At 43.0% G+C, this 144,179-nt stretch overlaps 3 protein-coding genes across 4 annotated transcripts; all 3 read right to left on the reverse strand.

Moving 5' to 3' along the window:
- Window positions 1–39,429: 39,429 nt before the first annotated feature.
- On the reverse strand, window positions 39,430–60,594 carry LOC135519857 (lactase/phlorizin hydrolase-like). 2 transcript variants are annotated; one of them, XM_064945064.1, is made up of 17 exons: window positions 59,991–60,594; window positions 56,805–56,875; window positions 56,574–56,657; window positions 56,105–56,198; window positions 55,259–55,343; window positions 52,630–53,299; window positions 51,870–52,521; window positions 50,187–51,740; window positions 49,126–49,394; window positions 48,744–49,034; window positions 48,382–48,580; window positions 47,914–48,116; window positions 47,525–47,631; window positions 47,216–47,347; window positions 46,750–46,973; window positions 46,349–46,585; window positions 39,430–39,862 (listed from the first exon to the last, which is right to left on the reverse strand). In XM_064945064.1, the coding sequence occupies exons 1-17, from the start codon at window positions 60,592–60,594 to the stop codon at window positions 39,651–39,653; spliced, it is 5,688 nt and encodes a 1,895-aa protein (XP_064801136.1). In that variant the 3' UTR covers window positions 39,430–39,650. The 2 variants fall into 2 exon arrangements, with proteins under 2 accessions (XP_064801136.1, XP_064801137.1); XM_064945065.1 differs by having other exon boundaries at window positions 56,105–56,195; window positions 59,991–60,588.
- Window positions 60,595–61,071: 477 nt separating this feature from the next.
- Window positions 61,072–77,736, reverse strand: LOC135519859 (gap junction gamma-1 protein-like). Its single transcript, XM_064945066.1, has 3 exons — window positions 77,560–77,736; window positions 62,872–64,039; window positions 61,072–62,708 (listed from the first exon to the last, which is right to left on the reverse strand). Exons 2-3 carry the CDS (start codon window positions 64,001–64,003, stop codon window positions 62,695–62,697), a joined length of 1,146 nt encoding a protein of 381 aa, XP_064801138.1. The 5' UTR covers window positions 64,004–64,039; window positions 77,560–77,736; the 3' UTR covers window positions 61,072–62,694.
- Window positions 77,737–93,792: 16,056 nt separating this feature from the next.
- LOC135519863 (ATP-dependent RNA helicase DDX18-like) lies at window positions 93,793–106,790 on the reverse strand. Its single transcript, XM_064945070.1, has 14 exons — window positions 106,627–106,790; window positions 103,041–103,226; window positions 102,587–102,877; window positions 99,683–99,818; window positions 97,739–97,839; window positions 97,422–97,621; window positions 97,116–97,230; window positions 96,848–96,987; window positions 96,333–96,494; window positions 95,587–95,739; window positions 95,327–95,440; window positions 95,118–95,174; window positions 94,716–94,893; window positions 93,793–94,499 (listed from the first exon to the last, which is right to left on the reverse strand). Exons 1-14 carry the CDS (start codon window positions 106,730–106,732, stop codon window positions 94,354–94,356), a joined length of 2,085 nt encoding a protein of 694 aa, XP_064801142.1. The 5' UTR covers window positions 106,733–106,790; the 3' UTR covers window positions 93,793–94,353.
- Between the last annotated feature and the right edge of the window lie 37,389 nt (window positions 106,791–144,179).

Here is a 144,179-nt window from a genome sequence, read left to right on the forward strand (position 1 = left end):
CTTGTAGCCTGAATTAACCTATGTATTTTGCTAACAAAAGTATATATTTTTTTGGGAGACAGAAAAGTTGGGACACCTGAAGAGAGGCTGAGATACGGGACTGTCCTGGGATGACAAGAGCAGCCACATGGGGAGTAAATTGTTTAAACCATGACACAGATGTGGGAGTGTTCATTTACTTGACACCCAGCATCATGACACATCATAACACAGTCATAGCCATGTCATAATATGTCGTAACAACTGACATAACTTGTCATAATCTGTTATAATATGGTCATAACTCTATCATAACACATATTTAGACCTGTTGTGACATATATTGCGTTATTACTCCTAAATAATATGTTGATGTTATATAACAGGAAATTGGCCATATTATTGCCATTGTAATTGCTCACACATTGATGTCAGACATGTATCTACTCCAATCTTCTGTTGCTGATGACATTGGATGAATGCAGGAGCAGATTTCAGGAGCAGGACAAGACACCATCTTTTTGACTGATGACTGACAAAAGGGCATTTACGTGACAGGCCTGTCTGATTTATAGGATTATTATTATGGTCAGAATGTTTCGTGACAGTGTCATAAAGTGTATTTTCTTAGTCCAAGTAAAGTGACACAGGGTGTCACAGGGCGTAATCGGCGGCAGAGAAGTCAGGCCCAGGAGAGCAGAACTGGGTGATAACCGGAGATTTATTATGCAAAACCAATGGCATCCAGAACAACAAGATAAATAGGCACAACAATAACCCGTCGTGCGCTCACGGGGAACGTGCACTACAATAAAAATCCCACACTAAGACATGGGGGAACAGAGGGTTAAATATATAACAAGTAATTGAGGGAATTGAAACCAGGTGTGAGGAAAAACAAGACAAAACACATGGAAAATGAAAAGTGTATCGATGATGGCTAGAAGACCGGCGGCGCCGACCGCCGAGCAACGCCCGGACAAGGAGAGGACCAGACTTCAGCGGAAGTCATGACATAAACTCGATGGAGCAGCCCAAAAAATTATTCCAGCCAATGGGAAAACCAACACAAACGCATTGTCTTTTCCTCTTCAATCTGAACCAGGTTGACAGTGCTCTGATCCATTGAGAATGGGAGTGCAAAACAACTAACTTCTTGCATTTCAACACATTTTGACACAGGGCAGAGGGAAGATTTTGTAGTTTTGAAATTCATTTCCTGCAATTCTGAACATTTTGCCATGGGGCAGTGAGAGAAACAAGCTGTTTTATAGCTCATCTCATGCTATTCTTCACATTTTGCCATGATGATGAGAGGAAATTCTGCAATTTAAAAGCTCATTGCCGTCAACTCTACACATTTTGCCATTGCTTATGACGTGTTCTATCTGGGGGGGGGGGCAATTTATTGATTTGAAATAAATTATTGTAGGGGGCGAATCAACCTGTTTTGAATAACACGCCTATGGCATGCATCCAATGGCAATGTTCGCTTTAGGTGTAATGCGAAGAGCCACTTGTGGATTTGACAGCTCTAATGGAGTTCCACCTAAGCTCCGACGCCACCAGAACAACCGCTATGCAAATATTGGCTAAAGCTGATCTGATTTATTATAGCCCTTAGTCTTTTTTTCAGCAAAACCAGACTAGATTTACACATTCCCCAGCATATCCCTTTGATCTGCATCCTGTATCAAAAGGTTGGCTGGACTTCGCTAATGACCTTTTGGTTTACCAGGCCCTACTTCATAAACTTACGTCTTATATACATTTGCTATTGAAGTATAGACATTTGAGTTGCCTTATCCATTTACAGGATTGGTTAACTCTTGACTTTTCTAGGGTCTCCGCCGAGCTAGGTAAATATGCTTGTATATAATCTGCCTGTATATAAAACATTAATGAACACATTTTACCCAATATAGAGTACCAGTGAAAAGTTTAGACACACCGACCAGGGTTTTTCTTTATTTTTACTATTTTATACATTGTAGAATAATAGTGAAGACATCACAACTATAAAATAACACATATGGAATCATGTAGTAATCAAAAAACTGTCAAACAAATTCAAATATATTGAATATTTTAGATTATTTAAAGTAGCCACCCTTTGCTTTGATGACAGCTTTGCACAGCTTTGCATTCTTTCAACCAGCTTCATGAGGTAGTCACCTGGAATGCTTTTCCAACAGTCTTGAAGGAGTTCCCACATATGCTGAGCACTTGTTGGCTACTTTTCCTTCACTCTGAGGTCCAACTCATCCCAACAAGCAGATCCTTCACTCTGTGGTCCAACAAGCAGATGTACCTAGCTCACCAGCAAAGCACCCCCACACCATCACACCTCCTACTCCATGATTAACGGTGGGAACCACACATGCGGAGATCATCTGTTAATCTAGTCTGTGTCTCACAAAGACACAGCAGGTAGAACCAAAAATCTCTAATTTGGACAGATTTACACAGGTCTAATGTCTATTCTTGTTATTGGTGTCTTTTAGTAGTGGTTTCTTTGTAGCAATTTGACCATGAAAGACTGATTCACACAGTCTCCTCTGAACAGTTGATGTTGAGATGTGTTTGTTACTTGAACTCTGTGAAGCATTTTAACGCTAATGAACTTATCCTCTCCAGCAGAGTTAACTCTGGGTCTTGCTTTCCAGTGGCGGTCCTCATGAGAATCAGATTCATCAAAGTGCTTGATGTTGTTTTTGCCTGCACTTGAACAAACTTTAAAAGTTCTTGAAATTTTCCACAATGACTGAACTTCATGTTCTAAAGTAATGATGGACTCATTTCTCTTTGCTTATTTGAGTTGTTCTTGCCATAATATGGACTTGGTCTTTTACCAAATAAGGCTATATTCTGTCTAACAACCCTTCCTTGTCACAACACATTGTCAAGATGGCACTGACAGAGAGGGCTGCCTCACTTCTAGTTCTTAGGAAACTATTTATTTTTTTATGTATTATTTCTTAAAAATTATTAGCCCAGAAAATTGTATGGTGTTATTACATACAGCCGGTAAGAACTATTGAATATCAGAGCGGAGGTAACTCACCAGCACTACCAGCATTACAAAAAAGCAGATCCTTTGTTCGCACCACCCAGCGCTATTGAACTGATTCCAGAGCCCGACCCAAAACAACACCAGCAAAAAATGAGCACTCGGAGCGGTCTTCTAGTCCGACTTAGGACAAGAAGACCGATTTAGGACTAGCACACCACCTACTGCTTCCGAGTATAGTACTTGCTAATAACAAAGTTGATGAGATCAGGGTAAGGGTTTCTTTCCAGAGAGACATCAGGAATTGTAACATACACTTTCGCGGAAACATAGCTCTCTCGGGATATACTGTCGGAGTCGGTCCAGCCATCTGAATTCTCAGTTCATTGCGCCGACAGGAAGAAGAAGGTCTGGGGTGTATGTTTCACGATTAACAACTCATGGTGTAATTGTGATAACATACAGGAACTCAAGTCCTTTTGTTCACCCGACCTAGAATACCTTACATTCAAATGCTGACCATATTATTTCCCAAGAGATTATAGTCACAGGTGTGCATATCCCCCCTCAAGCCGATACCGCGATTGCCCACAAGGAACTTCACTGGACTTTATGCGAACTGGAAGCCATATATCCTGAGGCTGCATTTATTGCAGCTGGGGATTTTAACAAAGCAAATTTGAAGAAAAGGCCGTCTAAATTCTATCAATATGTCGAGTGTAGTACTCACACTGCTAAAACTCTAGACCACTGTTACTCCAACTTCCGGGTTGTTTACAAGGCCCTCCCCCGTCCTACTTTCGACAAGTCTGACCATAACTCCATTTTGCTCCTCCCTTCCTAAAGGCAGAAAATCAAAATACCCGTGCTAAGGCTATTCAACACTGGTCTGATCAATTGGAATCCACGCTTCAAGATTGTTTTGATCACGCATATGATCCGCATATGATCCGGATAGCTTCCGAGAATAATATTGATGAATATACCGAAACAGTAACTGATTTTATCAGGAAGTGTATAGGAGATGTTGTGTGTGACTATGTGACTATTGTGGATACATGGCAGCATTCGGGCAAAACTGAAAGCGCGAACCACCGCATTTAACCAGGGCAAGGTGACTGGGAATATAGCAGAATACAAATAGGGCGGCAGGGTAGCCTAGAGCATTGGGCTAGTAACCGGAAGGTTGCAAGTTCAAATCCCTGAGCAGACAAGGTACAAATCTGTCGTTCTGCCTCTGAGCAGGCAGTTAACCCACTGTTCCTAGGCCGTCATTGAAAATAAGAATTTGTTCTTAACTGACTTGCCTAGTTAAATAAAGGTAAAAAACTAAATTCCATCTGCATTCCAAACAGACAAAATATCAGTATAGAGGTGGAGTATATATACAGTATATGTTGGATACACACCTCCATCTCAATCAAAAATAAAAGTTAAAGAATAGTATTAAGCCAAAAATCTATGGAACTATCCAAACATTAGATATCTTCGTTAAGTGTTGATATTTGGTTGCGTTGTCAAACAAAATTCATTTAATAATACAGTAAATATCCTAATGTTATCTTACAAATTAATGTAACACTATTTATTCAACCTTAAAATTTGTAACTCATCCATGGACACACAAACTGAGGAAGAAAACATGTGAGAGGAGATGTCTGTTCACTAGTCTAGCAAGCAAGTCATGAGAAAGCTAACAGGGCTGCAGTTATCAGAACAAATTAAATGACTCACTGTCACGATTGTCGTATGGAGTAGACCAAAGCATGGTTAGAATAAATTCTTTTTTTAATGAAGAACACAAACAAAAAACAACAAAAATGAACGTGACGCAAATGATAACGAGTGCTGACACAGGCAACATATAGACAATAACCGACGAAATACCCAAAGAATATGGCTGCCTAAATATGGTTCCCAATCAGAGACAACGATAAACACCTGCCTCTAATTGAGAACCAATCTAGGCAACCATAGACCTACATAAACACCTAGATGGAAAAACCCCATAAACCTACAAAAAACCCTAGATAGTACAAACACCCTAGATGAGACAAAACCACACATATCACCCATGTCACACCCTGACCTAACCAAAATAAAAAATAAAACAAAGAATACTAAGGTCAAGGCGTGACAATACGCCCCACAAAGGTGCGGACTCCGGCCGCAAAACCTAATCTAAAGGGGAGGGTCCGGGTGGGCCTCTTTCCCGGCAGCAGCTAGGGTGCTGGACGTGGACCCCACTCCACCATAGTCTTAGTCCGCTTTTGTGGCCTCCTAGGAACGGCGACCCTCGTCGCCAACCTAGGACTGGCAACCCTACTAAAGGGCCCCACTGGACTGAGGGGCAGCTCCAGACTGAGGGGTAGCTCCTGGCTGGCTGACGGCTCTGGCAGCTCCTGGCTGGCTCAGGACAGACTGGCGACTCTGAAGGCTCAGGACAGACGGGAGACTCTGGCGGCTCAGGACAGACGGGAGACTCTGGCGGCTCAGGACAGACGGGAGACTCTGGCGGCTCAGGACAGACGGGAGACTCTGGCGGCTCAGGACAGACGGGAGACTCTGGCGGCTCAGGACAGACGGGAGACTCTGGCGGCTCAGGACAGACGGGAGACTCTGGCGGCTCAGGACAGACGGGAGACTCTGGCGGCTCAGGACAGACGGGAGACCCTGGCGGCTCAGGACAGACGGGAGGGCTCAGGACAGACGGGAGACTCTGGCGGCTCAGGACAGACGGGAGACCCTCAGGACAGCGGGAGCTCAGGACAGACGGGAGACCCTGGCGGCTCAGGACAGACGGGAGACCCTGGCGGCTCAGGACAGACGGGAGACCCTGGCGGCTCAGGACAGACTGGGAGACCCTGGCGGCTCAGGACAGACGGGAGACTGGCGGCTCAGGACAGACGGGAGACCCTGGCGGCTCAGGACAGACGGGAGACCCTGGCGGCTCAGGACAGACGGGAGACTCTGGCGGCTCAGGACAGACGGGAGACTCTGGCGGCTCAGGACAGACGGGAGACTCTGGCGGCTCAGGACAGACGAGCCGCACTGGTGGTACTGGACCAAGGACACGCACCTCAGGGCGAGTGCGGGGAGGAGGAACAGGTAGAACTGGGCTCTGGCGATGCACAGGAAGCCCGGTGCGGGGGGCTGCAACCAGAGGGCTGGTGCGTGGAGATGGCACTGGATAGACCGGACCGAGAAGGCGCACTGGAGATCTGGAGCACTGAGCCTCCCCAACCTTACCTAGTTGAATGCTCCCCGTAGCCAGGCCAGTACGGCGAAGTGGAATAGCCCGCAATGGGCTGTGCAGGCGAACCAGGGTCACCATGCGTAAGGCTGGTGCCATGTATGCTGGCCTGAGGAGACACACTGGAGACCAGATGCGTAGAACCGGCTTCATGGCACCTGGCTTGATGCCCACTCTAGCCCGGCAGATACAAGGAGCTGGAATGTACCGCACCGGGCTATGCACACCCTCTCTCTCCACGGTAAGCACGGGGAGCTGGCGCAGGTCTCCTACCTGACTTCGCCACACTCCCCATGTGCCCTCCCCAAGACATTTTTGGGAATGCCACTCGGACTTCCAGCCGCGCCGCCGTCGCTGTGCTGCCTCCTCATACCGGCGCCTCTCTGCTTTCGCTGCCTCCAGCTCTGAGTTGGGAAGGCGATATTCCCCTGGCTGTGCCCAGGGTCCTTTGCCGTGCAGAATCTCCTCCAAGTCCAGAAGTCCTTTGTTTGCTGCTGTTGTCCGTTACCACGCTGCATGGTCCATTGTTGGTGGGTTATTCTGTAACGATCGTCGTATGGTGTAGACCAAAGCGCAGCATGGTTAGAATACATTCTTCTTTATTAATGAAGAACACGAAAAAAAGCACTTAAACAGAAACAACAAAACGAATGTGCCGCTAAGATAACGAGTGCTGACACAGGCAACTACACATAGACAATAACCCACCAAATACCCAAAGAATATGGCTGCCTAAATATGGTTCTAAATCAGAGACAACGATAAACACCTGCCTCTAATTGAGAAACAATCTAGGCAACCATAGACCTGCATAAACACCTAGATGGAAACAACCCCATAAATCTACAAAAAACCCTAGATAGTACAAACACCCTCGATGAGACAAAAACACACATATCACCCATGTCACACCCTGACCTAACCAAAATAAAAAATAAAACAAAGAATACTAAGGTCAGGGCGTGACACTCACATCTTTCTGAAAATACTGTAGCTCTCTGCTGAAAGTGAAATTGAATTCAGCTGAGGGTAACGGAGCCTGTGTATAGATGAAGGATTTACAAGTTGTGCTTTGAACAGTGGTAGAGTTTTGAGAAATTGTGTTCGAAATGTAAGGCAAGATCTGATTACACATGATATCACAATTCATATTTTGTTTGCCTACACTTCTCAAGTCAAGTCCAGTTTTGTGTAATGTGGCTAATGGCCACAAACTGCACAGGTGGCACTTACATATTAGGTATAAACAGGGTCTTAGATAAAGCATCAGCTTTATACAACACCTCAGCTCACTGTTCCCTTTACGCTCCCCAATCAGTGCCTCTACTGAGTCTTGCAAAAATGTGCACACAGCATCAAGCTGCCCAACCTGGATTCCCACATCAAATGTTGCTATGGATACCAGACACAACAATGCTACAACTAACATTTACAAGCTGAATTCGTTCGAGATGCTTAGAAGAAAACATTTAATCTTACTATTCATGCTACATTTGTTTAAAACTTTTCAGTGGCGATTTTAGCGAGGCAAACCAAGTTTTTTTTTTTAACATGCCAGAAAAGCAACTACACAACACAACACTAAACAATACATCAACTGTACTTTAACGGTGACAAACTGTTCCAACAAACTGTTAGGGCTTACAAAAAGCTCTCCCAAGAGCAGAGCTTCATTTTCAGTACCATGGAGTGAATCCTTACCACTGCTACACCTGGCTATCAGCGGAGCCTTGTCTGGCAACGAAATAGTTTACTCAGCCTTTTGAAAAACATTGCTGATATGGCTGACTAGTTTAAACAAATGTGGTTTCTACTGACAATTGAGATGTACAAACTATGGCATAAGGGGACGATGAGTGGAAAAGAGGCAATCTGTAATTTGGATTAAGACATTCATGAGCAAGCGAGGACAGACGTAGTCAATATTACTATTTGTTCAGCATTTTTTAAATATACAGTGACAGAATTCAGACATGGTCCGTTCTTACAGTATTCTCCCTGTACACCAAGTCAGAACCGTAGGATAAATAAAGGGGGCTGTCACAACTTCCGCCAAAGTCTCTCCTTGTTCGGGCGGTGTTCGGCGGTCGGCATCACCGACCTTCTAGACATTTTTTATTTTCCATTGGTTTTGTCTTGTTTTCCTTCACACCTGGTTCCAATCCCATCAATTACATGTTATGTATTTATGTTATGTAGTTCCCTCTGTTTCCCCTCATGTCCTTGTTGGTGATTGTTTGATTGTATGTTATGTGCAGGTTATGTTCTGGTGTGCGACTGGTTTTGTACCCACTTTTATTATTTTGTATATTTTGGTTTTCTGAGTTTTGTGAGCACTTATTAAATGACTCCGTTTATACCAAGTTTGTTCTCCTACGCCTGACTTCCATGCCACCAGCACGCACCCATTACAGGGGCATATAAGCAGATAATGAAACCTCCTACAATATTTGATGATTACATTTCTCTGAAACAGGCTATAGGCTACATGTGCACCACCAAGTCAGAACAGTAGTTATGATTATTGGGGTGAGGCACATGGGCTACTAACAGCTTACTACACAACATACACTTAGTATTACTTTCTTAGCTACAGTATACATATCTCCCTGCCATATTACATAATTTATGCAGCAGCATACAATACATTTTTTGAATCACCTTGTTGTGCTGTGCTCACTTGAACAGGAATGTGGCATGGCGGTTCTTCTTGTGGGCAAATGTTGTTGTCAAACTTTGTCATCAAAATCTGTCATTCTCTGGATTTATGGTGCTTTCAAGACAACTGGTAACTCTAAGAAAAAAACTAGGTTGAGTCATGACGTCAGTGATCTTCAGGTCGGAGCTCTAGAAAGAGCCCAGAGTTCCTGACTTGGAGTTAGATAACTGTTCAAAATGTATTTTCCCAGTCGGAGCTCACTGAAGTTTGAATTTCCTAGTTTCAAGTTGTTTCGAACACGGCAGAAGTCATGCTGGATTGGGAGCATGGCCAATGTATTCACACTTTTCTGGCCCATGGTGTTGAATGTTTATCATTTTAAGCTTGGAAAAGAGTCCCCTAAACCCAGACTTGGACCACACACCCACTCCACTGAATAGCAGGCTAGTGATAGCTTTGCAACGCTTGCAGTTAGTCACTGATTCCTTCCAAACCACTCATTGTTGAATTTGCGATTTCCAACATGTTGTGTAATGTTCATGTCCAACGGACAATTAGCACCAATATGTGTTATCTATAAATTCTCTTCATATGACAAAGATTGAAAAAAATGTCCATTAATTATAATCCACATAATAATTCACATTTCCTATTGCTGCAGGATTATTTTCCTGCTGTAGCAAACTGGCTCAAATTAAGATCCCACATCTGTAGCCTAAAGGCTCTGTGTTTTGATCGCCCTGCCCCAGCTGGAAACATTCTTCCAGTATCATGTTGCCATTAATGAAGTGAAAATATTCCTGAGGCTCTCATTCCATGTCCCACCCCACACCATTCCTTTGCAATAATGTTTTCCTGCTCTAGCATTTCAAGTGGGAAGACATCGGCCTCTTTCCTGGAAAGGGTGTGTGTGAGACATTCAACTCGGTACAGGGAGCAAAAATGATCTGCGCTGCACACTTGTCTTAGAGCGATTGTATAAAATATCTAGCACAACTATACAACTTTTTTTTCCTTACAGGCTACAATGCAATAAGAAAAACAGTGTGCTTTGTGTACTTGTGAAGCAGCTTCAAAGAGAAGTGCCAACTAGGGAGTGATGCTGGCATGTGGCATTTTGCAATCACCATCACTCTATCTCTGTGGCAGAGAGGGGCCACTTACACCCATTGAGTATTTGATTAAAACCACAAACAAGCTATTGTTATCTTCCTAGTTGATGCAGGTGTCACCCTTGGGGTAGAAGAATGGTGGCAGGATTTTTGTGTACAATTGCCCTACTGATTTTACATTGTGTTATTGAAGAGCATGTATGTACTCAGCAAAATATACTGACCAATCGAAATGCAAAAAAAATGTCAGTGGCATGAATCTATTATATGAGCAACAGGGATATCTAGATTTCCCGAGACATATCAAAAAAATTAGGTAAATGTTTAATGTGACTTTACAGGAAGAAATGCACCTGCAGTTCTCCCCTATACACACCATTTCCTTACCATGGACTTCCATGTCACATCAAGTAAGAGTACACCCAATGTTTTCCAAAGGCAACCTGATGAAGAGGTGAATTGCATCTCCCTTGAGCTATGGTGTGTGCAGTATCTTTGCAGCCTTTCCAATCCACAGCACAGAATAACTGATGTAGCACTGCCACTTACTGGATGACTTATGACATTGACCATAGAAGTGAAAAATGCAACAAAGCTTAGCCTTTACATCTCATGATACAAACCCACTAGGCACAGACGTCAGTTCAATGTCTAGTTTTGATTTACATTTGTTGAAATTAGACAAAAAATCACCATGTCATTGGATTAGGTTTAAAAGTTTGGTGAAAAAAAGCCCGGAATTCCCTTACGTTATGATTTTTTTCTAATCCAATAATATTTCTACTTTGATTCAACATCATCGCATCAACGTTTTGTTGAAATTATGTGGAAATAATGTTGATTCAAGCAGTTTTTACTCAGTGGGCAGTGACAGTGCTGCACTACAGATATCTGGAATTCTTAGCCACCATGCCAATTATTTTTCTATTTAAAAAAAAAGTTGTAAGTTTTCAAAATTGAGAACATGGAGCCATTGATATCAATACAACATCCCCAGTCCTTTATCCCCCCACCCATCCCTCATAACCACCCACTCCACTAAGACATCATAAAAAAAGAAAATTAAACAGCACCAGAACAAACAACAAATAAATAATAATAATAATAATATAGCCACCATGTCAATTCTTAATCAAACGTATTATTAAAGGGATATTCTTCTCAAAATTCAATCTAACATGATTTTATTTTGGTTTAATCACCCAACCAACTTTTTGGTACATATTTCCTTAACTTAGATATTTAGTAGCCTTATTTTTTGTTGATTTGTTCTAAAAAAACATGTATAAAACCCAATTCATCATGACAGCATCCTCTTCTGAAGAGAATGGTAGGGTTGCATTATATTTCTAACAAAGTACATTTCCTATACTATATCACTTATGCATTTAGTTGTTTTTGTGTATCACAACAACACCATACAAAACAACTTTTCTGACTCAAAGTTTAACTCCACTAGAGATTTTATTGAATTAAAAACAACAAAAAATGTTTTAAGTGAGAAATAGTCATTGGTCTGAAGCCGTAAAAGAAGCCTACGATGCCTACTCCACCCATGCGCTACCAAGGTTTTCCAGCACAAAGCTTTGACCTACTACAGTAGCTAAGTTGGTCTATTGTACTTCAAACAATGTGTATGAAGATCGCTTAGGATTCAAACCTTCTCAAATAGCCTAATTCATACTCTTAGCGGAGGTGCTCCCACAATAATGTGATTTTTAGTATTGGATTCTTCACACACCTCACTAATACCATTCCCATACCTTTCAAGCTTTTTTATTATATGAAAGCAAGGTTTTTTTGTATACTTACAAGACCATCATGCTTGATTGCCAGAACTCAAATTCCTTGGTCATGTGGTTAATGCTGAAGGTATCCATGATGATCCTGCCAAAGTTGCAGCAGTGCAGGAATTCCCAAATCTCTCAAGGCTGTTCAGTGCTTCCTGGGCATGTCTGGATGGTACCACATGTTTGTGCCTGACTTTTCAAAGATCACCGAAGCACTCAACCACCTTAAGATGAAGTGGGTGAAATTCCAATGGACCACTGCATGCATAAGTGCATTTGAAGCACTTAAAAACAGTCTCATCACTCCTCCAGTGCTTAGACATCCTAACTTGAATGCTTTGACTTGCATTTGTGTACACCAGGCCTGGGCAACTCCAGTGTTCGGGGCCTGATTTGGTGTCACACCTTTGCCGTAGTTACCACACCCGACTCCAATAATCCACTAATCATGATCTCAGTTAAAAAGGCAATACGTTTAAATCAGGTGTGTTTGCTAGGGATGGGGACTGGAGACTGGAATTGCCCAGGGCCGGTGTACACGAATGCAAGTCAAACAGGACTTGGAGCTGTCTTGGCTCAACAAACAGGACCTGGAACAGAAGAAGTTCTTGCCTATGCAAGTCGTACCCTTAATTCAGCCGAGATGAATTATTTAACGACTGAAAGGGAGTGCCTCGCGGTGGTCTGGGCTTTGGAAAAATGAAGCGACTCCTTGGAGGCGAAGGTGGGTTCTGGCACCAGGCAAGACCAACAGCCGTCTTATTCGCTGGTCTAACAGACTGCAGAGGTTTTACTTCACCATTGAGTATCGCAAGGAAAACTGAATGTTGTAACAGATGCCCTTTCTCGGATTACAGAGACTGACATTGTTTGTCCTACATTGTGCAGCATTTACACTACCACTAAGAATCTGGATGATTCCTTCCCTCTGGATGATGAGTGTGTGGAGAGCACAGCAGAAGGATGCCACCATCATGGTGATCCACAAGAGTCTGTCTGAAGAAGACTCGAAGTCGCTTCAATGAGAAGTTCAGCATAATTCAGGAAAAAGTGTATTGAAAAACTCCAAGAGGATGTGGAACAAACAGCACCCATTACCGCGTCTTCATCCCCTCTACCTTGAGTGACCAGATGATCCAACTTAACATACCAACCCCATGAGTGGCCATCTTGGAGTTTTTAAAACTTACCGAAGATTACAAAAGGTGGCTTACTGGCCAGGCATGTGGGTCAATACCAAAACGTTAGTACAGCAGTGTGAAGTCTGCCAGAAATACAAACCAGACATTGGCAGACCTGCCAGGAAACTGCAGCAGACCGTAGTGAACCATCCCAATTAAATGCTGGGAATTTTCCTCCCAGCCGGGGGACCCGGAATTCATTTTTATTGGTGGTAGTCGAGTTGTTTCAACTGCAAAGCCACTGTATCTGCCATTGCTCTAGTTATGGGAAGGGAGGTCTTTACCAGATTCAGGATTCCAGATCAAATTCTCTCTGACCGAGGTCTTCAGTTCATATCAGGAATCTACAAAGAGCCCTGTACCTACTGGGGTGTAGTTGCCACGCTGACCATGGCCTACCATCCTCAGACCAACCAGACCGAGAGGGTAAACCGAGCTCTGAAGGGAATTATTGATTCATTCGTGGAGGATCAGCACACAAGGTGTGATCCACAGCTTCCTGAGATTTGCTTGGCGCTGAACTCTGCGTTCCAGTAGACTTCTGGTGTCACTCCTGCCGAACTCCATCTGGGAAGACCACTAAAAGGTCAGATGAACAGAGTCTTGCAAAGTTCCAATGTTTCACCTAACTGCCCAGCGCTTGATGCAGTCCAACACCACCACACCTTGCTAGCCAGAGTGGAGGCCAGCAGAATCAAAGCCAAACAACGGCTGCTCAAACTATGACAAACATAGACGAGACGTGTGTTTCCCATCCAAGTCTTGTGTCTGGGTCCGTTCTCATCATCTATCAAAGGCATCCAAACAGTTCACTACCAAGCTAGCTTTGAGATGTAAATGTCCATATCATGTGGTGCAGCAATTGGGGCCGGTGAACTACTTGGCCTGTTTGGAGGACACAGGGGAAGATGTCAGGACAGTCCATGCTGTTGACCTAAAGCCCTGCAACCCTACAGCAGAAGAGCTGGATCACAGACAAAAGAAACACCTGCAGGAACTCTTCTTTGAGGACTCTGATGATGAGGACTTCACTGGTTTTGTGTAGTAGAAACATTAAATTGCCAAAGCCTGCAACCTCTGTTTCTTCAGGCTTAACTTGTTCATGGGGCGAGGAGTGTGGCAAAATGCTGCACGGAGCCTCACCGTGCGCTGCCACTTTAAGAGCGCATCAGCAGTAAGAAAGGAGGAAATAAAGATAGCTCTTCCGGCTCTCGGGAATGAACTCTTGGGAGGCGCGGCAGTTTGATAGTATGTGCAACGCTGCAGAAGTCTTGTTTATTTACAGAGTGCTTAGTTTGTAAAGTCTTTATAACTCGATCACCGGTGTTACCGCTCTAGGTCGTAGTTATCTTTTGGGACCGCACCCGGTTATTGATTGCATGGATTAGTAACATTGTTGCGAAGCTTTGACATACAAACCATCAGACGGACAGACTGTGCAACTGCAAGCCTGAAGTCAAAAGCTAAGACCATCTCTCTCTCTATCGCTCCAGTGCTTTTCACTGCAGCAGAATTTATTTTATTTCAATGCGCTTCCCTTTGATGATCAGTGTCACTGGCCTATTATTGCCCTGCCAGACGTATTTGGGTTGACATTTTATTTAAAGGGAGGTTGCTTGCGAGTTTGTGTATTGTTATTTGAACTGTATTGATGTGGTGTGGTACTATCGACATGTGGTCGAGAAGATTGGACATTTTAAAGCCTTTGTTTTGTCTATGAACACTATCAAAGCATCTTTCCATCTCTCTCTACTGTAATTTCAATTCTAGTGCTTGTAAGGAAGTTGCACCAATCTAAACCGGTTACAGCCAGTTGGCTCTGTACTTGCCAGGGAGATTTGTAGCCAAGTTTGAGCTTGGCCTGGCCATTGACAAACGTAAAGTGCTTCAATTCAGGTGCACTCAACATCAGGGCACTTTCTCAGCTAGCCCAAAGGGTTGTGCTGCAGAAGGGTCATAAACTTTCCCATCAGGGCATTCCCCAAGATGGGGTGAATCTGGGCACACAAAGAAACCACAAGTTTTGATCAAGACATTAAATAATTCAGAGTAGTTCTGTAGAACCTCTGGCTCAAACTGAAGACTCTTCTCATAGCTTCAGTTTTTGGTCACCTTTAAACAGTCTCATGGATAAGGCCTAGCTAGATGACTTCCCACATGTGGCATGCATCCCTAAACCGGCTAGCAGTCACACGTGGTTTCCTCATTTCCGTCCATAGTGGACAGGCAGACTGCTCGACCGTGTCGTTCTCTATAGCAGATGGCAATGCTGGTGACACCTTTATGCTCTCCAAGTGGCAAAACTGAGTGCAAGTAAGGACAAATTTAAAATGACTGTGCAATTGAGTTTCTTTTACTGGGGTTTGAGGGAATGCATGCATATCTGGATGATGTAGAATCTCTCTGGTGACAGTTGGGGGAGACTGATATGACAGCACTGACCCGCAGGGCACTGGACCAAAATCTAGAATCAGAATAATTTCTTCCAGTCCATGCAGCACATTGGCAATGGCAGGCTGTGGTCTCATGCTCCATAAACTTGGTCCAGCAGATGGCACCATCATGTCAGGAAGGGGCCTTGAAGCACAAAGCAGAATAGACGAGGAATAAATGTCAGCCAAGATTGCAAAACTTTAGTCCAATAAATGTCAACACACGAGTGAAGGCAACGTGTGAGTATAATTGGGACAGCCTAGGGATGCCAACTTGTTTAAAGAGAATTGCACCTCACCAGAGAATGCTTGGTAAATAGTGGATTTTATGCAACTCCTGCTTTATGTCCTTGGCTTCGTCTCAACCATTTCATCATTGAGCTCTGATCGAATTCCCTGGTTAAAAAAAAATCATACAAAAGATTCAGGATGAATGTAAAACAGTGTGCAGCAATATGAGTTCACAAAAATGCAAAATGTGTGTTCTCTATGATTTTAATATGAAAAATGTTCCATTTCAAAACTCACCTGTCCTTGGCCTGTGCCATGACGACAGTACCCCTGTGCAAGGCAATGGCGGTGGCACAGTCTTCAACCCCATTGTGGTGTAATGTGCTGTCTGGAAGAGTAGAGTCACCAGACGATTGCACAAAGCTCTCCCAGCTGCACATGAACAGAAGAAGCGGTTTATAATGATGGGTTCCTTGGCCTCGGGTGCTCGCAATTTGATCTAAATTATGTAATGGGGGGGGGGGTCATCACATAATTGTCATGACTGTCCTGTTCAGGTCAGGTTAACATAGACCACAATCCTACAGAGACATCTTTCACACCCACCAGAGAGGAAGAGATCGAGAGGTATGGAGGTGGGAGAGGGGGGTTTATAACACCTCACGCTCATTGTAAATCACAAGGCAACAGACAAAATCCCTTTGTCCTCTCACTATGGAGGAATGGGATGCATGATGGGCCTATGAATAACCTGCCTCAGAACATTAACATGCAATAAATGGACTTTGGGACAATATGTTTCGTCAGCCAAAATGGTAACAGTGACGAGAGATGGAATATGAAAATGAATGTTGTTTTTGTTATGTTATTAAAAGTTAATAACATACATTGTAACTTGGAGAGTTTTCACACTATGTACTTGAGGTTTGCATACTGTACATTGTGTGGAAAATGTCCCAATCAAAGATAACGTTTTTGTAAAGTTGAAGTTAGTTGTCTAAATTGGATCTGAGTAAAATCCAGACCTTGCCTCGTAACTAGGTATGCCAAGAGAATTGCCCATTTCTGATCCGAGGGTATAAAACATGTGAGTTAAGAATTAATATATCAGACTAAGTGACCCTGAGCTGCAGCCAAGGTCTGAGTGGTCAGCAAACCCAAAACGTAACACGAGGTTGAAGAAGACAAAGGAACCTTTTTACAACCTATGCTAGAGGTGAGTAGCTGTTTCTAAGGGGGTGAATTCAAGCATGACCATCCGGTCACCACTCCAAGGAATCGTGTGTCTACACTGTTTTCATTCCCACGCTGGAACCATCCACACGGCTGATTAGCCCACCTCCAAAGACCCCTTTTCAAAGCAAGGGCGAGGAAACAGACCACTCAGAGAAAAGACACTGACATTGTGAGGATAAACAGAGTTACACCCGGTAACTGAAGACGAACCATCATCAGAGAAGTCCGAGTCACACAGAGACACCCCATCGGAGACCTTCAACACGTAATTACATCATTATATTCTGACCCATAAGAGCGGCAGTTCGGGGCAAGGTTAGGGTTAAAATAAGCATAGATGACAAATGCACCCAAGTGTGTTTTTCTCTCGTGCACTCTCTCTTTTGAAATCCCCATTTGTTGGAAAATCAATATTCTGATATTCTTTGAGTTAATTTGGGAAATAATAACTTTACCATGGCGCCCCAGGTTAATGAGTTAATAATTACCTGATTCATTTAGTCACGTAATTATAAACCGTTAATCATTCGATGAGCAGCAGTCGTCACATTAACCTGTTGCATCGCGCAATCCCGGATCCGGGATTCTATTTATAGCCTCAAGCTCATTAGCATAACGCAACGTTAACTATTCATGAAAATCGCAAATGAAATGAAATAAATATATTTGCTCTCAAGCTTAGACTTTTGTTAACAACACTGTCATCTCAGATTTTCAAAATATGCTTTTCAACCATAGCTAAACAAGCATTTGTGTAAGAGTATTGATTGCTAACATAGCTATAAGCCTAGAATTCAGCCAGCAACATTTTCACAAAAACAAGAAAATAATTCAAATAAAATCATTTACCTTTGAAGAACTTCAGATGTTTTCAATGAGGAGACTCTCAGTTAGATAGCAAATGTTCAGTTTTTCAAAAAAATATTATTTGTGTAGGACAAATCTCTCCGTTTTGTTCACGTTTGGCTATGAAAAAAACCTGTATACAGTTATAGCCTCAAGCTCATTAGCATAATGTAACGTTAACGATTTCTGAAAATCACAAATAAAATGAAAATAATGCGCCTGCTCTAAAGCTTAGCCTTTTCTTAACAACACTGTCATCTCAGATTTTCAAAATATGCTTTTGAACCATCGCTATTCACTAATTTGAGTAAGAGTATGCTAAGCTAGCTTAGCATTTTGAGTAGCATTTAGCACGCAACATTTTCACAAAAACCAGATAACCAAATAAATAAAATCATTTACCTTTGAAAAGCTTCGGATGTTTTCAATGAGGAGACTCTCAGTTACATAGCAAATGTTCAGTTTTTCCTGAAAGCATCTTTGTGTAGGAGAAATCGCTCCGTTTTGTACATCACATTTGGCTACCGATACGAACCGAAAATTCAGTCACCAACAACGTCGAAGTTTTTCCGAATTAACTCCATAATATCGACCGAAACATGGCAAACGTTGTTTGGAATCAATCCTCAAGGTGTTTTTTCACATATCTCTTCATTGATATATCGTTCGTGGAAGCCTGCTTTCTTCTCTGAATTCCATGGAAAAATACTTGCAGCTGAGGTTTGCGCACCAATTTCGGCGCAGGACACCGGGCGGACACCTGGTAAATGTGGTCTCTTATGGTCAATCTTCCAATGATATGCCTACAAATACGTCACAATGCTGCAGACACCTTGGGGAAACGACAGAAAGGGCAGACTCATTCCTCTCGCATTCACAGCCATATAAGGAGACAATGGAAAACGGAGCCTCAAAAATCCTGCTCATTTCCTGGATGCCGTTTCATCTTGGTTTTGCCTGTAGCTCACGTTCTAGGGCACGCACAGAAAATATCTTTGCAGTTCTGGAAACGTCAGAGTGTTTTCTTTCCAAAGCTACCAATTATATGCATAGTCGAGCATCTTTTTGTGACAAAATATTGCGCTTAAAACGGGCACGTCTTTTTATCCAAAAATGATATAGCGCCCCTAGAGTTTCAAGAGGTTAATCAATACAATGTCAAGACATAGTCGTCATACTGTCCTTGATTATCTGTGGCATGAAAGTCATGATTCTGCTACAATTCTCACATTAAAACATAACAAATTAGCTGTAAAAGGTTACTACACTACATTTTAATGTGATCCTGCTTTAGATTTACAGTAATTACAAAGGAACTAGGCCTACTGCATGTCCAGAGACATGAGAACAGATACAACCAAGTTTTTGATTATTTTGAACATATGAACAAAACACAGGTAAACTGCAACCGCAGCAACACTAAGAACTAAACTACCTTTCATTTCTCGTAACCTGCAGTGAATGGGGCTCCTCATTCTTCCTCATTGACCTGTGGTACCTTGCCCTTACTACCACTGCCTCCTCCTGGTCTACTATGGTTTTTCAATGCACATTCACAACAGAGAAAGAAAGAAGAATATTTGATGACAACATTAAATTGATGTATGCTAGGAAGTTACCATTGCTACGCTTAACGTTACTGAGAGTGGCTGGACAAATAATTAATGTTAATTAGTTAGCTAGCTAAGTCTGACAAATATTAAGTAACATTATCTGGCTAACTCATGTGAGCACTAACAAATTTGGTAACGTCTTAGCTACCGTTAGGTAGCTAGCTAAGTTGGCTAGTTAGCTAGCTATTTCAACTGGTTTCTTCAAGTACTAACTTACCTTGATAGTGTTCGTGGAAGAACTATATTGTTCACTCATGCCGAACTTTGGCAAATTGAGCAGTGACTGGGTAAACTCCATGTTCGAATTTTGGGGAAGACTACAGACGACAACCGGATATCGTCATACACCACTTGGCGTGGGAGGAGGTTTAAAAAAACTGCTAAAGTTTGTAATTTCCACTTTTTAGAGACTTGATTTGACCTAACAAAACATTTATTAACCCCTGCAAAAATGTCCATTAAAGTGGAAGTTGACCATTTTTACATTTGACGTTTTTCAACTTTCTGTGCGTGTAGTAATACTATATTGTTTCGTTAGAGAAAATTGGTAGACATATTTTTGCTGATTCATCACTTCCCATTATCTACAATGCATGATGAAAGCGTGTCTAAAGAATGCTAGAAAATGCTACAACACTCCAAACCAACTCTGTGTCTTATTACATCAGAATCCCATTCTGAATGATGTCTCTGCACTTATTATTTTAATGTTCCACTGTCCCATAAATACATATTTGCATATTTTGCTGTTGTAAACAGCTTCATTCAAACATGGATTTATGGCACAGTGGAATTGTTGATAAGAAAAATGTGTACAGGGACATTCAGATTTGGAATAGAATGTAATGAAAAACTATATATATAAAAAAATGGGAAGAAACACAGGAAGATTGAAAATAAGCCCACATGTGGAAAAAAACTCCCCTTCAGTTATCCACATAATAATTCACATTTCTTGTTGCAGTTGGATTATTTTCCTGTGAGAAACTGGTGAAATTAAGGTAGGTAGGTAGAACTATTCATACTTGGATAGCCTTCACCTTCTAGCCACCCTAGTGGTTTCCACAGTGCCTCCATTTGACTATTTTCTTTCTCCTGAGGAAGCCCCAGGTCATACCAATGGCTCTAACTGTGGCCATAATGGTGAGATAGAAAATGATAGAGAGCCACCTCAGGTTTGCCAGGTGAGATCTCCCGGGATGCTCACACTCTGGACTGGCATGGGAGGAGGAGAAAGTGTGGTAGGTGTCATTCTGTTTCTTCAGGAATAAATCCAAGACACAGAGTTTGGAATTCAATCATTGTACAAAATAGGCATCTATTACATTTTTGCATTGTTTACTAATTAAATCTGCATCAAGAACAGATGCCTTCTCATTTTAAAATCCCATTTATTGGGGCTTTTCGTGCATACTGTTTAGAGGGCAGAAAAATATAACAAAGTAAAGAGTAAGGTTCACTCTACCATCGGCGTCAGGATTCAAACACTTTTGAGGCCCCAGTGCAGGGTCAGGGAAGCCATTACACTTTTTGATGGTGGTGTAGCGCGCTGCAGAGCTCTTGGGTATACGTGGAAGGTTGGGGTCAGAGCGGTTCACATAGACCATGCCAAAACTTTCAGAATAGTCCACAGCCCACTCAAAATGGTCCCTTAGAGACCACGCTGTGTAGCTTTGAAGATCCAGCAAAAGTGCTGAAAAGGGAGGAGAAACCATACTTACTAAGGGCTCTATTGTGACTGGGAAAACAAACTGGAATAAAGATCGACAGTTACACATAAAATACAAATTACATATTGGACATAACATTTAAATATTAAAATGTACTAAAATTATATTTATTATGAACTTATTAACAACTCAAGAATATTGGCAATAAATTAAAAATTATGTTTAAATTTGAAAAATAATCTGTGTATTAGCAAAATTATCATTCATAGGACATTTCAGTTCTATAACTGATTAGATGAATGTGTTATTGTGCTGTACCTTTAAGGGCCTGGTTAAAAGGGAAGTTTACCCCTTTTGTTTGTCAGCACCCCAGAAAGTTTTTAGGGCCTGAGAATTTAGATGCAGGTTATAAACTGATTCTATCCCCGCTTTCCCAATAGAAACCCCATGCAACATCAAAGTACATCATAAATCCCTCCCAAACACACCGCTCTGGCCTCCCATGACTGCAGTAATCCTCGTAATGACTTTCCCTGCACAATTTTTCAGATAACTTATTTCATTTGGCAGAGTTTTACCAATATATATATTTTTTTTCTCGTATTGAAATCCAGGAAGTAGATTCATGTGTGCCGCTGGTTGGGACTTCGAGGTTGGCGTGGTTGAAGGACGTAATCAATTTTATGTTCTCACACCCTCACAGTATTTGTCAGATGGAGAACGAAAAGGAAATTGGAGACATGCCTAATTTTCAGAATGGTACAGTTGTGCCATATCTGGGCCGAGTTGTTCCATTTCGGGATTGACCGAGAGAAAAAGAGCTCGAGAGAGACAGGGCCGAGCAGATGAGGAGGAAACTCAGGCTCTTCCCAGAATGCACGGTGAGTGGTGGTGCTGTTGTGGGATGCCTACCTCTACCAACAGACAGTGAGCGTCTTGGTTGTTAAGAATGGGACCAGCTTATTCCGATAATGGAGAAGGTAGGACATCAGACCGAAGATGGCGTGTGTGTAACTAAACACTCAGATTTCTTGTCGCTCATCAATCCTGGTGTGTTGTAGACTTTCTTCAGAATGCCCAGGATCAACTGGAGACAACGTGCCACACCTGACGGTCCAAATGGGAAGCTCTCTGAAGCGTGTGTTTTGGCTAATATTAAATCAAATAAAATGTTATTTGTCACGTGCTGAATACAACAAATGTAGACCTTACAGTGAAATGCTTACTTATAAGCCATTAACCAACAATAGAGTTAAGAAAAAGAAGTGTTAACAGGTTAAGTAAAAAAAAGTAAAAGTTAAAAAAAAACATTACAAACATTTAAAGAGCAGCTGTAAAATAACAGTAGTGAGGCTATATACAGGGGGTACCAGTACAGAGTCAGTGTGCGGGGGCACAGGTTAGTCAATGAAATTGAGGTAATATCTACATGTAGGTAGGGGTAAACAGAGAGGAGCAACAGCGTAAAAAAAGGGTGGGGGCAATGCAAATAGTCTGAGTAGCCATTTGATGAGCTGTTCAGGAGTCTTATCACTTGGGGGTAGATGCTGTTAAGAAGCCTCTTGAACCTACCTAGACTTGACGCTCTGGTACTGCTTGCCGTGTTGTAGCAGAGATAACAGTCTATGACTAGGGTGGATGGAGTCTGACAATTTTTAGCGCCTTCTTCTGGTATAGAGGTCCTGGATGGCAGGAAGCTTGGTCCCAGTGATGTACTGGGCCGTACGCACTACCCTCTGTCGTGCCTTGCGGTCGGAGGCCGAGAAGTTGCCATACCAGGCAGTGATGCAATCAGTCAGTATGTTCTCAATGGTGCAGCTGTAGAACCTTTTGACGATCTGAGGACCCAGGCCAAATCTTTTCCTTCTCCTTAATGGGAAAGGGCTTTGTCGTTCCATCTTCACAACTGTCTTGGTGTGTTTGGACCATGATCATTTGTTGGTGATGTGGACACCAAGGAACTTGAAGCTCTACTTGCCCACCTACAGCCCCGTCGATGAGAATGAGGGCGTGCTTGGTCCTCCTTTTCCTGTTGTCCTTTGTCTTGATCACGTTAAGGGAAAGGTTGTTATCCTGGCACCACACGGCCAGGTCTTTGACCTCTTCCCTATAGGCTGTCTCATTGTTGTCTGTGACCACTGATGTGTTGTCGGCAAATTTGATGGTGTTGGAGTTGTTCCTGGCCACGCAGTCAAGATTGAACAGGGAATACAGGAGGGGAATGAGCACACACCCCTGAGGGGCCCCAGTGTTGAGGATCAGCGTGGCAAATGTGTTGTTACCTACCCTTTCCACCTGGGGGCGGCCCTTCAGGAAGTCCAGGATCCAGTTGCAGAGGGAGGTGTTTAGTCCCAGGGACCTTAGCGTAGTGATGAGCTTTGAGGGCACTATGGTGTTGAACTCTGAGCTGTAGTCAATGAATACCATTCTCACATAGGTGTTCCTTTTGTCCAGGTGGGAAAGGGAAATTGCATCATCTGTGGATCTGTTGAGGTGGTATGCAAATTGGAGTGGGTCAAGGGTTTCTGGGATAATGGTGTTGATGTGAGCCATGACCAGCCTTTCAAAGCACTTCATGGCTGCAGATGTGAGTGCTATGGGTTGGTAGTCATTTAGGCAGGTTACCTTAGTGCTCTTGGGCACAGGGACTATGCTGGTCTGCTTGAAACATGTTGGTATTGCAGACTAGGTCAGGGACAGGTTGAAAATGTCAGTGAAGACACTTGCCAGTGGGTCAGTGCATGCTCGGAGTGCATATCCTGGGAATCCGTCTGGTCCCATGGCCTTGTGAATGTTGACCTGTTTAACTGTTAGAGATCGGGCTACTTTTTTCAACATTCTGTTAAAAATCGCGCAACATTTCAACGTCTTGCTACTCATGCCAGGAATATAGTATATGCATATGATTAGTATGTATGCATAGAAAACACTCTGAAGTTTCTAAAACTAGTTCAATGATGTCTGTGACTATAACAGAACGTGTTCCGTGGTCAAAATCGCAAGGAAACCTGATCACAAAATCGACGAAGAAAAAATCAATCCGCCAGTCTCTGTATTGTCTATTGCAAGGCATAATAGTTAAGGATGGGATTACAGTTCCTACAGCTTCCACACGATGTCTGTCGCCAGTGTTGTGATTTCGATGCAACTAAATCCTTGGTCAGATGAGTAATAGGCACATCCTGTCTTCGGGCACACAGCTGGAAAAAAATGGAAGGGGAAACTTGTTGCTATTGAATACAGATCGCTCCGTGATCAATTTGATCGTTTATTAACATTTACTAATACCTAAAGTTGGATTACAGAAGTAGTTTGAAGTGTTTTGTCAAAGATTATAGGCAACGTTTTTAATTTAAAAAAATAATGTTGCGTTTAAAAACGGTGTTTTTCCTGGATCTGACGGTCTTCATAAATGGACATTTTGGGTATACAAGGACCGATTTAATCAAAAAAAGACCCAATTGTGATGTTTATGGGACACATAGGAGTGCCAACAAAGAATCTCGTCAAAGGTAATGAATGTTTTATATTTTATTTCTGCGTTTTGTGTAGCGCCGGCTACGCTAATTCTTTTGTTTACGTCCCCTTCTGGTATTTCGGGGTGTTGCATGCTATCTGATAATAGCTTCTCATGCTTTCGCCGAAAAGCATTTTAAAAATCTGACTTGTTGGCTAGATTCACTACGAGTGTAGCTTCAATTGAGTACCCTGCATGTGAGTTTTAATGAACGTTTGAGTTTTAACGAGTGCTATTAGCATGTGGCGTAGCGCATTTGCATTTATTGTTGGCAAGGTGGGACGCTTGCGTGTCGGGTTGCCCAGAGAGGTTAACCTCTTACATCTATGGGGGCGCTATTTCATTTTTGGATGAAAAACGTTCCCGTTTTAAACAAGATATTTTGTCACAAAAAGATGCTCGACTATGCATATAATTGATAGCATTCGAAAGAAAACACTCTGACGTGTCCAGAAATACCAAGATATTCTCTGTGCGTGCCCTAGAACGTGAGCTTCAGGCAAAACCAAGATGAGATGGCATCCAGGAAATGACAAGGATTTTTGAGGCTCTGTTTTCCATTGTCTCCTTATATGGCTGTGAATGCGAGAGGAATGAACCTGCCCTTTCTGTCGTTTCCCCAAGGTGTCTGCAGCATTGTGACGTATTTGTAGGCAGATCATTGGAAGATTGACCATAAGAGACCACATTTACCAGGTGTCCGCCCGGTGTCCTGCGCCGAAATTGGTGCGCAAAAGTCACCTGCCAGTATTTTTCCATGCGATACAGAGAGGAAAGCAAGCTTCCACGAACTGTATATCAATGAAGAGATATGTGAAAAAACACCTTGAGGATTGATTCCAAACAACGTTTGCCATGTTTCGGTCGATATTATGTAGTTAATCCGGAAAAAGTTTTACGTTGTAGGCGACTGAATTTTCGGTTCGTTTCGGTAGCCAGACGCAATGTAGAAAACGGAACGATTTCTCCTACACACAGACGCTTTCAGGAAAAACTGCGCATTTGGTATGTAACTGAGAGTCTCCTCATTGAAAACATCAGAAGCTCTTCAAAGGTAAATTATTTTATTTATTTGGTTATCTGGTTTTTGTGAAAATGTTGCGTGCTAAATGCTACTCAAAATGCTATGCTAGCTTTGCATACTCTTACACAAATTAGTCAATTTCTATGGTTCAAAAGCATATTTTGAAAATCTGAGATGACAGTGTTGTTAAGAAAAGGCTAAGCTTGAGAGCAGACGCATTATTTTCATTTTATTTGCGATTTTCAGAAATCGTTAACGTTGCGTTATGCTAATGAGCCTGAGGCTTTAGTCACAAACCCGGATCCGGGATGGGGAGTTTCAAGAAGTTAAAGGACTTGCTCACATCGGCTACGGAGACCGTGATCACAGTCGTCTGGAACAGCTGGTGCTTTCATGCACGCTCCTGTGTTTATTGCCTCAAAGCGAGCAAAAAAGGCATTTAGCTCGTCTGGTAGGCTTGTGTCACTGAGCAGCTCGCAGCTGTGTTTCCCCATTGTAGTCTGTAATAGTTTAAGCCCTGCCACATCCAACGAGTGTCACAGCCGGTGTAGTAGGATTCATTCTTAGTCCTACACTGATTGCTTTGCCTGTTTGATGGTTCGTCTGAATGCATAGCGGGATTTCTTATAACCTTCCAGATTAGTGTCCCGATCTTTGAAACAGAAGCTCTAGCCTTTAGCTCGGTGCGGATGTTGCCTGTAATCCATGGCCTCTGGTTGGGAAATGCACGTATGTTCACCGTGTGGACGACATCGTCGATGCACTTATTGATGAAGCCGGTGACTGAGGTGGTATACTCCTCAATGCCATTGGATGAATCCCAGAGCATATTCCAGTCTGTGCTAGCAAAACAGTGCTGTAGCATAGCATCCGCATCATCTGACAACTTCTATATTGAGCAAGTCATTGGTACTTCCTGCTTTAGTGTTTACTTGTAAGCAAGGAATCAGGAGGATAGAATTATGGTCAGATTTTCAAAATGGAATGGCGAGGGAGAGCTTTGTATGCCTTTCTGTGTGTGGAGTAAAGGCTGTCTAGAGTTTGTTTTTTCTCTGGTTGCACATGTGACATGCTGGTTGAAATGAGGTAAAAAGGATTTAAGTTTGTCTGCATTAAAGTCCCCGGCCACTACGAGTGTCGTTTCTGGGTGAGCATTTTTCTTGTTTGCTTATGGCCTTATACAGCTGGTTGATTGAGGTCTTTGTGCCAGCATCGGTTTGTGGTGGTAAATAGACAGCTACAACTAACATGTGAATTCTTTTGGTAGATAGTGTGGTCTACAGCTTATAAGGAGGTATTCTACCTCAGGCGGGCAATACCTCGAGGCTTCATTAATAATAGATATCACGCAGCAGCAGTTATTGACAAATAGACACACACCCCGCCCCTCATCTTACCAGATGTAGCTGCTTTGTCCTGCCGAAAAACGGAGAAGCCAGCCAGCTCTTGATAATCTGTGTCGTTGTTCAGCCAAGTCTCAGTGAAACATAAGATATTACAGTTTTTAATGTCCCGTTGGTAGGATATTCTTATTCGTAGATCGTCCAGTTTGTTTTCCAATGATTGCACCTTGGCCAATAATACAGAGGGTTGTGGTGGTTTACTCACTTGCCGACGAATTCTCACAAGCACCCAGACCTCCTTCCCTTGTATTTCTGTATGTTCTTCACGCGAATGATGGGGAGGAGGGCCTGTTTTCTGGGAAGCAGTATATCATTTGCGTCAGACTATTTAAAGAAAACATCTTCGTCCAGTTTGAGGTGAGTAATCGTTGTTCTGGTGTCCAGAAGCTCCTTTTGGTCATAAGAGACGGTAGCAGCAACATTATGTACAAAATAAGTTAAACGACACAACAACAAAAAAACTAAATAGCGAAGTTGGTCAGTAGCCAGTAAAACGGCAGCCATCCCCTCTGGCACCATTGCATACCATGAAGCAACAGAGCCAGCAGATGATGCCCGGGAGTACCGGCAAGCTGCCTACACACAGTTTGATGTGGCAGCATGGTGTCCTTGGTTGTCATCCCCAGTTACTGTGTTTGGAGAATCAGGGACACTTTCCCTTATCCCCATTCACAGTGCAATGGGTTCCACCCTGGGTGCTAGGATTTTATATGCGTGTGGCAGGATGACATGCTAGTGTTATACCCAAAGAGTGTCCTTTGGCAGACACTTATTGACATTAGAATGGCATCATGTCACTTGCTGTGAAAAGAACACAACCTCTCCCTCATTTTGCATTCTCCACACACAAACACCAGCAAGGTGCATCTTCAGGACATCAAAAACCTTACTGGGCACACCATGTCATATCAAAGATTCTAAAAGGTTGCTCGTTTACTTCTCACACAAAAGTGTCATCACTGCACTTTCTCCCAGCACAACAAAGTTAAAATGGGAAAACGTCAGATTTTATTGTGTGCTTGAATAAATCATATTTTCACATTTGTTTATTTTTCTGGATATAAAGTTTCAAAGGTAAAAAAAAAATTCATTTTAGACATTTGTCTATATTGAAAATTGGTTACCATTGATAATAATCATACGGTTCAAATGTCACCCTTAAAACAACAATTAACGCCAATTACTTGTGCCAGGTCTATGCAGGTAAATGATCACTTACTCCAAGCCTTGATATTCAATGAGACATAGAATGCCCAGTGAAATAAGACAGAGGCATGCAATTATTAGGTTTACAATACTGATATTCCAGAGGAGTTTTCAATTGGGATATAAAAACACAACTACCCCCTGCATGAACATCCGTGAGAGAGTTAGAATGTAAACAGCTGCTAGATAGTCATAGATAAACAGTTGTGATTGCAGGGAGAACATTGTTTGGTTTTTTCATGTTCTACTGAACAAGCATCATCATTAGTATTGGATCTATATCAACTCGACCCAAAAAGAGAGGTGAGAAAGAGGTAAGTGTTGGGTTTCATTCAAAATGAAATAACAAAAGAAGAGGTGCGACCTGGGGATCGCAGACGACTTGCTGATTCCAGCTTTAAGGACTTAAGTTACAATGTGAACATGATCAAGCGCAAGATAACGCTTAGCTACTGAGAAAAATGGTCAACTGATAAAAGGCTAAAACAGAAACCTGAATATAACCAGATTAAAAACACAGAAGATCCAGAACCTTGTGTCAATTGTCACCTAACGAGAAATAAAAGATTTGTGTTCGAGCCCAGACATAATATACATCCCGAGAGGCAGGTAGGGCCCCAAGAACACAGGGATGGGAGGATTAGAGGGTATAGAGGCCAACAATATCTGTTAATAGATCTATGGCTGACAGGTGGTCCGGGTAAGACGTAGAAGCATAGGTGGATCAATGGATTTAGCTGTTTAAAGACATCTATAGACTTAGAGTTCTTTCCAATTGCTAACACACTAAAATGACATGCAATTCAAAATGGCACTTTTTAAATGCACTGCACACGGTTCTCTGCACAAGACACAACAATCTGACATAAAGTGACATGCTTGCCATTTCAAAACACTGCCATTCAAAATGACACTACATGAGCTAATTGGCCAATACATGTGCCACCTGGCCAAACACCACAATGGTTAAATGTTACCACTTCAATCAGGAAGTAAGCACTTTGAAAAGACCACAGGTGAGCACCTACAACAACAATGGAAGCAGTTGCAGAGAGAGGAAGAGGAAGGGTGAGAATGAGAGGGGGAGGAAGAGTGAGAGGTAGGGGTAGAGCTGGTAGAGGAGTTCATGGCCAAAGACGACAACAACTTTCAAAGGAAATCAGAGCAACCTTAGTTGATCATGTCATCAACCATGGGCTGACAATGGGAGAGGCTGGACAGAGAGTGCAGCCCAACTTGAGCCATTTTACTGTCGCCTGTGTCATCTGGACATTTAGACTGGAGTACAGGTATGTAACCAACATTTCTTTCACACTATGTAGTACACCCCATGTCATAGTGTATCAGTTGGGTGACACCTGTTTACTTCATGAATGGCTGATGTCATACACTAAATGCACAAATTGCCCGTAGAATTTACTCTACTGTGAGGGAAATATCTTTAGGCTGCATTCTCCAAGCCCTATATTTTAGTTTTTTTGTTTTTCTAAAGGAAATGTTCACCGGGGTACAGGAAGCTGCCATTGTAAACTTGGTTTTGGAAAATAATTAAATCAGATTCCGAGAAATTCAAAGCCACGTCATCCAAGACAACACCATATTCAACAACATTCAACGAGTCAGTCTTTCCACATTGGCTCGCATTCTCAAGCAAAACCAAATCAGAATGAAACAACTTTATAAGGTGCCGCTTGAGAGAAAAGAAACAAAGAGGTCAGACGAGCATATGTGGATGTAAGTACAATATTGACTGCAGTACACTACACGCAATATTGTTTCCCAGTGTACTGGATAACACCATATTGACTGCTTTTGTTCTTTGTTTTTAGGGAATACTGGAAATGGATGCTCATGCAATCCTGCATGAATTCATCTTTATAGATGAGGCTGGGTTCAACCTAGCAAAGACCAGAAGGGGGAGAAACGTCATTGGCTACAGAGCCATTATAGATGTTCCTGGCCAACGTGGTGGGAACATCACAATGTGTGCTTGTAACGGATGTGAAACGGCTAGCTTAGTTAGCGGTGCGCGCTAAATAGCGTTTCAATCAGTGATGTCACTTGCTCTGAGACCTTGAAGTAGTAGTTCCCCTTGCTCTGCAAGGGCCGCGGCTTTTGTGGAGTGATGGGTAACAATGCTTCGTGGGTGACTTGTTGATGTGTGCAGAGGGTCCCTGGTTCGCGCGAGGGGACGGTCTAAAGTTATACTGTTACACGCTGCCATCTCCAATACGCATGGTGTCCTCCACCGTCATGCCAACCTTGGACATACAACACAGCCCATATTCTCACATTTCTGGACAGACTCCACAACATTCTCATACCACCAGAACGTATGAATGATGCAGACCATCAAAGAACCCGGTACGTTGTAGTATGGGACAGCCCCAGTCCAAAACTGGTTTGCTGACCACCCACCATTTCTCGTGCAATATCTCCCACCATACTCACCATTTTTGAACCCCATAGAAGTGATATTTTCGGCATGGCGGTGGAAGGTGTACGACTGGCAGCCCTTTGTGCGCATGCCTCTTGTGCAGGCTATGGAAGAGGCATGTGATGAGATTGATGTGGGTGCGATTCAGGGATGGATAAGGCACTCAAGGCGCTTCTTCCCTCGATGTCTGGCAAGGGAGGATATTGCCTGTGGACGAGGCGTTGTGGCCAGACCCAGCTGTGCGGCAAGATGCTGCCTAATTATTTTCCTTGCCTTTTTTCAATATATTTTTTTAGCTATTTTCTTTTTCAGTTTACTGTTTTTTTGTGAGCATATTTTTGTTCAGTCCAATGTAAATATATCTGATGTGCATATGTTGCACTGACTTGTTTGATGAAAAATAAAAAATAAAATGTTTCAACAGCATGTGTGTGTATCTGCAAATATTTCTGTTTATCTGAAGAATTTTCTACAATTTGAACTATTTTAGTATTATGGCAAAGCATACTAAAGATGAGTGCTTTCATTATGCCCAACAGTGTGTAGTTGGTTAGACAAAAATCTGGTAATATGAATGAAGTGTGTGCCATTTCGTGCAAACGTTTGATTTTGATAATGCTATATGTAGTTTTGGTTGCAGTGCTTCATTTTGCAGGATATATGAGTTATTTTGAAGTTTGGGTGTGTGGTTTGTGAATTATGTTAAGTATTTTGATAAAACCAGCCGAGTTTGCAAAATTGTGTATTAGCAATTGGGAAAAATTGTAATCTGAACTAAAGGCCCACATGATCACCCCATTCAAATGACCTCACGTGTACCCCACCGATCACAATCTAAATCAAAATAGAGTGCAGCAAGGGGTTTCAAAAGGCTAGAATCACGTTGTCACTCTTATTTTGTCTTCTAAACCAATGATTCTTTTGCAAGTTGGGATTTTTCAAAGAGCCTTTTAGGAGGAGCTGCTTGGCAAATTGAATGGGTGATCATGTGACAACTGTGGCCCTTTTTTAATGAAGTAAAGTACTCTCAAAAGTAAGGCCATGTTTAACAGAACAAAGTAAACCTAAGAAAATGGTCTGGCACTGTAGGCCCTCTGCACAGCCTAAGGATATCAATATCAATCCTAATTTCATCCCATTCCTTCACTATGCCAGTCAGCCATAGAGTTTAAGCTGTCCATGTGTGTGTGTTCCTGTCATCAGTCTCTGTGTGTGGCCTGGTACATGGAAAAAGTGCTGCATCAGTTTTGGGGTCGGGACTGGGAGGAAGGCAGGGAGGTCTCCTGTTAGTTGCTTGATAGTGGAGGCTTCACAGGGGTCTTGGTCCATCAGGTCCTTCACTGTCAATCTTGATGTATTCCAACAGAAGTCAGAAAACATTGAATTGTTACTATGTTTGGCAAAGAATTCTGTAGGGCAAAAACTAAATGAAACCGCTTCTTTCAAATTCGGTTATTGTAATGTACTTGGTGTAAAACAGTTTGTATGTACCGTATGTGGGTTACTACCTGGGTTTCTCACAGGGTTGGAGGAGGAGGTTTCTGGTACCCCTGCATGGTCTCGAGGTTCACCCAACCCTAGGGGGGAGGGAAAGAATGAGGAATGTGGAGGTTAAGTGTACCGATAATGTGAACTTATAAAAATACAACTATTCATTGATTTCATAGGTATCATCTACAAGCTTTGTTATAACTCACTCTGAGGTCTGATGCAATTCAATCTAATATTCCTGCCTTAAGTTTTTTTTACCTACCTAGGTCTCTTCTCACTTGTGATTGCACAAGTTCCTCAGTTGTTGGGTGGGTGAATATGGGGTAGGCTTCTTTTCCTTGCATCTCGCCACCAAATTCCAATCGCTTCCTCAAAATCTTGCATTGAAGGTCCGGAATGTACCTTTAATCTGTGCTGTCTAGGTATGATAACATTTCCAACACTGGAGCAACATCTTCACATCATAAAACTAAAAAATATATACTGTAATATCTATCATTACATACTCACTGCATGGATTTTCTTGGCCAGGTTCTTGGCTCCATGCCACATAAGGAGATACTGCTGTCTTTATATTTTCGTTTCACTGAGTCTGAAAAAAACATGATATATATTTCTAAAGCGATTCAATCTTGCAAAATAAACATTTGATGGGCATGTTCATAACCAAACGTACTCAATAGAGCAGAAATCTGTACATGTGCGTCTGTGCATATTTATTTTGGCGGAATCTCCGTAATCAGCTGATCCATGGTCCTAATGAATGCCTCTCTCCATGATGACAGAGTTTCTCTGGGTCTCCCTCTTGTCAATGTTCACTATGGAGATGTCTATGGAGTCATTCGCCAATGTAGTAGAGGTGCAATACTGTGCACAGTAGCCTGGCCAGTCCACGTGGCCATCAGCTGAAATCGAAAGAGACATGAAGTAATAAATAAAAAAGCAGGACCTCCATGTTAAATACTTGTGGTGTACTGTAAGCACGGAAACAATTCAGTTTTACCTAGAGCTACCACAATGTCTTTAATTCACAGACGGTCAATGATCACAGCCCTTCCAGAACAAATGTATTAAGCCCACACAGTACCCGTCTTGAATATTGAAAAAGGTGCCACTGGAAACCATCCCCATGTAATTATTCCCAGGCAGGAAAATGTTTGTGGCCAATAAAAAGTCACCTGTCAGCATCCCATGTTTCACTGTAGGCTGAGACTTCCGGAATATGACTGGGAATAGTTAATGTCTCCCAGTATTCAAAATGTTTCACAGTAATGAATATCCTATATGCTTGGAGTATAACCTACTGTCTTTTTCTAAAGGAGGGATGAGTTTCTGAAATAGCCTGGAGAGGTTGAGCTAGGTGGGAGCACCATGGAGGCAACAAGGCGCAAAAAAAAGTTAGTGCAGCCTGTTTTCGTCCTTCTGTTGCCTCCATGGTGCTTCCATGGTGCTCCATGGCAAACATTTTGAATACTGGAGAGAGAGAGACATGACAGTACCAGAGATACGCCCCCACATAGCCTGCTCAAAGAAGGCCGGCACAAACAGAGGGACACAAAAACGTGTCTCACACAAGAAAGATCTCACTACTCAATAGCCATCATTGAATGGAATAGGAAAAAGGTATTTATCTATTCTCCTAATGAAATTAAGCATGTGTTCTCACCTATCTGACAGTGTGGTGCTCCAATGCTTGATAAAGCAGGCAGAGGTAACACTTTCCTTGGAGTGGATTGTGGTGGGGCCTTTTCCTAACTCGAAGTTGATTAATTACATTTTGAGCATGTCCCATTATTATATCTAGCTAGCTTGCTAATGTGTGTCACAAAACCTAACAAGTGAGCTTGCTCGTCAACTCTCTACCAAGCTGCATAATGTTAGCTAGCTAACATTGTTTCAGTAATGTTCTGTAAGAATGTAAGTCACTTGGAAGCCTCAAAAAGGTGAGGCAACTATACTGCCAAGCACCATTGCAGCTGCTAAGGTTACAGCTGAGCACCATTACAGTTCGATCACTCTCAAACAGAGAAATGCACATGAAACGTTAGCTCGCCGCCAATGCAAAATGTACGTAGGTTCTAAATGATCATTATGCTCAAAAACACATGCTTATGTCAATATCCTCACTGGTTTTACATTCCATTCACAAATATCACAGATAACATTAGCTCGCTACTGTAGCTGGCACAACGTCTTGGTAATGTTACCTGTCAAGCAGAAAACAGGCCATCTCTGCATCAGGCTTCAGCCCTTTTAGGGCCATAACTTCTCTCCAGTGATTTAAAATTGTTACCCAAATTTACTCATTTTTTCCCACAAGCCTTATCATTTAGTCGCTTTGTTGAACTTCTTTTTTTTGGTCCCTGTATCCGCAACCAGTGGGGCTGGACGCTTGCCTGAAATCTGACATTGTTGATTGCGCTCAGGAAGAAGATAACCACGACTCCGAGTGACCCTGCTCAAAGAGGGAGGCTGCAGCACTCCAACTCGGAAGCGAGAGACACACTGAATTTTGTTGACCAATGGGAAAACTGGAAATCTCAACTCAATTTTGTAAAAGGCCAAAAGCATTAAAAAAAAATTAAAAATGTGTAACACTATCATTCCACTATTAATGCAGATATATTATGGACATTATAATGCAAAAATTCTACATAATGCACCTTTAAGGTCCATGAGTAGGACACAGCCCTAGCCAGAGCCATAAACTGAACAAAAATATAAACGCAACATTTTACGGAGTTACAGTTTCTATGAGGAAATCAGTCAATTGAAATAAATTCATTAGGCCCTAATGTATGGATTTCACATGACTGGGAATGCAGATATACATCTGTTGGTCACAGACGCCTTAAAAAAAGATGAGCCTCACGGCATTTTTTGTGCATTCAAATTGACATCGATAAAATGCAATTGTATTCGTTGTCCATAGCTTATGTCTGGACATACCACAACCCCACCGCCACCATGGGGCACTCTGTTCACAATGCTGACATCAGCAAGCCACTCGCCCACAACAACGCCATACACGTGGTCTGCGGTTGTGAGGCCGGTTGGACGTACTACCAAATTCTCTAAAACGCCGTTGGTAGAGAAATGAAGATTCAATGCTCTGGCAACAGCTCTGGTGGGCATTCCTGCAGTCAGCATGCCAATTGCACGCTCCCTCAAAACTTGAGACACAGGTGCACCTGTGTAATGATCATGCTGTTTAATCAGTGTCTTGATACGCCACACCTGTCAGATGGATGAATTATCTTGGCAAAGGATAAATGCTCACTAACAGGGATATAAACACATTTGTGCACAAATGTTTTTTTTGTGGGTATGGAACATTTCTGGGATCTCTAATTGCTGCTCATGAAACATGGGACCAACACTATGCATGTTGTGTTTATAGTTTTGTTCAGTGTACTTTGCACCTTGCAAATAAATAGCATTATAAATGTTCATATTATGTACTGTTAACAACCTGAGTATGACACATCTGTCATCTCTATGAATTCTAAAATGTGATAAAAGACAATAGGCAATACATGTTGGCCCTGTGTCCTCCATACACTCTTTAAATATTCACCTCTTACCTTTGTAGCAGGACAATGCAGACTGACTGGGTTGGCTGGGGTCACATGTGGGCAAAAGTAGCCTAGGCCGCAGATAGTGGGCGCTAGATCTGCAATATTGTCTAGGATAGATGTGCCCAACCGGTAATACACTCATGTCCCCTGTGGACCGTCGCGTACATAAAGCATCCTCCATTCAGGCTGAAAAAGCATGGTGGTGGTGGAAAATTGTGTTTTAATAAGACAGTACATATTTTTCCAGTTGTTTTTCAGACGGACCGCCATTAAAGCTAACGGCAAATGCTTTATTTATGAGCCACTCCAAGGGGAACACAAGTGCATTACCAGCTGGGCACATCAATCCTAGACGATGGTGCAGATCTAGCACCCACTATCATCTGCCTAGGCTAGGGCAAAAGGTGTTCCTAGGATAGGGACACTTTAACGTGAGTTACCCAGGTACTGGAAGTAGGCCCTGAAGCCCTCAGGAAGGGGATGACTGCAGTCAAAGGCATCAATCACTGATTAAATGGCTAAAGGCTTGGTGCTCAGGTCTCTTACTAAGTGATTGGTCAGGGGTCCTGCAAGAAGCATGAAGTCTTGTTGGTCATCTTCCACTTGACATTGGCAGCCATAGAGACACAGCAGATACAGAGACGGAATCCTCCCTAGGGATCTCATCTTGGTTATAGTGGAAGTCCACACAGTGCTCGCCTTTTATAATGGTGTTTTTTTACTAACTTGAACTCTGACACACACACGGCTCGCTACATAATCATTACATGTAGCAGTTCTCCAATGATTCAATGGCTTATGGTGCTTGTAATGATAGTTGCAACCTTGAGTGGCTCTGAAGGGCCTCAGAAGTATATATATTGGTGTAGGGCAACCCGACCCCTGAAGTGACTCTTCTTACCAACTGTATGCAATAATTTCCTCTGTGTTGTCTTAGGAATCATATAACTAATATCTGATTGGAGGTTAACTTTACAGTAATACTATTGGTCAACAACTCAGATTTTGAATCCAAACAACCCAGATGCGTATGCCCTAGTCGTCATTGTAAATAAGAATTTGTTCTGAACTGACTTGCCTAGTTAAATAAATAAAAAAATGTAAAAGGGTATTGGATTCATTGTTGTTTCTTATTTTTCTTCCTGATCTGCTATGGTGAGAGACTCTTTCTTTTTTCTTTCTTTCTTTCTTTCTCTCCACTACCCCTTTCTTTTGGTGCATGTCCTTTCAGGCTATGATTTCTCTCTTTGTCTCTCGGATCATGCCTTGCTTTGTTATTGTAATTATTGCTTTGTAACTTAAGCTTCATGTCTTATGTGAATTCGTTCATTTTACAAAGTAATTAAATTCATGTATTTACAATTCCATTCTCAGATATTTATTGATTGCCTATTACTGTAACTCAACTTTATGGCATCAGATACAAATTTGAATAGGCCTTGTGTCTTATTTTTTAAATGTATTATTTCTTTTATTTTATTATTTTTACCACCTTTTTCTCCCCAATTTCGTAGTATCCAATTGTTAGTAGTTACTGTCTTGTCTCATCCCTACAACTTCCGTACGAGCTCGGGAGAGGCGAAGGTCGAGAGCCATGCCTCCTCCGAAACACAACCCAACCAAGCCGCACTGCTTCTTAACACAGCGCGCATCCAACCCGGAAGCCTGCTGCACCAATGTGTCGGAGGAAACACCATATACCAAGCAACCTGGTCAGCGTGCACTGCGCCCTGCCCACCACAGGAGTCGCTAGTGCGCAATGAGACAAACATATCCCTTGCCGGCCAAACCCTCCCTAACCCAGACGACACTAGGCCAAGGCCTTGTGTCTTATTACGAGTCGCATGTTAGGTATTTATAATATGATATATACTGTATATGCACATGTCAAATATTACTGCCCTCTACATTTGCAGAGGTCGAAATAATAGACTTGAAGCGCTACTACAGTGTAAACACACATTCTGTATGCATGCTTGAACGTACACAGCTGGAACTCTGAACCCAAATAGGAGGGATAAACACAGTTTAGGTTGGAAATATCCCAAAACAAAGGTATGCCAAGTACAGGTATCAGTGACAAAATTGATAAAATTGATTGAGCTTAATAGCACTTTGGTAATACTTTGGCAACAAACATTAATTAATAGTTTATTATATTATTAATAAACTATTAATAATATAATAAACTATTAATAATAAGTATTTTGGAACATTTATACAATTAATTTGAACTTTTAGCATTTATAATAATGTCTTAAGCATTTAAACATTTATACGCATTTATAATGATTTATTCATTAAATGTATTTTTAGTATTACAGATTATTTTAAAAGACACATTATTCTAGATGCTTTCTTTAATGCGGCCAATTTCAAGACAATACCCTCGGTTTTACAATCATCATTATTTACATCATGTATACCTTGTATACCATTTTCAAGTATGGAAATATTTAATATCCTCCCTAGGGATCTCATCATACACATTTGTTTGTTCCTACAGATAGTATACAAACAGAGCTTATCACTCGCTTTCCCAGAGATATTGTGGTGATTTAGTACATTTACATACGTATTCATACTCTTTACTCAGTACCTTGTTGAAGCACGGTACTTTGTTACAGCCTCGAGTCTTCTTGGGTATGATGCTACAAGCTTGGCACAACTTTATTTGGGGAGTTTCTCCCATTCTTCTCTGCAGATCCTCTCAAGCTCTGTCACGTTGGATGGGGAGCATCGCTGCACAGCTATTTTCAGGTCTCTCCAGAGATGTTTGATCAGGTTCAAGTCCAGGCTCTGGTTGGACCACTCAAGGATATTCAGAGACTTGTCCCAAAGTCACTCCTGCGTTGTCTTGGCTGAATGCTTAGGGTCGTTGTCCTTCACCCCAGTCTGAGGTCTTGAATGCTCTGGAGCAGATTTTTATCAAGGATCTCTTTGTACTTTGCTCCGTTCATCATTAACTCAATCCTGACTAGTCTCCCAGTCCCTGCTGTTGAAAAACATCCCAACAGCATGATGCTGCCACCACCATGCTTCACCATAGGGTGGCAGGTTTCCTCCAGACGTGACGCTGGCATTCAGGCCAAAGAGTTCAATCTTGGTTTCATCAGACCAGAGAATCTTGTTTCAGATGGTCTGAGTGTGTTTTGGCTTCCGGCTGGCCACTCTACCACCTGGTGGAGGGCTGCAGAGATGGTTGTCCTTCTGGAAGGCTCTCCCATCTCCACAGAGGAACTCTGGAGCTCTGTTAGAGTGACCATCGGGTTCTTGGTCACTTCCCTGACCAAGGCTCTTCTCCCCCGATTGCTCAGTTTGGCTGGGCAGCCAACTCTAGGAAGAATCTCGGTGGTTCCAAATGTCTTCTATTTAAGAATGATATAGAGCACTGCGTTCTTGGGAAACCTTCAATGCTGCAGAAATGTTTGGGTACGCTTCCCTAGATCTGTGCCTCGACACAATCCTGTCTGACATTTAAATTATGGTTTAGCTGTTTAGTTGCTTGACTAATAAATATATTTTGTAGACATCAATGCCTACATGTTTTGCATTGCACCTTTATTGGTGTTGGGAGGGGGACCTGGGACTTTGTAGAATGTTACTGACTAAAATGCCTTCTGATTGTGTTGATGAAATCGAGTATATACATTAAAGGAGGAACAACTGTATTATAAACACCCAATTTAATCTAAAGACCAGAGAATCTGATAAAACAGCGTCCTCTATTGGACGACTGATGATAATGACCATAGACTGGAAATGCTTCAAAAGTTAGTCCTTTATTTCTTAAAATAACAAGTGAAGGCAACGTTTGGTGCAGACACTAATGATTCATCAGATATATAAGCAACAACTATTTTTCCTATACCACAAATAGACAGGCACTTTTCAGGTAGAGTATTGACAGATTATTTTAAAAACAGAGACAATGAGACATTTATGTTGGATGGGGACGAGCCTTCTCGCACTCCTTATGTGTTCAGAGTGTCTCCATCCTCACAGATTCCACAGAGGATCTGTCTGACTTCCGGTACAGATAGGTTACAGCGATGACTGAGAGGACACCCGTAATGGAGAGAGCAAAGATGCTGTAGAGGGCTACCTCAGCACTGCCCGATGACAGCTCCATACCGAGGAAGCTCACGTTCTCGACTGATAAGATAGGCGAGGTGGTGGAGGGTGCACTCGTTCCTGGGGTAAGAGAATAAATTCATTGAAATTAATCAGACAACATGTTCAGGTGTAAGGTGGTAAGATTGACAATCAAGAGCATTTCCCCATTCTGAACTTCCTTGTAAACAAAAAAAAGGGCGTCATTACTTTTATGAAAATGCATCACAACACGACAAGGAAACATTTAAGGAGATAGTCCTTTTGTTGCAAAACAAATACATGATTTATTGTCGCATACACGGGAGAGGTGCTGTCAAATGTGTTGTTTTACAGGGTCAGCCATAGTAGTACAGCACCCCTGGAGCAAATTTAGGGTTAGGAAAAAAATGAATAAAAATTGTATATGTCACATGCGCCGAATACAACAGGCCTTATCGTGAAATGCTTACTTAAGGTTGTTGCTTAACCTGTTGTATCCAGGGTTGCTGTACTACTATGGCTGACCCTGTAAAACAATGTGTTCAAGGGCACATTGACAGATTTTCACCTTATTAGCCTGTGTATTTGCACCACCTGCTACCTGCTGCCCCTGATATCAGTGCATACAGTGCATTGCAAAAGTATTCATCCCCTTTGGCATTTTTCCTATTTTGTTGCATTATAACCTGTAATTTAAATTGATTTTTATTTGGATTTCATGTAATGGACATACACAAAACAGTCCAAATTTGTGAAGTGAAATGAAAGAAATAACTTGTTTAAAACAAATATATATATATATACAGTGCCTTGCGAAAGTATTCGGCCCCCTTGAACTTTGCGACCTTTTGCCACATTTCAGGCCTCAAACATAAAGATATAAAACTGTATTTTTTTGTGAAGAATCAACAATAAGTGGGACACAATCATGAAGTGGAACGACATTCATTGGATATTTCAAACTTTTTTAACAAATCAAAAACTGAAAAATTGGGCGTGCAAAATTATTCAGCCCCTTTACTTTCAGTGCAGCAAACTCTCTCCAGAAGTTCAGTGAGGATCTCTGAATGATCCAATGTTGACCTAAATGACTAATGATGATAAATACAATCCACCTGTGTGTAATCAAGTCTCCGTATAAATGCTCCTGCACTGTGATAGTCTCAGAGGTCCGTTAAAAGCGCAGAGAGCATCATGAAGAACAAGGAACACACCAGGCAGGTCTGAGATACTGTTGTGAAGAAGTTTAAAGCCGGATTTGGATACAAAAAGATTTCCCAAGCTTTAAACATCCCAAGGAGCACTGTGCAAGCGATAATATTGAAATGGAAGGAGTATCAGACCACTGCAAATCTACCAAGACCTGGCCGTCCCTCTAAACTTTCAGCTCATACAAGGAGAAGACTGATCAGAGATGCAGCCAAGAGGCCCATGATCACTCTGGATGAACTGCAGAGATCTACAGCTGAGGTGGGAGACTCTGTCCATAGGACAACAATCAGTCGTATATTGCACAAATCTGGCCTTTGTGGAAGAGTGGCAAGAAGAAAGCCATTTCTTAAAGATATCCATAAAAAGTGTTGTTTAAAGTTTGCCACAAGCCACCTGGGAGACACACCAAACATGTGGAAGAAGGTGCTCTGGTCAGATGAAACCAAAATTGAACTTTTTGGCAACAATGCAAAACGTTATGTTTGGCGTAAAAGCAACACAGCTCATCATCCTGACCACACCATCCCCAATGTCAAACATGGTGGTGGCAGCATCATGGTTTGGGCCTGCTTTTCTTCAGCAGGGACAGGGAAGATGGTTAAAATTGATGGGAAGATGGATGGAGCCAAATACAGGACCATTCTGGAAGAAAACCTGATGGAGTCTGCAAAAGACCTGAGACTGGGACTGAGATTTGTCTTCCAACAAGACAATGATCAAAAACATAAAGCAAAATCTACAATGGAATGGTTCAAAAATAAACATATCCAGGTGTTAGAATGGCCAAGTCAAAGTCCAGACCTGAATCCAATCGAGAATCTGTGGAAAGAACTGAAAACTGCTGTTCACAAATGCTCTCCATCCAACCTCACTGAGCTCGAGCTGTTTTGCAAGGAGGAATGGGAAAACAATTCAGTCTCTCGATGTGCAAAACTGATAGAGACATACCCCAAGCGACTTACAGCTGTAATCGCAGCAAAAGGTGGCGCTACAAAGTATTAACTTAAGGGGGCTGAATAATTTTGCACGCCCAATTTTTCCGTTTTTGATTTGTTAAAAAAGTTTGAAATATCCAATAAATGTCGTTCCACTTCATGATTGTGTCCCACTTGTTGTTGATTCTTCACAAAAAAATACAGTTTTATATCTTTATGTTTGAAGCCTGAAATGTGGCAAAAGGTCGCAAAGTTCAAGGGTGCCGAATACTTTCGCAAGGCACTGTATATATATATATATATATATATATATATATATATATGGAAAAGTAGTGCATGCACACAGTATGTATTCACCCCCTTTGCTATGAAGCCCCATAATTAGATCTGGTGCAACCAATTACCTTCAGAAGTCACATAATTAGTTAAATAAAGTCCACCTGTGTGCAATCTAAGTGTCACATGATCTGTCACATGAGCTCAGTATATTTGCACCTGTTCTGAAAGGCACCAAGCAAGCGGCACCATGAAGACCAAGGAGCTCTCCAAACAGGTCAGGGACAAAGTTGTGGAGAAGTACAGATCAGGGTTGGGTTACAAAAAAATATCCGAAACTTTGCACATCCCACGGAACACCATTAAATCCATTATTAAGAAATGGAAAGAATATGCCCCCACAACAAACCCACCAAAACTCACGGACCAGGCAAGGAGGGCATCAATCAGAGAAGCAACAAAGAGACCAAAGATAACGCAGAAGGAGCTGCAAAGCTCCACAGCGGAGATTGAAGTATCTGTCTATAGGACAACTTTAAGCCGTACACTCCACAGAGCTGGGCTTTAGCGAAGAGTGGCCAGAAAAAAGCAATTGATTAAAGAAAAATATGAGCAAACACATTTAGTGTTTGCCAAAATGCATGTGGGAGACTCCCCAAACATATGGAAGAAGGTACTCTGGTCAGATGAGACTAACATTGATCTTTTTGGCCATTAAGGAAAAAGCTCCAGTTGAAGTCAAAAGTTTACATACACTTAGGTTGGAGTCATTTAAAACTCATTTTTCAACCACTCCACAAATGTCTTGTTTAACAAACTATAGTTTTGGCAAGTCGGTTCGGACATCTACTTTGTGCATAATTTTTCCAACAATTGTTTACAGAGATTATTTCACTTATAATTCACTGTATCACAATTCCAGTGGGTCAGAAGTTTACATACACTAAGTTGACTGTGCCTTTAAACAGCTTGGAAAATTCCAGAAAATGATGTCATGGCTTTAGAAGCTTCTGATAGGCTAATTGACATAATTTGAGTCAATTAAGGTCACAGGTATGAAAACGTAGGACACGAAAAAGAGGCCTTTCTACTGACTCTGAAAAAACACCAAAAGAAGGATGCCCAGAGTCCCTGCTCATCTGCGTGACCGTGCCTTAGGCATGCTGCAAGGAGGCATGATGACTGCAGATGCGGCCAGGGCCTAAGACAGTGCTACAGGGTGACAGGACGGACAGCTGATCGTCCTCGCAGTGACAGACCATGTGCAACAACACCTGCACAGGATCGGTACATCTGAACATCACACCTGCGGGACTGGTACAGGATGGCAACAACAACTGCCCGAGTTACACCAGGTACGCACAATCCTTCCATCAGTGCTCACACTGTCCGCAATAGGCTGAGAGAGGCTGGACTGAGGGCTTGTAGGCCTGTTGTAAGGCAGGTCCTCACCAGACATCACCGGAAACAATGTTGCCTATGGGCACAAACCCACCGTCGCTGGACCAGACAGGACTGGCAAAAAGTGCACTTCACTGACAAGACACGGTTTTGTCTCACCAGGGGTCATGGTCGGATTTGCGTTTATCATTGAATGAATGAGGGTTACACAGAGACCTGTACTCTGGAGCGAGATAGATTTGGAGGTGGAGGGTCTGTCATGGTCTGGGGCGGTGTGTGGCAGCATCATCAGACTGAGTTTGTTGTCATTGCAGGCAATCTCAATGCTGTGCATTACAGGGAAAACATTCTCCTCCCTCATGTGGTACCCTTCCTGTAGGCTCTTCCTGACATGACCCTGCAGAGCATGACAATGCCACCAGCCATACTGCTTGTTTTGTGCATGATTTCCTGTAAGACAGGACTGTCAGTGTTCTGCCATGGCCAGCGAAGTGTCCGGATCTCAATCCCATTGAGCATGACTGGGACCTGTTGGATCGGAGGGTGAGGGCCATTCCGGCAAAAAATGTCTGGGAACTTGCAGGTGCTTGGTGGAAGAGTGGAGAAACATCTCACACCAAGAACAGGCAAATCTGGTGCAGTCCATGAGGAAGAGATGCACTGCAGTACTTATTGCAGCTGGTGGCCACACCAGATACCGACCGCTACTTTTGATTTTGACCCCCCCTTTGTTCAGGGACACATTGTTCAATGTATGTTAGTCACATGTCTGTGGAACTTGTTCAGTTTATGTCTCAGTTGTTGAATCTTATTATGTTAATACAAATATTTACACATGAAAATAAACACAGTTGACAGTGAGAGGACATTTCTTTTTTTGCTGAGTTTACAATTACTAATCACTGGGAATAGGGGCCAGGTGTGCATAATGAAAGTTCCAGAGGGATCGGTGACAGTACTACACCAACAGCACAACGACACCAGCCTCAAGGGTGATCACAGGAATGCAGTGCGGGTCGATCAGGACCCAATGCAGCTGCCGAAGTTACTTTATAGTCGGATGGACCAGTTTCCGCTGCCGAAGTTTCGGCGGCATCAAACGGACCAGTAGCAGTGGCGTTGGACGGACCGGTTGAGGCGGCGTCGGATGGGCCAGTTGCAGCTGCTGAAGTTGTGTTGTCAGACCGACCCACTGTGGCGACGTCGGACGGGCCAGTTGCAGCTGCCGAAGTTGCATCTGCCGAAGTAGCGGCGGATGGCCCAGTTGCAGCGTCGTCGGACGGGCCATTCCCGCTGTCTCCCTTAATGGTTGATTATTCTGTCACGTTTGTATGAATAATTCGGGAGACAAGCGCAGGAATGCATAATAGGTTTTTTTAATTTAACCAAATTACGGCGTGCCGTGTAAAGACACGTGAACAAAGACCAAACAAACACTATACGAAAACACAGGGTTGAAACCCAAACAAAAGAAAGAGGAGTACCTTGAATAAATAACACACGTGCACAATGATTAACACATGTGACGAGACCCGTAATCATCTGCACAATCCACAATGGCACGAAAGCCAAAACACACAGCACAGGTACTCACACGCACCAGCGGACATAGTAACAATAATCAACCGGACACTGGTAAACCAAGGGCACACTTATACAATTACTAATCACTGGGAATAGAGGCCAGGTGTGCGTAATGAAAGTTCCGGAGGGATCCTTGACAAGATTGCTGTACACCAGCGCAACCCATCCAACTTGAAGGAGCTGGGGCAGTTTTGCCTTGAAGAATGGGCAACAATCCCAGGGGCTAGATGTGCCAAGCTTATAGAGACATACCCCAAGAGACTTGCAGCTGTAATTGCTGCAAAAGGTGGCTCTACAAAGTATTGACTTTTGGGGGGTGAATAGTGTTTTTTTGTCTTATTTCTCGTTTGTTTCACAATAAAAAATATTTTGCAACTTCAGTAAATCAAATGATACAACCCCACCAAAAATCTATTTTAATTCCAGGTCGTAAGGCAACAAAATAGGAAAAATGCCAAGGGGGTTGAATACCTCCGCAAGCCACTGTTTATCTATTAATCTCGGGACTACTTTCTCTATGGGAATAGAGTAGTAAATACTTTAAGTTTTCTGACACACAAAAAAAATATGCCAGATATGAACATAAAGCATATGTCCCGCCCTGATCTGTTTCACCTGTTCCTGTGATTTTCTCCGCCCCCTCCAGGTGTGACTTATTTTCCCCAGTGTATTTATTCCTGTGTTTCCAGTCTCTCTGTGCCAGTTCGTCTTGTATGTTTAGTCAAGTCAACCAGCGTGTTTTTTCCGTACTCCTTTTTGCTATTCTCCTTTTTCTAGTCCACCTGGTTTTGACCCATGCCTGTTTCTGGACTCTGTACCTGCCTGCCTGACCACTCTGCCTGCCTTGACCACGAGCCTGTCTGCCACTCTGTACCTCTCCTTGTGCTTTGATAACATAATGGCATCCTTTTGTTTACAATGACCACTGCACTTAAGCAGTGCAAAGTTCAAAATGGGTAAACTCCTCTTTAAAAAAACGTTTAAGGAGTTTATAAAAACCCTTCTAATCACTTTCTGTCTTTTTTTAATATTGTGTGATAACTTTTATGGTTCGCAGGTATGGTGTGTGTGTAAAACATACAGAATTATCAATCACTTTAAATGTGCTTTTTCCAACTGAAAAGCACTGCGTGCAACAGTGTTGCATCCACTGAGATAGAAAATGTTGTCACTCTACCTTCGGGCTCGGGATTCAAACACTCGTGAGGCCCCAGAGTGGGGTCAGGGAATCCATTGCAGGTGATGATGGTGGCATAGCGGGCAACAGAGTTCTTGGCTACTCGTGTAAGTTTGGAGTCAGAACGGTTCACATAGAACAGGCCGAATCTCTCTGAGAAGCCAGTGGCCCACTCTAGATTGTCCATCAGAGACCAGGCTGTGTAGCCTCGAATATCCACCCCATCCAGCAAATATGCTGAAAAGAGAGGAGAAAACCCAAATTTGGCTCTATAAAGGTTCACAGAACATTTCATTAGGTTGTGGCAATGTTTTCCAAAACATTAAAGATGGTGTTTCACTTGTAAATTATATTTCATACTGTCAATATATAAATAGTGAATTGCTATTGAGGCATATTACCTTTGAGGACCTGATTGATGTAATTCTCATAGTAGTGAATCCTGTGGACATCGTTCAGATCCACTGGCCCTCGCGCCGAGATCCCATTCTCTGTGATGATGATGGGTGGGTCGCCGTACTCCTCCTTGATGAAGTTGAGGATCTTGCGGAATCCAAATGGGGAAACCTTCAGCCAGCCAGAGCCAGAGTCCAGCCAGGTGCGATCAGCAATCGTTCCAGCGCCCCTAATACACACAGTAAAATGACAGAATATTTAATTGAACTAAATGTGTGTTTGGAAATGGAACAGGACTTCAATTTGAAACAAGGACGTACAGAAGAACTATAATAGATTCATAAATGATACATAGCCCTTACAGGTTGACTTCATGTAGTTATATACACATCTCCAGTTGTTGATCTAACCATGAATACATATTTTCAGTCATGTCCTGTATAGTATAGGCTCTTGTGGCTGATTTCTCACCTGTCTGCATCGTAGTGCTGTAGGTTCCCATACTCAACAGGGAATGCCAGGACAGTTGTGTAGTGGTTGAACCCAAAGTAATCATATGTACCTTTGACCCTCTGGATCTCTGCAGGAGAAAACTCAGGAAGCCTGTAAAAAAAGCAGTTGACCATATGTGTATCATATAGCCAGTTCAGAGCATGTTATCTGTGAATCACTAATTATTTATTTTATATTTAGGGTTTGAGTCATACAATTTCCTCAGAATGAATGCAAATTCTTCTATGGCTTTTTAAAATTAGCGCGACTAATAAACATTTATCTTGCCGTGATTTAGATAGGCCTGATGCTAGGCTCCTCTCTCGAATGATTGTCTTCATTGTATCACTGTAGTCTCCATTGAATATAGGGTGGGCAAACCAGCCGATATAGAACTGCAACAGGAGAAAGGAACCAATAGTGTTACTGAATAAGAACATTGGGGCTTTAAAGTTGGGAAACGACAGACGAATAATGTGGTCACTCTTCATGTAACTCTTTAGTATGATGTTTGTTTGTACCATTATTGAGGCCTTTTGTGCCAAATATGCTAAATGTGGTACATGCTGTACAGGAACTCTACATACACGATTATGTTTTACACAGGATACTAAAGTTTCACTGATGTAGTGGAGAGAACTTTGATGACTGATGCAATGTGAGGCATTAGACTGTACCTGAACAACGCGTCGTGCAGCTTCTACGTCCTCCTGCTTGTAGGGGTTCCGTGGCTCTGACCAATCTGAGTTGATGGTGATGGAGATAATGCCTCCCTGCTTGGTGCGGTAGTTATCGTTGTACAGGTGCCAGGCTTCGGCATGGGCTTTGATGAGGTTGTGGCCCACTATGTAGGGCAGTGTGCCAGGTCTGAAGCTGATGCCTGGCCATAGAAGGATTATTGTTTTAACTGCATCCTGAAGACACTTAAATAAATATGATCTCTTTCTACAGTTCTTTTAAGAGGTCTAAATGATTTTTTTAGCTTTAGAATCTCTTTTTAAAGCTATTGTATTTTGAAGCCATTTAGCATATCAACGATACGATTGTTTCCTGTTACGACAGACACATGCTGAAAACAGTCAACAATTGTTTGGCAAATACAAGCCAAATGCGTATTTGTTTAGTCTGGATTAAAGAGGTAGTACCTGGGGCGGCAGCTCCATAGCCGTGGCCAATATTGGCTATATTGTAAGGCTCATTGATGGTGATCCAGAACTTCACTTTGTCTCCAAGGTGAGTGAAGATAAAATCAGCATATTCCCTGAATCGGTCAATGATGCTGTCGTTCTCCCAGCCCCCCACATCCTGTAGAGCCTGAGGGAGGTCCCAGTGGTAGAGGGTAATCTGGAGAGAGGAACATTCATGAAGAGAGGAAACAATTATTTACCTCAGGGGTTTAATGTGTCAATTCAGGTTTTTCAAAGTGCTTGTGTAATTAACTCCCTTTGATATAGTGAATTACATATTATCCCAGTCATGAGCATGTCTTCATGGCCACCAAACTCACATGAGGCTGTATGTTGGCAATGAGAAGTGCGTCAACCAGTCTATGGTAGTAGTTGAGGCCAGCCTCGTTGATGTTTTTGGTGGTGCCATCGGGGAGCACCCTGGACCAGGATATAGAGAAGCGGTAGTGGGTCACCTTCAGCCTCCTCAGCATAGCCACATCCTCCTCCACCTTATGATAACTATCACAGGCAATATCTCCTGTGTCATCATTGAACACTCTAAGAGGAGTGTGGGCAAACTTATCCCAGATACTGAGGCCCTTGCCATCTGCTCTCCAGCCCCCCTCAATCTGGACAAGAGATATAAAATGACGAGGTAAACATATCATGGTGCTTTTATTGGCACTTGACTTTTTGGAATTGTTTTCAGTGAGCAGTCACCTGGTAAGATGCTGTCGCTGTGCTCCAGATGAAATCTTTACGGAAGTTTCCATAAATGGGTGTACCATCCTCCGATTGAGGGAAACCGTTGTCCCTCACGACTTGATAGTAGTAGTGGGCTGAACGTTTGGGCGTCCTGGGTCGGCTTGGGTGAGTAAAGTCCACATGGTGGAGACCAAAGCCCACTGTGTACCCATTGAGCCACTCAAAAGAGTCCATAAGAGACGAGACACTGTAACCCCTCACCTTCACACCATCCAGGTCATGGGCTAAGGGGACATGAGAGAAGATTTACTTTTGGAAGATTACCTTTTTTTTAAACTTTTTTTTTTACAGCAAATGTCGGAAATCCTTAGCAAAGTAAGTTGCATTTGCTTGCCCCTTGGTGTTCTGCTCAGTCTGTACTATTTCCTCAATGCAATTAAAAGGCATTATAGTCAGTGACATAGTACAACGAGCCCCCCCCCCAAACTCCCTCCACCTCTTGAAGGTGAAATGAGCAACTTGTAGGGAAATTGTTAATGGGATTTATCTGTTAATTGAATGATTAGAATATTCCACCCTGAAACCATATAATTGTATGGAATTGATTAGATTGTATAAAATTATAATCAATACATGTGAAGATCTAGTCAGAATTAGGGTAAAACAATATAGCTAATGTTTACATCTTTATGGTATTTTAAACACAGACAAGATTTTTGAGCAAAATTCGGTGCCGACCTGACTAGAGATTTGGGAAAGGACAGGGAGTACATCTCAAGGTCCCAAGGTCTCCCTAATCTTTGTTGGCTGGATTGTGGGACAGTATGTGCGTAGGAGGCCTACTGTTGTGTGTGTATGTATGTGCGTAAGAAGCCAGTATAAATATGAATGGTTTTGTACAAAAGACCAGCGCTCTCGTGAATAAACCTTTTTGACTATTTTAGCTGGGCCTCCGTCTGTTTCATTCCAATCCGTATCTTACAAATCCTGATTAGCAGACTGAGTAGTTAAATTGAATTGGTTTATGAACATTGAGAACACAATTCTCTTAACAGAAATATATCATTAGATCTTACCTTTCAAAGCCTCGTCAATGTAGGTTTTGTAGTAGAATATTCTGTCAGTGTCATCCACTGTGGTCTTTGAAGCCGTGGGAACTCCATTCTCTGTGACATAAATCTCTGGATCTCCGTACTCCTCCTTGATCCAGTTGAGGAGTCTCCGTAAGCCCCATGCTACAGCCCTCTGCCCTTTGATGGCAGTTGTGGGGGAATCACCCTCCTCCACCTCTCCAACGTCCTGGTCATTATAATAGGACTGAGGACTAAGCCTGGCAGTTACTTGACGTATCACCTTAGTGGTATAAGCATTTAGACAGAAGACATCAGCAGTACCTCTGATGTAGGCCTTATCATCATTGGTGAACATGGGGAGCCTGGAACCTGGCAGGCCTTGGAGCTCACTCTTGTTGCCCACCTGCCACTTCATGGCGTCGGGGTAATCACCGGTTTTGAAGATTGGGTGAGCGAACCAGCCAAGCTGAAACTGCAGGGCACGGTCTGCAGCCATGACTTCCCGGGGGTTGTTGACATCTTTGGGCTCAGCCCAGTCTGCGTTGAGGGCGATGGAGACCAGACCGCCTTGGGATTTGCGGTATTTCTTGTCATAGGTGTGGTACACCGTGGCATGTGCCTTTAGAAGGTTATGAGCGACTCTATATGGTGCATCCCCAGGCTTCCTGACATTTGGTGGGATCTGCCCCAGACCGTATCCTGACCAGGCAATTGTATAGGGTTGGTTGAAGGTCAACCAAAACTTTACTCGCTCCCCAAAGGTGAAAAAGCAGAAGTCACAGAAGTCGTTAAAGATCTCAACCATCTGGATGTTGTCCCAGCCATCAAGGTCCTGCAGGGCCTGAGGGAGGTCCCAGTGGTAGAGTGTCACCATGGGGGTTATGTTATAAGCTAGTAGGCCGTTAATGAGCCTGTTGTAGTAGTTAACACCCTTCTGGTTCAAGGAATTGCGCCGACCATCGGGAAAGATCCTGGACCAGGACAGGGAGAATCGGTAGGTCTTCACCCTTAGGGCCCTTATCATGTACAGGTCTTCCTCTAGTCGGTGGTAACTGTCACAGGCTATGTCACCATTGGCATCTTCGGTAGTACTGCCAGGCTTGTGGGTGAAGGTATCCCATACACTTGCACCCTTTCCGTCAACATTCCAGCCACCTTCTATTTGATAGGCTGAGGACGTCACTCCCCATTGGAAGCCCTTTGGAAAGGTGCCGTAGTGGTAGAGCTTCCTCTGGAAATTGGACTGACTGGAGAACTTCTCCCAGACAACCTTGGATCTGGAGGGAACCTCGGACGGGGGCAGAGTGGGTTGCCGCACAACGGTTTGAAACTTTGGTTCTTGTTGTGGACTTCTTTCTCTTGTATCAGAAAACCCATTTCTCTTGATAATATCAGAGTAGAAATAGGCTGACTGCTTTGGGGTTCTGGGCCTGTTAGGGTCTTCAAAGTTGACATAGTGCAAACCAAACCTTTGGCTGTAGCCCTTTGGCCCCTCGAACCCATCCATCAGTGACTGCACAGTGAAACGCTGCACGTCCACTCCATCCAGATGGATTGCTGTTGAAAGTCAACCAAAATCATCCTGGTAAACAATACTTATAAACAATCATTCTTACAAACAGTCTCAAAACACTCCTTCTGTACAGGGCAAGGTGACCCCTGATCTAACACATTCCAGAGACTTACCTTTCAGTGCTTCGTTGATGTAGCCCTTTAAGTACTCTGTACGCTCTGTGTCATTGATAGTGTCCCCGCTGTACCCCGTGGGTATCCCATTTCCAGTTATGTAGACAGGCACCTTAGTGACATTCAGATACTCCGCAGAAACATAGTTGAGCAGCCTACGGAGGCCCCAGGGTGCAGAGTGTATCGAGTCAGACTCCGTAGAAGGCCAGGCATGGTCCACATGAGCTTTGAAGTCTCCCACCCCCTCTGGTCCAGGCACGCAGCCACCATCACTGGCATTGACCAGGCGAGAGGTGTAGTGGTTGAGCCCCAGGAAATCTGCCGTTCCGCGAATTCGCTTACTCTCTGCTGCAGTGAAGGACGGGAGTATGGCAGGCACAGAGAGGGAACAATTCCGCCTTTTCTGCTCAATCTGAGACTTTAGCAAGGGTGGATAGTCCCCATCCACAAAAATGGGATGGGCGAACCATCCCAGCATGAACTGCAGGTAGCGGTCTGCAGCCACTACATCTTCAGGCTTGGAAGAGGAGCTTGGAGGCTCAGCCCAGTTGGAGTCCAGGGCAATGCCTACTTTGCCTCCCTGGTCCTTCCGGTACTTGTCGTTGTAAACATGCCATGCTTCAGCGTGGGACTTGAGCATGTTGTGAGTCACCTTTTGGGGGGGGGCACACAAAGGATCAAAATCATCAAAGAAATAATAATTACAATTCACAAAGTCAACAAAGGGCTATAGGGAAAAGAGTGATGCTAGTTCTCTCACCTGGTAGGAGGCAACCACATAGTTCTTTATTCCAGGGGGATGCTGACCGGTACCGTACCCAGCATGGCTAATCACCCAGGGGCTACTGAAAGTGTTCCAGGTCCTAACCCTATCTCCAAACCTGAAGAAGCAGAAGTCGGCATAGTCTTTAAAGGCTTCTGCAATGGAAACATTGGTCCAGCCTCCATAGTCCTGAAGTGCCTGGGGAAGATCCCAGTGGTGCAGGGTCACAGCAGGTTCTATACCCGCCTCTATCAGTGCGTTGATCAGGCTGTCATAGTAAAGCGCACCTTTCTCAGAGTGGCTCCCCCAGTGGCCAGAGGGGAAAATGCGGGCCCAGGAGATAGAGAACTGGTAGGTTTTGACAAGTAGACCTCTCAGGAGATAGACGTCATAGTCGACTTTATGGTAACTGTCACAAGCCAGGTCTGCAGTCTGATTCTCAAAGGCTTGGTGCTCATGGCCAAAGCGGTCCCAAATGGTCTCACCCTTCTCATGCTCAGACCAGCCACCCTCGACTTTAAAGGACTCACTGGAAGTGGCCCACTGGAAGCCATCTGGAAAAGACTCATTCAGGAAGATGTCCCGCTCAGAAATGGTCTGAGTTCCAAACTTATCCCACACTCTCTGGTAGTTTACTGACAGTGCATCCCCAGTGTGATCTGAAAGACTAGCCGAGCAAGAGAGGTGAAGGGCAACATTAAATACAGTGCCGTTAAGAAAGTATTCACACCCCTTGACTTTTTACACATTTTGTTTTGTTACAAAGTGGGATTAAAATGGATTTGCCATTTTTTGTCAACAATCTACACAAAATACTCTTATGTGAAAGTGGTAAATAAAATACTAATACATCTTGATTAGATAAGTATTCAACCCCCTGAGTCAATACATGTTAGAATCGCCTTTGGCAGCAATTACAGTTGTGAGTCTTTCTGGGTAACTCTATAAGAGCTGGATTATTCTTTAAAACATTCTTCAAGCTCTGTCAAGTTGGTTGTTGATCGTTACTAGACAGCTATTTTCAAGTCTTGCCATAGATTCTCAGGCGAATTTAAGTCAGATACATAACTTGGCCACTCTAACATTCAATGTCATCTTGGTAAGCAACTCCAGTGTATATTTGACCTTGTGTTTAAGGTAATTGTCCTGCTGAAAGTTGAATTTGGCTCCCAGTGTCTGTTGGAAAAGAGACTGAACCAAGTTTTCCTCTAGGATTTTGCCTGTGCTTAGCTCAAACTCCTTAAGTCCTTGCCAATGACAAGCATACCCATAACATGATGCAGCCACCACCATGCTTGAAGATGCAAAACATAACGTTTTGTATTCATGACCAAAAATTACTTTCTTTGCCACATTTTTTGCAGTATTACTTTAGTGCCTTGTTGAAACAGGATGCATGCTGTGGAATATTTTATATTCTGTATCGGCTTCCTTCAATTTGCTCTCTCACTTTTGTTAATATTGTGGAGTAACTCCTGTGTTGTTGATCCATTCTCAGTTATCTCTGTCATTCTGCCCCTGAGCAAGACATTTAACACACTGTTCCCCGGGTGCCAAAAACGTGGATGTCGAATTAAGGCAGCCCCCCACACCTCTCTGATTCAGAGACACATTTCAGTGGAAAGCATTCAGTTGTACAACTAGTTATCCCCTTTCCCTTTCCTTTTATCACAGCCATTAAACTCTGTAACTGTTTTAAAATCACCATTGGCCTCATGGTGAAATCCCTGAGCGGGTTCCTTCCTCTTCGGCAACTGAGGTAGGAAGGGCGCCTGTATCTTTGTAGTGACTGGGTGTATTGATACACCATTCAAAGTTTAATTTTACCAATAGGTGCCCTTCTTTGCTAACCATTTGAAGAAAAAAAACAGCGTCCTCTCTGGACAGCTTTAAAAATAAAGTAAAAATATGTTTGATGTCTTCTGTACCCATATGAATAACCCCTACATTGCCATACTGTTTTTGATCTTGTCTAGCCATCTTGTCTCAAGAGGACCACAATGGAAATAAGTCCCAGACTTTATTGTGTGTTATCCTCGATGATTTTATTAATGTGCATGTATGGCTTTTAAGTTTTATGTGTTCTTGTTTTTTTAAATGGTCGAATTAATAAACTAAACTAAACTGAGGGACCTTACAGATAATTGTATGTGTGGGGTTCGGAGATGGGGTACTCATTTAAAAATCATATTAACCAATATTTTTGCACACAGAGTGATTCCGTGCTATTTATTATGTGACTTGTTAAGCACATTTTTACTCCTGAACGTAACTTGCCATAATTAAAGGGTTGAATGCTTATTGACTCAAGCCATTTAAACTATTCATGTTTTATTAATTTGTAAGCATTTCCACTTTGACATTATGAGGTATTGTGTGTAGATCAGTGACACAAAATCTCAATTTCATACATTTTAAAGTCCGGCTGTAACACAACAAAATGTGGAAAAAGTCAAGGGGTGTGAATACTTTCTGAAGGCACTGCAGTGTGTATGAATTCACACTAAAATACAAAAAAGACAAAAGGTTAATTCAGACTTTTTATATTCCATTATGCTAATAGTAGACTATTTGATCTATAACTATATTTCCAAATAGTGCACGTAAACAACAAGTGGATTTGTACCTATTCAGAGTGTCCACCAAATCCAGCTCCTCAAACAAGTCAACCATGTCACATCCCAGAATTTGCAGGTCCCCATTTCGCAGAACTGTAATGATTTTAGACCACACACAGGGGGTTGTTCTTCAAATTCCTCAATAAAGGATTTGATATGAACATCGGGTTACATTCTATATGATCTATATTTGCAAAATCCATAAGTGATATATTAATTATAAAGGGTATGCTCAGAGTTTTTAGGTGAGATGGTAATTGAGACAGCTAGACTGGAGGTGGAGGGTTTGAAAACTGTATAGCTTCAAACATTAAACTGAACTGTAAATTGATCTCATCTATGGTCAATTCTTGCATGCATAGTAGTTACATTTAGTAGTTACATTCCTCCAGTCATATACCTGAGCTGTTTACCAAAGAAGTGGTGGGATTATTCCAATACCAGATTGCCCTTTAACTAGCTAGCACTTTGCAGCGTACTCCGGACCATGATAACAACAAGTCAGAATTTCATAATGCCTTTACAATCAAATTGGACTATGACATTTTATATTGGACAACATCTTTGTGGAGATAACATCAATAAAATGATGGTCTCTGGCACCGTAACTACTACAAATCACTCTCTTGATTTGAATCCACTATCTGGTTTTTGAGATGTCATCACCAACACGTTTATTTGACAGTATAGAGATGTCTATAATGTGACACTAGACTTGAGTATGGGTGAACTGTCTGTAAGCAAATGCAATTGTAACCATCGCACTGAGGTTGAATGGTATGATCACACCAGTGATTAATCTGATGGTCTACAAAGCATGCGTGTGTACATTTATGCAGCTTCACATGATTTACCTTGCAGGATGTTACCGAGTGGCTGGAATTGACTGAAGGAACAGCCTTTGATATTCATCTTGTAAATCACAATGGGTATCTGACCATTGGCCTTCTAAAACATGACAAAGGGATCGTCATTCAGGGGCTGGCTTTTATGAGACAATTATGAGTTGCAGATGAATGGTTGTGTGTTTTCATCTAAATTAGAGAAATCATATTAGGACATTCTGTATTCAGCCTCTTCAACCTTCAAACTGTATATACAAAATCTCACATTATTCACAGTTTTCCATTTCGGGGTAAAACATTATGAGTTCCACACACAAGATTTACAGTAACTTACAAGGATACTGGCAATTAGACATTTAATAATTGATAAGTTAAGTTGGTAAGTTAATAAGACAGTAATAAAATACACTTTCATGTGAAGGCTCTTTTCTTCCTTTCATTAAGACACACTTTAACAGAGAATGGAAGAGTAAACTACCTGTAATCTTCTCAGTTCCTCTGCCAGGTCTGATTTAGAGGTACAGTTGTATTCAATTTGCACTGACAGGAAATCTAGGGACTCCTGAATGGGAAATATGTTATCACCATCACAGCAATACAGTGGGTGCCTTGGGAAAAGTATAAACCCTGTGCAGGTTTCACATTTGCTTTGGAGTCTGACATTGTGACACATTCAATTGTCCAAATGTCAAAGGTACTGTACCCATACCTTAATGGCAGCCTCACTTTGGTAAAGGATGGAAACATCACTGGCCCTTACGCCAATCGACACATGGCCGCCTGAGAGGAGAGCACAGAATAGAGGGCTGATGTGTTATAAAAACAGTGACAATGTTAGCAATCCAGTTCCATGGGAGGACCATCCTCCTCAGTGGAATTTTATAAAAAATTAAAATCGTAAAATATTGAAAAGGTTATGTTAATTATATAAAAATGATTAAAATACACTGTTTTGCAATGATAGTTTACAGTAATTTCAACAACACTGTCCGGGGTAGCACCATGGTTTAGCCGAAGGACAGCTATCTTCCATCCTCTGGCTACATTGACCTTTCATAGACATACATGGTAAGTATGACCACCTCCGGAGGACGTCCTCCAACCAATCAAAACTTTTGCAGTATGAACTGACATGTTCTCCATCCAATCATAGAATTAGGATCAGAGAATTAACCTTGTGAGTTGTATTGGGATTGTGCCACAGAGCATTAAGGTGGCTCTATATGTTGAAAAGTTTGGTGACATTGTTGGATAGAGGTTAAGAGTAAAAAGTAATAGTTGAGCTTTAAAAAAATATATTACTCAATTCAAAATAGTTTTTTTCAATTTACAGGAGACGGAGGAAGTATATTATAAATTGATTTCTTGGTTTTATTACTTTATTTTGTGTCCAGTTAGTGAAATGTATTTAAATTTGCATTGCTAACTTCAGTAGCTAGCTAGCTACCAGCGCGAGTGTGGAGATTTCTCCGCCAGAATGGCCAACGCTGCCGACAATATTGTCGACTTTTTGTTGAAGAACCCCTTTCATTCTCTGGGGTACACGGTGCGAATTAAAAGTGAGGGTCGACCTCTGCCTGAGATCAGTTTCATGAAGAAGGATGAAAAGGTGAGGGTGTTCAATACCAACTGGTATCAAAAGTATATTTGGTTAACAAGGAGTCTTTCACCAAGCCAGCTGTATTCCTGGCCTGGCCTGCTTTTTGGAAAGTCTAAGCCTTGGCCGATAGATGGGTACAGTGACCTGAAGAACATTGATCGTTCAGCAGGCAGCATATAAATGCCCACATCAGATTCAAGTTTCTGGGAAAAAGCTGCATCGATCATGATGAAGGTCTGCGTATTCAATGAGAAAGTTAGAAGAAACAGGGATGTTCTCAAGCGGCTTAAACACCACTGTGTTTTTGGGCATGCAACAATTTGCTTTTAGAGGACTCTACGAGAGGGAATGTTCTGCCGACAAGGGAAACTAAAATCAGCTTGCAGAGGTAATTGTGCACATAACAATACTTGCTGATTTTATAGAACTTTCGACGGTCTCCTCTGGGATGTCAAAATCAATTTCTGAATGATTTGATAGCTTCCATCGCATCATCCATTAACAGAGATTAAAGAGAGAGGTTGACTTCGCGTGCGCTCAAGTAGGTTTTCCACTTTCCTCCGGAATTTATTTAGAAAAGATGAAAACACATAATCACTCCGGACAGACAAAAGCAAAAACTCATGATTTAAATGATGCAGCACCCTAGGCTACACCTAAACATTAGAGAGCTGACATGCTGTATGGGATGAAAATGAGACAATTTTTCAGTCTGATTAACTGTAGGCTACTAATAAGAGCAGATGCATACAGCCTATGTGCGCTGTCCATTTGGTCAGGGTAACTAATTTGATAACGTTATGTATTTATAGTCCATTTGTGGGTCAGGCGAAAACGTGAATGTGGTCAAATTTGGTTTATATTCAAAATTGGGCTGGCGAGGCTGCATATACGTTTTCAATCCAAAAGTAACTGGAATGAATCATTCAACATAATAGTGACAACAGATTTGAGTACATTTTTTACAAGGCCTAAAGTTGCATAGAACTGCATGATGCAAACATGCATAAATCAAGCTCAGCCCTGAGAGTTCTATTGTCTACCAGTTGTTGTCTCTGTGTCTGGGTAGAGGAAATTCCCTTCCTAATCTAGTCTAAATATAATTAATATGAACAAGGATAAGGTTGCTGCAGTTTGACAGGGTTTTCACAAAACTGCAGTTTTTTGTCTTCCCAGAAAAAGCCTGTCCTGCACTGGAGCCTTTGAACACCTCAACTCATACCTCATACCCTCCTTCAATCACTGCTGTGATCCCTTCCAAACACTGTGTAAGTAGCCCTCTCATTCCCCAGACTATTGTACTATACATGTCTTTATTAAATGCTTTAGGTTAAAATAATTACTCTGACGATTTTTGAAACACATTTTGACATCTCTGTGCATTCAGCGCATATATATATATATATATATATATATATATATATATATATATATATATATATATATATAAATAAGAGAGGGAGAGAGACCATGCAGTGTTTCACTTTTCCCCAGATCCTAACCTTTGCTATCTAACGGCATTCACAACACTTGGCCAGAAATAATCTCTCCTGATAAGGAAAACAATATACATGCAAACATGAATGATAGTACTAGAAAAGTCAAGGATGGGACATAATTGAGGCACAGTCACTGACCTCTTTCACATCCGGTTGACTGATATTTTGTGAAACAATTTTTACAAAATCTGTCTAAACCTAACACCGCTTTGCTATGAACACTTGTCGGTTCCAAACAATTCAAACACCTTGTAGCACTACAAATCTTCATAAAAACCCACATACTGTAGGAGTATTTATTGCGGGCGACAGGTGCAACACACCACTGCATTCTTTACCAGAAAGTAGGCTGGCCCTCTTTTATTTATAAAGCTCTCTTTAAAAAAAACTCCCAATGTACCTAACAGCGTTAATAACCTTTAGATTTATGAGTTGCCATACCCTGTCTAAGGCATGGCTAACTCTGGAAATCCATTCGGTCTCCTCAGTTAGGTAATTCATCTTTTAGTTTCTTCATACTCCATTGTGCCATAAATCTACAGAGTTTAGTACAACTGGATGTACTAGTGCCTCTCGGGCAGTTCAAAATGTTGACTGTGGACCTCTTTGCTGAGGAACGTGATTGTTTTTCTTAACTGCGTTTGTGATTTTGTGTCTGTATGTGATTTTATTTTGTAAATTGTGTGCATGCAGGGCTCCCTTGCAATTGGACTTAAATTAATTGTTCTCTGTAAACTGTTCCCCAAAACCCTGTGAATAATGTACATCTTCTACCACATGCTAATTAAGGGTTTACCTTGTCCAGGAAACAGGTGATGGTAGAGGTGGTACACGTCGGCGTGGGCATGGAGAGCGTGTTTTAGCTGCAGATTCACCTCATCCCTCAGCTCTTCGATGTGGCTCAGTGTCACCCAAGAGTGTGCCAGTTCTCCATACGCCAGAAAAACAAATTCAGCATATTGCTGAAATACATCTGGCAGCTCTGCGCTTTCCCAGCCCCCATACCTGGATCTCAGGGCCTCTGGTAAAGCAGAGCGATGCAAGACAACAAGTGGTTTGAGGCCTACTTCCACTAGCTGTTCCAAGAAGTTCCGGTAGCAAGACAATGCAGGCTGACTGGGCTGGCTGGGGTCACCTGTGGGCAAAAGTTGAGCCCAGGACAGGGGAACTTTGAAATGAGTTACTCCCCGACTCTGGAGATACTGGAAGTAGGCCCTGGAGCCCAAGGGAAGGGGATGACTGCAGTCAAAGGCATCAATGGGTTTAGTGCTCAAGTCCATCCTCAAGTGGTTGGTGAGAGGGCCTGCTAGAAGCATAAAGTCCTGTGGGTCATCTTCCTGACACAGACAGCCATAGAGGCACATCAGGTACAGAGAGAGAACCCGCACCAGGTTCTTCATCTTGGTGGTGGAAGGTGAACTGCACAGTAAGCCTTTTATAGCAATGCTGTTTACTGTATTGAACTCTTGTATCGTTTATGTAATCATGCTAGATAACGCATGTCAGTTATATTGCAGTTGTGTTAATAACAGTTTAACTTCTGGGGCTTTGGCTCAATTGCAAAAAAATATTTGTTTCCTCCCCTTCATCTGCGCTATTTGGATAGTACTTGACAGATATACTGGAAGCTCAGACAACCTGGATCAAACCCTTATAAGGTGTAATTTGCCAACATCCCTGAAACATTTGCTTCATGCATGCGACAGACCAATACCTCACAAGGCTTCTTCTCTAAGCTGAAACCTTGAATCGGATATCCGTTTCTCAAAACCAGGTTCTGGCCGTACTGCCAAATTCATTCAGTCGCTTGCATGAACACAGAAATGTGTTAAAGGAAAAGCACAAACAGTACAATTTTCCATCACAGGAGACATGGATTTATTAGGAAAAGTTTATTTAAGAAATTGAGCACAAAAATACTATTCATACAAAAGTATTTAAACAAATTGTTTGAGATGACAGTTGACACTTAATGGCACTGCTGATATAATGTGTGCACTGATGGCATCATAAGATCACATTCAAGGCATTGGGTCGTTTCAACCATAAAAAGATAACAATGATAACATTTACAACAGTCACAGAGACTGCAGCATGGGGGTCATTATTAACAGCTTGAAGGCTTTTGAATGTTACTTGCATCAATGCCTCAATAATGAACACTGAACCGAGCATACATTTTGAATTGCATAGAGAAGTAACACAGAGCCACAAATGTACATGTCCCAATTTCAGGAGAAAATACTGAACAAAACAATATAGAAATATAACCCTGAATTGTGGGGGTCTTGAATTACTTTCTGAAAATGGGTCGTTTGTATATATATATTTTTTTTATTTTTTTATCTTGGGTCTCTGGTTCATGTTCAGTAGGCACAAAACAGGACGGGAGAGGTACTACAGGAACTTATCCTATAAGAATGATTAATTACATTTTCCCTTTCAAAATATTGCACCCTACTGAACAAGACCCAGAGTTCAACTGGTGTATGGCATAGATGCGTTACCCACAAATCGTGGATGGTCCTCAATATGTAAAATAACTCCCAATCTGTTGAGTCCCTCAGTTAATGTAGAAATCCCAAAAAGACAACAGTAAACTTCATAGTTACAATTTGGCCATCCTGACCTTAAAGGTTTAATCTTGCAATGTTGTCCAAACACTTTTCATGTTAAACTAACGAAATGGAAGAAATCAGTATCAAAAGCATGTTTAACATTACATGAATTCAAGCATTACCCAGGTTTAAAAAAAATCCTTTGGACAAAGGTGCCAAAATAGGCTTCCAGTTCCCAGACTTGGCAACAGTCAGAATTATGGGAAGGGGGAGGTTCATGATGAAAGTAGGTTAGTTCTCTTTCTGCAAACTACATATTGCTGTGCTACAACTCAAATGTAACTGTTGTTTCTGGTGGTTGACCCAAAATAGTTACCCATTTGCTCATTGTAAGCTGTTGCACATGGAAGACAGTTATTCACTCCATAATATCACTTCTAACACCAACTATTACCATAGACAGTTAACATCCCCAAACACCGACTCACCGTGGTTCCCTATTCCTCACAAAACACACACCACACAAAAAATTACACATTGACATGTTTTTGCGACACGCTTGGGTTGCCCATACCTTAGAATGGCTGAAATGTAAACTCCAGTTTTAGGTTGAAGGCAAATTTAAGATTAAACTCCAGCAGAGGGAAAAACTACAAACAAGAAACAGCACAGCTACCCTGAGACGAATAGGAATGTTCTGAAAACTAGTTTGTGGACACTTTGGATCTTCAGATGTGCTCAAGTATAGCTGGGTAGGAAGGTGCTGCTCGTTAAGTTTGGCATGTTTCCCTTGAACGTTCACTGGCCTCAACACTGAAAGAAAGATGGATTCATCCTCCTCAAGTCACATACACACCTGTCCCCACACAATGCTCCCTGGTACCCCTACTGTCACAGATGCATAAATCTATCCTGAGAGGGCCAGGTGGGCCAATGACGAAGTTATGCTCGTAAACCTGAAGGCAAGGGGAAAAATGTTTAACGTCAGTTTGAAGTAGAGTAAAATTGTCTACATAACATCCATTCATTGATTCCATCCACTATAAAAATTAAAACATAGATATGCCATGCAAATTACTGAAGATGTACTTCTTGTGACGCGTGACACAGCCTACTCACCTTTCTCGCAGGTGCCGCTTTGCTTCTCCTGGGCAAAGTTGAGGCGGTTCTGCTCCACGGCTGTCCCGTTGGACTCGGGGCTGTTGCTCCTCGAAGTGCTGCTGTTGTCCTCATTCTGGTAGGCCAGGTCCAGGTGCTGCTGGGCCAGCTTTAGGTGCCGCCTTAGCCTCTCCAGCTCCCGCTGCGACGCCTCATCCCCAAACGACTCACGGCCCGAGTCGCCCAGGTTGTAATCCAATCGCATACCTTTTGGGTCCTTCTTCAGCACCGTGTTGTAGCCTGGAGGAGCTGTGGGCACCTGGCGGCCACATAGTGAGGGATGCTGGCTGGCCTGTTGGTGGGGGGTTGGGGGGCGAGGACGAGGGTGGCAAAAACAGTCCCGTATGCCGCTATAACCCAGGTGGAGGATCTCCAGCACAGTGAAAAGCAGACAGAGGGCACTCACCGCATACATAATGAACAGGAAGATGGTTTTCTCTGTGGGACGCGACACGAAGCAGTCCACTGTGTGTGGGCAGGGCGAGCGCATGCACACGTACGAGGGAGACACCTCCAGGCCGTAGAGAATGTACTGGCCGAACAGAAAGGAGACCTCGAAAGCAGCACGCGACAGCAGCTGGAACACATACACCTTCATGAGGCCGTCGCGCTTGATGCGCCGGCGTCCATCGTGCTTCTTGCTAGGCTTCTCCTTCTTCTCCAACTCGATCTCCTCGGAGATCATGGGGTCCTCCTCGCCATTGTCCTCTGCCTCCTCGTAGTTCCGGTTGGTCCCTAGGCTCACCATCGGCATCCTCTTCCCGCGGGGCTTGTACTCATCGTCGTCCATGCGAGCGATTTTGTGCATGGCGAAGCCCAGGTACAGAATAGTGGGGGTGGTGATCATGATCACCTGGAACACCCAGAAGCGGATGTGCGAGAGTGGTGCAAAGGCATCGTAGCACACATTCTCGCAACCGGGTTGGTGGGTATTGCACACAAACTTGCTCTGTTCATCGTAGTAGATGGACTCGCCTCCCACAGCAGTCAACACAATGCGGAAGACGATAAGCAGTGTGAGCCAGATCTTGCCCACAAAGGTAGAGTGGTTGGAGATCTCGTCCAGGAGACGCGTCAGGAAACTCCAGCTCATGGTGCCTCCGGGGTGGGGGGAGAGAGACTTTCAGATCTATATGGGGGAAAGAGGGAGGGAAATTAGCAAATTAGACTATTGTATAGGAGCACCTGAAAGTGAGGCAGTATCTAGAATCAATATTCAAATATTAGATTTCTCAAGAAATGTCTAACCAGGCTCTATAATAACAACATCAGCCTCAACTACCAGAAGCGTGCAGCTCATTGCTGATGAATGATGAGGGGTTCCTCCTCAGTACGAGAGTTTGCAACAGTGTGAGAGCCAAAGATAAAAATCAGATTCAGTGCCCACAAATATTACAATATGGAAACTGCCTAAATAATATGAAGATAAGACCTTTTGCCTGTAGGGGAGCAGTACATTAACTACACCAACAAACTGAAGTGTGTAGATGTGTTATACAGCTGCATGTACCAATAAAATGTGTCTCTGGTGATGAAGGCCTTTTTCTGTTTGACAGTGTAGGCCTCTTTCTATGTAAGAGGACAAAAATGTGGTGATCCATCAGCAGGATATCAGTAATGTCCACCAGGTGGCATTAACAACAATGTGTCTCAAAGGCCGCTCAGTGTGGATAACAGAAGTTCCCTCTTGAGAATGCACATGTTCGGGCAAGGATCTCATGCAATAAGGCCTATATCATTAGGCCCAACTGGAATGTCTTATCTCATTAAAACAGCTGTAAGACTAAATCATGTACCAGCTTCCAAGCCATCTAGGGCTACAAACACAAATCAAATTATGTCACATGCGCTGAATGGATGGTAGACCTTACCGTGAAGTGCTTACTTACAAGGCCTTAACCAACTATGCAATTAAGACAATATTTACTAAATAAAGTTTTATATATGCTATATACAGGGGGTACCGGTACAGAGTCAGTGTTTGGGGGTACAGGTTAGTCATGGTAATTTGTACGCGTAGGTAGGGGTAAGTGACTATGCATAGATAATAAAATAAGAGTAACAGCAGTGTAAAAACAAAGTTAATTGTTCAGCAATCTTATGGCTTGGGGGGGATGCTTTTAAAGAACCTTTTAGACCTAGACTTGGCGCTCACTCCCTTGTTATCAAAGGCAGCGCAGCCCAATTCTGATATTTGTTTTAGAACAATCCCATTAGATATTTTTCAGAGCTGATCGTTTGATTTATTGGGATCCCATTAGCCAAAGCTAATTAACATTTACATATATTAACATGTACTGTGTGTGCATTAAATCAGTTACACATATGTCAGTACATACACACAAGTAGGTCACATGAGGGAGAGGCGTTGCTTAATTTTTATTTATTTAAACCAGGTTTGCTGTTCACTTGCGCCATATAAGATTGGAGTTCCACGCACTCACGGCTCTGTATAATACTGTACATTTCCTAGAAACGTCTTTAGAACCATTGAATCTACACTGAACAAAAATAAACACAACATGTAAGGTTTTGGTCCCATATTTCATGTGCTGAAATAAAACTTTCCAGAAATGTTTCACACACACAAAAAGCTTATTTTGCTCAAATTTTGGGCCCAAATTTGTTTACATCCCTGTAGGTGAGCATTTTTCCTTTGCCAAGATAATCCATCCACAAAGCCCTTTCGTTGGGAAAAACTAATTCTGACTGGATGAGCTTGGCTCCCCAGTGGGTGAGCCTATACCCTCCAAGGCATCCCTGCCCAGCCATGTGAAATCCATAGATTAGGGCCTGATGAATATGGACTGATTTCCTGATATGAACTGTAACTCAGTAAAATCTTTGAAATGGTTGCATTTATTTTTATATTCAGTGTATGTATTTGACAAATGTTAAAGGTATACTTCACCCAAATTACAATTGGTTTCCTTACCCTGTAAGCAGTCTATGAACATGACAGTAGGCAGGTTTTCCATTGATCCAGGTTTATTTGACAAAAGCAAAATCATTGCGACATGTACAGAGCACGCGGAAAGTATTCAGACCCCTTGACTTTTTCCACATTTTGTTAAGTTACAGCCTTATTCTAAAGTGGAGATGCAAAATTGAGCTCAGGTGTATCCTGTTTCCATTGATCATCCTTGATGTTTCTACAGTCGTGGCCAAACGTTTTGAGAATGACACAAATATTTCAAAGTCTGCTGCCTCAGTTTGTATGATGGCAATTTGCATATACTCCAGAATATTATCAAGAGTGATCAGATGAATTGCAATTCATTGGAAAGTCCCTCTTTGCCATGCAAATGAACTGAATCCCCCAAAAACATTTCCACTGCATTTCAGCCCTGCCACAAAAGGACCAGCTGACATCATGTCAATGGTTCTCTGGTTTACACAGGTATGAGTGTTGACGAGGACAAGGCTCGAGATCACTCTGTCATGCTGATTGAGTTTGAATAAAAGACAGGAAGCTTCAAAAGGAGTGTGGTGCTTAGAATCATTGTTCTTCCTCTGTCAACCATGGTTACCTGCAAGGAAACATGTGCAGTCATCATTGCTTTGCACAAAAAGGGCTTCACAGGAAAGGATATTGCTGCCAGTAAGATTGCACCTAAATCAACCATTTATCAGATCATCAAGAACTTCAAGGAGAGCGGTTCAATTGTTGTGAAGAAGGCTTCAGGGTGCCCAAGAAAGTTCAGCAAGCGCCAGGACAGTCTCCTAAAGTTGATTCAGCTGAGGGATCGGGGCACCACCAGTACAGAGCTTGCTCAGGAATGGCAGCATGCAGGTGTGAGTGCATCTGCACGCACAGTGAGGCGAAGATTTTTTGAGGATGGTGTCAAGAAGGGCAGCAAAGAAGCCATTTCTCTCCAGGAAAAACATCAGGGACAGACTGATATTCTGCAAAAGGTACAGGGTTGGACTGCTGAGGACTGGGGAAAAGTCATTTTCTCTGATGAATCCCCTTTCCGATTGTTTGGGACATCCGGAAAAAAGCTTGTCCGGAGAAGACAAGGTGAGCGCTACCATCAGTCCTGTGTAATGCCAACAGTAAAACATTCTGAGACCATTCATGTGTGGGGTTGCTTCTCAGCCAAGGGAGTGGGCTCACTCACAATTTTGCCTGAGAACACAGCCATGAATAAAGAATGGTACAAACACATCCTCAGAGAGCAACTTCTCCCAACAATCCAGGAACAGTTTGGTGAAGAAAAGCCTTTCCAGCATGATGGAGCACCTTGCCATAAGGCAAAAGTGATAACTAAGTGGCTCAGGGAACAAAACATTGATATTTTGGGTCCATGGCCAGGAAACTCCCCAGACCTTAATCCCATTGAGAACTTGTGATCAATCCTCAAGAGGAGGGTGGGTAAATAAAACCCCACAAATTCTGACAAAGTCCAAGCATTGATTATGCAAGAATGGGCTGCCATCAGTCAGGATGTGGCCCCGAAGTTAATTGACAGCATGCCAGAGTGGATTGCAGAGGTCTTGAAAAAAAAGGCTCAACACTGCAAATATTGACTCTTTGCATCAACTTCATGTAATTCTCAATAAAAGCCTTCGGCACTTATGAAATGCTTGTAATTATACTTCAGTATTCCATAGTAACATTTGACAAAAATATCTAAAGACACTGAAGCAGCAAACTTTGTGAAAATGAATGTGTCATTTTCAACTTTTGGCCAGAACTGTACAACTTGACTGGAGTCCATTTGTGGTAAATTCAATTTGGGATGATTTGGAAAGGCACACACCTGTCTATATAAGGTCCCACAGTTGACATTGCATGTCAGAGCAAACACCAAGCCATGAGGTCAAAGGAATTGTCGTGTTGAGGCACAGATTTGGGGAAGGGTGCCAAAACTATTCTGCAGCATTGAATGTCCCCAAGAACACAGTGGCCTCCATCATTCTTTAAAGGAAAAAAGTTTTGAACCACCAAGACTCTTGCTTGAGTTGGCCACCCAGCCAAACTGAGCAATACATTTGCAAGAATTTCTCAAAGCAAGTTTTTTGCTTTGTCATTATGGGGTAGTGTGTGAAGATTGATTTAATAAAATATGTTATAATAAAGGCTGTAATGTAACCAAATGTGGAAAAAGGCAAGCGGTCTTGGTACTTTCCGACTGCAGTGTGTGTAGATATATAAAATACACTGACATTGCTCAAATCTAATATTTCTAAATTAGATTATTTTACTTTTTAGATGCATGTGTATTGTTAGATATTACTCCACTGTTGGAGTTAGGAACACAAGCATTTTGCAACAACCGTAATAACATATGCTAAATATGTTTATGCGACCAATAAAATTTGATTTGACTTGACTTTCGCCACACTGCTCATAAAGACCAAAACATGTTTACCTGACACACCATCTACTACTTTTTCCTTCAGGTGAATACATCTCAATTTTCCATGTATTGCACTTGCAGTTTGTGGGCTATTAGCATTAGCTGGAGCGTTCTCCTCTACCCTGGCAGTCTCTCTGTCACAGTCTCATTTGCAGATGGGTTAAAGAACCCTAGCAGTGTTCATTGTGTTAATTGACTGGTCATTGTTTATTTTGGCTAGCCATTCCATTCAGTCAAGCTTTTCCCTTTTAAAATTTCTGTGGATTAAAACGTAACCCAGTAACGAAAATGCCGCTGACAGCTACTCCTGCCACACACACACACACACCCTCGCCGCACTGTCTGCAGACAGGCAGAGAGAAAGCTTATGGTTTGGACAGTCTGGAGGATGGATGAGATGTTTCTGATAATCACAGCGAGTCTAATTAAAATTTGGAACTTAAAATTCCCTCTAGCATTATTATTTTTAGCACACAGGTAGTACCCGCTCTTTTTAAGCAAACCAAAGCGTTCAATGAATTGGCCACTGCATCCTGTGATGCGTGTACTTAGGGATAGTGTCCTTTTTCCAATTGTCACCTAAAATGACATACAAATCTAACTGCCTGTAGCTCAGGCCCTGAAGCAAGGATATGCATATTCTTGGTACCATTTGAAAAGAAACATTTTGAAGTTTGTGGAAATGTCAATTGAATGGAGGAGAATGACACAATAGATCCAGTAGAAGAAAATACGAGGGAGAAAAACAACAGTTTCTTTTGTATTTTTTTTTCTACCACCATCTTTGAAATGCACCAGAAAGGTTGTAATACCAATGGTGTCCACAGCAGTGTATGTGCAAAGTTTCGGACTAATAACTTGAAGTATGAGCAAGCTACATGACAATTCGTGTGAAGTCACCCAGGTGGCCTTCACGATTTGCCAAAATGTACATTTAGATTACATTTTTCTGCAAGAATATCGTCAAATCTGTATACTTGGACATTGATTTAGCTCTTACAGTATTAGTAGCCATATTGTAAGTTTTCATAACTCTCCATATTCTTGCAATTTTTGTCCAAAAGGAAAAGGCTTGCAAAATTGTGCGACAGATACAGCCAGGCTCATTGGCTATCTATGTAGCTTTGTTTGTTTGACCCCGATTGGTGCTTATTTGACAAAGTAACGGTCAAAACAAGTGAACACCGCCCGTGTCATCGGCGCGCCATAAAGGCGTCGCTCTCTGACCAAATTTGGTGTCATATAGGATATACTACACACCTAATGATATAGTGAAGTCTGGTTACGTTCTAGGATCTCTGAGGAATAAATACAAATGTAATTTGACTGGTTGAAACAACGTTTAGGGTTAGATTTTCACAGATTCCTTTCTTTGCAAATTGAACAAGTGGAAATACAAAATCAAACCGTGCATGCTATATGGACCTTTTTTAGGATATGAAAAAGGATTTTATCTAACAAAGCGACACTTCATGTCATCTCTGGGACTATTGGGATGATAAATCAGAGCAAGATTTCAGAATGTAAGTACACATTTCACCTTCAGAGGTAAAGTTATCAAACCTGTCGCGGTGAAAAAAAGTGTGTTGTTGTTTTGAGCTCTCCTCAAACAGTAGCATGGTATTTTTCACAGTAAAGGCTACTGTAAATTGGACAGTGCAGTTATATTAACAAGAATTTAAAGCTTTCAGCCGATTTAAGACACTTATATGGACCGACATTTATTGTTTCTCTAGAATCTGTGATCGACACATGGCGCTACATGATTTACAATTGTCCCGTTGACGGGACACCTATCCCTAATTAACTTCTTTGGGATAGGGGGCAGCATTTTCACTTTTGGATGAATAGCGTGCCCAGAGGAAACTGCCTCCTCAGTCCCAGATGCTAATATATGCATATTATTATTAGTATTGGATAGAACACACTGAAGTTTCTAAAACTGTTTGAATGATGTCTGTGAGTATAACAGAACTCATGTCAGGAAAACCCTGAGAAAAAAAATCCAAAACAGGAAGTGGGAAATCTGAGGTTCGTAGTTTTTTAACTCAGCCCCTATCGAATACACAGTGGGATATGGGTCATTTTGCACTTCCTACGGCTTCCACTAGATGTCAACCGTCTTTAGAACGTTGTTTCAGGCTTCTACTGTGAAGGGGGCCGTATGAGAGGGGATTGAGTCAGATGTCTGGCAGCAGCCTCGATCTCAGTCACATGCATTTCACATGAGAGGTAGCTCTCGTTCCATTGCTTTTCTACAGACATTGGAATTCTCCGGTTGGAACATTATTGAACATTGATAAAAACATCCTAAAGATTGATTCTATACTTAGTTTGACAAGTTTCTACATCCTTTATAACTTTTCAGTCGACGTTCGGCTGGACCTGAACGCGCTTATGGATTTGTTTACCAAACGCCCTAACAAAAGAAGCTATTTGGACATAAATGATGGACTTCATGGAACAAACCAAACATTTGTCGAACTGGAATTCCTGGGAGTGCATTCTGATGAAGATTATCAAAAGTGAATATTTATAATGCTATTTCTGACTGATGTTGACTGCACAACATGGCGGATATTTCTTTTGGCCGTATTGGGCTCTGAGCACCGTACTCAGATAACGCTTTTTCCGTAATATTTTTTTTTTTAAAGACAGATTTCTCCTTAAAACCTCTTGGAACTACCCATCCCGGATCTGGGAGAATTGTCATCAACTACACTAATTAACATAGCGCAGTGCACGCTAACCAAGGTTGTCAGGTATACGGTGTTTCCTCCGACATATTTGTGCGGCTGGCTTCCAGGTTGGATGCGTGCTGTATTAAGAAGCAGTGCGGATTGGTTGGGTATCGGAGGACGCATGACTTTCAACCTTCGCCTCTACCGAGCCCGTACAGGAGTTGTAGCAATGAGACAAGATAGTAGCTACTAAAAACAATTAGATACCACGAAATTGGGGAGAAAAAGGGGTAAAAATAAAATGGTTAGTTGAAGTTTGGTAGCCGAAGTTTGGTAGCCTACACCCCTTCGTCTGTGATTGGACTGTGTTTTCATTCAACGAGACGACTAATTTACTGCACCAAACATCTTAGTTAGATGTAAAAAAAAAAAAAAAAAAAGTCAAAATGTATTATAGATTTATTTATTTCTCTCAGAATTAATATGAGATAAATGTACACTTCCTCAAAAGTGTACATGGTATACAAAACATTAGAAACACATGCTCTTTCCATGACATAGGCTGACCAGGTGAAAGCTCTGATCCCTTATTTTACGTAACCTGTTAATTGCTGCTAGAGCAAACCAAACCTCGTATGCGGCACCTTTAGAAGATTCCCCTGGAGGTAGCCCAGCCCCCCCCCCTCCCCCACACACACTTAAAATTCTCTCAGCTTCATTGAAAAATGTGTAAAATAGCATGACATTAGCTATAAAACTGCACATTTGTCTTTTTGCCATATGGCAATGTGTGTAGAATTGCAGGAAATTGGCTTTAAAAGCTGTAGACCTCAGACCTTGCGGGGCCCCGCAAAACTGCGGTACACCGCAAAACTGCGGTACACCACTGCCTCCAGTGGCACAAAGTCCATTTCTGCAGCATGAGACGAGCTGAATTAAATGTAAAAAGCTTTGAAAATAAAAAGCTTGTGTACGCTCAATGCCCTGTTGACACGTCACACTTCAAAAAAAAAAAGGAACTTTGCATTAATATGAACAGCGAATACAAAAACAGTGCTGCCAACTCACGCATATTGAGTGAGTCAACTTTTCAACAGTGCCTCCAAATCTTTTTGAAAATCAGAGCATATATGTGCCTGAAATTTTACATCAAACATTGTAACCGTGGCAGCGTCACCCGGGACATTCATAATCTTTCTGCCACAGCACTGTGAACCACAGCAGATTGAAGCTTGTGATTGGTTTAATAAGGGACCGGGACCAAGGCGATTGGATGCGTTCATAAAGAAATGCCCCTTATGATTAGAGTGGACTGCAGCCACGGCAGACTGGACAGGCACGTTCATTCTAAGCGCCGATCAAAGACTATGAACTCAATATCAGCATGGCAAATTGAAAGCTGTTTTGTAAACATAAATGTCAAGAAATAAATTTGCGTTCACACCCGTCCCAAAATGCTTCCTTATGACAGCATGTGATAATAGGCTGTCACATACTACTACTGATTTAATATAGCGTTGGGCGATATCCAGATGTTCATATCGTCCTTGTCTCATGCCGGGATTTATGGTATTATTGGCTTTTTACACAAGTGGGCGTCCCCCCAAAAAAGGGAAATTAGGTGTCTACCAGAATGCTACCCAATGTAGCACAAGTAATAGCAAATTTCCATTGAGCCTGCTATCAAAATATGTTAAAGGCCTAAAATGATTTAACGAATTGCAAAGACAGGTAATCCAGCTACCGAATGTAATTTTTGGTGAGTTACAAGCAAATGTGAACGAGAGACATTGTGCAAATGAACAAAGTTGAGACACATGCTTGTCTGAAGGAAGAACAGTACCTGCTCTGGAGCAGCATATGTACAAAGCTGTGTCTGTGTGGAGTCTAGAGTTGCTAGGGTAACTGGCCTGCCTGCTCTGCATGGAGAAGATGGGGGGAAGCAGACCAGCCAAGAACTGAGAGGAGAATATTGGGGAGGCGCAGACAGGGCGAGAACAGAGGAGAAAAAAAAAGATAGCAGTGGCAGCTGTAAAGACAACTCATCCAAAGGGCGTTGACTTCGAAAACATGGCAGAAAGCTAACACAATATGATGCCCCATCACCTTATTAATTCAGCCACTTACTTACATAACTAGCAAGTTAAACTTAGGGGTAGCGTTAACGCAGAATTCTTCAATTTCTCACGTATGACAACATATCTTGGTGTTTTGTAAACTGCGATCTAAAATGCTTCTATTGTAATTTCAGACTCATTTTGTGCTTCAGTTGCACTTCTCCACTCAGATGAGAATTTGCGACGATGCTCTGACTGATGTACTTTTCTCCCATGCTTTTCACGGGGTAGCCAACATACATTTCTCTGATAAAATGCAAGATTAACTTTAAGAAAAACATTAGGAAATGTAGCTTGCTACATTCTTTCTATGAAGTATGATGGCCACGCATCATTTTTTGCAGCATCAAAAATACATTGCTTTTTAATTGTATGCTCACTTGTGTGGCTGCCAGCCAAATAGCGTTGCACTTCTGTCGTCATCTGATAAAAATACAATTTCTGCCGAATGTGTTGCACTAATGTATTTTCTGTGAATGAAAACTATAGTTGCACGTTCCCGATAACCATTTAACCACAAAAAAAAAAAAAAAAAAAAAAAACACTAGACTCACCTGCTCTCTCCCTTTGTGCTATTTACAAACAAACATGTGACCTGCTGAAAAGCTCTGGGGAACTACGGTGACAGGTAAAATTTAGAACGCAATATGTAAGTATTTACTTAAAGTATTACAAATATGAAAATGTATTGAAAAACCATCACTTGGCCATTTCCAAATACCCTGGTATAGAAGGTACACCACCCAAGTTGAATTGAATCCACCACTCTCATTAGCCCAGATCCATAAGCTACATTAAATTCACCTTGTTTGGACATTGGCAATTTAGTACTAGGTTAATTAGGCTGTAACACTGAAAAGGTGGGTTTAGCATGAATTTTGGGAGGGTGACCTGATAACTGTATTATCAACATTATTTTGCCCAAACAGATTGTAAACTCAAATGTGTAACAAATGTGCAACCTTGTGAATTGTGATAGGGGAGAGGAGGGGGATGAATGAGCCGATTGTGAGTCGGGGATGATTAGGTGACCAGTGTAGGGACAATATACAGATATATATACACAGATATATACACACTGTGTGTGTGTGTGTGTGTGTGTGTATATACACACACAGTTGAAGTCAGAAGTTTACATACACCTTTGTCAAATACATTTTAACTCAGTTTTTCAAAATGTAATCCTAGTAAAAATCCCCTGTTTTCGGTCAGTTAGGATCATCACTTTATTTTAAGAATGTGAAATGTCAGAATAATAGTAGTGATTTATTTCAGGTTTTATTTCTTTCATCACATTTCCAGTGGGTCAGAAGTTTACATGCTACCAAATACTAATTGAGTGTATTGCCTTTAAATTGTTTAACATGGGTCAAACGTTGTTGTTATCCTTCCACAAGCTTCCCACAATAAGTTGGATGAATTTTGGCCCATTCCTCCTGACAGAGCTGGTGTAACTGAGTTAGGTTTGTAGGCCTCCTTGCTCACACATGCCTTTTCAGTTCTGCCCACAAATGTTCTATAGGATTGAAGTCAGGGGTTTGTGATGACCATTCCAATACCTTGACTATATTGTCCTTAAGCCATTTTTGTCACAACTTTGGAAGTATGGTTGGAAGTATGATTTCACTTTCCGACTGATGTCTTGAGATGTTGCTTCAATACAGTGGGGCAAAAAAGTATTTTTTTGAAGGTAGGCCTTGAAATACATCCACAGGTACACCTCCAATTGACTCAAATTATGTAAATTAGCCTATGACTTAATTTTCTGGAATTTTCCAAGCTGTTTAAAGGCAGTCAACTTAGTGTATGTAAACTTCTGAACCACTGGAATTGTGATACAGACAGATTACTTCAATTATACATTTTTGGGAAAATTACTTGTGCCATGCACAAAGTAGATGTCCTGACCGACTTGCCAAAACTATAGCTTGTTAACAAGACATTTGTGGAATGGTTGAAAAACTAGTTAATGACTCCACCCACACACCCCTTCAAATTAGTGTATTTGGCTATTTCAGACCCACCGGTTGCTGACAGCTGTATAAAATTGAGCACACGTACATGCAATCTCCATAGACAAACAGTGGCAGTAGACCACTCTTACTGAAGAGCTCAGTGACTCAATGTGGCACCGTCATAGGACGCCACCTTTCCAACAAGTCAGTTTGTCAAATTTCTGCTCCGCTTGAGCTGCCCTGGTCAACTTTTAGTGCTATTATTGTGAAGTGGAAATGTTTAGGAGCAACAACAGCTCAGCCACAGTTTGTTTCAGCACCTTGCAGATAAGCGGGGGGGGGGGTTTGATCTTGACATTTATGTATGGAGCTCGTTCTGTGCACGGGGGCATCGTCATGCTGAAACAGGAATCGTAGCATTAAGATTTCCCTTCACTGGAACAAAGTTGCCTAGCCCGAACCATGAAAAACACCCTCATACCAATATTCTTCCCCCATCCAATTTTACAGTTGTATTCAGGCAGGTAGTGTTCTTCTGGCATGCACTAAACCCAGATTCGTCCACCAAACTGCCATTTGGTGAAGCACGATTCATCACTCCAGAAAACACGTCTCCACTGCTCCAAAGTACAACGGCGGTGAGCTTTACACCACTCCAGCCGACGCTTGGCATTGAATATGAAGATCTTAGGCTTGTGTGCGGCTCCTCAGCCATGGAAACCAATTTCATGAAGCTCCCAACAAACAGTTGTTGTGCTGACGTTGCTTCCAAAGACAGTTTGGAACTCAGTAGTGAGTGTTGCAACAGAAGACAGACGATTTTTACGCGCTACAGCACTCGGTGGTCCCGGTCTGTAAGCTTGTGTGGCCGTTGTTGCACCTAGACTTTCCACTTCACAATAACAGCACTTCAACAGTTCCACGTTGAAAATCAGTGAGCTCTTCAGTAAGGCCATTCTCCTGCCAATGTTTGACTATGGAGGTGGCATGGCTGTGTGCTCGATTTTATTCACCTGTCAGCCAGGGGTGTGGCTGAAATAGCCAAATCCACTCATTTGAAGGGGTGTCCACATCCTTTTCTATATATTGTGTACCTCTAGGTGGAATTTCCAACAGTCCTATTTTAAAGGGATAGTTCACCCACATGAATTCCATATTGGTGTCTCAAAACATTCAGTGGCTCCTGAGTGGCACAACAGTCTAAGGCACTGCATCTCAGTGCTAGATGCTTCACTACAGACCCTGGTTCGATTCCAGGTTGTATCACAACCGGCTGTGATTGGGAGTCCCATAAGGCGGCGCGCAATTGCCCCAGCGTCGTCCGGGTTAGGCCGGGGTAGCCTGTCATTGTAAATAAGAATTTGTTCTTAACTGACTTGCCTAGTTAAATAAATAAAACATTGTGTAAATGAACAAGGGGAGATTAATATTGGCATTTTCTAACTAATTAATTTCCCCCAGTTGCCATTCTCTAAATTTCATGCACACAAAAAAATATCATAGTAACTTCAAACCAAGTTGTCGAGTTGTGTTTATTCAACTTTAAAATAAATCTTAAATACACCTGACCTGTGAATTTTAAACATTTCTAATCCACCCTTGTCTTGTGCCTAAAACACCCGCTAGGGGTGACAGCATTCACAATAGCGATAGGATACCTCAGGTATCTCCAAAGATAGGCAACCCTGCTAAAATATGAAAATATTATTTGTCATGTCTTAAAATCGATATCCATCTTACCTCATATTGTTTTATTTGATATGAAAGGTGACGAGTTCAATGGTAGGTCAAACCTGTGTGTAGCCTTAATTCTCGCAGAGTATCCAGACAAGGCGACGCGATTTTCCAGATTTTTCGACCACCTTTTTCTTGCCTCCATTGATTTAGTCTCCCTAATTTTGACCATCCTACAAGGGTAAAAACCCCAATACATTTCTTACGTATTATGGCGTGAAATTCTTAAGAGGATTATCCCAATTAACATGATTATTTTACACCTTGTTCAAAATATGCGTTTCTGATTGGACACCGCCTGGGTTCGATCAAACTCAACTCTGGACCTCGATGCCAGTTCCATTGCATTTTTTGTTGTTGTTGCATTGTTCCCTCTACAAATCAGTGATTTGATTTAGACCTGGTATACCAGGCGTGTGCAATTCAGATAGAACTGAAAACCAACAGGCTCCGGACCTCGGAGGGTAAGAGTTGAGTACCCCTGCCCTAGGTGATGAAATCCGCGTAGAGTTGCTTCCATCACTTTCACACAATGAAGGAACAAACTACTGTCCATTCAAGACAATGTAAATTGGTTAGCTTGCTATTTAGCGAGATACCTCTAGTAGCACGAATCAAACAATATACCGATGTACTAGTTAGCTACAAATGTACGCAGTACATTTGGAGAAAAATAAAATAGCTTCAAGAGATATGTATACAACTAACCTAGCTAAGCGCACAACATTTGTAAAATGGAAAACAGCCTGGACACATTAACGCTCCGTTTTGTTGCTTGATAAACGTGTGTTAATCTTACCTTGAAGCCGACTGCGTTTCTCAATTCTTTGAATTCAGCCTGTGTTCGAAACCCCTTCAAAAAAATCGGAACACTTTTCCCTCTTTCTCACCACAATATACAAAAGTCTCACTAGTTACACCATTGGATTGGATCTAGCATGTGACTGTCTCTCCTCCGTCGCGGTTAATTTTTTTTTATTTTTTATATACGGGACACACAAAGAACATCCCCAAATCCACCTCCCCCCGTGCGCACTCCACCCCCCTATTCAGGACCTTCTTGTGAAATCTGAGACAAGGATGGTCGACACTCTTCATTCATCATTACCTTAGTCATAGCTTCGAGTTTTTCAGATACACTTTGATACATAGTGCCACCGAAACAGATTTAGCCGTGCGAGTAGCCGTTTACCTTGCAACTAAACAACAGCAGTGCAATTTCTCAATAAATAATGTTCCCCTCTAGAGTTCATAGCCTGTGGCTAGCCTGGAAGTAAGAGAATGATTTATGATCTCAAACTATGTACACTATCAATAGGAATCTTCTAACTATCATATATCCAAAATGTAGAATTTGTACACATTGGTCATAATGAAATGTAGTCACCCCTATGATAGATTTAAGAAAAAATAATGGCAATTTCTTTTTTGTGAGTTTTCCGTTAGACGTGCTGTGACAACTGCCTAGTCATGGTATGATACATTCCTAATGATTAAAGTCTGCTGAGTTTTGCATGCATGCTGGTGATGTGGGCATTTGAAATGGGCTACAATCCTCATTGTTGTGGGATGTACAGCAACAAGCCCTCAGCTGTTATGTTGCACATAGCCTTCCTGTTGGAGTGGGCATTCGGGAGTAGTTGTTATTTGAGACCATTCCTCCTTCACACTGTCTTTGACAAGACAGGGGAGGGAATACTTCCATATAACCTTTAAAATCTCCAGTGTCATCAGTTGGCACACTCAGGAAGTAAATCATATGTATTTCACAGTCTTCTGTAAGGTGGAGATGCTGATTCCTGGGTATTTTCATCCACACAATGACATCATCAACTAGACAGAAACTCCTTAGATTTCTTCTAGATTGGGAACATTCTGTATATTTCCCTCTTGGTCGCCAACCAGTCAGTCAATTACCATGGTTTTTGTTGTTCCTCTATTCATAGAATGCAAGCCGACAAGGCACAGTATTGCACATCGCTCTGTAGGCAATTGCAAAGTAAGCAGATGTATTGTGTTCAATAAATTGCTTGCCGAAATGACTTCATGACTGTGGATGTCAGTTTTGATGTCTGGCCAAGGCGGTTTGGCGCTCAAAGCCCATCATAATGGTCTTCATTGTTTCATATGTGCAGGTCAGAGATGGAATGTGTCCCCCTTCTTAGGGAGATTTCACAAGTGTGCTTTCATTCATGGACTTCAATGTGAGGTCCCCTCGTTAACTATAGTACAAGCCCCCTTTTCACCACAGAGGCAGAAACTGAACAGCAGGAACAAAGAACCTTGAGGTTTTCAAGTTGCTTGCCGATAATGTGTAGACCCTGGATTGCAGCTTGCTCTGAGTTTACTCTCATGCATTTCTCCAGATTGGAGTGTCCCGACTGCAAATGTTAAATTACTTAAGTATAGCACTAGGTAGAAGTGCTTTGACCAACAGTTGCTTGTTCCATGTGTGCCACTGCGCATAACCTGTGTAGGCTAGTTGTTGAATCATCCCCTCGTGATATGTCTTCCTCAATGCCACACACACCCTGCTTTTGTGAAAGACTTTCACTGGCTTGTGCCTGAGCACTTGTGCAATTTCTGCCATGAGTTTCCCCATTAGGGAGCTGTAGATAGCTATTTTGTCAATGTAATCGGCTGAGAATGAAGGAATTGGGGAGTGGGTGGCAGAGAATAAGAAATGAGTCCCAGGGATAACATAACACTGGAGCTGCGGAAATAATATTGCACAGAACAAACTTCATTTTGGAGAAAATCCCCCTGAGAATTAAGCTACATTGCAAACCGATTTTCACTGGAAGAATTCTGTTTCCAGGTGTTTCCCACCAATTCCACCCCTTGATGACTTAAACATTTGAACTACTCACTGTCACTGAACTGACTAGATATACACTTTAAGTATTCTGGTCAAGGGAGATGAAACTCACACCTACTTGTGTTCCAACAGCATTAATACAAAATCCATCCCTGCCATTTTCTCAAGAAAAGGTGCTCTAAACCTGTTTTAGTCACTGGGCAACACATCTGTGGAATTGGAATTGCACTACACTCCCCTAAGCACAGCAACTCTATAGCCTTTCTCTGTCCAAGCCCTTAGTCATGCTGAGGTGCTTTGAGGCAGTTGAATTATTAGAGCCTGGCACACTCCCCTGCTGGATGTAATGTGCCCCTCACATTCTTGAGGTGATCTCCATACCAACACACTAGCTGACGTTATACCATACAATTTGCAAGACGTTGGATCAATTGTTGTGCAACATCAATGGTTAGCGAGACTCCTTACACTTACAGATTCAGCAATAACGGACATACACTCAACGCTACTGTGTCCGGACGAGATTTGGAGGCTGCTGAGGGGAGAATGGCTCATAATAATTGCTGGAACGAGGGAGGATGGAATGGCATCAAACCATGTGTTTGATGTATTTGATACCATTCCACTTATTTCGCTCCAGCCATTACCACAAGCCCATCCTCTCCAATTATGATTCCACCAACCACTTGTGTTTGGCATGCATGGTTTAGGTTTGGCAAACATGTTTTAGGTTGAGTTCCAGTTGAATAATGAAATGAATATAATCAATTGTATGCCTTGTTTTACAAATTCTTTGGAAGAATGAGTTACATGTCAGAGTGGCACAAGACAGACTGTTCATGTTGCAAGATCAAGGCATGATTCAGCAAAAGCTTTGTGGTGCCCTTCACCATCACTACACAGAATATACCCCTGACTCATGCTTGCAACTACTGTCCATGTGTTTTTGATCATGTCTGTTTGCTGTGTTGTTCTATAATATGGTCTTTGATGTTGTGATGATGGTTGATGTTTATGGGCTGTGAAAATCATTTGCCTATTTGAGGACAATAAAATGTCTGTGTTGACATTTCAGGGATCCAGCACACCTATTAGCGTTGCTTTCAATAAACGTATTTTTCATCCACATGGCCAAGGAATCCATGTGTTTAATACCGTTCATAACCATTCCGCTCCAGTTATTACGACAAGCCCGTCTTCCCCAATTAATGTACCGGGGAGTGATTATTTATTTACCTTTATTTAACTAAGCAAGTCAGTTAACAACAAATTCTTGTTTACAGTGACGGCCTACCGCAGCCAAACCCAGATGATGCTGGGCCAATTGTGTGCCGCCCTATGGGACTCCCAATCACGGCTAGATGTGATTCAGCCTGGATTCGAACCAGGGACTGTAGTGTCGCCTCTTGCAGTGAGATGCAGTGCCTTAGACCGCTGCGCCACTCGGGAGCCCAGATGTCAGTTGCGACTTTTGGTTTTTGGCAGTTCCATCACTGAACATCCTACAGTAATTAAGTACAGCATTCAACTTTCCCAGCATAATTACTCTTTCATTCACAGTTCTATGAGGAAGTGAAGCCAGGTGCCTGTGTTTGTGGGTCAATGCCAGGGCGGCAGGGTAGCCTAGTAGTTAGAGCGTTGGACTAGTAACCGAAAGGTTGCCGTTCTGCCCCTGAACAGGCAGTTAACCCACTGTTCCTAGGCCATCATTGAAAATAAGAATCTGTTCTTAACTGACTTGCCTAGTAAAATAAAGGTAAAAATAAAAAATGTAGTCCACTGTAGTACCTTGGAGTTCAGTTTTAAAGAGCTGCATTCGGTTTATAACTGGACTCTTAAAGACACTATTTTTGTAAACTTTTCCTGTTGAAAAACAATTTCCCACGTACAGTAATGTACACATACTTATGGCTAAACAAATATGTTTTGAACAACAACAAAACATTTGGGACACAAGTGCAAACTTCATGACGTAGGCCTTACAAGGAGTTGGTCTGATTGGTTCCCTCTGTCATCAGCCTCCCCCACTTGTGCCATGTCATGAGGATACATGGACGACCTATTGAGATGTGCTTTTGTTAAGTAAATCATGTGATAAATGAGCTAGAAAGGAGACTGGAGTAGGACCTTAAAACAGTTGCACACTGCATTAAACCACCTAAGGTCATCCCTATGAGTTGCAAATTAACATATGTAAAACACAATGGTTGGGAGGAACAGTTGCTTAAGGCAATGTCATAGAAATGCAAACTGCCATCCTGCACTGAAGTTATTTTGGGGAGGCTATTTTGTATGTTTGGACTAAACTAATCTTCTTTTTGACATGTGTATTTTCTCTGGTTGTTGTATGGTTATGAATGGAACAGTACAGTCTGTTTTGGAGGGCTCTTCTAAGGTAAAACAAACTTTAGGATACAATCAGATGTGTTCAAATGTGGACATATGTCCTTTACTGCCCTGTAATCATTCACGCACCACTGCTCGGGGGATAAGGCAACAGATTCCCGCCTAGTAGCACCTCAAGCTTAGTGTATTGGGTCAAGGGGGGGACGACACACATTGCCCTGGCGGGCTGTTAAGGGGGATGGGTGGGTGCCTGGGCGGGCTTTGTGAGGGGGGATAGGGGCGTTGGAGGTAGTCAGCAGGGCGGTTGATGATTCTCCTATTTCAGTCCAGGTCTCTTTGCATCGTCACCTTGCGCACGCAGGCAGGCAGGCACGCACAAACCAAATATGGTCGGGTTACAGTTGCAATTGTGCATGGTGGGGCACACAAAAGAGCCCACAACCCATTAGGGGAAGAGGGGTACTACATTGCCATGGAAACAGAGAGCCCTATCCCTAGAACAGATGGTAGGGGGTTAGGGTGGTTTAAGCGGCGGCAGCCAAAGATGATTATCACTTAAGTTTCCCTCCTAAACTAGAGCTTCTATACAGTGTGCCTTTCAAAAACATAAACTAGTCATAAGCCCTTTTCGCACGGGACTGGTATTACTATAGAACTTTGGTTATGTAAATATTACCCCCAGCATGTCGATCCGAACCGGATTAGTTTTACCAAACTGCCCCCTGTCATTCTTTGTTTTTCTCATTCAATATGGATCGTTATGATGGAAGCCTGGGCGTGAAGATATTTAAATTAGTCTAAGGATAGCCTGATATTGGCTTTCAGTTCAAAGAAAGTCCAAATAATATCAATAAGAAGCATTTAAGCAGACATTTAATTAACTGACATATTTGACAATTGGTCAATTCATTGGCACAATATCATCCGCTTCATCTTTTTAAAGAGAAATAGGCACTGGGAAAGATGATATATGACAAAACCGATCATTCATCTGTGGGCTACGTGCATAGCCCTTTGTTTTAAGCATCAATTTGTTCCCATGTTCTGAACCAAACTGTGTGCCGCACCTGTTAAACTGTAATATCAGTTTCTCAAACCACAGGTTTGTCTATTCGCATGGGATGTATTATCAGAGGACCTGAGAGTTTGCTGAAAAACAGTACGTTTTTGGGGCTGGAATAATAGCCAAATTAAAATGACAAATTACGGATGTGGTGTTTTGTGCTCGTGCACGTAATTACGTTACCCGGCCTTCCCAGTAAAACTAATCCCGTCCGAATAGGGCTATAGTTCACTCAAATGACAAGATGTTTTTAATCCATGACAATTCTAATTGCCAATTGTTGATTGACACAGGCAGCTTTTCAGTGCATATGTCACTTGAGAATTAAGTGTCCTGACTCCTGACCCTAATACGGAAGTATTGCAGGTGACATGGACACTTTGCAATTCCATATTGGCTAGAATGCTAGATACTCTACCTGCACAGTGGAGCATCAGTTTGTGGTGAAGATATCGTTATTGAACGCAGCACGGAAGACTAGCCATACTGAAAGGGACTTATTCCCTGTCTGCATATTCAGCTTGGGTGTGTTACTTTTTTGTGCGCGTCTTACCTACCCAACTTCTTGTTGCTCCACCTTGACTGCCCCTGCGCTGTCCTGTTGTTACTGAGGACAAGACAGCGGATACAGTATATCTGTCCCCAACCCACTCCGACGACAGACCACCATGAATCGCTGACTGTCTCCATTGCCCTATCAACTGTAGCTGCCACCTGCCTGACAATGCTCTCTAGTCCTGTAAAAAAGACAGACAAAATATCATTTTTGTGGGTACATATTACTTCTTGAACTTTGCATGACCAACTTCTCCATTTGCACCCGTTGCATCTTCTCCGCTGCTTGACCTTGATTGGATCTTGGGGTTGCAAATGTATTTAACTGGGATGCCCTATAACATATCAGTATGTCAACCTCACTTTCAAGCATGACTGTTTTTGTTTAACCTACCCTATGCTCTGACAAACTGTATAGGCCCCCCCAATGACTGTACATTATTTTGGGGGTGTAAAAAATGTTATTTGTTCTCCCATCAACCTATTGTATGTCTTTATTTCAACTCACCATCAAAACAAACAAGGACAGCTATTAATAAAATCAAATGTATTTTTAGAGCCCTTATACCATCAGCAGATGTCACAAAGTGCTTATACAGAAGCCCAGCATAAAACCCCAAACAGCAAGCACTGCAGATCTAGAAGCACAGTGGCTAGGAAAAACTCTCGAGAAAGGCAGGAACTTAGAAAGAAATGGAGAGAAACCAAGCTGAGGGGTGGCCAGTCCTCTTCTGGCTGTGCCGGATAGAGATTATAATAGTATCTGGCCATTAAGGACAGATACTATTGGAATGGATTAGACTACACTTCAAGGTTCAGGAAACTTGGGGCAATAAAAGATGACCTGGTGCCCCCTACCCCCTCTATATCCCATCTGGGCTTAGCTGAGTAGATTCACCCTTCTCCCAGTAACTACTTCCACAGAAACTACACTGAACAAAAATATAAACGCAACATGTAGTGTTTGTCCCATGTCTCATGAGCTGAAATAAAACATTCCAGAAATTTTCCATACGCACAAAAAGCTTATGTTTTCTAAAATGTTGTGCACAAATTTGTTTACATCCCTGTTAGTGAGCATTTCTCCGTTGCCAAGATAATCCATCCACCTGACAGGTGTAGCATGTTAAGAAGCTGATTAAACAGCATGATCATTACACAGTTGCAGGTGCTGGGAACAATAAAAGGCCACGCTAAAATGCCAGATTTGTCACACAACACAATGCCACAGATGTCTTAGTAAAGTTGATGGAGCATGCAATTGGCATGCTGACCGCAGGAATGTCCACCAGAGCTGTTGCCAGAGAATTTAATGTTCATTTCTCTACCGTATGCCACCTCCAACATCATGTTAGAGAATTTGGCAATACGTCCACCAGGCCTCACAACCGCAGACCACGTGTATGGTGTCATGTGGGCGAGCGGTTTGCTGATGTCAACATTATGAAGAGAGTGCCCCATGGTGGTGGTGGGGTTATGGTATGGGCAGGCATAAGCTACAGACAATTAACACAATTGCTTTTTATCAATGGCAATTTGAATGCACAGAAATACTGTAAAGAGATCCTCAATCCCATTTTGAGGCCCATTTCTTTTAAGGTATCTGTGACCAACAGATGCCTATCTGTATTCCCAGTCATGTGAAATCCATAGATTAGTTTTTAATTTATTTATTTCAATCACCTGATTTCCTCATTTGAACTGTAACTTAGTAAAATCAATAAAATTGTTGCGTGTTGCATTTATATTTATGTTCAGTATAGTTTGTGTACTTTCTAATGTTTGCTTCCTCCTCTTTCGACGCAGTCATTTCTTCATAGGGCGGAAACCTAACTTTAGACCTGTGTTTAATTTATACTTTTCACATACACTTAGTCTACAAAACATAAAGAACACATTCCTAATATTGAGTTGCACCTCCCCACAACTAGAAAATGTGGCTGTCTGCTTTGCTTAATACAAGGAGTTTAAAAAGATTTTACTTTTGATACTTAAGTTGTGAAATTAAGAATATTACTATATTGCTGCACTGTCGGAGCTAGAAACACAAGCATTTTACTACACCTGCATTAACATCTGCTAAACATGTGACCAATACAATTTGATTTGTGTAATTGAGAGCATGGCAAACAAATAGTATCACAGTATCAAATATCAATCGGGGCTGGCTTGAGGGTACTGTGTGTGTTAGTGATTCGAAGTGATGTTTTCTATCCTGCAGCTGGCGTGTGTCTATTCAATCTGGGCGGTCCCCTCATGCCTCGTCAGTGATATCAACAATTTAATCCCAGAGGAGAGGCTGGTTGGAGGGGCCCATAGAAGGTTCTCATTACACCACGGTCATATGTCTAAACCTTTGACCCAGAAGCTCCAAAAACACAATGCTCAAATCAAAATGGTTTAAAAGCATTTTTTTGTGTGTGTGAGTTAACTTAGAGGGGTAGCAATGTCATCTAAAACAAATGAGATGGAAGTCATAGTCGTGTTTTTTATATGTACTTCGGAGTAGCAAATGTCTCAGGATGCCAGAGAGGAGAGAGAGAGAGAGAGAGAGAGAGAGAGAGAATGACTGGGTGTGTTTGTGTGGAAACATTGATGGTTTCCATCTGGCCCATGACGGGTGGGAGAGAGCCTTTGGGCTGGGGTTGGATACTACTCGTGTGGTTTTAAACAAGTGGTTTACCAGTGCAAGTAGGAATGACGACAGAGACAACCAGAAGCGACTGTATCGATTTATGTTTTATATTTTAAAACATAATATAAAAGCTGGGCATACATTTTTTTTGTGCTATACTATTTGGGTGCAATTAAATTACCAAACAAATATTGTATTTCTTATTCTTACAAGTTGCTTGATTTCTCATCTCATCAGCAGACATACTGTAGATGTGCATCAACTACAGGTCCTGGGTCTTGTTTTGCAATAAAAAACGAAATTGTTGATAACGGTACTGTGGAGTTAAAACCAGCCCACCTGGACCCCACAAATATTGTAACGCGAAACCAAATACAGCAATGGTTAACATTATATGGGAACCTGTAGTGTGGTTTTATTTTATCTGCCTTTTACGAGTCATATCATGAAAGAGTGAACAAACTGATTGCAGCTCTTCATTAAAACGGTTTGAAAGTGAAATGCACTCATACATTTCGAGGTTGCTTGTACACTGCGGTTGCAGAGTATCAATTGGTTATGTTAAATGTTCAGCCGTTCTCGAACTGGTCGCATTGTGCAAAAGTCCTCCCTTTTCAGTGTGCTCGCCTGGCAGAAGACAGCCATCCGGTCATTTCTGAGAAGACCCAAATGCTCTCCCTGACATTGGATAATAAAAAAAAACATGTCAGTACAATAAGGCTGTAACGGTCCTGGAATTTTGGATGACAGTTAATGGTCATGTAAATGACTGCAGTCATTGTAATAACAGTTAACAATAATTCAAGATGCACATTTCCTTCTCTCCTCCACTGCATGTGCTTCTGCTGCAGGGGGAGGGGTCATTGTCTAGGCAACCAAAGCCTTACAACACCGTGCTTGTTTTAGCAAGGAACAAAACAAAGTTTCTCCACATTGTAGAGCCCATATTACTGTAGAGCCATGTTACAGCAGTGCAGAAACAGACTCAACCGCACGAATGCCCGGCTGTCCAGTCTTCAGTCAGCTGTTCTTGCCCCCCAAAAATGTTTTATACAATTTTACAGCCTTCATCCATAAACATTGGTTACACAGTTGTACAGTATTTGTCAGCCCTACGTGTACAGTGCTTTTGTGTACGAGGGTTTCCACTCAGGACCCCCCCCCCCATTCCTTGTCACCCCATCCCATTAGATAATGGTACTTTCACAAGACAAGAGTATGTGGTACATCTTGACAAGGAGGACCCAGAGTCTCAAAGAGAGGCCATTTGGGGAATGGGAGGGGGGACTTGACCCCAACAAAGCCTTTGATGGAGGTCAACCCTGCTCTACAGCCCCAAACCCCCATCTTTCCCTGGACTTCACAGCACCATCTACAACAGCACCACGAGATACTTCAGGTCAACGATTTGATCTTTGAAAAAGATCTTTGAAAAAGATCCTGACGGTTCCGGGTTGGAGCGAGCGGTCGCATCTACACTTCGGTCCGCAGGTAGTATAACTTTTCATTACATTTCATTATAGTACAACGGTTTGATTTGTCTAATCTTAGCAATTTCTTCTTAGCTAGCTACATAGCCGTCTTTGTATCAAAGATAATTGCATAATTATCGTATTTCGTCGTCCTAACGTATCTGCCCAGCAGCTAGCTAAGCAGCTAGCTAACATCCACTGTCCACCAGCACTGTAGAAACTATTACACTCAACTGAACGACTCGATTAGCGTAGTGTCAGCTAGCTACATAGTTGTCTTCGCTGTCTTCGTATCCAAGATAATTGTGTAGTTTAGAGTGTGTAGACTTAGAGTGATTATCTTAATTTACCGAGGTTAGCTAGCCAGCTATTTGTCGTCCTTAACGTAGGAGATGCTGCTAGCTAGCTAGCCAACAGCTAGCCTACCTCTACGAATTGAACTTCAACTACCCGGTCAACATTCCGCGTCGCTCCACAGGTAGTATCACATTTTCATTTCACTTCATTACAGTACAACGGTTTGATTTGTTTGATCGTAGCTAGCCAGCTACATAGCCGTCTTTGTATCTAAGACAATTGTGTAGTCTAGAGCGATTTTCTAGGTTAGCTAGCCAGCTATTGTCGTTCTTTTAAGGTAACGTAACGCAATCAACCTGCTAGCTAGCCAGCTAGCCCCCGAATAGCAGCACTGTAGAAACTATTACACTCGACGGAACGACTTGATTAGTGTAGTGTCAACATCGCAGCCACTACAGGCTAGCCTACTCCAGCAGTACTGTATCATTTTAGTCAATAAGATTCTTGCTACGTAAGCTTAACTTTCTGAACATTCGTGACGAGTAGTCCACTTGTCATTCCAATCTCCTTTGCATTAGCGTAGCCTCTTCTGTAGCCTGTCAACTATGTGTCTATCTATCCCTGTTCTCTCCTCTCTGCACAGACCATACAAACGCTCCACACCGCGTGGCCGCGGCCACCCTAATCTGGTGGTCCCAGCGCGCACGACCCACGTGGAGTTCCAGGTCTCCGGTAGCCTCTGGAACTGCCGATCTGCGGCCAACAAGGCAGAGTTCATCTCAGCCTATGCCTCCCTCCAGTCCCTCGACTTCTTGGCACTGACGGAAACATGGATCACCACAGATAACACTGCTACTCCTACTGCTCTCTCTTCGTCCGCCCACGTGTTCTCGCACACCCCGAGAGCTTCTGGTCAGCGGGGTGGTGGCACCGGGATCCTCATCTCTCCCAAGTGGTCATTCTCTCTCTCTCCCCTTAACCATCTGTCTATCGCCTCCTTTGAATTCCATGCTGTCACAGTTACCAGCCCTTTCAAGCTTAACATCCTTATCATTTATCGCCCTCCAGGTTCCCTCGGAGAGTTCATAAATGAGCTTGATGCCTTGATAAGCTCCTTTCCTGAGGACGGCTCACCTCTCACAGTCCTGGGCGACTTTAACCTCCCCACGTCTACCTTTGACTCATTCCTCTCTGCCTCCTTCTTTCCACTCCTCTCCTCTTTTGACCTCACCCTCTCACCTTCCCCCCCTACTCACAAGGCAGGCAATACGCTTGACCTCATCTTTACTAGATGCTGTTCTTCCACTAACCTCATTGCAACTCCCCTCCAAGTCTCCGACCACTACCTTGTATCCTTTTCCCTCTCGCTCTCATCCAACACTTCCCACACTGCCCCTACTCAAATGGTATCGCGCCGTCCCAACCTTCGCTCTCTCTCCCCCGCTACTCTCTCCTCTTCCATCCTATCATCTCTTCCCTCTGCTCATACCTTCTCCAACCTATCTCCTGATTCTGCCTCCTCAACCCTCCTCTCTTCCCTTTCTGCATCCTTTGACTCTCTATGTCCCCTATCCTCCAGGCCGGCTCGGTCCTCCCCTCCCGCTCCGTGGCTCGATGACTCATTGCGAGCTCACAGAACAGAGCTCCGGGCAGCCGAGCGGAAATTCGCCTCCCTGCGGACCTGGCATCCTTTCACTCCCTCCTCTCTACATTTTCCTCCTCTGTCTCTGCTGCTAAAGCCACTTTCTACCACTCTAAATTCCAAGCATCTGCCTCTAACCCTAGGAAGCTCTTTGCCACCTTCTCCTCCCTCCTGAATCCTCCTCCCCCTCCCCCCTCCTCCCTCTCTGCAGATGACTTCGTCAACCATTTTGAAAAGAAGGTCGACGACATCCGATCCTCGTTTGCTAAGTCAAACGACACCGCTGGTTCTGCTCACACTGCCCTACCCTGTGCTCTGACCTCTTTCTCCCTCTCTCTCCAGATGAAATCTCGCTTCTTGTGACGGCCGGCCGCCCAACAACCTGCCCGCTTGACCCTATCCCCTCCTCTCTTCTCCAGACCATCTCCGGAGACCTTCTCCCTTACCTCACCTCGCTCATCAACTCATCCCTGACCGCTGGCTACGTCCCTTCCGTCTTCAAGAGAGCGAGAGTTGCACCCCTTCTGAAAAAACCTACACTCGATCCCTCCGATGTCAACAACTACAGACCAGTATCCCTTCTTTCTTTTCTCTCCAAAACTCTTGAACGTGCCGTCCTTGGCCAGCTCTCCCACTATCTCTCTCAGAATGACCTTCTTGATCCAAATCAGTCAGGTTTCAAGACTAGTCATTCAACTGAGACTGCTCTTCTCTGTATCACGGAGGCGCTCCGCACTGCTAAAGCTAACTCTCTCTCCTCTGCTCTCATCCTTCTAGACCTATCGGCTGCCTTCGATACTGTGAACCATCAGATCCTCCTCTCCACCCTCTCCGAGTTGGGCATCTCCGGCGCGGCCCACGCTTGGATTGCGTCCTACCTGACAGGTCGCTCCTACCAGGTGGCGTGGCGAGAATCTGTCTCCTCGCCACGCGCTCTCACCACTGGTGTCCCCCAGGGCTCTGTTCTAGGCCCTCTCCTATTCTCGCTATACACCAAGTCACTTGGCTCTGTCATAACCTCACATGGTCTCTCCTATCATTGCTATGCAGACGACACACAACTAATCTTCTCCTTTCCCCCTTCTGATGACCAGGTGGCGAATCACATCTCTGCATGTCTGGCAGACATATCAGTGTGGATGACGGATCACCACCTCAAGCTGAACCTCGGCAAGACGGAGCTGCTCTTCCTCCCGGGGAAGGACTGCCCGTTCCATGATCTCGCCATCACGGTTGACAACTCCATTGTGTCCTCCTCCCAGAGCGCTAAGAACCTTGGCGTGATCCTGGACAACACCCTGTCGTTCTCAACCAACATCATGGCGGTGGCCCGTTCCTGTAGGTTCATGCTCTACAACATCCGCAGAGTACGACCCTGCCTCACACAGGAAGCGGCGCAGGTCCTAATCCAGGCACTTGTCATCTCCCGTCTGGATTACTGCAACTCGCTGTTGGCTGGGCTCCCTGCCTGTGCCATTAAACCCCTACAACTCATCCAGAACGCCGCAGCCCGTCTGGTGTTCAACCTTCCCAAGTTCTCTCACGTCACCCCGCTCCTCCGCTCTCTCCACTGGCTTCCAGTTGAAGCTCGCATCCGCTACAAGACCATGGTGCTTGCCTACGGAGCTGTGAGGGGAACGGCACCGCAGTACCTCCAGGCTCTGATCAGGCCCTACACCCAAGCAAGGGCACTGCGTTCATCCACCTCTGGCCTGCTCGCCTCCCTACCACTGAGGAAGTACAGTTCCCGCTCAGCCCAGTCAAAACTGTTCGCTGCTCTGGCCCCCCAATGGTGGAACAAACTCCCTCACGACGCCAGGACAGCGGAGTCAATCACCACCTTCCGGAGACACCTGAAACCCCACCTCTTCAAGGAATACCTAGGATAGGATAAGTAATCCTTCTCACCCCCCCCCTTAATGATTTAGATGCACTATTGTAAAGTGGCTGTTCCGCTGGATGTCAGAAGGTGAATTCACCAATTTGTAAGTCGCTCTGGATAAGAGGGTCTGCTAAATGACTTAAATGTAAATGTAACAGAATCTCATTATGAGACTGTCCCACTGACCTACCTGATAGGGTCCTTAACACTATCCTAAATCACGTTAAGGACAAGTTGTCTCAAGCTGTAAACAACTGTGTGGTCAGTGTCAAAGGCCACGTCAGGAGAGTGTGACATACAATGCAAGCCGTTGTGTAAAGTGTCTACTGCTTTGTTTAGATGGCGGCTGCCAGGGATTTCAACTCATTGTGCCTCCCATATTGACATGTGAACCGCTCTAAAAACTGTGGAGTGAATACATTCCTTCTGACGCAACTCATAAAGTTGTATTGCTCAATCTGGGGACAACTGACTGGAACAGATGGGTAAAGCTAATGGAGCTGCTTGGCTGTGCCTCCATAACAGTGACAGTGTGGTTGTTCTCCATTGGCTGCCTCTGCAGAACTGGTGCAGCAACATGCAGATGTGCCACCTGTCACAAAAAGAAGCCTGGAAACAAAACTGTCACAAAAGGACGAGGAACTTTATTCATCTCATTGTGGAACAGCTGATTACTTTAATTACGTAGCTAAAGAACATGATTACGCTTGGTGTTTGCAATTTTGGGAGATTGGAAATGATACTATGTGCCAGGCAAACCAAAAAATATTGCAGTAGTTATGTATTTGACCCAGGTATAGTATTGTACAATGACAGTTGTTAAAAGATCTTACTTGTAATACTACCTCTCAACTCTTCCTTATATGAATTTCTCAAGCATTCAAATTACACAATGTTCTTCAATCTTTTGAGTGGGCGTGAGTTGTGTCATAATGGCTGAAGATAGTTAGCCCATACATGTCTTCGCCAGTGTGAAAGAATTACGGCACGACACTTAGGAAAACAAATCAAAACAGATGCCTAAACTGTGTCCATTTGAGATTGTACGCAGAGCGGAAACATCTGGTAAGCCCTGTATACCAGATAGTGACAGGCTGAACTTGCGTCTCATGATTTGGCTGGCAGCTGCATGAGGGAGTGTGTGCACCATCAGAAAAGGATGCTTCCTGCCTAACAGCTTTCCTCATGATACTGGAATCTTAACTGCACAGACCAGTAGCACCCAACAGTAGTAGGCCTATTGCGCCATGTCCTTATTGGTCCCACTTTTTTTTTAAATTACAATTTTTAAAGGCTTTACATAGCATAGTCTTCATAAGCACTCCCTAATGGACATACTGTAAATAGCAAGGTTCACTCACAGCAACATAGTGTTACCTAAAAAATTTTAAAAAAAGGTTCTCCCAGCAACTACTCGTATCAATGGAAACTCAGTTTGACTTGCAAGTCAATACGTTGTAGGTATAATGTAAAACATGTATGCCACAGGCTCACTGTATCATGGACGTAACACTGTTGCATCAAACATGAGTGACTTGATGGTTTATGACAAGTTTATGGCATTGATGAAGGCGAGCCGTCATGTGACAAGAGCAACCGTAGAGGGAGATGGGAGTGTGACCTCAATGAGAAAAGTCAGACAAATGTAATGAAACAGGAACCAGTTAGGGGCGAGGGCATAAGTCATAACGGTCGCGCTCCTCTGCTCAGACATTGCCGATGCATGCCAGAACTTTCAATCAATATGGATAGGTCATTTATGTATCAGCTTACAACGTTATAGCAACCTGGTGCCCGACAGTAATCGATGTGGCACGCATCGGTTGATGAACGCGACATCTGAGCATTCCTCTGCAACCATTCTTATTATTACTCACATTTCTTTTGTACATGACCCTAAGCATGATGGGATGTTAAATGCTTACTCCTGCGTTCTACACCGGTAGAAAAACCTGCTTTCAATACTTTGTATCCCTCATTTACTGAAGCGTTTATTATTTTGGCAGTTACCTGTACATCACACCAGTGCTTGAATACACCGCCCCCATGTGGAACTCCCCTGTCACTACAACCATTTGCTCAGCGGGCAGGACCAGCTCTTCAATGCTGTGATGTTACTCAAATTCAGAAAACAGTGTGCCATTACCTTTGTTATGGAAATTGGTTGCAATACCCTACCTATAATTATTAAAGGTCACAAGTGCACTAATACTTAGTCCTGTGTTGATACATTTTGTGCCTATAACGGAAAGGGCTCCATAAATACACTTAATTATTATTTTTTTTTTAAGCGGTATACAAATGGGAAGAGTTTGCCAACAGTGTGGGTGTATATTTTTATTTTTAAATTGGCCAGTAGAGGAAGAAAACAATGCAAATCAATGTACAGTGCTGCATACTCATATCAAAGAGAATCTACAGTAAAAATCCACATCTGCTGTGAGGAAAGGAATGCAAGGGCTGTCCTCAGAACGGTATGAGCCCACAGAGTCCTGTCACTACAAAATACCTGTTCAGAGAAAGACAGGCTGAGACATTGGAGCCCCCTTACAAGAGACTAGTTACCACAGCAACAAAGTCAAAATTGGCTATGTTGTAAAAATGAATGAATACAAACATTTGCTATTAGTCTTAATTTAAAGGTTAGGCATAAGGTTAGCAGTGTGGTTAAGGTTAGATTTAAAATCTGATTTTAAGAAAATAAATAAGCGAGGTTAATGACTTTGTGGCTGTGGTAACTAGTGGCGACCCAACAGACTGGTCTTTCACACACAAATAGGGAGCGAGACACAATGCCCAGTAACAGGCTAATAGATCGGTCTCTGGACAGAGAGTGAGTCCAGGTCAGGAAGCCATTTTGTAATGTCCCCCAAGGACCGCAGGCTAGCGAGAGAATTGCCTCTTGTCCCCCTTGCCTTTGTTGACGTGCTTGAAGATCTTGGCTTTGTGAGCGCCCTTGCCCTTCTGGTAGCCGAAGCCACCGCCCCCACCCCTCTTCGTCATCTTCAGTCCTCCTTTGCTGTGGACGTCTGGAGCGGAGTGCTGGGTTAAAGGAAACACCGTACTGAACTGACCAATTAGGTAATGATAAATAAGTACACTATAATTACTATGCATCATTATTTGAATCATAAATAGATTTGATAAGTTTGCAAATGTCATGACCACGAATAGATAAGGCGCCGCAACACTTTGAACGACATTGGTGAAAGTACGCTTAGGTCGTTGCCGTAGAAAAAGGATACTGAGGTCGACGTAGGGGGGCACTTTGAAGCCGAAGGAGAGCGCCACCATGGGGAGGTTGAGCGTGTTGACGCTGTAGATCGCTTTGAGCGAATGAGAGTCGTACGCCCGCACGTAGGACTTGTAGGCCTCCTGGGCTGACTTGTGCAGGTAGTAGTTCTTCTCAATCAATTTCCCCAGCTTCAAAGAACAAAATGTGAAGACCTTTGTGTGAATTTGTCATTGGGATTTTAAGGCGTGTCAGATAATTGCGCTAAAGTCACAGAAGCTAACTCCTGTTCACAGGAGGACGTTTATCATTTCACCATATCAATTAATTAGCCGCTGTAGTCCACTATATCACAGACGTTACGTCACTTAGCCCTGGTTCACATGCAGAAATCAAATGTGGATGCATGTCTTACCTGACCCTGGATATCGGAGATCTTCGCCCAAGAGAATTCAAACTCACTCAAAGGAACCTGAGGCAGGAGGGAAACAAAATGTAACATTTCCTTTTAAAAAACGTAATTCATCACTGCTGATCAGCCATCTTTCAGTTGCATTTTTTTCTTGTTTTACTGTTAAGAGCTGGGTTGAGGTAAGGTTAGAGATGGTTGGGTTAGGGTCTTACCTTGGCCTGTTTGAGGAAGCGCAGGAAGCCCAACTCCTCTGGCCGTAGGATCAGGAGGGCGTGGCCTATGCCGTTGATCCCGCGAGCTGTTCTGCCGACCCTGTGAATGTATTCCTAGGATAAGAAAGAAATAAGAATGAGGGAAACAGATGTTAATGCTTCACTGAGGCATTGGCTGGAGATGCTTATAGACTAAGGGTTATTACTCAATAGTGTCAAAGATACATAATAAGTGTCTCTCAAACTTAGGTACTAGGTACCTTGGGGTCATCTGGGGGGTCATACTGTACGATCCAGTCCACCTCGGGGATGTCCAGGCCTCTGGCCGCCACGTCGGTACACAACAGGATGCCAGAGTCAGCGTTACAGAACTGGAAGAAGGTGGTGGTACGCTTCGTCTGCTTTTGCTTCCCCTGAGAGATAAAAGAAAAACAGTTGATTAGATGTCAGCCAGACAGCATTGCCCACATAGGATAAGATGCCATTGCTGAACCGCACAGAATTTGACAGTACATATTCGTGTTAAATCCTATTGCGCAAGATTTGGTCATATCATAAGATGTGTTATCGTGGTACAAGGCCTTAAGATCCAAGTGTGGATGTACCAGTTGTCTCAACAGCAGACCCATGAGAGAGAGAATGCCTTGTGGGGTCAGACTGGGGATCAATGTAGCAGAGCTCAAATTGAGCCAGATAATCATCCGAAGACTACTGACACAGAGTGTAGCCTGCAATCTGTTGCTTGCCTTGGAACTACATTGTTGTTACTAGAGACACTGAGATTAATCATATTTTAGAGCAGGCGTAATTAATCACCAGTGATGTATATGGGTTGAGTGTCTTTTTTTGACCCAGAAGGGCTACAAATAACTTCCCGAAACAAGCTAATAAAGTGAGTCAGGTCAGTTTCAGCCAACACTAAAACATACGAACGGTCAGAAACTATCTGAACCTTTCCTAGAGAAACCCATTTGTCGTTCTGCTAGACTGAAAGGTGACAACTCACGTGGATGGCCATGACGGGCAGGTCGATGTAGTTGAGCAGCTCGTAGTGGAACTTGACCGACATGCAGGAGGAGAAGAACACCATCAGCTTCTTCTTACGGTTCTTCTTCAAGAAGGTGAAGAGTAGCATGAAGCGCTTCTCAGACGGACACACCACATAGCCCTGGCAACCAAGACAAAGTTTACATATCAGGCCACCCCCGATGCACCAGAGAAAAGCAGAGAACCACAAACCTGTCAAGTGCATATTGTAATTGCTGTGTGAGGTTTAACTGTAACTGTAAACCACCCCACTTCTATCAAGCAGACAGTACAGGAAAGGACAGCGCCACTACAGGCCAAACCTCGCTGAACGGCCTGCACGTTTGAATTTTTGGCGCTACAAAACCAACTGTCAAGACCACTAACAAAAAAAACATTTAAAGCTTTGCTACTTTCAGTTCATGTCTTGGGGCAACTGAAGGCAATGCACTTAACTTATAGTCACACTCTGCAGCAGTGAGTCGTTTTGTTTACCTGTTCAAGGCCATCCACGGTGGCGTTGTCCTTGTTGTCGTCCACACCCACGTAGAGGGGCTCCTTCTTCAGGGAGATACGGGCCAGGTCCTCCACCTTACGGGTCTGGGTGGCCGAGAACAGCATGGTCTGCCTCCGCTCTGAGGATCAATGCATGATGTTAGACATTGGGCATTAGTCACAGACATACACACAAGACAAATAGCAACACCAAACTCCATGGTACAGTATATGTAAGGTTGGTTATGGCCATGATGCGGGTACATACTTGGCAGGAGTTTGATGATCTGCTTCAGTTCCTCCTCGAAGCCGACCTCCAGGATACGGTCGGCTTCGTCAATGATCAGACACTGGAGGTTCTTATACATGAAGCCAGCAGTATTCTACAGAGAGCAAGGTTGTGGGGAGAAACAAATGAAGAGCCAGGACTAAATGCAAAATTCCTTCTGTAAAATAAGTAACCTACACTGAAAAGTTATACAATCCAATCCTTCGTCAAAATTACCCTAGTCCCCACTTTGACAGAAATTTACGAAAAGGATTTTACCAAATGTACTATTCTTATCATCATTACCTGCAGGTGGTCCAGCAGTCTGCCGGGTGTGGCCACCAGGATGTTGACACCATTGGCCAGCCTTTGGGCCTCGGCCGTGCGGTTGCTGCCGCCCATGATCAGGCCAAAGGTGTGCACGTGGTGGGTCATCAGCTCTTTCATCACACCATACGTCTGCATGGCCAACTCACGCGTTGGGGACAGGATCACCACGCCCGTGCCTGGGGATAGTGGGGAAGCAGGGTTGAGTCTTAGGTGAGGTCTAGACCCTATGCCTTTGATGTTCGCAGTGCTAAAAAGACTGTGGTAACATATTTATACATCTTCACTAATCTTACCGTTCCTGGGCATGAACTTGAGTTTGTAGATGAGCTCGATGGAGGGGATGAGGAAGGCCAGGGTTTTACCACTGCCGGTCTTAGCAGCAGCCAGGATATCTCTAGAAAAATTCAGAAGAGCAAAGGACGTCATCGATCAAGCCAAAAACAACATTACTCAGTTTATCAGTCCCGTAGGGCTGATTCTAGGATGCCATTTGGCAACATTTGGTAGTCCTGGATAGGGCTGTCGCAGTGACCATATTATCACCACACCAGCAGTCATTCTGTTGGTCACAGTAATCCCATCCAAAACGGTGCAAATAAATAGCATTGATGGGTAGCCTACCAAACTTGCAAATGGCCCTCGCCAATGGCTTGATTTTCAGTGCGCCGTTGTCCCTCTAATCGCTCTCTAACTTCATGATTGAATTGGAATAACATGAATGAGGACAGATGGTAATGGGAGTTAGAGGACCCGTTTCAAAATATTCACGGGAAAGCACCGGACCCAATATGCATATATTTAAAATCCGGACCGAAATAACCTAACGGACAACCAAACCTGTCCCCCTATGGACCCGGTCTGTTCCGAGTGACAGAAGCAACAGAAAAGCCAATTGTTTTGCTACTTTATTAAACTGGAGCTATGGACAAAGGGAGAGAGAGGCAGAGCGAGCAGCTGTAGGCTACTAGGGAGCGGAGGTCGTGTGTGTGAATGTGTAGGTAAGACACAGGAGGCTCAGAAAAGGCAAGGAGGGCGAGACCGCAACGACTTAACTTCTTGCTGGTTATTTATCATCCCATTCGTTTACATATTACCCGTCTTGACTGCATCAAACCGAGAAGCTAGCGAATTGAGGCCAAGTGCATTTCTCACCATCCTAATATTAGTTTAAAGTTTTATTAATGGTACGTACAGGATACACATGGTATAGATCGTCCAACGAAACGCTTACTTGCAGATTCCTTCGACAATGTAACAATAAGAAATGATAATACAAACACATTAAATGACAGTATAATAGAATTAAGCAATAAGGCCTGAGGAGGTGTGGTATATGGCCAATATACCACAGCTACGGGATGTTCCGTGGAGTGCCTAGACTTAGCCGTGGTATATTGGCCATATATCACAAACCCCCGAGGAGCCTTATTGCTGTTATAAACTGGTTACCAAAGTGATTAGAGCACTGAAACTAAATTTATGTCCTACCCCTGGTAGGGCTCAAACCACCCAGTTTATAATACACATAGCTGGAGTATAATACAGGAAGGCACAACTTATTGTCCAATATTAACACGTGTATTGTGGAAGGGTAGGATGGGGCCAAGTGTACAAGAGTCTGGTAGCAACAGTTGTGATGCGTTTAGCATGAATGTATGCGTGTACATGAGTGAGTTCATGGTCACCTACAAACAACTCCATTTAGATTACAGCCTAAACAGCAGCCTACATTGTTGGCTTTTTTGATCGTTGTAGCCCTTCTCATTTTCTTTTTAATTCCACCTCTTATTGATTTGCCACACCAGCAGAGCAGTAATGCAATTGTCTCTACCCCCCCGCGGGAAGCGCAGAGCGTCGAATCATTCACCCCATGTTTTGATTTCTAAGACATTCTCACGTTTATAGGCCTATCATAATGAAATAATGGATTTTATTGTGAAGGTGTAGGCTATATTAAATGGATTTATTAGACTTTTAGATGTTCCAAATGCGCACATCAAAATCAGCAGCTGGTATGCCTGGAAGCCCAGAGATGCTAAACATGTTCATGTTAATTAAACGGTCAATTACTATGAGGACAGCAGTTATTTGCATTACAATTATGGGCTGACAATATGTCATGACAGCCACACCCAGAGTCCTAGAAGGATTTTACAGAGCTCTGTTACAGTCAGCCTTGTAGAGGACAATTAACAGGTGGAAATTCTGGCTAATAAAAATGTCAAATGTAGGCTTACCTTCCCTCCAGTAGGGGGCGGATGCTTTTGTGTTGGATCTCGGTCATGTGGTCAAAGCCCATTTCCTTCACACCCTTTAGAGTGTTCTCGCTCACCAGAGAGGCTAAAGAGGCAAACGATGTGTCCTCAAACGCACCTGGGAAACAGAAAACAGAGTTCAAACCTGCATGGGTTTGGCATAGAAGGGCTCTAGTCTAGCACAAGTAGACTGACCAAGGATTACCTAAATGGGCAACTGGTGGCGCAACCCCCACCCCTCTTGAAGAATCCATTTTTTTTTTAAAGTAACTCAGTCAGGGTCTCAACTTACTGGTGGAATCAGCTTTAATATTGCAGATATATTGTGGCTTCCATTAATGTCAAATCATTTCCAATCCCCCATATACATTTTTTGTAAATATGGAAGTATTCAGAACCCCTTGACCTTTTCCACATTTTGTTAGGTTACAGCCTTGTTCTAAAATGTATGATTGATTTATTAAATCAATCTACACACAATACCCAATAAAGTCAAAGCAAAAACAGGTTTTTTGGAATCGCCAATTTCATAAAAAACACAATACCACATTTACCAACGTTCTCAGACCCTTTATTCAGTACAATGTTGAAGCACCTCTGGCAGCGATTACAGCACCGGAATTTGGGGAGTTTTCTCCCATTCTTCTCTGCAGATCCTCTCAAGCACTGTCAGGTTGGATGGGAAGCATCGCTGCACAGCTGTTTTCAGGTCTCTCCAGAGATGTTTGATCGGGTTCAAGTCCAGGCTTTGACTGGGCCATTCAAGGACATTCAGAGACTTGTCCCAAAGCCACTCCTGCGTTGTCTTGGCTATGTGCTACAGGTTGTTGTCCTGTTGGTAGGTAAACCTTCACCCCAGTCTGAGGTCATGAGCGCTCTGGAGCAGGTTTTCTAAAATGATTTCTCTGTACTATGCCTCGATCCTGACTAGTCTCCCAGTCCCTGAAAAACATACCCACAGCATGATGCTGCCACCACCATGCTTCACCATAGGGATGGTGCCAGGTTTCCTCCAGATGTGACGCTTGGCATTCAGGCCAAAGAGTTCAATCTTGGTTTCATCAGACCAGAGAATCTTGTTACTCATGGTCCGAGAGTCCTTTAGGTCATTTGTGGCAAACTCCAAGTGAGCCGTCATGTGCCTTTTACTGTGAAGTGGCTTCCGTCTGGCCACTCTACCATAAAGGCCTGATTGGTAGAGTGCTGCACCGATGGGAGAACCTTCCAGAAGGACAACCATCTCCACAGAGGAACTCTAGAGCTCTGTCAGAGTGACCACCAGGTTCTTGGTCACCTCCCTGACCAAGGCCCTTCTCCCGTGATTGCGCAGTTTGGCCAGGCAGCCAGCTCTAGGAAGAGTCTTGGTGGTTCCAAACTTCTTCCATCTAAGAATGATGGAGGACTGTGTTCTTGGGGATCGTCAATGCTGCAGAAATGTATTGCTACCCGTGCCTGATCTGTACCATCGACAATCATGTCTCTGAGCTCTACGGTCACTTGCTCTGACATGCAATGTCAACTGTGGGACCTTATATAGACAGGTGTTGTGTCTTTCCAAATCCTGTCCAATCAATTGAATTTACCACAGGTGGACTCCAATTAACTTGTAGAAACATCTCAAGGACGATCAATGGAAACAGGATGCACCTAAAATCAATTCCGAGTCTCATAGCAAAGGGGATGAATACTTATGTAAATAGGGTGTTTTTATTTTTTATAAATGTGCCAAAATTTCTAACAAACATCTTTTCACTTTGCCATTATGTGGTAATGTGTGTAGATTACTGAGTTTTTAAATGTATTTCATCAATTTTAGAATAAGGCTGTAACGTAACAAAATGTGGAAAAGGTAAAGGAGTGAATATTTTCCAAATGCACTGTGATATGGAGAGAGATAAATACATTTCCTTTATCCCTACCACCCCTCAACTAATTGAGGAAACTAATCGACAACACTTAGGCTTCTACTTCAAGCTATATATATATATATATACACACTTTACAGACAGTATATTTTACATCCGTTGTCTTGTTATTTTTTGTCCCACCCTTCAGCTCAACCCCTCCTATCTATCTCTGAACACCATCCAGTCGATTTATATTTGCCATATAGTTTTCAACTGTGCTGTTGCAAAGTTCTGAATCCTTCTATTCTAGTACTTTCTACAGATTGTAAATTAAAGAACATATTTTGCTAAGAGTGTTATGACATGATTGATTCATTATGATTTTTTTTCTTCTTTAAAAAAAAAAATAAATTTTTTAAAAAATCACCCAGCAGTGCTATTTGCAGACTTTGCTGAAGAATCGCAACATTTACCTGGAGCTATCTAAACTTAGTAGTCATGGTCAAATTACCCACTGATTTTGTAGGTCATAAAACTGCAAACATTTCTCTCCACCCCATGGAAAAATGAGTAGAACTGCATGAAATTATTAATACAACTGTAATATCTTCTCTCTGCCCCATGGCAAAATGTGCAGAAAACTTTCTTCAAACCCGCCAAATTAACTCTAAAACTATTTATTTTTGATTTTTTTTATCTCCAATGTTAAGAGGCGGGCTGCTAAAATGGTTTGCGCACAATGTGGTGGAAGGGGGGCATGCAGACCTGCGAGCAACTACAGTCCCTCATGAACAATTCAGTTTTTTTGTGGCCCCCACCCTCATCCTTGACCTAAAGTAAAAGACTATGGTTACCAAGCAGGTCATGATTAAATACAGAATACTATACATATTTGTATGCTTGCAGAGGCTAAATTGTAAATAGTTCATGGGCCATATCTAATACTGAGAAATTACTGCTACAGATAACATTCACAGTTGACAAGGCCAACATTTGGTAGTGTAAAGGCCTCTGACCTATGTCATTGAACAGTGAATACCTGTCAAGCCAGTTGGGAGCTCTGGCCCATCTTCCTCATCATCATCCCCAAGCTTCTCTCCTTCCCCCTTTTCCGCCTCATCTTCACTTCCCTCTTCATCCTCCTCGTCGTCGTCATCATCTTCCTCCTCTTCATCGTCATCATCTTCCTCCTCTCCAGCCTCTGCCCCTTCAAGAGGCTGTGTGGGTTTGTCTGTGCCCTGATCAGCATCGTCCTCAGTCACAGTCAACCCCCTCTCCTCCTCCATATCCTCCTCATCATCTGCCTCATCCTTCTTGGCTTTTTTCACACCTACGTTAGAACCACATAAAAATACTTTGACAAGGAAAACATGAAATTACTTGGTAAACCGGCACTTAGTCATTTACCCCGGCCTTCTTGAAAAGGGGAGTAATATCAGAATCTCAAATCCTAGCTACAACAATTTTTAGAAATTACTGAATAGTCACATTACCTGGCGATTCAGCAGTTTTGAGCTTCCTTTTCATCTTGACAGATTTTCCTTCTGTGTTCACCTCTGCAGACACATTCTTCTGTATTTGTGGCTTCTTTGTGGGTTTGGCATTCTGTGGCTTTGAAATTGCTGTGGCCCCGTGACTCGTTTCATCACAACGCTCCTCTGGAAGTCTGTTTGCATCACCTGTGAAAACACAGATTATTATTATTTTTTTTTTTTTAAATAACATCATCAACCAGGCAAAGGAGGCTATCATTCAACTAGTAACATTGACTAGCTAGCGAGCAAGCACTACAAGCTAGCCCTTGATCACGACTCCGTTCTATCACATAAGACATTGGATAAAGGCATCTTCTGTAGGGGAGTTTTGTTAAGAGGTGTGACGCTCGTTCTGAGCATTAACATGCATGTTATCGGCGATAAATAATTTTCAAAAAACAAAAAAGGTTAAATTGATACACAACTTTATAGAGTTAAGGTTCCCGCACAGCGATATTTCCATATTATAGCATGCTTACGGGAAAAATATGTAAGAGAATGGACTACCTGTGCTAATTAGCTATCTGCGTCTCCGAACACCTGTGTGTAAACGGAAGACAGATGCCACAAACATGTGGTCATCGAAAAATATGGTCTGTGGCAACTGTTAAAACAATGTACAGTAAGTGTGAATGTTGCATTTGTTTCTAAAAAAATACTGCAATTGATAATCAATTCACTTTCAGACAGTATTTGACTATTTTGGTTTATTGTGATGGTAGTGACGATTGATTATGACAATTAGGAAAAAATTAAAAACATGTTTTATTATCACCCGAAAGATATTTACCCTGTATTGAATGAAAATGTCATATTTTGCAATCACCCAAAATAAACGCGATCTCTGACGACAGACAAGCTCTCCCCCATCTTGCATTACAAACACTACACTCACAGATATAACAATGAGCCAGATATTTCACCGGATGTATAAATGTAGAGCATCCGGTTGGCGTTTCCACTCATAACCAAATATGGCGATGGAGAGGAAGCCCAGTTGCCGGCATTGGGAGAAGATGAAGCGAGATGGATTTGGCCAACATTCTGCTAATTTCCTCATCAATGAAACATTTGATCTCCATACAGTTCTGTTTCCAAAATTAGAATCTGTACCAGAGGACTGCATTTTGTAGACTTTAACCTTTGCCAACGTTTCAAACAAATTACGTTATTTAGAAGGATTGCAACTGCGAATTTTGTGATTGCACACTCGTATTTCAGTGTAAGCGTTCCCTAACGTAAATATGCAAATAAATGATAAAACGTGCCAATAGGATCTCACTAGCGCATGCTTGGCTCTGCCCACCACCGTGCCTTTTCTGCACACTATGATTAATTTGCTCCAATTTGAAACAGGCTCTGGTCCATCTTAGGTTAGTTATAAAAAAAAAATGTTGCTACACTTGTCCATTCAGTAGAAGGTCAAGACTCCGTGAAGATGATGTAAGGCGTAATAAACAGATGAATTTATGTTTGCTATGTACCCCTTGTAAATTATTGTTCTGTGTTCCTTTTGACTCACCTTATACCTTAAGTCCTACGGTAGCCACGGTACCTGCCTCCTGTTATGTTGGCCCACGAACATGAGGAGAGTTTATAACTAATACACCCTAGCAGTTTATAAAGCCTTGTTCTTTCTATGGGTGCATTTGTAAATTCACTCTGGCTATCTATTTCCGATTTCAGAGCGCCCTCATCTGAGTGTTCCAGCATGCAGAATAACGGATTCATTTACGAACACGCAACACCCTTTGAATATGACCGGTATCAGTAGCATAGTCACCAAAGCTCTAGATAACACAAAAACATTCTAACCAGCTCTGCTAGGGCGAGAAAAATGGTCAGTGAGGTGGTCTCTCATTTATGTCTTAAATAAAGGTAAATAAATGTCTGGAAGTAGCTAGCTAACTCTAGCCAATTAGGTTTGGTGCTTGACTGTCAATGTGAGGTCAGAACGCTCAGATCAACCCTACTCCTCCAGCAGAGCATCCAGTGTGCGCTCTGAGCAACACTCACAATGGCAGTCAAGCACCCAAACTAACTGGCTAAATTTGGCTAGCTACTCCCAGACACAAAAGAGAGAGAGCTGGTTGGGCTGTTTTCATGTTATTTAGGGCGTTGGTGACTAACTGCTGTTGACAACAATTTAATAACTTTTTTTTACCGATGTCTACTGACCCTAGTCATATTCAACCTGTGTTGCACATATGTAAATTCCTCACGATGACCACACTATGTGTTGCTACATAAATGTACACACGTTATTCAATAATTTCACCCAAACTGCTCACATATCTGCATAGCCAGGTGCTAAAATAGAACGTGGTTCTATTTTTTGAAGCAAACTGGTTTTTAGGCACATATACCCACGTGGGTGATTGAAAGCTGAACTGAGGTCCACACTCCAGGTGGTGGTGGCAATGCTCCTTAAAGTTTGTTGCCAAATGCAATATAAAGTCCGAAGAAGACTGAAGGAGGAACGATTACTAGAAACTAACAACTAGGTTTACCCCTTTATCTGTGGATTAGTTGTCAGGGTACAGGACTTTATGCATTTCAGGTGAAATAACAACCTAATGTTTATATCCCAGAACAAATAAACTAGCAAAAGAAAGCTAGCTAAATGTCCATGAATGTTTCATCAGTTTCGACATGTCCCCAAATTAATAGAAGTGGTTCAGAGTTCGTTCTGATATTTCGATCTGCACATCCTTATCACCTCTGGACAAAATCAACATGCGAGAGCGATGGTGCACGCTTGTGCCCGGTCTAGCCTGCGTGTCAGTTATTCTGCGCCCTGGCACACTCAGATGCGTGCTCTTAAACCAGGGTAGATAGCCGGAGTTTATTTATGACCGCACCTATACATGTTACAATTCCAGTTGTAAAAAGCAGTCTTCTGACAGTTTATCCGCATTGCTTGGCGCAGATGTAAGACATAGATTTGACATCGAATTTGAAGCGCATGACGCTGTTGACACTCGCAGTCTGTCAGTTCTCATTCTATACGGTGAATTCTAATGCCAACGTGAAAAAAAAAACACCTTTCATTTGGGCTTTAGGCCAATATTGGCTTATTTGGCTATACTACACACAATCAATGCGATGTAAGTAATCTAGCTGCCTTATTTAACTAAGATATCAATAGTGGAAAGAGCTCTATGTATCAAAACCTGTCATCCATAACGATGTTTCGAAATTACTTAAGATTTGCTTCACTAGCTAATGGCTAAGGTTAGCTAGCTAACGTACGTTAACTACCAAAATATACAGCAACGTCAGTAACTAACGTTCGCGAGCTTAACTAGAAACAAGCTAACGGAATGGATCACGTTATTACAATCGGTGATTTAGCTACGTGTATCAACTAAAATTATATTTGTGATTTCCGTGAGACATCAATAGTTAAAAAGGTTACATATAAAATAAATGAACCCGCAAAAACACGCACCAGAGACATATTTAGCTACTCAACCTTGCTTCGAGGTTGGCGAGTGCCAATACAACTTGTAGACAACGATTACAATACTCGAAAAACAGTTACCATTATCTTCCTCTTGTTTCTGTTTATTAAGTAGCTTTCGCTCTTTGTTCTTTTCGCTTCTTTTCTGGATTTTCTGCCGAAGAAGCCTCATCTGAAGACCTGCCATGCTTGCAGCTGAGCGCACACACGCGTGTGGAATTCAAGACCCCTCTAGCCTAGACTGTTGCCTGCCTGACTGTAAATACATAGGACCCTATATGGTTGTCATTCATATTGCCAGAATGCAAATCGTCTGTACTATCCAGGGTAGAACGACTGCCCCCTTTCATTGAAGCCATGAAGTTCAAGTCCGAAAGGCGTACTCAAGCCTGTTGTATCCAGAAGCAGGATCCCCCACCTCTATTAAATAATACTTTGTTCTTAAATGACTTGCCTAGTTAAATAAAGGTTAAATAAAATAAATACAACATTTGCTAAAATGCAGTAAAATTACGTTAGCTTCCTTCCACGCCTGCGACGCCATACACGTGGTCTGCGGTTGTGATGCCGATTGGACTTACTGCTAAATTCTCTAAAAGGATGCTGGGTGATTTATGGTAGATAAATTAACATTAAATTATTTGGCAACAGCTCTTGTGGACATTCCTGCAGTCAGTATGCCAAATACATGCTCCCTCGAAACTTGAGATATCTGAGGCATTGTGTTGTGTGACAAAACTGCACATTTCAGAGTGGCCTTTTAATGCCCACAGCAAAAGGAACACCTGTGTAATGATTATGCTGTTTAATCCATTTCTAATGCTGTTTAATCAGTTTATTGATATGCCAAACCTGTCAGGTGGATGGATTATCTTGACAACGGAGAAATGCTCACAAACAGGGATGTAAACACACAAAATTGGAAAGAAATACGCTTTTTGTGTGTATGGAACATTTCTGGGATCTTTTATTTCAGCTCATGCAACATGGAACCAACACTTTTGCATGTTGCGTTTATATTTTTGTTCAGTGTAATTCCAACATGTACATGCACGTAAAAATACACTTTTCGTTTTATTTGGGCTTAAGTCAAATATTGGGCTGTACTACAAGCAATCAATTAAGTTCAGTTAAGTTATCTCTAAATGAATAAGCCAGCTAGCTAAGATATCAATGTATCAAAGCATGTCATGCATAACATTGTTTCAGGACCAAATACTTAACTTTTGACTACTTTAATACACATATAAGTGAATTTGTCCCATTCATTTTGGTCCCCTAAAGTGGCGGGACTATGTACAAAAAGTGCGCAGGAGGTGACGGCTGCTGTTTTACTGGCTCTTAACCAACTGCTATTTTGTTTGTTTTTTCACATGGTTTGTAAAATATTTTGTACATATTGTTGCTGCTATCGTCTCTTGACCAGGCCAAAACCCCCATCACTAGTTTTAAACATGATTTATTTCACCTTTATTTAACCAGGTAGGCCAGTTGAGAACAAGTTCTCATTTACAACTGTAACCTGGCCAAGATAAAGCAAAGCAGTGCGACAAAAACAACAACACAGAGTTGCACATGGGATAAACAAATGTACAGTCAATAACACAATAGAAAAAAACTGTATACAGTGTGTGCAAATTTAGTAAGGAGGTAAGGCAATAAATAGGCCAATAGTGGCGAACTAATTACAATTTAGCAATTTACACTGGAGTGATATATATGCAGATGAGGATGTGCAATTAGAAATACTGGTGTGCAAAAGAGCAGAAAAACAAAAACAAATGTGGGGATGAGGTAGGTAGTTGGTTGGATGGGCTATTTACAGATGGGCTGTGTACAGCTGCAGCGATGGGTAAACTGCTCTGACAGATGACGCGTGACGTTAGTGAGGGAGATATGTGTCCAACTGATTTCTGTTTTTTTTGCAGTCATTGGCAGCAGAGAACTGGAAGGAAAGGTGGCCAAAAGAGGTGTTGGCTTTGGGGATGACCAGTGAAACATACCTGCTGGAGCGTGTGCTACGGATGGGTGTTGCTATGGTGACCATTGAGCTGAGATAAGCTGGAGCTTTACCTAGCATAGACTTATAGATGACCTGGAGCCAGTGGGTTTGGCGACGAATATGAAGCAAGGGCCAGCCAACGACAGCATACAGTTCGCAGTGGTGGGTAGTATATGGGGCTTTGGTGACAAAATGGATGGCGCTGTGATAGACTGACAAGTGTGAAGAAAATACAGAGAAAAAGGGGGAGGAGGGCGTGGGGCCTTGTAAGAATTTGTCGGTGAGTAGTTAAACCACCACTACCCTCCGTACTATTGGCCAATGTGCTATCATTGGAAAATAAACTGGACGGTCTACGATTAAGACTATCCTCCCAACGGGACATTAAAACATGTAGTATCTTATGTTTCACCGAATCATGGCTGAATGACGACACAGATAATACAGAGCAGGCTGGGTTTTTTGTGCATCGGCAGGACAGAGCAGCTACGTCTGGTAAGACGAGGAGCAGGGTGTGTGTCTATTTGTCAATAACTGCTGGTGCGCGACGTCTAATATTAAAGAAGTCTCGGGGTATTGCTCGCCTGAGGTACAATATCTCATGATAAGCTGTAGACCACACTATCTTCCAAGAGCGTTCACATCTATATTATTTGTAGCCATCTATTTAACACCACAAAATGAGTTGTATAAGGCCATATGCAAACAAAACATGCTCATCCAGCATGTCGTAAGTACAACCAGAGGAGAAAAAAAAACTCTAGACCAACTTTACTTCACACACAGAGACTCATACAACCGCAGGAGGTATTTTGCCTTTCGGTAGGCCGTGATTGTAAATAAGAATTTGTTCTTAATTGACTTAAATAAAATTTAAAAAATACAAAGCTCTCCCCCACCCTCCATTTGGAAGATAATCTGACAATAATTATATGCTCCTGATTCCTGCTTGCAAAAACTAAAGCAGGAAGTACCAGTGACTTACTTAATATGGAAGTGGTCAGATTACGCAGATGCTACGCTACAGGATTGTTTTGCTAGCACAGACTGGAATATGTTCCGGGATTCATCCAATGGCATTGTAACGGTTCTCGTCTGGTGAAGGAGAAGCGGACCAAAATGCAGTGTGGTATTTTTAATACATGTTTAATGACGACGAAAAAACACGAACAATACAAAAACAACAAACAGAACGTGAAAACCTATACAGCCAATCTGGTGACAACAAACACAGAGACAGGAACAATCACACACGAAATACTCAAAGAATATGGCTGCCTAAATATGGTTCCCAATCAGAGACAACGATACACACCTGCCTCTGATTGAGAACCACTCCAGACAGCCATAGACTTTGCTAGATAACCCCACTAAGCCACACACCCAACACCCCACAAAACCCCAAGACAAAACACACCACAATAAACCCATGTCACACCCTGGCCTGACCAAATAAATGAAGACAAACACAATATATTACGACCAGGGCGTGACAGAACCCCCCCCTAAGGTGCGGACTCCCGGACGCACAGCAAAACAATAGGGGAGGGTCCGGGTGGGCGTCTGTCCATGGTGGCGGCTCAGGCGCGGGACGTGGACCGCACTCTATTCATGTCTTAATCCCTCCTCCTCGCGTCCTATGATAGTCCACCCTCGCCGCCGACCATGGCCTAGTAGTCCTCACCCAGAACCCCACTGAACTGAGGGGCAGCTCGGGACTGAGGGGCAGCTCGGGACTGAGGCAGCTCGGGACTGAGGGGTAGCTCGGAACTGAGGGGTAGCTCGGGACTGAGGGGAAGCTCAGTCATGTAGTTGGATCCGGCAGATCCTGGCTGGCTGGCGGTTCTGGCAGATCCTGGCTGACTGGCGGATCTGGAAGAGTCTGGCTGACTGGAGGATCTGGAAGAGTCTGGCTGACTGGAGGATCTGGAAGAGTCTGGCTGACTGGCAGATCTGGAAGTGTCTGGCTGACTGGCAGATCTGGAAGAGTCTGGCTGACTGGCAGATCTGGAAGAGTCTGGCTGACTGGCGGATCCTGGCTGACAGGCAGATCTGGAAGAGTCTGGCTGACTGGCAGATCTAGAAGAGTCTGGCTGACTGGCGGATCTGGAAGAGTCTGGCTGACTGGCGGATCTGGAAGAGTCTGGCTGACTGGCTGCTCCATGCTGACTGGCAATTCTGGCTGCTCCATGCTGACTGGCAGCTCTGGCTGCTCCATGCTGACTGGCAGCTCTGGCTGCTCCATGCTGACTGACGGCTCTGGCTGCTCCATGCTGACTGGCGGCTCTGGCTGCTCCATGCTGACTGGCGGCTCTGGCTGCTCCATGCAGACTGGCAGCTCTGGCGGCTTCTTGCAGACTGGCAGCTCTGGCTGCTCCATGCAGACTAGCAGCTCCTTGCAGACTGGCAGCTCCTTGCAGACTGGCAGCTCCTTGCAGACTGGCAGCTCTGGCTGCTCCATGCAGACTGACAGCTCTGGCTGCTCCATGCTGACTGACGGCTCTGGCTGCTCCATGCTGACTGGCGGCTCTGGCTGCTCCATGCTGACTGGCGGCTCTGGCTGCTCCATGCAGACTGGCAGCTCTGGCGGCTTCTTGCAGACTGGCAGCTCTGGCTGCTCCATGCAGACTAGCAGCTCCTTGCAGACTGGCAGCTCCTTGCAGACTGGCAGCTCCTTGCAGACTGGCAGCTCCTTGCAGACTGGCAGCTCTGGCTGCACTGAACAGGCAGGAGACTCCAGCAGCGCTGTAGAGGAGAAAGGCTCCGGCAGCGCTGAACAGGCGGGAGACTCCAGCAGCGCTGTAGAGGAGAAAGGCTCTGGCAGCGCTGAACAGGCGGGAGACTCCGACAGCGCAGGAGGGGAGGAAGGCTCGGGCAGCGCTGAACAGGCGGGAGACTCCGGCAGCGCAGGAGAGGAGGAAGGCTCCAGCAGCGCTGGAGAGGCGAGGCGCACTGTACGCCTGATGCGTGGTGCTGGCACTGGTGGTACTGGGCCGAGGACACGCACAGGAAGCCTCGTGCGGGGAGCTGCCACCGGAGGGCTGGTGTGTGGAGGTGGCACAGGATGGGCTAGACCGTGAAGGCGTAGTGGAGATCTTGAGAGCAGTGCTGGCACAGGACGTGCAAGGCTAGGGATATGCACAGGAGGCCTGGTGCGTGAGGCTGGCACCAACTTCACCAGCCGAGTAACACGCACCTCAGGACGAGTATGGAGCGCTGACCCAGGTGCCATCAAATCCCCAACACGCTCCGTCGGGCGAATTCCATGCAAAAAGCACCAACACAGCAACTCCCTCATTTCTCTCTCCTCCAATTTCCCCATTAACTCCTTCACAGTCTCTGCTTCGCTCACCTCCAACACCGGCTCTGGTTCTGGTCTCCACCTTGGCTCTTCACGATAAACAGGGAGAGTTAGCTCAGGTCTGACTCCTGACTCTGCCACACTCTCCCTGAGCCCCCCGACATTTTTGGGTCTGACTCTCGGGCTTCCTTCCGCACCGCCGTGCTTGCTTCGCCAACCTCATTCTCTCGTAACCTTCCGCACACTGCTCCATCGAATCCCAGGCAGGCTCCGGCACTCTCCCTGGGTCGATCGCCCACCTGTCTATCTCCTCTCAAGTTGTGTAGTCCAGATTTTGCTGCTCCTGCTGTTGCTGCCTGTTACCACGCCGCTTGGTCCTGTTGTGGTGGGTGATTCTGCAACGGTTCTCGTCTGGTGAAGGAGAAGTGGACCAAAATACAGTGTGGTATTTTTGATACATGTTTAATGACGACGAAAAAACACGAACAATACAAAAACAACAAACAGAACGTGAAAACCTATACAGCCAATCTGGTGACAACAAACACAGAGACAGGAACAATCACCCACGAAATACTCAAAGAATATGGCTGCCTAAATATGGTTCCCAAACAGAGACAACGATACAAACCTGCCTCTGATTGAGAACCACTCCAGACAGCCATAGACTTTGCTACATAACCCCACTAAGCCACACACCCAACACCCCACAAAACCCCAAGACAAAACACACCACAATAAACCCATGTCACACCCTGGCCTGGCCAAATAAATTAAGACAAACACAATATATTACGACCAGGGCGTGACAGGCATTGAGGAGTATACCACCTCAGTCACCGGCTTCATCAATAAGTGCATCGATGACGTCGTCCCCACAGTGACCGTATGTACATATCCCAACCAGAAGCCATGGATTACAGGCAACATCCGCACCGAGCTAAAGGCGAGAGCTGCCACTTTCAAGGAGCGGGACACTAATCCGGATGCTTATAAGAAATCCCGCCATGCCCTCCAACGAACCATCAAACAGGCAAAGCGTCAATACAGGACTAAGTTTGAATCCTACTACACGGCTCCAATGCTCGTCGGAGGTGGCAGGGCTTGCAAACTACAAAGGGAGACCCAGCTACAAGGTGCCCAATGACGTGACCTTACCAGATGAGATAAATGCCTTTTATGCTCGCTTTAAGGAAAGCAAAACTGAAGCATGCATGAGAGACCAGCTGTTCTGGACAACTGAGTGATCACGCTCTCCATAGCTGATGTAAGACCTTTAACAGGCCAACATTCACAAAGCTGCGGGGACAGACGGATTACCAGGATGTGTACTCAAAGCATGCGCAGACCAACTGGCAAGTGTCTTCACTGACATTTTCAACCTTTCCCTGACCGAGTCTGTAATACCTACATGTTTCAAACAGATCACCATAGTCCCTGTGCCCAAGAATGCCAAGGTAACCTGCCTTAATGATTACCGCCCCATAGCACTTATGTCGGTAGCCATGAAGTGCTTTGAAAGGCTGGTCATGGCTCACATCAAAACCATCATGCCGGAAACCCACTCCAATTTGCATACCGCGCCAACAGATCCACAGATTTTTTATTTATTTGTATTTTTTATTTTACCTTTATTTAACCAGTTAAGAACAAATTCTTATTTTCAATGACGGCCTAGTGGGTTAACTGCCTGTTCAGGGGCAGAATGACAGATTTGTACCATGGCAGCTCGGGGGTTTAAACTTGCAACCTTGCGGTTACTAGTCCAACGCTCTAACCACTAGGCTACCCTGCCGCCCCAGATGATACAATCGCAATCGCACTCCACACTGCCCTTTCCCACCTGGACAAAAGGAACACCTATATGTGAATGATGTTCATTTGACTACACCTCACCATAGTGCCCACGAAGCTTTAAGGACCCTCTGCAACTGGATCTTGGACTTCCTTACAGGCCGCCCCCAGTTGGTAAAGGTAGGCAACAACATATCTGCCACCCTGATCCTCAACACTGGGGCCCCTCAGAGGTGCGTGCTTGGTCCCCTCCTGTACTCCCTGGTCACTCACGACTGCGTAGTCAAGCACGACTCCAACACCATCATTAAGTTTGCTGACGACACATCAGTGGTAGGCCTGATCACCGACAACGATGAGACAGCCTATAGGGAGGAGGTCAGAGACCTGGCAGTGTTTTGCCAGGATGACAACCTCTCCCTCAATGTGAGCAAGACAAAAGGAGCTGAGGGCCGAACAGGCACCTGAGCCTGCCTGCTGTTCTGTACCTTGTCACACCATCATGGATTTATTGACCTCTGCCAGCCATGACCCCGAGACTGCCTGCTGTTCTGTATTTTATGAACTCTGATCTGGATTTACTGACCTCTGCCTGCCCTTGACCTGTCATTTTGCCTGCCCCCTGTTCTAGTAATAAACTTTTGTTACTTTGATTGTCTACATCTTGGTCTTCTCCTGAAGCGTGATAACAGTGAATGTTCCTGAGTGGCCGACTTACAGTTTTGACTTAAATCTACTTGAAAATCTATGGCAAGACCTGAAAATGGTCTGGCAACGCTCAACAAACAATTTGACAGAGCTTGAAGAATTTTGAAAAGATTAATGGACAAATGTTGCACAATCCAGGTGTGGAAAGCTCTTCAAGACTTACCCAGAAAGACTCACAGCTGTAATTGCTGCCAAAGGTGCTTCTACAAAGTATTGACTCAGGGATGTGAATACTTCTGTAAATAAGATATTTCTGTATTTTAATTTTCAATACATTTGCAAACATTTCTAAAAACATGTTTTCACTTTGTCATTATGGGGTGTTGTGTGTAGATGGATGAGAGAAAAAATATTTTTAATCCATTTTGAATTCAGGCTGTAACAACAAAATGTGGAATAAGTCAAGGGGTATGAATACTTTCTGAAAGCATTATATAATATGCACACACAATAAAACCACATTTAAAAGTTTGGTGAATTTCTCATAAAAATGCATTCTCAGATAAAATGGTGTCCATCACGTTCTGAATACTGATTACAATACAGTAAGATCAGCTGAAAACCAGCGAAGGAAGTTAAAGCCTCCATGGTAAGAGATGAGAGGTATCTCTACTGTACTTATGTACTTTTCTTCAGCTATGAGCATCCCTGAAAGTGCAGCTGTGCAAATCTTACTAAGATGCCAACATCAATAGAATTCATAATGCCTGATGACATCCTTTATATAGAAGAACACTCCCTCTTCCCCACTGGGAGCTTTGAGATGAAGCGCATTTGAGTCTGAATGTGTGTTTGGGGGAGGGGATTGTTTACATGTTGTTAGCCTATAGCTGTGCATGTTTGAATAAAACATCTTCAAACCTTTTATGTGGGTATATACAGTATATATTACTGCTTTTGGGATGTAAGGATGTCTTTGGTACTTCTAGATTCTATGGGTGTGTAGGGTGCAGGATGTTGTGTTCTAACAATACAGTTTACCTGATAGTTTTTTTTTACACTTTTCTTGTTTAATTTACACTGGATTTTCTATGCACATAGTTCATGACTAGAAATCGTTCACTGTAATGAAGTCAATTCAATGTGTGGTTGTATATCATTGTGACTCGAGTCAAATATATATCTACAATATTTTCAAGAAACAATTAAACGAGAGAACTCATATTAACCATTGTGACAATTAATGAGGTTTATTAACTCTCGTACGAGTTGAGTCAAGCTAGACCCAATCTGTTGACTCTGTTCTGGGAGCATCTCAATTCCAACAGTGCTTTTTCTCATTTAACAAAAAATTATTCAAGCTGCTTAAAGCAGAGCTGGTTGATTTATCGGATTTGTGTTTTTCACTGCTGCCAACCTATCTTTGGGATTTAAAGGATAGGTAGCATAAACATAACCACATGTAGCATATGTACGTACAGTACATACAGTTGAAGTCAGAAGTTTACATACACCTTAGCCAAATACATATAAACATATAAACTCAGTTTTTCACAATTCCTGACATTTAATCCTAGTAGAAATTCCCTGTCTTAGGTCAGTTAGGATCACCACTTTATTTAAGAATGTGAAATATCAGAATAATAGTAGAGAGAATTATTTCTTTCAGCTTTCATTTCTTTCATCACATTCCCAGTGGGTCAGAAGTTTACATCCACTCAGTTAGTATTTGGAAGCATTGCCTTTATATTGTTTAACTTGGGTCAAATATAGACTTCCACAAGCTTCCCACAGTAAGTTAGGTGAATTTTGGCCATTCCTCCTGACAGAGCTGGTGTAGCTAACTATGCCTCCTTGCTCGCACACGCTTTTTTCAGTTCTGCCCACAAAATATCTATGGGATTGAGGTCAGGGCTTTGTGATGGCCACTCCAATACTTTGACTTTGTTGTCCTTAAGCCATTATGACACAACTTTGGAGGTATGCTTGGGGTCATTGTCCATTTGGAAGACCCATTTGCGACCAAGCTTAAACTTCCTGATGATGTCTTGAGATGTTGCTTCAATATATCCACATAATTTTCCTTACTCACAATGCTCTCTATTTTGTGAAGTTCACCAGTCCCTCCTGCAGCAAAGCACCCCCACAATATGCTGCTGCCACCCCCGTGCTTCACGGTTGGGATAGTGTTCTTCGGTTTGCAAGCCTCCCACTTTTTCCTCCAAACATAACGATGGTCATTATGGCCAAACAGTTCTATTTTTGTTTTATCAGACCAGAGGACATTTCTCCAAAAAGTACGATCTTTGTCCCCATGTGCAGTTGCAAACCGTAGTCTGGCTGTTTTATGGTGGTAAACAATTACAATTACAATTGCAATTACAATTACCCAATTGGCAATTAATGCAAAAGGCAATTTCCACATCCATTGTTACATTGGTACATTCATCTTAATCAGACTTAATGATTATTAACGATATTTCAACACCATGCATTCTAATGCCAAAGCATGGAGCACTGGCCACATAACCTATTTCTATGCACACTGAGGCGCGCGGACTCCTATTAGACACAACCAGAATGACAGACTAATGCCACGTTCAAAAGAACTGGGAACTCGGAAATCTCTGACTCCCGACTTCAGTGCATTCAAAATAACTGGGATCTCTGAAAAATATGATGTCAAATCATGGCGTCAGTGCTTTTCATAATATAATAATAATAATATATCCCATTTAGCAGACGCTTTTGTCCAAAGCGACTTACAAGTCGGCTGGGGCCACTACTTTTTTACATATGGGTGGTCCCAGCGGGAATCGAACCCACGACGCTTGGCGTTGCAAGCGCCATGCTCTACCGACTGAGCCACACAGGTTGGAAAGTCGGAGCTCTAGAAAGAGGCCCAAGTTTCCGAGTTGGAATTCCGAGTTGGATGACCGTTCAAAATGATTTTCCCAGTAGCAGCTCATTTTTTCAGAGTTCCCAATTGTCTTGAACGCACTGAAGTCAGAAGTCTGAGATTACAGAGTTTCTAGTTTGGAGCACCTAACCCATTGTTTTGAACGCTGCAATAGGACACAGAAATATAAACAAAGGAAACCATACGTTGAAGTAAATTAACAGAACTTCTACCTGATGAGTCTTATGAACTTTTATGTGCACAAAAAAACTCCACGCCACTCAGAGGGTAAGAAATGGTTGGCTAAGTGAAAATGTATCATATAAGCCTATCAAACATGAAACAGAAATGTCTATGTGTTGCAATAAACGGTAAAGGGATGGAATGATGAAACACCAGCAATTATTGTAGTATTAGATGGAATCTAGATACACCACAAAGGGCCTATGCATGTAATCATGTGAAAGCAACAGAAAACATTTCAACAAGAGAAAAAAAATGCGCTCTCCCCCAGTTTGTAGAGGGCAAATGAAGAGCCGCGCCTATGGTGTGTCTTTGCCACAGAAATAATACGGTTTAAAACCTGTTATGGCTGCGGTCCCTGTACAGGGATCAAAATCAGCGGAAATTTCAGAGCGCCAACTAAGAGTACTCGATACAACTCAAACTTTCATTAAAACACACATGCAGGGTACTCAATTAAAGCTACACTCGTTGTGAATCTAGCCAACATGTCAGATTTTTAAAATGCTTTTCGGAGAAAGCATGAGAAACTATTATCTGATAGCATGCAACCCCCGAAATACCCAAAGGGGACGTAAACAAAATAATTAGAATAGCCGGCGATACACAAACGCAGAAATAAAATATAAAACATTCATTACCTTTGACGAGCTTCTTTGTTGGCACTCCTATATGTCCCATAAACATCACAATTGGGTTTGCTTTTTTTGATTAAATCCGTCCATGTATACCCAAAATGTCCATTTATGAAGCCCGTCTGATCCAGGAAAAAAACTGCTTTCCAAAACGCAACGTCATTTTTTTTTAAATTAAAAAAGTTGCCTATAAACTTTGACAAAACACTTTAAACTACTTTTGTAATCCAACTTTAGGTATTAGTAAACGTTAATAATCGATCAAATTGATCACGGGGCAATCTGTATTCAATAGCAGCAAGTCTTGAAATCATGGTCCATATTCTCCTTTTCATAACTTCCTCCGGTGTACTCGACGACAGGAAGTGCCTATTTCTCATTTGACCAAGGATTAACTTCAACCCAATTCCCAACACTGGCGACATCGTGCGGAAGCTGTAAGAACTGTAAACTGGACGCTATCTATTTTCCCTTGCCATAGACAATACAGAGACTGGCGGATGGATATTTTTTGTGTGTTTTTTTGTGAACAGTTTTCCTTGGGATTTTGCCTCCTACACACGTTATGTTTAGTCACAGACATGATTTAACCAGTTTTATAAACTTCAGAGTGTTTTCTATCCACACATACTAATCATATGCATATACTATATTCCTAGCATGACTAGCAGGACGTTGAAATTTTGCGCGATTTTTAACAAAAAGCTGCAAAAATTCGCAGCCTCTTTAATTAACAACAAATTCCAAATGCAAGCTTCATCAGTAAATTATCAATTTCAAGCAATTGTTACAAACCAAAAGACAAGTAGGGCTATGCTAGTAATTGTTGCCACTATGCTGGTGAGCTTGCAAAGTAAACAGTTAACATTCTTGTTCACCAATGTTTATTTTGGAGCTGCATATTTATTTACAGTGCCTTGCGAAAGTATTCGGCCCCCTTGAACTTTGCGACCTTTTGCCACATTTCAGGCTTCAAATATAAAGATATAAAACTGTATTTTTTGTGAAGAATCAACAACAAGTGGGACACAGTCATGAAGTGGAACGACATTTATTGGATATTTCAAACTTTTTTAACAAATCAAAAACTGAAAAATTGGGCGTGCAAAATTATTCAGCCCCTTTACTTTCAGTGCAGCAAACTCTCTCCAGAAGTTCAGTGAGGATCTCTGAATGATCCAATGTTGACCTAAATGACTAATGATGATAAATACAATCCACCTGTGTGTAATCAAGTCTCCGTATAAATGCACCTGCACTGTGATAGTCTCAGAGGTCCGTTAAAAGCGCAGAGAGCATCATGAAGAACAAGGAACACACCAGGCAGGTCCGAGATACTGTTGTGAAAAAGTTTAAAGCCGGATTTGGATACAAAAAGATTTCCCAAGCTTTAAACATCCCAAGGAGCACTGTGCAAGCGATAATATTGAAATGGAAGGAGTATCAGACCACTGCAAATCTACCAAGACCTGGCCGTCCCTCTAAACCTTCAGCTCATACAAGGAGAAGACTGATCAGAGATGCAGCCAAGAGGCCCATGATCACTCTGGATGAACTGCAGAGATCTATAGCTGAGGTGGGAGACTCTGTCCATAGGACAACAATCAGTCGTATATTGCACAAATCTGGCCTTTATGGAAGAGTGGCAAGAAGAAAGCCATTTCTTAAAGATATCCATAAAAAGTGTTGTTTAAGTTTGCCACAAGCCACCTGGGAGACACACCAAACATGTGGAAGAAGGTGCTCTGGTCAGATGAAACCAAAATTGAACTTTTTGGCAACAATGCAAAACGTTATTGTTTGGCGTAAAAGCAACACAGCTCATCACCCTGAACACACCATCTCCACTGTCAAACATGGTGGTGGCAGCATCATGGTTTGAGCCTGCTTTTCTTCAGCAGGGACAGGGAAGATGGTTAAAATTGATGGGAAGATGGATGGAGCCAAATACAGGACCATTCTGGAAGAAAACCTGATGGAGTCTGCAAAAGACCTGAGACTGGGACGGAGATTTGTCTTCCAACAAGACAATGATCCAAAACATAAAGCAAAATCTACAATGGAATGGTTCAAAAATAAACATATCCAGGTGTTAGAATGGCCAAGTCAATGTCCAGACCTGAATCCAATCGAGAATCTGTGGAAAGAACTGAAAACTGCTGTTCACAAATGCTCTCCATCCAACCTCACTGAGCTTGAGCTGTTTTGCAAGGAGGAATGGGAAAAAATTTCAGTCTCTCGATGTGCAAAACTGATAGAGACATACCCCAAGCGACTTACAGCTGTAATCGCAGCAAAAGGTGGCGCTACAAAGTATTACCTTAAGGGGGCTGAATAATTTTGCACGCCCAATTTTTCAGTTTTTGATTTGTTAAAAAAGTTTGAAATATCCAATAAATGTCGTTCCACTTCATGATTGTGTCCCACTTGTTGTTGATTCTTCACAAAAAATACAGTTTTACATCTTTATGTTTGAAGCCTGAAATGTGGAAAAGGTCGCAAAGTTCAAGGGGGCCGAATACTTTCGCAAGGCACTGTATTTATTATGGCAATCCTCTCTTCCTACAATTTGACATTTTGCGCTACACCCGGTCCTATAGCTGTGGCGCAAATCAGCAATCTGTTCGCTAGCTCACCCAACCTGTGTTGGTTGACAGTTTGCTGGTCCAATCAGAGTGTGCATTTCACTAGCCAATCTGTTGCAGGATTTCGTTTTGCAAGGGCAATGCTGCGGCTACTGTCTCCTGCTGTGTGTGGAATACTCTACATAGACTCTGTGCCACAAAATGAGTGACAGACAAAACATTACAAAACCTGTCCAGATAAGTCATCAGTCTCAACTCAAAGTTGAGTCCTGAGTCTTAAGGCTCCAAGTCCGAGTCTGAAGTTATTTTATTTTCTATCAAGTCAAGTCCGAGTCATCAAATTTGTGACTCGAGTCAGACTCAAGTCCAAATCATGTGACTCAAGTCTACAATTCTGCAAACTACTACACATATGAAAGACTGTACCACACAGGCCAGTACAATAGCCTACACAGAGAGGAACCTAAAGGCAAATACAGTACCTAACCCATACTACTCACCAGACAGACAGGGCAGGTGTGGACCAGTGCTGCCTTGGCTGCAGTCTTCTGGTTCGCAGCTGCTCCCTTCTTCTTAGCAGCCACCACCTTGGCGGCATGAGTCAACAAGTTTAACTTCAACTTGAGTGTAGCATGCATTATTTGGCATCAATACGTAAATTGATCTGCTCTCCAGAGGGTAACAGCAAACATATCAATGTTTTCCTGCAGTAAAGTAAACACACTGTTGACTCGCGAGGATGCTAATCATTCCACCTCTGAAACCTCTTAAAAATCCGGACTAAAATAATACAGCTAGCTAGGATAGCTACAAGTCAACTAGTACTTGAAGTTGGCTACCCACCATCTAAGTTAGCTATCTACTTATCTAGCAAGCTAGACTGTTGGTTTATAAAAGCCAAAGAAAGCTAAACTCGTTTTTATAAATTTCTCATGCATTTAAATGGGTAGACAAATAGACCGCTAATGTAGCCAGGCTAATGTTACTAACTAGCTAACCATGAGCTAGTTATGTAGATAACATTCAATTTAAAACTTGCTCAAGGCAATTCACTGAATTGTCAATTTAAACAACTTTAGCCAATGTATTAATTACTCAATTTAGCTAATCCTGAGTTTCTTACCTTTGCCTCGTACAGATTATTACAGTCCTGGTGAGTGATGTGTGGCTTGAGACAGGCATTTGTAGTTTTGTATGATAGCTACATTAGCAGCTAATTAGCATTTACTTTTGGGGGGTAAATACATGTGAATATATAAATAAGTCACTTATTCCGAGAGAGATTTACACTGTTATCAAAATGTCACACCAGGGTAAACCTACACTTAACAAGGCCCTTATTTGAAGTGTTTCTATAATCCAAAATGGAAAAAATTAACAGTGGAATAATGACTGAAACCATTTCTGTGTTTCACCGCTAAGTTTCATGCATATTATGACTCATACTTTGGTAGACCATAGGTATTGATGACAGATCCAGACTGGAGGGAGTCTCTGGCGTATCCAGACTGGAGGGAGACTCTGGCGTATCCGGGCTGGAGGGAGACTGGCGTATCCGGACTGGAGGGAGACTGGCGTATCCGGACTGGAGGGAGACTCTGGCGTATCCAGACTGGAGGGAGTCTCTGGCGTATCCAGACTGGAGGGAGACTCTGGCGTATCCGGACTGGAGGGAGACTGGCGTATCCGGACTGGAGGGAGACTGGCGTATCCGGACTGGAGAGAGACTCTGGCGTATCCAGACTGGAGGGAGACTCTGGCGGATCAGGACTGGGACCCGTCGTGGTAGGTTCCGGACTGCGACCCGTCGTAGGAGGTTCCGGTCTGTAGACTATCACCGGACGCTCTGGACTGGGTACTGCTGCCGGACGCTCTGGACTGGGTACTGTTGCTTGACGCTCTGGACTGGGTACTGTTGCCGGACGCTCTTGAGGCGTACTGGAGGTCTGGAGTGTAGAGCTGACACAACCCTTCCTGGCTGGATGGTTATACTTGCCCTGCAAATGCAGGGCGCTGGCACAGGACGCACAGGGCTGTGCAGACTCACAGTATGCAGAGTCGGCGCAGGATATCCTGGTCCATGGAGGTATACTGGAGACCAGGAGCGCTGAGCTGGCTCCCTCCTTCCTGGCTGGATGCTCATTCTGAACACACGGTGTCTCCAGTGCGCATTTCTAGACTGGTGCGCTATATTCCAGCTCCTCGCATTGGCCGGGCTAGAAATGCGCACTGGAGACACCGTGCTTGCATCTCTGCATAACATGGTGCCTGACCAGTTACACGCTCCCCACGGTAAGCACGAGGAGTTGGCTGAGGTCTCCTACCTGACTTAGCCAATCTCCTCGTGTGCCTCCCCCAAATTCCTTGGGGCTGCCTCTCGGGCTTCCGTGCTAGCCGTGTACCCTTATATCATCGCCGTTCCTCCAATCTCCTGTATCCCTCCTCGCACTGTTCCATCGAATCCCAGGCGGGTACTGGCACTCTCTCTGGATCGATCGACCACCTCTCTATCTCCTCCCAGGTTGTTACCCACTCAACCTACTCCCGGGTCCATTCTTCCCCAAAGCGCTGTTCATCCTTATCACGCTGCTTGGTCCTTTTACGGTGGGTTATTCTGTCACGTTCGTTGAATGGAGGAGACACATTCAACGAACGTGACAGAACATATACGAAGAAACATATAAACAAACCACAAAAACAACAAAACGAACGTGAAGCTAAATATTTATTCAATACCATTCATTCTTTACCTCTCATAATTTTCATTCATACTCCAATAATGGTATTTTAATTCATACTCCAATAATGGTATTTTAATTTAACTAAACAAAAACCCCAAAACAAAACCTCAGGGGAGCATCTTCCCTCCCCGTCATCCTACAAACTACCTTTCCCCATCCCTAATCTATCCCCTTACAAATCTAAATGAAACCCAGCCCTAAACCCCCCTTCCACCTCTCCCGGGCAGCATGCTGCCCCCACTTCCCTCTCCTCCCTCTTCATCCTCCCCCTCAAGTCTCCTTCCACCCTCCTCACTATCCCTTCCACCCCCCAATCTCTCCCTGTCTTAACCATGTTCTGCCTGGCTTCCCACAGCCCCCGTTTAAAAGAGACTCATGAGAAGCCAGAGCAGAAACCTGTCCCTATCCGTCCCTCTCGCTCTCCCTACACCTCTCTCTAACCTGGCCCACGTCAATACAAAATCCCCTCTTACCAAACCTAACAACACCCGTGCCCTAGCCCATACTACTCCAGCAAAGGCACAGTCCCAAAAGGCATGGCGCACAGTCTCCTCCCTGCCACAAGAGGATCTTGGACAGTTGGAGGATTGCGCCAAACTATACCGGTACATGATGGAACGTGGAGGCTCAACCAATTCATGTCCTTGAGCCTGTTGTCCAGGCCCCGCGCCTGCACTCCCTCCCAGGCCACTGCCGAGATGCCACTACAGGCGGCGGACTCCCTGCCTGTCTGACCTCGTACAGGTGCCTGTGATCTAAACCTACTCGGGCAACTTCAACCTCGGGTTGCGGGTGCACACGCAGCCACTTGGCCGCATGGCCAAAGTGCCATGGCAGCTGTTCCGCCCGAGGACCCGTGTTAGATCACACCATTACGCTCGCCTGATACGAGAAGAACACCCGCAGGAGGTAACCGGACGGGTGTATCCCTGGATGAGCAAGCTCCGTTAACAAGAAAGAAACAAAAATTGCATCCAGCTTGAGGGGGAGATGTGGTACCCCCCTACCTCCCTCCCCGATGGGACAGAGCATGCGTGCCCTGGCGACCCACTCGTACCTGCCACCCCACATGAACTGAAACACAAGCCTCACTAGAGGCCTCCTCAGACAAGCCGGCAATGGGTAGATGTACGCCAAATACAAAAGAGACGGCAACACATCCACCTTTAGGACCAGGTCCTTGCCCATAAAAGACAAAGACCTAGCCCTCCACATCGCTAGCTTTCTCCGTAGGGAGAAGTTGGGTCCCCACCCAACAGGAGTTGAGGGCCTGGGGAAACCAGCAGCAACCCAGAGGTTTCTCCCACCCCCATCGCTCTCTTGGCCATCCCCTCCCTCTCACTGTCGGCCAATCGCACCCTCCTCTTCACTCTCTTCTTTGGGGATGGCGGCAGTGGAGAGATACCACCCTCCCCCCGCCAGCTCCTCCACCATACCCCTCATCTCTTCCACCAGGGCACCCCCCCTCCACTTGCCCTTCCACCGTCTCCTTCTCCACCACCCCTCCCTCGCTTTCTTCTCTCTCATGCTCCTCCACTCGCTTGCCTTCTTCCGCCGCTTTTCCCTCCTCTCTTCCCGGTTCTCCAACTCCCGTGCCTTCCGTTTCCTTCTCTCTTCTGTCCACCGCTTCTTGCTCCTCCTCCTTCCTTGCGGGCCTTCCCCTCTGGGCCTGTACTCTGGTCATGAGACGTCCTTCCTTCCCCTTCCTCTTCTTCCCCCATCCCCCGCTCCTGCTCCCCCCCAGCCGCAGACGCGTATGAGGTGTGCTGACGAGCCACACCCGTGGCACGCCTTAGGCTCGTCACAATCCTTCGCCTCGTGCTCCCCAGATCCACAAAATCTGCACTTCCTTGTGCTGCACGAGGCGAGGATGTGGCAGTAGGCCATACTGCCCCTGAAAATGGGGGCTGACGTGCATAAAACAACGTCCCCCTGTCAGCCCCCAGGGAGAACATAGCAGGAGGATGGAGGTAGCCACCATGTCCCTTTGGGTCCTCCCTGAGGAGGGCCTGGAAGCCTCTCCTCCCATTCCAAAACCCTAGGGAGTGTTTGAGGTGCCTTGCTGAGGAGATGTTATCCATGTATCTCCCCAGAAAGGCCCTCACCTCCTCGTCCTTAACGTATGGGTTGTAAATGTTGACAGTTACAACCCTAAAGTTGTTCCTCGCCAGGCTTGTTATTTCATAGTGGCACATCGGCCTCTCACCTCCCACTGCTCTTGCCCTTCTCAGGATATCATCGTGTTTCTCCTCTGTATGTAGTGCCACGCCGTATGCTCCCTCCAACGAGTTGCCTTGGAAGCAAAATACGTCCTTCACCGTCAGCTTTAGAATCCCCATCAAGATTGTCCTTCCAAATGTTTCCCGTCCTAAAGGCTCCAACTCCTTTTCCTTCCAAGCAAACCGAATCGTGTTGGCCAGCCCAATCCCAGGGACCGACCGTGTTTGTGGATTTTGCTCCATCTCTGCAAGTAGAATGCCGCACCCGGCTCACGTTCTCTTCCAAAACAAGGAAAAAAGAAAATCCAAAGTGACCGAGAAACTGAAGCTAAATATATAGTGCAGACACAGGCAACTAACACATAGACAATAACCCACGAAATACCCAAAGAAGATGGCTGCCTAAATATGGTTCCCAATCAGAGACAACGATAAACAGCTGCCTCTAATTGGCAACCATAGACATACATAAACCATAGACATTCATAAACACCTAGATAGTAAACAACCCCATAAACATACAAAACCCCCAGACAGTACAAAAACACATACATCACCCATGTCACACCCTGACCTAAACAAAATAATAAAGAAAACAAAGAATACTAAGGTCAGGGCGTGACAATTGATGATTTGAGAAAGTCAGAAAAAAAACTTGTGCTCTGTTTCTTGCCTCAGGCCGCCATGCCGTTCTATCATCAAGTGATCATATTTTCACCATTAAGACTATTCTCATTTTAATGCTGTCTTTAGTAATATTCGAAATGTGTTTAGATTTAGAATGGCCCATTACCAAATGGGCAAGAACAAGAACATGAGAAAAACGACGTAATCTCTATGCACTCAAATAGCGAATGGAGAACACTTTCTCACTGGTTCGTTTTTCACTCATGTAGGATAAACTACTCCGGTTATTCGCTGAGTGATAGCTGATATTCTGCATAAACTCTGTATGCCATGGGTTCTCCAACACTGTTCCTGTAGCTACCCAGTGCTTAATTTGGGAAACCAAGTGAAATCTGTTCGGGAACATCGATAGAAACATGCTTTCACAATGAAACATATTTAATTCAAATGTTGACAGACTCTCTCTCTACATGTTTGAGAAAGGAATGAAGGAGAAAAGGAAGGTGGAAAGGTAGTGGTGAGATATTCTGTTGCTGAAGGTAGTGTCAGCCTATTCATTATAAAAAAAATACAAGTTCACTATAATTGTAGGCTAACTCTGAACCGGCTAACTCTGAACCAGGAAGCACTGTCTAAACCGGGAAGTCTCTGTGTGTGTGTGTTTGGGGGGGGGGCATTCTACTAAGAAAGTCACACCAAGGATAATTGAGCTATTTACTGTATATAAACATTTTAAATACATATTTGATGAAACATTTAATCTGTACTTTCCACAGGGGGGTCGTATTAGTGTGTAGCCCAAACTGTTTGGATGTTATAGACAGAAGTTGGCAGATCGGCTGTACCAACTTCAGACGAGTCCCAAGACGCTTGTGGGGGTTGTAGAGCAAAACATTTGGATTTTACAGACGATTTTGTGAGAAGACCGACTTCAGCGGATGCTGTGGATCCACACAAAAATAACCAACATATATGTAGTTTAAACTGACAGATTTGTATGGGGATTTCATTATTATGCTAATTAGATTTCAATGGGGGTGCGGACATCGACTCTAGGGGGTTTTAATAGATCAACAACAAAAAGAGTTCAAAAATCTCTCTGCCAATGATAGCTAGTTTTCCCCTCCTCCCTCAGACCATTCCCATACTGTTCTAACAAAATTCTTGCTTGAGAAATGTTTGCCAAATTTAATGTAAATCTATTATAATAAGTACAGTATTTAATTGTTACCCCGAAATGATTTAATATTAATATACATTGCATTGGGCCTTTAAGCTACACCCCTATAAGTATCACCAGGTGATGGGATTAGCACCCCTCTCCAGCATGGCCACATGGTGATTCGTCTGTCTGCAAACATTTTGGAGAGAATTAGTTGGTAAATCTAAATGTATTTTTATAAAGTGCCACTACCAAACATATAATATATAATGAAATATGTAAATGTACAGTTTTGGGACTAAAATTTGTGTTTTCTGGAATGTACATCTGTCCAAATGAAAGATATGCAACCATATGTTAGCTGTGGGGATTATTTAATGTCCAATAAAAGTCTAAATTGTCCAAACTGAAATGGTCACAACCAAAACAATTGACACCATAGAGACATATAGAGATCTCATCTTTGTATCTGTGCAATTATGGCGTCTGTGACAGCACGGGCAGCGCCATGGAGGTTATCTCCATTTTAAAGTTGCATTTGCTATGCTCTATCAAATGAGCTACAGAGGACCACCATGTGTGAGGTTGAAAAAGTGTAGAGTATTGAGATAGATAGCCAGTAGGGGGCTCCAGCCCTCAAGAGCCGAAATATTGACTTATATTTGGCCAAAACATAGACGTCTGTAATGTACTATACTGTACAGTATTGTAATGTACTATACTTTACTGCACTGTAATGTACTATACTTTATTGCACTGTGCTCTACTGTTCTGTACTCAATTGTACTTTATTTGAGTTTCTTATAATTGATCTAGTGGTCGCGTGGTCTTGTGGTCGTGACTTTAGGGGGTTTTAAAATCAGTATTTTTGTGTAATATGCTTTATGCTATGTATTGCATAAAGGCCCAATCATTATTTTAATTCAGGATTATTTTCGGGCTTGGGCTCATACACTATATATACAAAAGTATGTGGACACCCCTTTAAATACGTGGATTCAGCTATTTCAGCCACACCCGTTTCTGAGAGGTGTATAAAATTGAGCACACGGCCATGCAGTCTCCATAGACAAACATTGGCAGTAGAATGGCCTTGCTGAAGAGCTCAGCGACATTCAAGATGGCACAGTCATAGGATGCCACCTTTCCAACAAGTCAGTTTGACACATTTCTGCTCTGCTAGAGCTGCCCCAGTCAACTGAAAGTGCTGTTCTTGTAAAGTGGAAACTTCTAGGAGCAAAAACGGCTCAGCCGTGAAGTGGTAGGCCACACATGCTCACAGAATGGGACCGCTGAGTGATGAAGTGCGTAGTGCGTAAAAAATCTTCTGTCCTCGGTGGCAACACAACTACGGAGTTCCAAACTGCCTCTGGAAGCAACGCCAGCACAATAACTATTCTTTGGGAGCTTTATGAAATGGGTTTCCATGGCGATCAGCCATAAACAAGCCTAAGATCACCATGCACAATGCCAAGCGTCGGCTGGAGTGGTGTAAAGCTCGTCGCCATTGGACTCTGGAGCAGTGGAAACGTGTTCTCTGGAGTGATGAATCATGCTTCACCATCTGGCAGTCCGACGGGCGAATATGGGTTTGGCGGATGCCAGGAGAACGCTACCTGCCCAAATGCATAGTGCCAACTGTAATGTTTGGTGGAGGAAGAATAATGGTCTGGGGCTGTTTTTAATGGTTTGGGCTAGGCCCCTTAGTTCCAGTGAAGGGAAATCTTAACGCTACAGCATACAATGATATTCTAGACAATTATGAGCTTCCAACTTTGTGGCAACAGTTTGGGGAAGGCCCTTTCCTGTTTCAGCATGACAATGCCCCCATGCACAAAGCGAAGTCCATACAGAAAGGGTTTATCGAGATCGGTGTGGAAGACCTTGACACACAGAGCCCTGACCTCAACCCCATCGAACACCTTTGGGATGAATTGGAATGCTGACTGCGAGCCAGGCCTAATCACCCAACATCAGTGCTCGACCTCACTAGTGTTGTTGGAAGCAGGTTCCCGCAGCAATATTCCAACATCTTGTGGAAATCCTTCCCAGAAGAGTGGAGGCTGTTATAGCAGCAAAGGGGTTACCAACTCGATATTAATGCCCATGATTTTGGAATGAGATGTTCGACGAGCAGGTGTCCACATGTTTTTGTTAATGTAGTGTATATAGGCCTATGCATATGCTCAAATATACATATGGCTGTTTTGAATTCATTATCACTTAAGAAAGCGCCGTCCATTTCATTTTGTTAGGCTTTGAAACAACATCCACAAAGACCATGTTTTCTGCTCAGTTTCAACCTGTTACTGAACTTTTCTTCAAATTGATCAATCAAAGTGAGGTGAGTTTTAAAAGCACACACTGCTTTGATGATTCGATTTAATTTGCATTGTTGTCAGTGTGGTTAGAGGGACAATAGAGCCCTGAGTACAAAGCCATTAGTGACCTGATGATCGCGAGCAAATTGGATACTACTAATGCATGTCTAGAGTACATAAAATGAGATTACCGTGACTCAACAGAATTTTACTGTGGTCATGATTCATGACTGCCGGTCTTGCAGTAATACGGTCATGGCAACAGCCCTAGACACACTCAAGGCAGAGTGTCTGTCTGATGAACCTGTTTCACCTGTGTTAGGTACTCTGTGTTCCCTCTGAAACATTCATGGTGGCTCTCCAGCTAAAAGGGACTGAGGGGTGGGCTTGGGGCCGCTTTAGGGCACTGTCTCGAGGAAGTGCCTCACTCATTCTCTGTCACTCTAGGATGCATCACTGGACAGGAAGCTGGACCTGTCTCAATGAGAGACTGAGTTAAGATGTGACAAGGACATCATTTCTTGATGTTTACTTTCCTTTGGATTATTTCACAAACTTAACAACTGAACTGATCAAATCAAGCCTTATTTCATTAGGTTTCATTGATTGCAGTCAAATATACTTAAAGGAGAAGTTTGCTTTTTTTTACAACTAAATATAATTTTTTTTGTAAAGCTATGCTATGTTACAGAAGGGTCCAGACATGTTTTTTTTGCTATTTCACTTGTATTCGAGAAAATTATACCAATCAGCGATTCACTTCTTTGTTGTGCAGTACGGGAGCTCTGAAAAAACACAAACAAATGGTCCAAAAACACCAGTGGTGTAGTGCTATCATTTTTGGTGAGGGAGCACAAAAAAACATGTAATTGACATAATTTCCTCAATCAATGTTTGTACCAACAGTTGGAGCCAATTGAATGAACGTTCATTATAGAATAATCATAAAATGCATCCTCCAATTGCAACGTCTGCCTATGCTCACACATATTGTCTAAAGAAAATGTTCTATTTTAATAAAGTAATTTGTTTGATCTCAATCAGTTTAATGGGAATATACATTTAGATGTCCTTGAATTACTTTTTTTGTGTGAATGAATTAGAGCAGATGGTGTTAATAAAATGTTAGCCTCTCTTGTATTTTGTTTCAACCAAGGCGTATATCCTGCCTAGTGGCGCGCTCTGTTGAGTTATGGCTTATTATCTATTTGGGGACTATTCAGCTTCAGCAAACTAACGTAAAATCTCAATATAAATGAGGTGTTTTTGGTGTAACAGTAACGTTATAGGCCTACTATGCTATGCTATTACATTCGGTTCTGTGATGAAAATGCTAATTAATCGTGTTATCTTGCGAGACATTGATTCAGCTTTGATCTAACTTTACTAAATGAGCACCATTGTGAGAAGTGATAATCTACTACTTGTAATAATAATAACAATAATAATGATAAGTATGCCTATTAGGCGTAGGCAACACATCTTGGTGAGATCTCGTTTTAAGCATTTGTAACTCCTTTCGTGGTGCTGAAAGGACAGTGCCAGGATTGGGCAATGATGTTAAACAAGTTGAACCAATTTGTGGTGCTGAAGGATAGGTGAAGTATAGCTCTGCCATTTGGCCAGTTCCGCAACAAACAACAATAATTTTCAATAGGCTTACGATATAGCTATTTGTAGATTATAGCCTAATGTAAAAAATCATGTATTGTAAGACTTGAAAATGGCTGTCCAGCAATGATCAACAATCAACTTGACAGAGCTTGAAGAAAAAAGTAAAAAATAACGTGCAAATATTGTACAATCCAAGTGTGCTAAGCTCTTAGACTTTACCAAGAAAGACTCACAGCTACCTCCTGAGAGGCGCAGCGGCATCACAGTGCAGAGGCGTCACTACAGCCTTGGGTTTGATCCCAGGCTGTCACAGCCGGTCATGAGTGGGAGACCCATGAAATGGCCCAGCGTCGTCCTGGTTAGGGGAGAGTTTACCCCTGAACTTATTCCACATTTTGTGGTGTTACAGCCTGAATTTAAAATGGATTAAATAGATTTCTTTCTCGAACATTTACACACAATAGCCCATAGTGACAAAGTGAAAACATGTTTTTAGAAATGTTGCACATTTATTGAAAATTACATACTGGTAATTTCCATGACAGCTGTATGCTTGGGGTCATTGTCCTGTTGGAATGTAAATCTTCACCCCCAGTCTAACGTCATTTGCACTCTGAAGCAGGTTCTCATCAAGGATTTGCCTGTATTTGACTCCATTCATTGTTCCCTCTATCCTTACTATTCACCCAGTCCCTGCCACTGAAAAACATCCCCATAGCATGATGCTGCCACCACCATGTTTCACGGTAGGGATGGTGTTAGACAGGTGATGAGCTTTGCCTGGTTTTCTCCAGACATGACGCTTTGCATTCAGGCCAAAGAGTACAATTATTGTCTATTCAGACCACAGAATCTTGTGTCTTATGCTGTCATGTGCCTTTTTGCAAACTCCAGGCATAAGGTCATGTGCCTTTTTCTCAGGAATGGCTTCTGTCTGGCCACTCTCCCATAAAGTCCAGATTGGTGAAGTGCTGTTGAGACTGTTGTCCTTCTGGAAGGTTCTCTCATCTCAGCCAGGGTAGTTTTGTTATAGTGTTCATTGAGTGCTTGGTTACCTCCATGACCGATTACTCAGTTTGGTCAGATGACCAGCTCTAGGTCTGGATAGGTCCATATTTTTTCCTTTTACCAATGACCGCTGTGCTCTTGGAAACTTAACACTCCCATTTTTTATACACAAAATAGTCCAAATTGAAGTGAAATGAAAAAATAACTGGTGCTACCAATTGCCTTCAGAAGTCACATAATTAAATAAAGTCCACCTGTGTGCAATCTAAGTGTCAGATGATCTCAGTATGTATACACCTGTTCTGAAAGGCCCCAGAGTCTGCAACACCACTAAGCAAGGGGCACCACCAAGCAAGCTGCACCATGAGCTCTCCAAACAGGTCAGAGACAAAGTTGTGGAGTGCAGATCAGGGTTGGGTTATAAAAAAATATCCAAAACGTTGAACATCCCACAGAGCACCATTAAATCCATTATTAAAAAATTGAAAGAATATGGCACCACAACAAACCTGCCAAGAGAGGGCCACCCACCAAAATTCACGGGCCAGGCAACGAGGGCATTAATCAGAGAGGCAACAAAGAGACCAAAGATGACCACAAAGGAGCTGCAAAGCTCCACAGCAGAGATTGGAGTATCTGTCTATAAGACCACGTTAACCCATACACTCCACAGAGCTGGCCTTTATGGAAGAGTGACGAGAAAAAAGCCATTGCTTAAAGAAAAAAATAAGCAAACACGTTTGGTGTTCGCCAAAAGGCATGTGGGAGACTCCCCAAACATATGGAAGAAGGTACTCTGGTCAGATGAGTCTAAAATTGAGTTTTTTGGCCATCAAGGAAAACGCTGTCTGGTGCAAACCCAACACCTCTCATCACCCAAAGAACACCATCCCCACAGTGAAGCATGGTGGTGGCAGAATCATGCTGTGGGGATGTTTTTCCACCGGCAGGGACTAGGAAATTGGTCAGAATTGAAGGATGGTGCTAAATACAGGGAAAATCTTGAGTGAAACTTGTTTCAGTGTTCCAGAGATTTGAGACAGGGACTGAGTTTCACCTTCCAGCAGGACAATGACCCTAAGCATACTGCTAAAGCAGCACTCAAGTGGTTTAAGGGAAACATTTAAATGTCTTGGATTGGCCTGCTCAAAAGCGCAGACCTCAATCCAATTGAGAAACTGTGGTATGACAAAGACTGCTGTACACCAGCAGAACCTATCCAACTTGAAGGAGCTGGAGCAGTTTTGCCTTGAAGAATGGGCAAAAATCCCACTGGCTTGATGTGCCAAGCTTATAGAGACATACCCCAAGAGACATGCAGCTGTAATTGCTGCAAAAGGTGGCTCCACAATGTATTGACTTTTTTGTCTTGTTTGTATCACAATAAAAATATTTTGCATCTTCAAAGTGGTAGGCATGTTGTATAAATCAAATGATACAAACCCCCCAAAAATCTATTTTAATTCCAGGTTGTAAGGCAAGAAAATCGGAAAAATGCCAAGAGGGTGAATACTTTTGCAAGCCACTGTAGTAAATGGTTTATAAGGACCTATATTAAACATCTAATGGAGTAAAGATTAATACATTATTAATTATTATATTATTATTAATGCTTTATTACTTGGAGTTAATCTGTTAATCACGCTCTTCGTAGACATGTCAGACTGCAGTTGGATTTCATAATGCTAACGCCCACCCAGATTGTAAAAACAATCACTGAGCTGTATAATTAAAGTTTATCATCTCTGAAATGCAACTCAGTTCTTCGTGCAGCACTTCACATCTACCACAATACATTTGTATTTCACTCTGTCGCAACACACTCGCCGAGCAGAGAGGCCCAAGCCAATCTATGCTTGTTTAAAATTTCTCCGGGCCTTCCTCTGACACCGCCTGGTATAGGCACCCTGGATGGCAGGGAGCTCGGCCCCAGTGATGTACTGGGCCATCTGCACCACCCTTGCGATCGAGAGCGGTGCAGTTGCCATATCAAGCGGGGATGCCCTTAAGATGCTCTCAATGGCGCAGCTGTAGAGTTAAGAATCTGAGTGGCCATGCCAAATATTTTCAATATCCTGAAGAGGAGCAACAGGACTGTGCTGGTGTGAGAGGACCATGTTAAGGCCTGAGTGTTGTGGACATTGAGGAACTTGAAGCTCTCAACCCGCTCCAGTGTTACCTACCCTCACCACATGGGGGCATACCGTCCAGTAATTCACCAGCTCAAACACAAGTGCATATTCTTCTGTGTGTGTGGAAGCTGAACCGCATGGGTTTATTTGGAGTGTTCGGACATGAAGAGTCGACAAGAGCACCCATTGGGTGTTTCCCGTACCAGATAAAAAATACCCAGCAGTGTTGACCAGTCCAAAAACATCCCCTAGCAAGGGCTGAAGATACGGTGGCTCGATTGCAACCAACAGACAGAATTGAATGCGCTCCGGCAAGTTACTGTTGGATTTGATAAAACGCTACTAAAAACGGGAGATTACATGCATCTGCAGGCAAAACTAAGCTTGATTGCAACCCCAAAAAAAGCATGAGGATAAAACAGTGGATCAGTTGATCTCTCGTTGTTACTGTGTCAAGTCATTATGAAACCAGACAGCTGGTCAAGAATCCTCTACTATCACCCCCAATGAAATATCAACCTATCTGGACATTATTATTATTTTTTTAAACAAGGCTGATGACTGTAAAAATACATTTCAGTCGTATAGGATACACACAGTATATGCTGTCCAATGAAGCGCTTACTTGCTATAATGAATACTCAGGAAGAAAAAGGTGTAGATTCACACGCATAGCGTGACATTTGTTTATTTCGCCTTCGCAGAAGGAAGGAATCGTGGTCACACACAGGTCGGCAAACAGGCAGGTGAATCAAAACTAGGACGGAAGAGCTATGACTGGTTCTCACAAACAAGCTAGGAAAAGGCTTAGTAGAGTCAACACGAACAATACCTCACAGACACAGAATGAACTGAACTAAATAAGGAGCTGATGAGACCAGGTGAGTAACTAACACAGGTGAAATCAATGATCAAAAATGAAACACAGGGCTACGTTCAAAAACACAAAGAAGCAGAGCTACGTTCAAGAACACAACAAAACAGAACACAAGGTTGACTAAGAAAATAAATACAGAACCGTACACTTGCATTTTCCTTCTTGTCAACACAGAAACAACAATAAAGAATAAAATCAAAGTATACGAATATAAAGTAAATTGCTCAGTAGAATAGAATAAACATTTTAGCATAAGTATAATACAGGAAGGCACAATTTATAATCCAATATTTACAATATCATTCAAAAGTTTGGACACACCAACTCATTAGTAGGTGTTTCTTTATTTTGACTATTTTCTGCATTGTAGAATAACAGTGAAAACATCAAAACTAGAAAATAACACATGGAATCATGTAGTAACCACAAAAGTGTTTAAACAAATCAAAACATATATTTTATATTTGAGATTCTTTAAAGTAGCCACCCTTTGCCTTGATGACAGCTTTGCACACTCTTGGCATTCTCTCAACCAGCTTCATGAGGTAGTCACCTGGAATGCATTTAAATTAACAGATGTGACTATTTAAAATTTAATTAGTGGAATTTATTTCCTTCTCAATGCGTTTGAGACAATCAGTTGTGTTGTGACAAGGTAGGGGTGGTATACAGAAGATAGCCCTATTTGGTAAAAGACCAAGTCCATATGATGGCAAGAACAGCTCCAATAAGCAAAGAGAAATGACAGTCCATCATTACTTTAAGACATGAAGGTCAGTCAATGCAGATAATTTGAAGAACTATGAAAGTTTCTTCATTTGCAGTCTCAAAAACCATCAAACACTATGATGAAACTGGCTCTCATGAGGACCGCCACAGGAAAAGTAGACCCAGAGTTACCTCTGCTGCAGAGGATAAGTTCATGAGAGTTACCAGCCTCATAAATTTCAGCCCAAACAAATGCTTAGCAGAGTTCAAGTAACACACACACATCTCAACATCAACTGTTGAGAGGAGACTGCGTGAATCAGGCCTTCATGGACGAATTGCTGTAAAGAGACCACTACTAAAGGAAACCAATAAGAAAAAGAGATTTGGTAGGCCAAGAAACATGAGCAATGGACAACTGTCCTTTGGTCTGATGACTCCAAATTTGAGATTTTTGGTTCCAACCGCCATGTCTTTCTGAGACGCAGAGTAGATGAACGGATGATCTCTGCATGTGTAGTTCCCACTATTAATTTTTGGATGAAAAACGTTCCCGTTTTAAACAAGATATTTTGTCACGAAAAGATGCTCGACTATGCATATAATTGACAGATTTGGAAAGAAAACACTCTGACGTTTCCAAAACTGCAAAGATATTGTCTGTGAGTGCCACAGAACTGATGTTACAGAAAAAAAACAGATAAAAATCCAATCAGGAAGTGCAGCATTTTTTGAAACCGCCTCATGGCAATGACTCCTTATATGGCTGTGAATGGGCCACGACTGAGCTTAGTCTTTCTGTTGCTTCCCCAACGTGTCGACAGAATTGTGACGTTTTTGTAGGCATATCATTGGAAGATTGACCATAAGAGACTACATCTACCAGGTGGTCGCTTGGTGTCCTCCGTTGCAATTATTGCGTAATCTCCAGCTGCAGTATTTTTCCGTTTGCTTCTGATGACAAGAGAACTGCCACCACTGCTAGATTATTGAATAGATATGTGAAAAACATCTTGAAGATGGATCCTAAACAACGTTTGCCATGTTTCTGTCGATATTATGGAGCAAATTTTGAAAAAAGTTTGGTGTTATAGTTTAAGTATTTTCGGTCGATTTCTCAGCCAAGCAGGATGAACAAATGTGACGTTTTTCGCCTGCAAAATATTATTTTAGGAAAAAAGGAACATTTGCTATCTAACTGGGAGTCTCCTGAGTGAAAGCATCTGAAGTTCTTCAAAGGTAAATTAGTTAATTTGGTTGCTTTTCTTATTTTTGTGAAAATGTTGCCTGCTGCCAGCATGGCCTAGCATAGCATTATGCCATGCTAAACTCACACAAATGCTTGTCTAGCGTTGGCTGTAACGCATATTTTGAAAATCTGAAATGACAGTGTTGTTAACAAAAGGCTAAGCTTGTGTTTGAATATATTTATTTCATTTCATTTGCGATTTTCATGAATAGAAAAAGTTGCGTTATGGTAATGCGCTTGAGGCTATGATTACGCTCCCGGATACGGGATTGCTCGTCGCTAGAGGTTAAATTAGAATTCAAGGCACACTTAACCAGCATGGCTACCACAGCATTCTACAGTGATACTCCATCCCACCCGGTTTGCGCTCAGTGGGACTATCATTTGTTTTTCAACAGGACAATGACCCGACACACTTCCAGGCTGTGTAAGGGCTATTTGACCAAGAAGGAGAGTGATGGAGTGCTGCATCAGATGACCTGGCCTCCACAATCACCCGACCTCAAACCAATTAAGATGGTTTGGGATGATTTGGACCGCAGAGCTAAGGAAAAGCAGCCAACAAGTGCTCAGCATATGTGGGAAGTTCTTCAAGACTGTTGGAAAACCATTCCAGGTGAAGCTGGCTGAGAGAATGCCAAGAGTGTGCAAAGCTGTCATCAAGGCAAAGAATGGCTACTTTGAAGAATCTCAGATATAAAACATATTTTGATTTGTTTAACACTTTTTTGGTTACTACATGAGTGTGCAAGATTCCAAGATGGTGTAGCAGTCAGACATCGGTGTCCTCGTTTTGTCGTGTCCCGTGTATATATATTTTTTCTTTGCATATATTTAAAAAATATTTTTCTTAACCTCAACTTCAACACACTCTCCTGCAATCCGCCTCACCCAATGTGGTGTGGATCTGCTATTTTCTTTACTTTTGAACCGGAAACCCCAACAGAAGCTAGCCAGCTAACTAGCTCCTAGCTGGTAATCAGCTAGCCCCTGCTAGCAGTCATCAGCTAACCTTTGGCCAGGACAACTCTTGCCAATCTGCACAGCGCGACTCAAACCAGAGCAAATTTGACTTATTTTAGCTCCATAGCTAGTTGCTAGGCCCATCTTCCAGTTAGCCGAAGAGGTCCATCAGCCACTCCTTGGGCTAAAATACATATTTTGCCAATTGGCCTGGACCCCTTTTACTACCGACACGGAGCCCCGCTGATTCCATCACGACTGGACTACCGACTTAATCTGCCTGTGGGGGATTTTCAACGGGCTCTTCCATCACAATGTTCCCTGAATGCCCATCTGCTAGCCTGCTAGCCACGGTCCACTAGCTGTCTAGAGCACATGTCAGCTGAAGAGGCCCATCGGAAAAATTATTTGGCCACTATACCTATCTTGCCAATTGGCCTGGACCCTTTTACCACACGGAGCCATGCTTATCCATCACGATGAGTCGCCAACGTAACAGTATTAGGGGGCTACAACAGACTTCTTCCGTCACGACGTCCCTCTAAGGCCCTTCTGCTAGCTTGCTATCCCCGGCCCACTAGCTGTCTGAATCGTCATGTCTCCAGTCTGCCTAGCTACTCACTGGACCCCTATGATCACTCGGCTATGCATGCCTCTCCCTAATGTCAATATTCCTTGTGCATTACTGTTTTGGTTAGTGATTATTGCCTTATTTCACTGTAGAGCCTCGAGCCCTGTTCAATACGCCTTAGCTAACCCTTTAGTTCCACCTCCTACACATGCAGTGACCTCACCTGGTTTAAATTATGTTTCTAGAGACAATATTTCTCTCATCGTCACTAAATACGTAGGTTTACCTCCACTCTATTCACACCCTACCATACCTTTGTCTGAACATTATGCCTTGAATCTATTCTACCGTGCCCAAAAACCTGCTCCTTTTACTCTCTGTTCCGAATGTACTCAATGACCAGTTCTTATAGCCTTTAGCCATACCCTTATCTCACACCAATTATCAATGAACCTACCAGGTACAACCCCAAAACCGTAAACACGGGCACCCTCATAGATATCACCCTAACCAACCTGCCCTCCAAATACACCTCTGCTGTCTTTTTAATTTTTTTATTATTTATTTCACCTTTATTTAACCAGGTAGGCTAGTTGAGAACAAGTTCTCATTTGCAACTGCGACCTGGCCAAGACAAAGCATAGCAATTCGACACATACAACAACACAGCGTTACACATGGAATAAACAAAACATACAGCCAATAATACAGTAGAACAAAAGAAAACAAAAAACCTATATGCAGTGAGTGCAAATGAGGTAGGATAATTGAGTTAAGGCAATAAATAGGCCGTGGTGGCGAAGTAATTACAAACTAGCAATTAAACACTGGAATGGTAGATGCAAATGGGTGCAAAGGAGTGCAAAGGAGCAAGATAAATGAATAAATACAGTATGGGGATGAGGTAGGATGAGGTAGGTAGATAGATGGGCTGTTTACAGATGGGCTATGTACAGGTGCAGTGATAAGTGAGCTGCTCTGACAGTTGGTGTTTAAAGCTAGTGAGGGAGATATGAGTCTCCAGCTTCAGAGATTTTTGCAGTTCGTTCCAGTCATTGGCAGCAGAAAACTGGAAGGAAAGACGACCAAATGAGGAATTGGCTTTGGGGGTGACCAATGAGTAATACCTGCTGGAGCACGTGCTATGAGTGGGTGCTGCTATGGTGACCATTGAGCTGAGATAAGGCGGGGCTTTACCTAGCAGAGACTTGTAGATAACCTGTAGCCAGTGGGTTTGGCGACGAGTATGAAGCGAGGGCCTGTCAGAGTCGTGTGTGTATAGGTGGCTGGGAAGTCAGGCACAGGAGAATCAAACTTAGTGGAATGGAGTTATTTAATAACTTGAAAACAAACATAACTCCAAAACCATGAATACAATAAAACAAAGTGGGTATGAGGACCAGTCGCACACCAATACAAACAGCACGAATACTGAACAACAAACAATCTCTGACAAAGACATGAGGGGAAACAGAGGGTTAAATACACAACAGGTAATGAATGGGATTGAAACCAGGTGTGTAGGAAGACAAGACAAAACCAATGGAAAATGAAAAATGGATCAATGATGGCTAGAAGACTGGTGACGTCGACCACCGAGCACCGCCCGAACAAGGAGAGGCATCGACTTCGGTAGAAGTCGTGACAGGTCCAACCAACGAGAGCGTACAGGTCGCAATGGTGGGTAGTGTATGGGTCTTTGGTGACAAAATGGATGGCACTGTGATAAACTGCATCCAATTTGTTGAGTAGAGTGTTGGAGGCTATTTTATAGATGACATCACTGAAGTTGAGGATCGGTAGGATGGTCAGTTTTACGGGGGTATGTTTGGCAGCATGAGTGAAGGATGCTTTGTTGCGATATAGGAAGCCGATTCTAGATTTCATTTTGGATTGGAGAAGCATAATGTGATCTGGAAGGAGAGTTTACAGTCTAACCAGACACCTAGGTATTTGTAGTTGTCCATGTATTCTAAGTCAGAGCAGTCCAGAGTAGTGATGCTGGATGGGTGAGCAGGTGCGGGCAGTGATCGATTGAATAGCATGCATTTAGTTTAACTTGCGTTTAAGAGCAGTTGGAGGCCACGGAAGGAGAATTGTATGGAGAAGGCAGAGAAAAAGGGGCCAGAGGGTGGGCTGCCTTCTGAGAATTTGTAAACGATCGAATAAACCCCCACTTCCTTCCAAACGTGCAATCTTTGGAAAATAAAATCGACAACCTACGAGGAAAATTAAACTACCAACTGGAAATTGATTCTAATATCTTATGCTTCACGGAGTTGTGGCTGAATGACGACATTATCAATATACAGCTGGATAGCTGGATACACTGTATCGACAGGATAGAACAGCAGCGTCTGGTAAGACAAGGGGCGGGCGGACTCTGTATTTTTGTAAATAACAGTTGGTGCACGATATCTTAAGGAAGTCTCAAGGTTTTCCTCGCCTGAGGTAGAGTATCTCATGATAAGCTGTGTACCAATCTATCTAGCTAGAGAGTTTTCATCTGTATTTTTCGTAGCTGTATACATACCACCACAGAACAATGCTGGCACCAAGACCACACTGAATGAGCTGTATTCCACCATAAGCAAACAGGAAAACGCTCACCCAGAGATGCATACCAAGCTCTCCCTCGCCCTCCATTTGGCAAATCTGACCATAATTCTATCCTCATGATTCCTGCTTACTAGCAAAAATCGAAGCCGGAAGCACCAGTGACAATATAAAAAAGTGGTCAGATAAAGTAGGTGCCAAGCTACAAGACTGTTCTGTTTGCACAGACTGGAATATGTTCTGGGATTCCTTCGATGGCATTTAGGAGTACACCACATCAGTCATTGGCTTCATAAGTGCATCGATGACGTCGTCCCCACCTTGACGGTACATACACACCCCAACCAGAAGCCATGGATTACAGGCAACATCTGCACTGAGCTAAAGGCTAGAGCTGCCACTTTCAAGGAGCAGGACTCTAACCCGGAAGCTTATATTAAATCCCACTATGCCCTCCGATGAACCATCAAACAGGCAAAGCGTTAATACAGGGCTAAGATGAAATCGTACTACACCGGCTCTGATGCTTGTCGGTTGTGGCAGGGTTGCAAACCCTTACAGGCTACAAAGGGAAGCACAATTGAGAGCTGCGCAGTGACACGAGCCTACCAGATGATGAGCTAAACTACTTCTATGCTCGCTTCGAGGCAAATAACACTGAAACATGCATGAGAGCACCAGCTGTTCCAGGAAAACTGTGTGATCACACTCTCCACTACCGATGTGAGTAAGATCTTTAAACAGGTCAACATTCACAAGGCCACAGTTCCAGACGGATTACCAGGAAGTGTACTGCGAGCATGCGCTGACCAACTGTCAAGTGTCTTTACTGACATCTTCAACCTCTCCCTGTTCGAGTCTGTAATACCAACATGTTTTAACCTCTTGAAACTCTAGGGGCGCTATATCATTTTTGGATAAAAAGACGTGCCCGTTTTAAGCGCAATATTTTGTCACAAAAAGATGCTCGACTATGCATATAATTGGTAGCTTTGGAAAGAAAACACTCTGACGTTTCCAGAACTGCAAAGATATTTTCTGTGCGTGCCCTAGAACGTGAGCTACAGGCAAAACCAAGATAAAACGGCATCCAGGAAATGAGCAGGATTTTTCAGGCTCCGTTTTCCATTGTCTCCTTATATGGCTGTGAATGCGAGAGGAATGAGTCTGCCCTTTCTGTCGTTTCCCCAAGGTGTCTGCAGCATTGTGACGTATTTGTAGGCATATCATTGGAAGATTGACCATAAGAGACCACATTTACCAGGTGTCCGCCCGGTGTCCTGCGCCGAAATTGGTGCGCAAACCTCAGCTGCAAGTATTTTTCCATGGAATTCAGAGAAGAAAGCAGGCTTCCACGAACGATATATCAATGAAGAGATATGTGAAAAAACACCTTGAGGATTGATTCCAAACAACGTTTGCCATGTTTCGGTCGATATTATGGAGTTAATTCGGAAAAAGTTTGACGTTGTTGGTGACTGAATTTTCGGTTCGTTTCGGTAGCCAAATGTGATGTACAACTACACAAAGATGCTTTCAGGAAAAACTGAACATTTGCTATGTAACTGAGAGTCTCCTCATTGAAAACATCTGAAGCTCTTCAAAGGTAAATTATTTTATTTATTTGGTTATCTGGTTTTTGTGAAAATGTTGCGTGCTAAATGCTACTCAAAATGCTAAGCTAGCTTAGCATACTCTTACACAAATTAGTGAATAGCGATGGTTCAAAAGCATATTTTGAAAATCTGAGATGACAGTGTTGTTAAGAAAAGGCTAAGCTTTAGAGCAGGCGCATTATTTTCATTTTATTTGTGATTTTCAGAAATCGTTAACGTTGCGTTATGCTAATGAGCTTGAGGTTATAACTGTATACAGGTTTTTTTCATAGCCAAACGTGAACAAAACGGAGCGATTTGTCCTACACAAATAATATTTTTTTGAAAAACTGAACATTTGCTATCTAACTGAGAGTCTCCTCATTGAAAACATCTGAAGTTCTTCAAAGGTAAATGATTTTATTTGAATTATTTTCTTGTTTTTGTGAAAATGTTGCTGGCTGAATTCTAGGCTTATAGCTATGTTAGCAATCAATACTCTTACACAAATGCTTGTTTAGCTATGGTTGAAAAGCATATTTTGAAAATCTGAGATGACAGTGTTGTTAACAAAAGTCTAAGCTTGAGAGCAAATATATTTATTTCATTTCATTTGCGATTTTCATGAATAGTTAACGTTGCGTTATGCTAATGAGCTTGAGGCTATAAATAGAATCCCGGATCCGGGATTGCGCGACGCAACAGGTTAAGCAGACCACCATAGTTCCTGTGCCCAAGAACACTAAGGTAACCTGCCTAAATGACTACCAACCTGTAGCACTCACATCTGTAGCCATACAGTGCTTTGAAAGACTGGTCATTGCTCACATCAATACCATTATCCCAGAAACCCTAGACCTGCTCCAATTTGCATACCGCTCTAACAGATCCACAGGTGATGCAATCTCTACTGCACTCCACACTTCCCTTTCCCACCTGGACAAAGGGAACACCTACAGTATGTGAGAATGCTATTAATTGACTACAGCTCAGTGTTCAACACCATAGTGCCCTCAAAGCTCATCAATAAGCTAAGGACCTTGGGACTAAACACCTCACTCTGCAACTGGATCCTGGACTTCCTGACGGGCTGCTCCCAGGTGGTAAGGGTAAGTAAAAACACATCTGTCAAGCTGAGCCTCAACACAGGGGCCCCTCAGGGCTGCATGCTCAGTCCCCTCCTC

Source organism: Oncorhynchus masou, chromosome 29 (assembly GCF_036934945.1).
Source record: "Oncorhynchus masou masou isolate Uvic2021 chromosome 29, UVic_Omas_1.1, whole genome shotgun sequence".
Classification (NCBI taxonomy): domain Eukaryota; kingdom Metazoa; phylum Chordata; class Actinopteri; order Salmoniformes; family Salmonidae; genus Oncorhynchus; species Oncorhynchus masou.

Excerpts from the sequence above, each read along its gene's own strand:
- LOC135519857 (XM_064945064.1), bottom strand. The coding sequence starts at position 60,594 with ATGAAGAACCTGGTGCGGGTTCTCTCTCTGTACCTGATGTGCCTCTAT. Across the intron at positions 47,348-47,524 it reads TCAGGCCTATCTAAATCACG|GCTTCCTGAGTTTTCTCCTG; the intron begins GCAAGATAAATG and ends CTTTTTTTACAG. Across the intron at positions 46,586-46,749 it reads CATCAATCAGGTCCTCAAAG|CATATTTGCTGGATGGGGTG; the intron begins GTAATATGCCTC and ends CTCTCTTTTCAG.
- LOC135519859 (XM_064945066.1), bottom strand. The coding sequence starts at position 64,003 with ATGAGCTGGAGTTTCCTGACGCGTCTCCTGGACGAGATCTCCAACCAC.
- LOC135519863 (XM_064945070.1), bottom strand. The coding sequence starts at position 106,732 with ATGGCAGGTCTTCAGATGAGGCTTCTTCGGCAGAAAATCCAGAAAAGA. Across the intron at positions 96,988-97,115 it reads GATCATCAAACTCCTGCCAA|AGCGGAGGCAGACCATGCTG; the intron begins GTATGTACCCGC and ends ATTGATCCTCAG. Across the intron at positions 95,740-96,332 it reads TGCCCGTCATGGCCATCCAC|GGGAAGCAAAAGCAGACGAA; the intron begins GTGAGTTGTCAC and ends TTTATCTCTCAG.